This window comes from Clinocottus analis, unplaced genomic scaffold (genome assembly GCF_023055335.1).
Source record: "Clinocottus analis isolate CAN_PGR_092001 unplaced genomic scaffold, fCliAna1.0.p SCAF_4, whole genome shotgun sequence".
In the NCBI taxonomy this organism is placed as follows: Eukaryota; Metazoa; Chordata; class Actinopteri; order Perciformes; family Cottidae; genus Clinocottus; species Clinocottus analis.
The window spans coordinates 13,925,548-14,035,488 of record NW_027176153.1 but is presented as its reverse complement, the minus strand read 5'-3'; the positions used below and the strand labels follow the sequence as shown (position 1 = coordinate 14,035,488).

The following is a 109,941-nucleotide window of genomic DNA, read 5'->3' as shown; positions in this document are numbered from 1 at the left end:
GTAACCAACTGGTAAACATGAAAACCACTTGAGGTCATCATGATAAGCTGTGTGAGAATGAAACAAAAGAAGGTTTTTAAATCAACAGATGGGGAGACAAAGTAGTTTATGTGCAATAACAATGCAACAAGGTTATATATCACATTCTCATGCTGTAGAGTTAGCAATAATATTACTGAACCTTGGTATAGTTGCATGTACCTTAATTCAAATCAATGATTAAACACGGTCAACACACCCACAATGCTGCATCACTAACAGGTTCTGGCCAACATGATGTCCATGGTGGATCTTCAAGCACTAACGTATGTGTACACAGAGGAAATTGCACCATCAGTGAGATGTGTGTGGACTTCTTTTTTGTTTGCCAATAATAACTAATGTGACTACAGAACTTGATTAAGAAAGTGCTGGTTATGCTTTAGACATGAACATTCTGGTTAATTCTCGTGCACCCACAGCGACAAAGGGAGGTGATTGAATGTTGATAATTGATGATCAGTTGTATGCTGAGGCTGCAAAGTACCATCTATAGAAATTGCAGTTATTGTTGGTTTATTTATTGCTATTAATGAAGACATTTTTTCAGTAATGTGTTTTTTGGCCTTACATATTTTGTAGCTGAAAGATTATATTTAATTCAACATTAGTATCATATATGATCATAACCCCCATTTTGCATACAAAATAAAGAAAAATATGTTTTGTTATAAATTAAACCACCCAACAGTATACATAAGAACATTTAAAACAATTAATCGATTGATAAAAAATATTATCAGCAGATAAGTCCATAATAAAAAAAAAAGTTAATTGCAGTCAAAGAAATTGTTTAAAATTATAATTCAACCTCAACCAACTACAACACAAAATATAGACTTTTACATAAATGCATGAGTAATACAATCAAATTATATATTATATAACAATTCAGACACTGAGACATTCTGCATTGAGTACTTTTACGTTTAATACTTTAAGTATATTTTCTTGATTATAACTACATTTTTTAAACACAATCTTTTAGGGTTTGGCACAGCAGAATCAGATATACAACACCTGACTGCACAGGCAATACTTGCTAATACAAACAATTCATCGCTGCTTTTGGTCTTTTCAATGGATATGTTGGCCTATAAGTAAGTTTAGCATATGAGTAACCCACAGCTCCATGCAGCGTCTTTCAAGGATATGATGTATACATGTATTGTCATGAGAACATGGAAGTTGTTGGACTACATTGGACAAGAAACAACAATGGATGGCTCATTATAAAGTTTACTCCAGCTAAAGCTGTGATACAGAGTACCAGTGGTGGTGAGGTAAAAAAAAAAAAAAAAATACAGTATGACTTATAGTTTACTTGTAAAGAGCAGACAGTATATATCATTGCTGAAAGAGTGTTAAGGGAAAATATGCCATCTGTCAGGGTGTGAATGCTTTCCAGACTGTAAGTAGTCTCATGAATCAAAGCTCAATAACATGCCCCACAGCACAAGTAGCCAAAAGCTTTCTCCTGTTCATATGTTCGATATATGGCGAGATATCGCAATATCATTCCTTGCTCCTGCTTTACATGTCTCCTTGTGGCACCTTTCGTTTTCCGACATTGTCATAGAAATGTCTTCGTTGTCCCTTATAGATTGATACAAGCTGACAAGAAGCGTCGTCCTCAACACTACCAGGTGTGAATACACAGGATTTGTCTGATCAAGTTTGTCAGAAGAAAAGTCATTGGCTATTATTTCAGCATGAAAATAATCCTCTTGCTGCTCTGAGGAGAGGAAAAAAAGGGGGGTAGCCTCCAGGGATCTGTATCGCATTTGCTGAGGAGTGCTTGAAACCACACAGCCAGATGAAACTTGCTCCGAGAGTTGTGATGCAGAGGAATGTCTACAGTGTTTAAACTCCAAAGTGTTTTCCATGAATGTATACATGTGGCGGCAAGAGTTGCAATTGGAGAGGGAAGAGGGTGAAGAGGAGGGAAGGGTCCATTTCCAGAGCAGAAGAGATGGAGAGGTATCAAACTGTCATCCAGGACCAGCGACACTGTGCAGACTCCTGATTGGCAGTGTCTGCAGGGGACTTTAGAGAGAATATTTCACATTAAATCTGTACCATCCTAATAAATGGCTTATTCTGTGCAGACTCTTTTTTTTTATCCGGGTTCATTCATTTTATTTTCCAAATAATTAGCGTAGCTAGCTCTGTCGCTGCGAGCTAAACACTCAACAAAGTCACAACAGAATGCTGTCCTGGCAATGGTGGAATGAGCTCCCCCATTAATAATAGTAATGCATTTAATTTATATAGTGCTTTTCTTAGTACTCACAGTCACCATTGACATCAGGACAGCAGAAAGTCTCTACATCTTCGGCCGCAAACTAAAAACACATTTTTCCGACTATAGCTTGAATAAAGTAGCACTTCAATAGCACTTCAATTGGTACTTATAGCACTTTGTAGTCATGCTTACGTGAAGAAAAGGTATTTTCTTGATTTTGTTGTTCTGAGTTTGTACTTGTGGTTAAATGTGCTATGGATAAAAGTGTCAGCTAAATCAAATGCAATGTAATGCATGATGTGATGATCTACTGAAAATATTGAGACTTAGAAGAATCCAATAAATGTGATATTTTCACATATATAATCAGACTGACCTCAGCAGGCAAAAGTTATGGCATTCAGGGTCGGCATCAATCACAGCACAGATGCAGCGCTGAGTCTTTGCCTCTTCACGGTCCGTTGCTTGTGCGCTGACAGCACGTTTGATCCGCTGACTTCCTCTGTAGCTTGACATTCCATAAGGCACCGTGCGTCTGACAAGGGAGAACAGAGAGAAAACGTTTTTTTTAAGTGAAAGTAAAATGTGAGATAAATCACATTCTTGGGGACAAAGAAAAACAACCAATATTAAATACTGTTGGTTTTGGAGAGTACCCAAATGTTAACATATCTTCTAGTTGCCCTCAAGCCAGCAGTCATATTGAGGCCTTCACACTATTGAGAGCGAGATCTGAATAGATTGTTTTATGGCAGTTTTGGTTTCATTAAAAAACATGCACATGATACAACCTTCTCAAGCTCTGTTTTTTATAACATTAGCAGAAGATATGCTTACATGCTTCTCAATCTCTTTTCAAATAACATTAGCAGAAGATATTTCACTGAACATCTTGCACTTTGCATTCATTTATTCTTGAAACTTTTTGCCAGTGAACTTTTTTTTTAGTTCAGTGATAATTTAAGTGAATAGAACTTCTATGTATCAAATAAAAACTACGATGGTAAGTAATTACCATTACTGTGTATGCTGTTAATGCTGTTAAGTGTTTCATTATCTTGATCTATTTCATGCCTACTCAACTGTTTTTTGTAATGGATTTTGTGAACAAACAAATACAAAGGGGCAAAGAGGATGGAGAGTCTGTTACATCTGTGCAGACATGAGAAAGGTCTGTCCCTAATCCATTAAGTATGTTTTCAAGACACATTTGAAATGAACTGCTTTTCCCCATTGATGCCAGATTTTATCAGACTGCCTGCTGCCCGAGCTGGTATCTGCCAAAGTGGCAAATTGAGAGAAAACACTTTTATTTTCGTTGTAGTGTAGAGTTCAGGTCACAAGAGAAGAGAGAGTCAGACAGGATATGTGCACACTGACACTGGGAAGTTAAACCACAGTCTTGTGAGCCAATATTGAGTTGATCCGCTGGAACTTTTGGGATGATTCATTATTAAAGCTGAGTCATTTTTATAAGTGTATCTGCTAAGTAGACATATTGGAAAACACACCTATCGTCAGTTTTTAAACTATGTCAATTTGTCCAAACTTGCATAGCAGTGAAGTGTGCTGGCAGCAGCGGCTGTGGCACAAGAAGAAAGAGGATGCAAGAATGCTTTCTTAGTGCCTTGCCAAGGATTGTAATATGCGGTTAGGAGGTAGCAAAACAAATTCCTTAAAACAAAAATGCGTGGAAAATTACATTTTAAAGTTTTACTAATAATCTGTGTTGTGCTAGGCCACATTTGTGAAACATAATAATATAATATGTTCATGGTTTCTCATTACATCACATGGTGGGGGACAGATTTAGTGGCATCTAGTGGTGAGGTTGCAAATTAAACTAACTACTCCACTCACCAAGATACAGTGGCCTTCAGATTTTGGGATAGTTATTTTCAGGATTTTAATAATAATAGGATCTTCTCTTATTTATACGCAGTCCTTTCTATGACTAAACAGTTGCTTTTTACATCATATAACATATAAAGCATAGCATTATATTATATAATTTCAAACAATTTTCAATGCAAATCATCTTAGAACAGAAGTATATGTTATTAATACTTTAAGCATAACATTATATTGTTTTAAGGGCAGCAACAGTTATGTTCACAATACAGTAATTAATAAGATAAATCATAAATGTCAATAAGAGAAATAACATTCCTGAGTGAAGTTGATAAAGAACGAAAAACATAGGCATCAGTCATTCCTCCTGTCCTCTGTCCTCCTCCCTCTGATGTAAATCACTCACTGTCTGCAGGTCCCGCTCACAGAGAGAGGGGGTGCATTGTCTCAGCCAGCAGAGAAGTGCACGAGAATAAATAAGCTACAAAGTTAGATTACAGACAAAAAGCTTTTGTTTTTAGCTTGTTTGGGAAAATAAGCTATATGTCAATCTAGCATGCTGTGCTTGTGTAAATATAGCAGCGGTGGCGTTTTACTCGCAAATGAATTGCACTTTAAGTCATTAAGGTAGTTGTCGTCAACTCTAGTGAGCTAGACTTCACCTTCACTTTAGTGTTTGCCCGACACCTCCATGCTTGCAGACTTTGTAGTGTGTCTCTCTGTATGTGTGTGTGTGTGTGTGTGTGTGTGTGTGTGTGTGTGTGTGTGTGTGTGTGTGTGTGTGTGTGTGTGTGTGTTGGGAGAAGCTCAGCCCCAACAGAGAGAGAGAGCAGACGAGATGCATGTTACATTGTGAAAGTAAATTACGCAGAAACTGATGAAAAGCACCTGTTTCGTTGAAGCTAATCAATGGTTTGGTCTTTAATAATTTAGCACCAGGGCTCATTAAGTTCTGAGTTTCGGTACCCATCCTTATCCTTACCGGGAGCCGGTCCCTGTAGATATTAATGGCTTTTCCAAAACTAAGGAAAATGCTAGAATTCTTAGTTTTTAAGTCATTTATACACTATTGATAACAAAAAAAAAACAAGAAACAAAATTTCTGCAAATAAATCCCCCTATATGTTACACACTGTTCTATTAAAACGCAAATATTCAAATGCCAATATTACCTAATAAAACAAAGGAATGCATATGAACACAAAAAAAAATAGTGTGACAGTTATCAGCTCATGGTTGACATTTTCAATTGTTGGGTAAATTCTTCACAGAGCTTGCACTTTTTTTATAGCCTTGTGAAGGGAATTCTACAGTTTTGGAACATAATTTAAAACATGCTGAGGTGTCTTTCTTTTTTCATTTATGTTTTTTAAGTTTACTATTCCACCATACAAGGTGAGAGCGATTATGGTTTGGGAGAGATTATCATGTTCAAAAAGCTTGTGACTGTTCGAAAGTAAAGTAAAAGAATTCACAAGGGATCCCTGCTGCTATAATCTTTCCGCCAGATGTGTAGCAAGCGAACACAGCTGAATCACATATATCTAAAACAAGTATGTGATTAAACGCCTTGCTATCTTCACCGAGGCCCACGGTTCAAGCCCCAGGATTTCTACTTTTCACTCAAAGTGGAGCCACTTCTCCTCCTTCCATCCCAGGTCATCCCAATCTGATCACAGCCAACAGGGGTGACACTGTTTCAAGGCTGTTGATATAGGTCTTCAGCTCGGAGTGAGCAGTAACAGCACACGTCGTCCATATCCACCATCAGGCACCATCTAAAGACTCACGGCTGCAGCTACACTGTAATACCAATATTAAAGCAAACTTGTAAAAATGATATTTGAAGTGAAGTCAGAGATATTCAGATGTGCCCTCCTAGAGACTTACTGCCAGACATGGAGGAGGCGAGAGCTGATCAGTGTGCTCCATTTGTTCTGAATGGTACAAAGTTTGGACAGCAGTGTGGTGTCCCCCACGCTTATTGACACGTTTGCTCTGTTCAGGACCGTTTCTCTCAAACAATTGTGTAGACGATAAGCCACACAATAGTGAAAAAATGATTTACAATTAGTAGCAGTGTTCCACATCCAATGAAGCAAAGCACACAGCGGCTAATCAAAACTTTGTCTCACCCAGAGACCTGAGTCCCGAACAGGGACATGTGTGTCTGTCAGGCGGTCTGAATAAGGCAGACTATAGGGCGGCACCTTTTGTTTTGAAATATTGTTACTTCATTCTCATTAAGGAAAGACGCCTAAATGGAACGAATAAATATCACCATGAAACTACCCCAGTTTATTATCACCTATTATTTGTATTACATGGTTTCTGAAATGTTATGTTTCAATATGAAAATGAAGCATTACCATATGTGCTTTTCCAGAACACAAATCTGAACAGTTGATAAATACATTTCCAACACGGAATACAAAAAAGCAAGAAATTGGTAGAGAATGATTCACCAGAATGCAAAAAAAAATTAAACACTGGACCCCAACAGTGTCCAGTGTTCAAACGAAGCCTCCACCCTTATACTTGCATACTAATAGCAAGTCCAGGTGGGATTTCAATATATATATATATATATATACTATAAAGCATGTCTTACTCGGGAGTGTTGATCCAGATGATATCCAAGTGGCAGTAGTAGACGCACTCTTTATCCTTGTAAGAGTAGCAGGTACAGCGCTTTTGTCTGGACTTTGCCTCCGTTGCATCAGACAGCTGTAAACCTGCGGACCTCCCGGAGCCAAACGCCGGGCTGGAGTCTGGGAGACTCGCGGGGTTGACCTCGGATTTCATCGAGGCGTCGGACGTCAAAACACCTTGTTGAAAGAAACACGTTAGAAATGAAGTTAATAAAGTATAAAGTAAATCAAGAAATAGCGTTGGGGAAATAAAGGTTGTTGCACCTTACCAGCATGAAACGAAACCTACCTTGTAAGAGAATTAAAGCAAGCATTTTGAAAAGCATGGTTCTCCTGAGGATGGATAGTGTCCTTGTCATATCAGATATTCCCAAAATGAATCATAGCCCGACGAGCTCTTGTCAAATTAATCTCCCACCAGCACCGAGGAGAAATCCATTTACTTCTGTGGAGATGTCCATGTGCAGCTAATTCCTCACGGTCCAGATGTCAAACAACGGATCAGAGGATGCTGGACGCAGTTCCTGTTACATGCATAGCGACGTGTCCTAATCACACCTGTAGCGCGCACATTAAAGTGTAAGAGGAATAAACGTCACACAGCAAAACAAAATGTTGTTAGGGCGATCTGTGGAGTAAAGAGAGCAACGATGCTCCTCAAAGTCACTTCGCAGTCTAAAGCCCAAATCAAAGGTAAAAGGCTTAGGAGGAGCGTGGGTACACGCCCTCGCCTGCATAATGTTTGAACAGTGGTTCTCAAACTGTGGGGCGAGACCCTGTAGTGGGGCACACTCTCCCCATGAACATGATAACTTTACATTCATTTTAGAGGAAACCAGCTCACTGCAGCCACTGATACAAATACAATGTGATGGCTCACACATCTGCACTTATTTTAGTTTTGCACAGGTTGAACGTAATTATTATTATCTTGAAAATATGTTCAGTGCAAAACCGGCCGTTGTTCTAACACAGTGATTGCACATGTTACTAGTTTCTGTCTGATGGAGCAATCTGGTTTACTTCAATGGGATTTCAATTTTCTTTATTCAATTCTTTGAAAAAGCATGGATGGCGGAGTCACAAAAAGTTGGACCATTTTGTTACAATTTTGTTGGGGCGGTGGAGCCCGAATTGTTTTCTTTCTTCAAAGTGGGGTGTGACAGAAAAGGTTTGAGAACCACTGTGTTAGAACAACTCTGCCAAATGAAGCAACCCTGCAGTGAGTGTGCGTGTGTGTGTGTGTGTGTGTGTGTGTGTGTGTGTGTGTGTGTGTGTGTGTGTGTGTGTGTGTGTGTGTGTGTGTGTGTGCACTGAGATGAACTATTCGCCACTTGAGTTTATGTTGATGCTTAATATGTAAAATGGCCCACTTATTTTTTTGACAGCTAGTGAAGGTGATCATCAACACCTAAAAGTAATCCAACTGTTATCTTTGTGATGATGAATTTCCATTCTTGGTTGTTGTATAGTTCTTTTCTAAAACACAACCACCAAAGTAAAAACAGAGATGCGTCCAGTACACACACAAAATCACTCTCAACACTTTTAATTACAAGCCAATTAAATCATTAATGAAGGTTTTTTTATATATATATTGTCTTAAAAAAGGGGTACACGTACCTCCATTTGAGAACCGCTGCTGTGGAGGGCCGACAAACTGGACGGCAGAACCGGACCACCTGTCCCACAGTAAGAACACTCTCCAAGATGCATGCTGAGGTTTCCTCATGACATCAGCATGAACCCAAAGAAGCATACAAAGTTGCATTGACGGACTTCTGAAACTAAATATTATGGGCTAATAAGACAAATATACGTTTAAGAACTTTCCATTAAATATAAAGTATGGGGTTGGGGTAGAAGCTTATAATCCAAGCATATCATCTATCTGACACGGAGGGGAACCCTCAACATGCAGCCAAACAGCTAAAAATGTTTTATAGGTTCAAACACTGGAATGTTGTTGACCGGGTTAAATCAAACTGGACATGTTTCTTTAACTGAAGACCACAGTGACGGTAAAAAAGCTACTAAAACTAGCAACAATTGATGTACACCGAGAGCATCACAAGACGAGGCGACATAGATGTCAAGCAGCCAGTGACTGACATGGGGCATTTACAGTGTAATAAAAAGCTGAGAGGGCAGTGATGAAATGTTCATAATTTTATTTTTTTTAATGATCAAACCACTGTGGAGCATGGGCTTGTATGTGTAACATACATTAACTGGTTGAAGTGATCATGGAAGCAAACTGGGAACTTTGAGGAATTTGAAGGCGATATTGTGTGCATGAGTAACTGAAAAACGCCAACAGATAGTATGAGGGTGCACCTATAGCGTCTCAGATCGCTGTTATGAAAACAAACTTTCTCTGAATCAGATTTCCTTTCCTTTCACCTGAGGCGATCATTACCGTCAAAAACCAGACTGTCATAAACCACTGGATCAAAGGATAACAGAGAAAACCGGTTTAACTCTCATGGAATTGTACTCCATGACATGTTGAAATAATAATCTAAAGATAAACTAAATATTACTATTTCAAAGATAAAGTCTTTCCTGCTGAGCTTGATATTACATACTCACACATGCACAGACACATAAACATAGAACACTAACGTCGGGTGAAAAATCACCCGACGTTAGTGTTCTACAAATGCACTTACATGAAACAAATATGTCCACCTTTATTGGGGCATCAGATGCTATGACACGATGATCCAAAGCCCCCATACTGTTAACCCGGTCCCCCCCTGGGTATAAATGTCTTGGATTTGTACTTTGCTACTAAGGCTTAAACCTAAATCTGTCTGACTCATGATTGCCCTCTGGTTCTTTCCAAATTCCCTTAGGCTAAGGTTTTGTGCCATACCCCAATTCTCTGGCTCATTCCCCACGCTGGGAATTCCAGATAAATGAAGACCACATTTTGTTTTATTTCCCCTGACCAGAGTTGTGGAAACAGAACTATATTATAAAACATTTGACTGTGTGTGGTTTATCAATCATGCATGCATACTTTCAAGTTATCATTCTGGGGTACTTCTGTGAAGGTTCTGGTTTGATGAATCTGAACTTGCTGTGTGTGTCACTTTATTTATTGCATTATGCAACACTCTCAGCTACTTAAATAGTTTACCTCTTGTTCATCCGCAATGCCATTGCGGAAATCAATTCTGGACCCACCAAGTTTTCCCAACAGGAAACTTATTTAGGTATTTTCAAGATGGCTTTAATAATTCTACTATTTTATGTTTTGTTTTTCCTTCTGTTTTTCTCTCCTTTTAAGACTTTATGTTTTCACATCATATGCCAACATATATATACGTCTACTTTCTGCCTGCCAGCATCTGCTTGTATATTGTTGATTAAAGGGCAGCAGGAAACGTATCACAATGGATTCTTTGCATATTTGGAAGAATGTAATACATCTCAGACAGATCCCAACTGCCACTGTGTCCTGTTTTTCTTGGCTTCCTCATGTTTTAGAAGAAAGCATTACCCCATGGAGTGCTGTGGAGCTTAAAACAATATGCAGGTGGCATTAACGTCTCAGAGGCTGCAGATATATAATACTGTTGAAATGAACACGAGGATCTGGGATGTAAAACGATTCATCTGATGAAGGTATGAAGATCAAACAGAAAATGAAATGGATTCAACTGTGATACAGAGTCACTGATACATGGACACCTTTTTACAGATTTTAAGAGCGAAGGCATGCTGCTCTTTATTTCTGTCTCTCTGTATCAGAGAGATGAATCTCATCGGAGATGGTAATAAATGAGAGGACACCATTACACACAGACTCTTAAATAAGCTCACCATAAGGGCAGTCATTTCATAAAAGTTTGTCAATTGCATTTGCACTCTAGCAGCATTGGTCAGATATTATTTTAGCAATGATACATGCTAGTCAGAGACAATTTTCCATGTCACAACAATAGGTTTGACCTCAAGTATGCTGCTTATTGCCCCTTTTTTCCCTTTCGCATGTTAAAGCTTAACCCTTAGTTGTCTTTGCGTCCTTGACCTGCATCTGTAGCATACCAGATGTGTGTCCTCTGCACATGGAGAAGGGCTGGAACAGGAGAGTCACAGGTAAAAAAAAAAAAAAGGTCAAGCTGAACTTTCCACCAAACAGAACATCTTAGGATTCTAGCACTAAAGTTGGCAAGATGCCTCTCTTTCTTACGAGAAACAGCTGATGTCCCTGGATACCAACTATTTGTTTTGTGGCCACTATTGAGGAGCAAATGGTTTTCAGAACTGATGATTATCACCCACTGGAAATCGAAATGATGATGATAATGATGATGATTATATTATTAATAATAATAATAATAATAATTCTTATTATTATTATTATCATTATCATTATGATAATAATATATATGCAAAAGTCACAAAAGGTCAGCATTTTCAAACTCTGCCCGTCAAAGAGGCCCTAACTCTTTTCAAATAAAGGCACACTTCAACTGATAATATAAATTAGACAATTTAATTTAAATCCATAATGAAACACAAGCTACATGTTTGAAAGAGACACACCTAAGGATTGATCCTGAAAAAAAACAATTTCCATTCCAAGATACTGGAGATGGAATTGTGTTTTTATGTTGCAAAAGGTCAAGAGTACATGTGGTTACCCAAAAATGATAAGCATGTTAGGTTCAGCTATACTGATATAAGTTATCTGAACTGATGACTGCCAAACCAAACCTCCATTGCACAGACATGTAGCAAATCTGCCTCAACATAAATGCTTGTTGAGAGGTTGATCCCTGATCGTCATCTATGGTTTAACTGATTTTTTCTGGACAATTAAAAAAATATCTGAAACTAACTGTGAGCAGCTGAGAAATTCAAACTTTAGGTTCAGATTCTCAGACAGACTTTGAACAGTTGATATTTTTGATTGATTAGAACAATCACATTATTGTTTATTCCAACCAGCCATCAACACATATGACGCATATAACTGATCTGGAGGAGATGGAAATATGTATTGAAACTTTTTCAGAGACTATGGTGCGTTCACACCGAACACGTCAAAAAAATTCTCGACGCGCGTCGAGATTTTTTTCGACGCGCGTCGAGAAATAGTGCGTTCACACCAAAAGCAGCAAGACTAATCGCGGCGCCACAAAGGGGGCGTGGCTTATCTCCGCCGCTTTTCTCTTTGAAAAGAGCGATCGTTTCTGTGATAGACTATAGATTAAATAACCACGAGATCTGCTTTATACTTGTTGTGGAAGTCAAAAAAACATCCATAGCATCCGTAGTCCCACAACAGCGCCTGAATGAAGCCGCTATCAGCGCTCCTTCCGGGTGACCGGCAGCAGTTTGATTCAGCACCGGCAGGACGGCGGTGACGAGCGGACCATCTCAACGCTGATTGGCTGACGCAACTATGACTCACGCGTTTTTGCAGCCAAACTATGGAAATTTCAAACGTACACGGACCCTTCTCCTCGTCTGACGCGCTGCCCGCTGGAAGATACGCGTCTACGCAGCTTCGACGTGGCCCAAGCAGATGATGTTGTTGCAGTTTGAAAGAAACTGGGGTCATCTTAAATACAGCTGTATGCTGGGAATTAATTATATTAGCACTATTAGCACTTATTAGAATTATAGCACTTCACTTTTATTGTGTTTAAAAAAAAAAAATCTTTTCCATCATTCGAAATATTAATATAATTCCTACATATGACAGCACCAGTAAAACAAAATCTGTTCTTCCAGCCATATATTATGCTTACTGGCTTTCATTAGCATTACACAGAGTACAAGCAAACTGAGAAGCTCCAACTAACTTCACAGTAATGTATGTCACTTTCTACGCTCACTCTGTCACAGGTCCAGTAACGTATCTGTCCCTGAAGACGCCCAGGTTCCTGTCTCTCTGCTGCTAGACCTCTAAATATCCATGCTAATGTTCCTAACCGATCCCTTGGTTGCCATACATCTATATCTGTCATGAGTGGACGTTCTACTAATTGTTCTTTGACAGCTCCCTTTCTTTTACCAGCTGGCTGGAATATTCTGTTTCCTACACGCACAATTAAGAGTGAACTTTTCTTTGCCCGGGCTTTAAGGTGAAATGGTTAAGGCTATCAAAAGGGCACATTTTTCATTGGTGATTTGAAAAACAGACAACAACAGTAAACCCCATATAAGATTTTGAGTATAACTATATGTTGATACATTTTAAGACAAACATTTTCCTTCCACAGTCGATCATTTGATTAGCGATGGATGGCTGAGAAAAAAAACAAACGCCACAGCAACAGGATATAAAACAGTAATCTTCTCATTTATTTCGCAGTGCACTGGAATCTCACTTAGGGATAATATTATTTTACAGAATGGACATCAAGGCATCAAAAGCAATAAGTGTAAATGTTTTTATGAATCGGCGATATATTCAGCTGTTATGCTTTATGATCGGAAAAAAAGAAAGAATCCCTTACCCTGTATCCAACCCTCTTTGACTTTATCCCATAAACAATAACAAAAGGATCCATGAGTCATGTTTAAGCCAATTTGTTCGTGTAAAGTATAATGCATGGAGAGAAAAAAACAGGAAACATAAACAAATGAGATGCATCCCATCAACCAATAGATGATAAGCGAGGGTCATTCTTAACCTTTAGAGGTCAAAGGTCAAAGGTCTTCAACTAAAGACTGTTTTCTTTCATAATCCTCCTTATAAATTCCTGCATGCAGTGACAGGCCATTTGCCCTTCAGCCATGTTTTGTTATCTTAAATCATCAATCTTTCAATATTAGCAACATGAATCTATACATGTTGTTGTTCTCTCTTCGTATTCATGTATTTTATCAAATAAAAAATAAAAAATAGTTTAACGGACAAATTCTAAACAATGTTACTATTTGTGTAGATTTGTTGTTGAATAATTTTGGCTGGATGGAGGGAGTTAGTAATTAACTATCTCTGCATTTGCAATTTTAAAACAAGTTTGGCTAATTTTGACCTATACTCTATTTTGTAATCCATTCACATACATAACCAAAACAAATAATATGCAGATGTGTTAGTTGCTTTGCTTAAACACAGATTATCTTTTGAAAGAAAGTAAAGTAAACAAAATTTTAATAGGAAATAATTAAACTCCTATTGTACTGACCGAGGCTCTCAGTAAGATGGGGTTTTGGCGCCGCTAAGTGGTGTTTTTAGAGTGGGGTTAAGATAAGATACAATAGGATATACCTTTATTAGTCCCGCATGGGAAAATTGAATTGCTGGATTACAGCAGCAGACGGGTGAAGTGCACACAAGAGACACATAAATAAACATATAAAAACAGTAAAGAATCCATAGCAATATTATATATACAGAGTTGAGGTGATTAAAGTGACCAACGTGATTAGAGTGTTATTCTTTGGGTTGAGCGATGAAACAATTTGTATTGGTAAACTTGTGCGTAAAATGAAAATATCATTTATAAATCATACTAACAAGAAGCAATTGAGAAATTGACAATAAAATAGGCACCTCACAACAAACATCTGCTCTTGAAATGTGTGTTTTTCTTTCTTTTGTATAACACAGATGAATAATAATACAGTGAATATTACAAATAACCCGACAACGTGTCTCATGTTCAATGGGGTTAAATGGCTGTAAAGTTTCAAGGGACAGAATTGACAAAAAAAATCAACCAATCTACGGAAAGCGCAACAGGACATCCCCGTTGTCGTGTGGTACGACGTGTTTCCATAGTATCAGTTGTCAAACACTACGATGACTCGGTAGCTAGCTAGTTCAGCTAAATTGAATAGCTTAATTAACGCGATTATATCTTATTACTTACGGATATTACTAAGTTAGTTGATTGTAATAGTTTAAAAACATTTCCTAGCGTGCGCTTTCATGTCAAAATACAAGGTAAAGAGAAAGCAGTGTATGTACGGTACGTTTTGTGGTCTTGTTGGCTTGGTCACGTTACCTACCCATAAGTTAACCTAATGAAGAGTAGTAGTTACTTAACACTACATATATATATATATACATATATATATATACATATATACATATACATATATACATATATATAGACATATATACATATACATATATATATATATATACATATACATATATATATATATACATATATATATATATACATATATATATATATATACATACATATATATATATATACATACATATATATATATATACATACATATATATATATATATACATATATATATATATATATATATATATATATATATATATATATATATATATATATATATATATATATATATATATATATATATATATATGTTGTTGGGCTTTGACCCTAAGCCAATTAAATAGACTAAATCTTGTTTTTCTTCCTTCACAACTGCAGACTTCTGGAAACAAAGGTCCCTATGACTGTGGCAAAAGTGAGGAGCGGTGAGTGTTGTTTTTTTAGAAGGTTTCAAATGAGCAGCTAATTGTCTAATACAGGTAACAGTTACTAAATCCCAACGTCTTCTCAGGGAGGAAAGGTGTTGTGTGCGTTACAAATGTGGCCAATTCAACACCATACAGGGCGTCCTACGCCAAAGACCAGGTTGGGTTGAAGTCAAAGAGTGAGTCCTGCTGCCTGTTCATCATCAAATCAGCTTTTTTTCTGTAATATTTGTGGCTTGAATGTGGTATTTACTCTTTTTCTCACAGTGAAGGAGAATGGGACTTCCACTGGTGTGATGTGGGCTGGCTCAGGGACAATTTCGATCATTCATATATGGAGGAACATGTCAGGATAAACCACTTTCGCAACCATTATGAGGTGATGCAGCATTAATTTAGCATGCTTATAACTACACACTGGAGATGGAACAGTTATATGCATCATCAATCATTCATATAATCTAGAGTCATGTCGTCTTATTCTGTGTTTCTGTTTTCATGTTAAAGTTGACTCGCAAAAACCTGTTGGTAAAAAACCTCAAACGATACAGGAAATATCTCGAAAGGGATGTTGGCCGCACGGAGGCCTCCAAATGTGATTTCTTCCCCTGCACCTTTGCACTGCCCAGCGAATATCATCTCTTTGTTGAGGAATTCAAAAGAAGTCCTGGTAGCACCTGGATCATGAAGCCGGTAAGCTAATGTAGACCATGCATGTGATCCAATGCAATAAAAGGATATTTAATGTTGTGTTTGGATAACATTAGAAGTCAAATTTAAGTTACCATTTAAATCATAGACATTTACTGGTCCGGTTATGTTTATTTAGGTTGCAAAATCTCAAGGGAAAGGCATTTTCCTATTCAGGAAACTGAAAGACATCATGGATTGGAAAAAGGTGATACGTATTTATTTCATCCGGAAATTATATGTGAATTAAATGACTCATACAATAATATTATGTTCACACAGGATGGCACCCGTTCGGAGGAACAGAAGGATGCAGCTCAAGTGGAAAGCTATGTGGCTCAACGCTACATCGAGAACCCCTACCTAATTAATGGTTAGAATCGGACATGCTAAATTTACAATGTACACATGTTTGACTTAGTGATACAGCGTTTTGAAACCAAGTTTCACAACCATGTACAAGTTTAAAGGTCTAAATATTAAAGTTAAAGAAAGAAAAATACAATAATTATGTCCAGTTGATCATAAAACACCGCTCCGTTATACACCACACTGGTGTTTTTGTAAAACCAATTTAATTTAAAAACCATCAGATGAGTAACATACATAAAATGGACAAATTGCAACAGGAGGTGGGCAAATAGAATTAGATTTATATCCCTGCATACTGTTTTTTGCTTTTTATCACTACAGGCAAGAAATTTGATCTGAGGGTCTATGTACTGGTCACATCCGTATGTATTGAACCTTGTGTATTACAATGTTTACACAAATTGTAAATATTGCAGCATTTGTGAATAAATGTGTGTGAGTGTGTGTTTTCTTTCAGTATGTTCCCTTGAAGGCCTGGCTGTATCGAGATGGGTTTGGCCGCTTCTCAAGAACCCGCTTTTCCCTGAGCAGTATTCATGACAAGTGTATCCTTTTTCCTCCATTTTTATCCATTCATTTCAATGGTGAGCCTCTGTCTAATAAAATATTCATTCAAAGTTAGTTTTAAATAGCTTGTTTTAAGTTATACTACTTAGTGCCTCTCACCAGATATGCACCTCACCAATGTGGCTGTTCAGAAAACAGCACCGGACTACGACCCTGAAAAGGTGTGTAATTCAACAACCGCGGCATAAGTAAAGATACTTTTTGTCAGTTTTTTTTGCTGAATATTCTCCCCTTTAACCAGTTATTTCTCCACTTTATTCATGTGTCATTGTATACTTCTCTAAATAGGGATGTAAGTGGCAGATGCAACAGCTTCGAAGATACCTGACTGCAAAACATGGCAGAGAGACTGTAGAATCCCTGTTTGAAGAGATGGATAACATCTTTGTGCGCAGTCTACAGAGTGTACAAAAGGTCATCATCAATGACAAGCACTGCTTTGAGCTCTATGGTTATGACATTCTACTGGATCACAACCTCAAACCGTAAGTCCTTATATATCATGGACTGTAAATATGGCAACACAATGCATCATCAGCGCAAAGAGAGAACAGAGGCACAGACAACAACAATGTAACAATTTTGTAACAGTCATTTGCTTGCTTGCTTGGAACCACCTAACTTGTAACCACCTAACTATCTGTCTGTGCTCATGTTTTGAATCGGCCTGACTCAAAAGACTAAGTAGTAGCGAATGTCAACCCCCTTTGTCTTTTTGCAGGTGGTTAATTGAGGTGAACGCGTCCCCGTCACATACACCCAGTAGTCAAGAGGATTACGAGATGAAGTGCCGGCTGCTGGAAGACACTTTGAATGTTGTTGATATGGAGGGAAGGTAAAGATCGCTTTGTCACCGTGTGCTTGCATATTTGTCATCAGGAGACCATATATTTCATTATAGTTATCAGAGTCTTTAATTGACAGTCACCAATCGATAGAAATTTAGAAATATAATCTTAGGTTATGGAGCTGCATTCTAATTAACTCGTGTTTTTTTCTTCTCATTAGGCTGGCTGGCAAGGAGAAAAGAGTGGGTGGCTATGATCTCATGTGGAACGATGGGCCTGTCTATAGAGAGGACGTCAACCTAGAAACATTTGGCAGTTCATGTTTCACTGCCAACACACACTTAGGTAACTTTTTAGGTAACTTTTTAAGGCAACAATAATCAAAGTTTTTGGAGATTATTTAAATAAAATCGGATAAATGTGCATAAGTATATACAATTAAGATCATGGCATTTGGTTGTGTGGAAAAGCTTTTATCATGCTATTATTACATTAAAATAATATAGCTGCAAAAACATATCTGTTCTTTGTTGCAGGGTGCGTGAATGACAGGGAGAAACAGCTTCGCCGGCTTCTAAAACCATTTCCAGGACAGAAGAGGATGTAACACGTATCATTTTTATGTCCCACCAATATAGTTATTTGTATGTTTCTGGGAGAACTGAGGCTCAGGTAAATGCAAATAACTGAAAAGCATGAGTAATATTTCATACAAAATTAGGTTTCTATGATGATTTGATTATATTCCAAGCGCTTGGGTTAATATTTAAACATGCAAATGAATGAAATCTACATTTTCTTAAAACTACGACCTACTACCAAACTTTGTCATTCTTTCAGTCGCAGACTTAGAGTTATTGGTTACATTTTGGGATTTTAGCAAAGAAACAAGGACAGGTCAATTGTTTCTTACTTTTTCATGTGTTCCAAAGAATGGCCAGTGACTCAATATCCCTTGAGTGCAAAACATTTATTTCTATGCCTTACAAATACTTGCATTCAACATTGAGAAAATACATACCACAATCTTTCTGCGTGCATTGTCAACATGATGTACACATTTTCTAATATCGTCCCTCCTGACCCCTTTATGTATGGCTTTATTACTTTACATGAGTTTAAGTAAAGCGGTGCAATCTCAATATATATCACATTTTTACATTGATGTAGTGTTCCCATGAATCCAGTGCACATGGTAAATCACAACAAACAAATAAGACACTCTAATGTAAACACAGTGTTCTACAGACTTCAAGTATGCAGTGTGGTATGGAAGTGATATGTATAACATTAGCATGTTACAGCATAACAGCGATGATGTGTCGAAATTCTATTGAATCACAGGGATGACCAATGCCGTAGACACAAAGTTACATCCAGCTTTTTGACTAAATTTTTTTTTTATGCATGACAATGTAAACAAAATAATAACAATGATGAATACAAGTCAACGACAACACTTTTCATAAATATAACTATGGTATATAAAATTTGGAAAAATATGCATTTACATTCGTAGCAAACATTACACCGTCTTTAATGATAGAAAGAGCTCAGCTCTATGCAAAATACATTATAATATAGACTACAATTCAAGCTGTTCAAACATGAAAAGCCCTTGTAACCAAAAATGTTAAACCATTGCACAAATATGACTGAGACAAATTACGTCACTGCAGTACACGACCACTCATTGTGCCTCCTTTTTAGCCATAGATGCTTAAATTGAACATATACCTTAAAACATGGGGCGCCAAATAAAATATAAAATGCAACATCAAGTAAAGAAAAAGCATTGAAAACAAATACAATCCAACATCACATACTCCACTAGTAACGCTCTGGTCGTAGTTGATGTCTGAAATGTAATGATCCGTGGTAAACTTCACTATGTGCTGAAAGCTGTCCAATGGGAGAGTAGATGCTTATGTATGCCTATTTTCTACATTAGTAGTATATTGAGAGTTGATGGTGTGCAGTGCAGCAGAATAAAATTTACATAAAAGCTGTGTTTTTAATATCCTACTAGTGCTTTGGATCATAATGAGCCGTCTGTCAAAACACAATCTAACATTATGATTGTATACTTACTGTGCATTTTGAATGAAATACAGTTTGTATAATTCTTTTCAATACAAGTGTCATATTTTGCTTTGCAATCATTGCTGTCTTATCTCTATTCTAGCTGCACAACCTCTTGTTAGTTTTGACCGATAGAAGGCTGTACATCACTGACTGATTCAGACTGTTGTACAACAGTTGCAACATGTTATTACTACAGATTACACAGAAAGCAAGCAAAGCTTCAAATTCCTGCTCCAAGTAACCGGTATAGCAGTATATATAGTAAGTATAGCACTGTACTGTATTTTTATAGGCGTTACTTTGCAACAAAGTGCACATTTTTTGTTTTGCCATTCTGCTTACCTACAGGCGGCGCTTTGAAGAGAGACTGTGGCTCTTTAGCAGCTCTTTTCGTGGTCATTTTAGAGGCCTGGCCTACGGTTTCTATCCTCTGCCAGTCCTTCTCTACTCTCTTGGAGGTGACGACCTCTCTCTTACTTGCAGCAAAAACACGTTTCTCAGCGCTGGCTGTTTTACCGCCACAAGGCTCTTTTTTTAAATCGGTCTCAGAATTAGCTCGAACGCGGCTTTTCCTGACCTGACCTCTACCGTTTGGGTTAGTTCCAGATTCCTGGGTTTGTTTACGGGCATTGCCCGAAGCCTGCATGTGTCTGAGATGACTTTTTCCAGCTTGGGGGCTAACTGGGGTCTGGGCTCCTCCTCCACCTTGTCCTCTGTCTTGTCCTCCACTTTGTCCTCCGGTGCTCCTACCTTCTGTTGAGGTTGCTCGGGTCTCGCTGCTGCTCCTCTTTGCTGGTGCTCCAGGCCTGGCTTTGCGCTCAAGCAGTGGGCTGAGCCTTGAATGGCGCTGGTAGGCATTGGCGGAGCAGCTTCCATTGCACAGTGGGTAGCGAATGTGACAGTGAGGGCAAACTGGAAAGCGGGAATGCGGTTGCTGGACTGCGGCGGGTGATGGAGGATTATTGACAGGAGAAAATGGAAAGGCTCGCTGGCTGTGCCGCTGCCCTTTAGGGGAGTTGAGTCGGGATGGCGGAGCTGTGTGAGGCCTCGGTTGGTGAGCAGTGGTGGCAGCGGGGAAGCCCTGAGGCCTTGTTCGGCTCCCGGGTAGACGGCTGCTCTCGGCTTGCACTGTTTGGATCTGGAGCCACTCAAGCTGCAGCAGCCTCTCCAGGTACTTCTCTAAGTTCCCTACAGGCTTGGGCCGGGGGGCCCCACGGCCCTCGGTATGGAGAAACACTGCCAGCTGTCTCAGGCTCCAAGTGTTAAAGGGAGGAGGCAGAAAGTCTGAGTAACTATAGCTGGGCTTTTCACTCTCATCTCCGTCACCCTCAGCCCCACGAGGTCCAGGGAAGTCCGGGGGAAAGTCATTAGAGTTGATGACCTCGGCCCTGAGGTTGAGGTGAGGAGGGGTGCAAGGGGTGCAGGGAGAGGGCAGTACAGGCAGCCTCTCTGAATCTGACAGATCACTGGCACTGTCAGTGTCTTCATCCTTCTGGTTGTAGTGCCGCTGCAGTGCCCCTGGGGTGAGGGTTGGGGAGTGTGTTAGAGGGTGTGCTGGCAAGTGTCGTAGCCCTGATATTGGGGAGAGAGGCAGGGAGAGAGCTCGCCGATTTTTTCCCATCCCCCCAGGTTTCTGGTGTAGCTCGTTGCTGCACTGTGATAGACGTTGATTTTCCAGTTGCTCCTCTTTCCTGTGCACAGATAAATGCTTGCGTACTTGAGGTCTCAAATCTCCTTCTTCAGGGCTGTAAAGAGACATACAAGTTTAAGGAAAATCTATTAGTGATTTGCTGTCCTTGAAGCAAAGCATTCAGTAAGAATACAAACCCCTTCACTCACACATACCTGGAGAGTTTGCTTGTATTGCGTGTCGTGCCCGATTTGATCCTGCCACCTTTTGACTGTGCACCCTGCAAAACAATCATTTTTAGAAATTGTGTGATTTTTTCAGTCTTGAACTGTATGATATGAATAGCCCACTCACTCACTGCACACACTGCAACACTGTCTTATCCTGTGAACGGACTATGACTGTTGACATGATCCATCTATAATTTACCAGGATGCCATTCACTCACCTTCTGCACTGTTGTGACTGTGTCCTTGTCCTGACCTGGTCCTGGGAGGCCATTTTTCATCTGGCCCACTGCTTTCTTCATCTTGTTACTTTTCTTTGAACTGTGAAAACATCATAGTGGATTGTCAGACTCCCCTCTGAGCGATGTCTGAGTCATAACATAACATTCCATACCATAATGTATTGAGTCACATTCGTATTACTGTAAACGTAGGGCCCACCTGGTTACAGGTCCGTTGTTTTCAGTATATTTCACCCGAATCTTCTCTTTGGAGACGACGCGTTTTAGTGTCGTGGATGCTGTGCGCTCCTGCATGATGGGCCCCATGTTGCAGGTCGCCAGCCGGGATGTCGTTCTGTAGTCCAGCACAATAAAATTACACGGCAGCTAAAGGACCCGTCCGACATCTCGGATCATGTGCTCTGTTCTGAGAATGAGGCTAAAAACACCCATTTTCTCAAAAGTGGTGCAATGCATCATGCGCAGATGTTCCGGTAGCGACAGTCGTTGTAGGATAAACTCGTCCCTCCGCTTGCCGTCGACTCGCCTCTCCGTTTAATTACAAGTCAGCAAATATTTTGAATGAATGGCTGACAGCAGACGTGTCTCTTCTTCGTCCTCCTCTCCATTAAAAATGCAAGACGGTAAAACAGCGCATACGCTTTGTTTGGCTCTCCTTCTGAGTGAGATGGGTTTGTTTACCTGCTGCTTACTGGCTCGCCGTTAGTGTCGAAGTCGGCACCACTGGTGCATCATGGGACTTGGAGTGAAGTCATAGAAGTCGCTCTTCCAAACGAAATACGCAGTCATTTTTTTGGTGATACTACTCACTATGAATATTAGCGACGTTACGTGAGTAAACGGCCAACACCGTGTTTGAGGAAATAGTTTAAAACAATGCACACAAACGCAAATCCTAATATCAAATCACTCAATCTCCCACTCGACGTCTGTGATGTTCTGGACTGTTTGAAGCTTCCGGGTAACTGACCGTAGGTTGGCCGATCTCCAGCGAGGGCATGCTACACGCACGTATTTGTGTTTGAGACTTATGAAGATGGTTTAACTTTAGATAGCTAGTGACAGATCAGGTTATGTGGCGGTGGCCAACAGCGAATACTGCATGACGCACGGAAACGCGCCACTCGAAAAAATACTCCTGTAAATGAAGGATTCAGCGTCGGCTACATCTGCTGATCAGATGCAACTAACGCCGTATATCTTTATATGGTGAGGTGAAAATCTAACATCTAATTATATTGAAAGATATTCAACGTAATGCAAAACTGTACGCAGAGATAAAAAGAAAGAGTCGTATGCATGTAGGCACGTACTCCCAGAGTACACGCCTACCCTCTGTCCTGCTGGGACGGTTTCTGTTTTGTCATATTTACAACAACATTGTTCTTGTTAAATGTGCAGCACAGCATCATACATTTTAAATACAATAAGGGTACATTGATGTTACAACTGGGTCATTGTATGCTTTAGATTAAACATTACATTGTGATTTGGGGATGAATGTGACAGAAAGCCTGATAAACACAACTTTCTTTACAGGTAAGCAGGACACCAGATCTCACAGAACATGGACAAAGGGTGGTTTATTGGACATGAGAGGATTCCCCCTCCAGAGGAGGAGCCGTCCAGCTCTTGCAGCAGTGTCTTGAGGTCTTGCATTACTATTAACCTGACTGAAATGCTTCAAGCTGACAAACCTAGTGCAGCAAAGAAACCGATTTTAATCCGGCCCCCAAGTCCCAGAGTCTCTCTGCAGAGGGAACAAGAGCTACATTGCAGTGTCTCCTGTGAACCCAGGCCTAAACCCATCATCCGACAACGATCCCGCTCACTGCCTTCCACTACAGAGAAGAAGAAGCGATGCAGAAGTGTCGGCGTACGCTTTATTGATTCTTTGGGGCTTGACCTGGAAGACGTCAAGCTGTTCAAATCTGGAGACGAACCATTTGTACCACATCACGTCGCCTGCAGATTGTTGATGGGTGCAGAGTTGGCAGATGGAAGGCATCTGGAGATATCCTTGCCGTACTTGAAGCCGGTTTTTGACAAACAACCTGGCGACCAACACGAATTCCTGCATCGCCTTTATGAGCAGAAAGTGTGTCTTGAGAGAGTCTTGTGTTTTGAACTTGGTGTCATCGGAATCACTCAAGTCCTCAATATGGATTTTGAGAAAGAAGTCATAGCCCGCTATTCATTTACAGAGTGGAAGAGCTGCGCAGAAACTAAGGCCTCTTGGGTGTCCACCATCACCAAGACCTGTGAAGGAGGAGAGGGTCAACTCAATTGTGATACATTTCGTTTCCACTTGCCTGTTCCTCCGTTCCTGCAGCCAGGAGCAGTGTTACAGTTCGCCATTCAATACAAAGTTGGTGGGGCTGAATACTGGGACAACAATTATGGAGACAATTATAAGTTAGTTTGCCATAACTACAAGCTGACTGTACCCAAAGAATGTGAGGATAGTATGGTGCACTTTATTTAGGATGCTGACTTAAGGTAGATTAAATATATGTAGAGCACTTAATGAGGACTATCAGCAATACCTAAATATACATAACTGCACTGTGACATGTAATGCTAATTTTATTAGAATAACATTTCTTTGAATCAAGTTAGATTCAAGATAAACTGTCAACTCTGCACAGACTTATGAACAATACTTGACTTTTATTTTACATTTTTTGAAATGCACTTTCTAATTATATTTTCCTGACACTAATGTGGGCACTTTGAATGGATGTGACACCCAGTGAGTGTTATATAAATATTCAGTCCAAGTTAAATGAATACACATCAGGCCACTCTTTTTTCCAGCTGGGTAAAAAGAAAATAGTTTTTATACGATAGAAAAATTTTGTTTGGCTGTTATCAGACAGAATACTTGGTGAAGTGGGCCAATTCAAAGGTCTGAACCCGGGCAAAAAAACTAACCCTGTATTCAGAGTTTATTTTTGAGTCAAATGTTGTCAAACTAATTGCCGTAACCATGCAAGAGATACAATTTTAATGAATCAGAGATGTGTATTTTGTTTAGCAATAAAGCACATTTCCAAATATTTTTCACCTTGTTATTATTTGTTGTAGTAGAGCAATGTATGTTCCTATTGAAAGCTCAAAAAAGATCCTCTGCTGGCTATTTTTTTATGTGCCTTTCTAAAAAACTGCCAAGACACATTATTTATGATATCATCAGTACATTAATCAACTGTTTTTTAACTGTCTGTGTGTGCACACATACCTGGAATTTGACTGCGGTTACACATTGCCCTCATCGTACATTATGTTCATATATTATATGCAAATACATAATTGAAATATAGAAAAGGCATTAAAGACAACAGAGAAGAACACATAAACTAAGCATTGATATGTAAGTACAATATAAATTAATATAGAATAATAGATATGAACATGAGAACAATGACAATGGAAAGTTCATTAGGTTTTAGTCTTTTTTTTTTTTTTTAGCTGAATGAGATTAAACTACTGCAATCAGTTGCTATGGGGACAAGAACTGATCCCAGGTGCTGTCAAAGCTCACGGGAAATGTTGTTATTAAGTGTTCACGAAATAATATTTATATATTTGTTAAAGTGAGGTCTCACTTTAACTATACTATGCAACACGGTAGATGAAGTAGATTTAGTAGCTTTGTCCATTCTGCTGGTCACAGACTACTTGGTTCGGTCTGGGTTCAAATAATGAACTCTTTCTGGCAGAAAGCAGAGAAGGCAAACGATTTTACTTGTCGTGCGCATGCGCAATGAAAGAAAATACTTCGCGCGTTTCGAGCTGAGCCGTATAAAATAGTTATGAAGTCATGTTTCTAGGCGACATTTGACATCGCGGTAAGTTATTTTAAAAGAATAATAAAATCAACGATTGAAGTTATCCAGTGGCTGATAAAGTCAACGTTAGAAGAAGGCCAGTTATCGTTACTTTTCCCGCAGCAAACCGTTAAGTGGTGAACCTGTCAGTTAGCCAGAGCTAACGTTAGCTCAGTTTAACGTTAACCTAGCTAATTTCAAACCTTGTGTCCAGTGACACCGTCGTTAACATATAGCAATGTTAGCCTATGTAGGTTCACGTGACTTAACTAAATTGTTATGACGGATACATGTGATACGGTTGTCAACAGTTAGTTAAACATATAAAGCCATCTGTAACTAATTTATGACTAACTAACTGTCTGTCAGGCTGTCGGTATCTGTCTGTCGTGTGGGTGGTCTGTCGTACATTTCAACCCGCACATGGACTTTGATACACTGCATGAATAACGTTAGGTCAGCAAATAACTTGATCTAACCTTACTGTAGTAATGATTGCATTCACGCGCCAGTAACGTTAGATGGCAAGTTGTTTGACATGTAACGTTACCTTCACAATTTACCTTTTACAGCCTTTTAAAAAACCTTCTGGAGCCAATCGGCAGTAAAGAAGTTTCTCGAAAGGAGAAATGGCTCCGGGGCACGACACTCAGGTGGGAATGCAAACCTGTAAAAAATGAAACAAAGTACAAATTATCATTATTGTCCGTACCGTTACTTACATATTTTATGTCGTAAAAGTGGTGACAAGCTAACTTTGATGAACCCTTTTTATGTGCAGTTGGAGAAAGTCATTGATGAAGTGCTAAAGAGAGGAGATGTCGAAGCACTGCATGTGTTCCTGCAAAGGAACATCTATGATGGGGCCCCCATATTATGTTCTGCACAGTTTCTCCCCAAATTGGATACACTTGTTAGCAGGGTAAGACGTATCCCAGTACACTCAATATGCCACATTTGTCTGTTGTGTGGGTTTAATTAAAGCATGTATTTTTTGTTTAGAGTTTGGATAAAAAAGATTCCAAATCAGCCGGTTTTGGTCTTGCTATCCTTTACAAGTATGGGAAACACCTGAAACTACCTGCTGGTTGTCAAGGGCTGTCAGGATTAATAGCTCAAGGCCTGTTGAAAAAGATAAGTATACATGTAATACACACAGTGTGTGAGTGCTGCGCCACAGCTAAAATTACTTAGTCAGTTGTTTATTAAACCTTGTTTTGTGCACATGATGCAGTGGTTTAGGAAATGCAGGAAACTGTGGACCGAGTGTGGCCCGCAATGGGATGAGACCTTGTTCAATCTGTCTGAGGAATTCTTTGATGCCTTAATGGTGAGCTGATGTCAAACAGTAAAACACACCTTGTATAATACACCATTGGACCACTCACTTTAGTGTCCATAATATAAACATATTTCTTATCTCCTTGTTACAGGTGGTTCATGAAGCATGCAAAGAGGGTATGCTTGTACATTTTCTTTACCTTATTTGTCGTCAGTATATGTGTTTTATCTTCAGTTATCCTTTATTAGGACCCACGTAAAGTATATGGAATTGCTAAATGTTTAAGAACTTCTTTAGTTATCCAACACAGATATTGTGTGTGTGTAAATATATTCTAAAAAGCATTTATCATATTGGATGAGCTGCTTAGGACCACATCAACTTTCATGATGAATCATGTATATAAGAAAATACTTTAATCACAGTATTGCCACAACATATTTTTCTTTCTGTAGGAACGTGCAAAGTCACAGAGACCTTCATGTACCCTGTTGGTCAATTGGCAGTAGACCCCAGGATCTACATCCTGATCCAAAAAGAGGTTTTAAATGGTTTTGATAACTCCTTTTTTGGAGTAGCATTACAAACTGTCAATCATGTCTTTGTTCATAAATTCATTTGAAAACTATGTCCAAACAGGCAATTCGTAAATTTAACTTAATTCTGGACAAAATCCCAATGGAGCTTAAGAAAGAGAGGAAGCTTCTAACATCAAAGGAAGCTTCAGATATCATGTATGTTATGGCAGTTTCCTCAAAGTATGGATCATTATTATTCACTTTTAAACCATATACTCTTGAACTTTTGCTTGTTCATTACATTTCTTCAGGATGAAGTTGGCTGGTCAGATATTGAAGGGTGGTGGTAAGTTTCTCTTTTGAATAGTTCCATCTCACCCACAACCGTACATGGACATAACATGTACAACACACTTTGTTTGCGTCAGATTACGACTTGCAGACAGCCCTGATGGAGGCATTGTGCAGAATGGCCACTCCTGACCAGAGGAGGGAACTTGCAGATCGATGGTTCAGCATGGAGCATGTGGCTAGTGCCCTTGTCAAGATCAAAGATTCTGAGTTTGAGACGGTAAAAACATGTAATTTTATCAAAGTGCATCACCTTTCATTTGCATTTAAATTATTTTGCATGACAATGGTAATGTATTGTAATAACACAACAGAAGGTTTAGCTACATAGAATTTAATATAATATTCCAATATATTTCAGGATTGTCGCAAGTTTCTGAACTTGGTGAATGGGATACAGGGAGACAGGAGAAGGTAAACAATAACCATAACGCAGTGCCACCAGAGACATGGTCTATGGTCGTATAGTCAACAAAAATGATGTCATATGTCTTTTCCTAACCACCTTTCCTTGGCTTTGATGAGACATGCCATAAGGTTAAGAAAAAGATGTGTAAAACAGTTAATAAGGATTTAGGAAAATACAACCACAATGCTAACAGAATCTAACAGCTTTTACACAATAGCCGCGTTTCCCAGATTCGTTAAGACGCTCTTAAGCACTAAGAGCGCGACGTGTTTCCCAGAGTCGTTCTTAGCTTAAGACGCTCTTTCACTAAGAACGAAACGTAAGCTCAGTCTGACCCACTCTTAACAGCCTTCTTAGCGACAAATGTTCACTGCAGCCGCATCAGGGAAAGTTATATCTGACATTCAAAGGAATACTAAAACCATGTGCAATGATGAATGTGCGCCCTCCGCTGCAAAACACTGATGCAAGAAAAATAATAGCATAAAAAGAAAAATAACGATATAAAAATTAAGAATTGCGCATGTGTTCCTGTAGCTACATAAATAAAGTTAATCATCATTACTATCACTCATTGCATTTTCACACACATTCGGCATCTGCATATGAGTTTACATTAGCTATAAAAACATCAACAACCCTGTGTTATTCCATAGATATCAGGGAAAGTGACAATTGTAACTGAACTCGGCTGAACCTCATCAAGAGAGGCTCCACGTCTAAAGGCGTTGCTGAAGTCCACGCATGAGAGACACTGCATTACGGCATAATCTCGCTTCTAACCAACAGCGTCGCCCTGCGCGAAGCCAGATAGCTATAAATGCATATGTGCGTCAGCACTTCTCCCCACTTAATGTGCTGTCGGACCGGGCTGTCCAGTCCAAATACCGGCTTTCCCGTGTGGAGATCCAACGCCTCGTCACGCTAATGTCACCACACATCCAGAGGCCAACAGGCTGCAGTGTTGCCCTCAGCCCTGAAGAACGATCGAATCTGGGAAACGCAGCCAATGTTATTTTCTTTTTAAGCAACTTTATAGCAATTAGAAAATAAGTACAGTGTGACAAGCTCAATGCTGTACCATTCAATTAAGGAGTCCTGTCCAAAAAAAGAATCACACACCCTAAGAAGGATGTTTTCAATTTACAATTTAAAGAGCGACAGCGAATGTTCTTGATAGACAAATTGTGCATTCATTTAAATGTTGGTGCTGAAATTAATTGAGGGACGGCGTTATCTTCCTTTTGTAAAGGATGTTCCCTAGGAGATAAAAAGCATTGAAGAACCTTTTCTTAGCAATATTTGAATATAACTGTTGTTTTACATGTTTACATTTAGCACTGTTTTGGTCATAGTTCTGCCTTTTTACTGGCGATGTATCACGCTTTCTTCTGTGCACTTAATCACTATATCCTTTCTGCACTATAGAGTGTACTCCTATCCTTGTTTGGAGGTTTTTCTGGACAAGCATGAGGTCAGTTCCAACAGGATTGATATGGTTAATTAAAAAAAAAGATAACATAAACGGATGTCTCAGTGTGACAGCACATTCAAGACAATGCTATAGCATTTCTAAATAACCCATTATCTGTTTGGTACAATTCACTCCTTGTTAATAGTTTCTAAGTGTATTATCAGATGTGTTGGAACAATTATGGTTTGTTGTTAGCTGCTGATGCCTTCTGATGAGAAGCTGGAGGAATTTTGGATTGACTTCAACCTTGACAGCCACAGCATCTCCTTTTACTTCTCTTTCTCTGATGGAGAAGCACAGGTACCTCACGATCATTAATGTCAAAGTACAACATTTACATAACAACGGTACACATAACATGTAAATCTGTCATATTTTTAACATGTAGTCGTTTCCTTTTCGCGTAGGAGAGCCAATGGGAAACAATATGTATCAATGAGAATGAAGTCCAAAGCTACACTGTTACAGGTAATCAAAACAGAGACCACTGTATTTGTTTTTCTTCCTCTAGCTGCTAATAATGTTGTAGTAATCTTTTTTTTCCAAAAGGGATATATATATATAGATGTCTGTGTCTGTGTGTATATGTATCAATCATATAGGTGTGTGTATATATGTAGTAAGTAAGCATGCATAACAAATTAACCAAGAGCACTAAACTTCACGAAGATATCATCCTCTTTTTGATTTAAGTCATGTGACTGGCCATGTCTTTTTAATATTTGTGTGTTTTTTTTTTATTTCCAGAGGAGGGCAAGAGGAAAGTATTGCAGTTACTGTTGTCAGAGGTGATAGTTGTGGGTGAGATAGAAGGATCAAGTCTTTCCATCCACTTCAGCTCCTCCCTGGACATCCTGCAGGCTGCTTGTACTGTCTATGGACATTGCAAAAACAAAGTACGTCATGGCTTACTTCCTTCATCCATAATGACTACAAAATGTTCAAAAAAATCTTCATGTAGCACCAAAATACACAACTATTAAATGTGCTAGATACAATAATGATATTGAAAAGAACTTGGAACTTTTATTTTGACAAGCATCTCTTCCTGTCAGGGCTTTGTGGGCAAGATGGGGAAATCGGTAGTAAAGACTACAGTTAGAATTATAATGACAGACAACATTTCCCAGGTAAAGAATTATCTGTTCACACATTTTTCTTAATATGCAGCTATGATGTGATCAATGATTGTCATGACAAATGCTGAAACGTATGAAACAGAGAATGGTTGTGGCGAGTACCTATTTGTGGGTAGGACTGGCTATTTTTTGAGATCAGCTTGAATCACATTGTATGTTCATTAATTGGGATATTGCAGACAAAATCCTTGTTTGGCTGGTGGAAACACATCAGCATGACAGCATTTGTGTGTTCATATTGTATACCGCTTTCCACGCAGGTTGTTCCAGAGAGTCAGATGTCCCTTGGTGAAAGTGAGAAAGATACTGCACCCTACCTGCAACCTGCCCAGTCTGCAAGTGTGCAGGTGAAACAGGACTATATTAAGCAGCCTTTCTGACAAGGCAACGCCTTAAAAACAAACAGTCAAGGCCACTAGGTGGCGCAAAGGGCAAGGGAACCAACTGTATCAGGTTTATGCCTTTTGCTGGCCAATATTTTCCGAAACCAACGAATTGTTGACACTCAAGACATTGAATCCTATTCAATATTTCCATTCTGTCAATTTAAATTGACTATTGACACAGACACATTCTGGTTTTCCATCTAGATGGAGACCCCTTCCAAGAGGAGGTTTTCAGAGTCTACCACCTTCATCAGCAACAGTGCAGGAGGAAGTGTGCATGCTGCCAGTTCCCTCTCTGCTGTTATGTCCTCAGGTGGGTGTCCCAGACATTGTCCAATTGCTGTCACAACAATTGAACTTAGTAAAATAATTAAAAATGTACTGAAAACAATTAGAACAATTAAGCTTGTTTGTGATGGAATCAGTCATCAATCAATTTATCAATCAGTTTGTTGGTGCAACAACAACATTTTATATTGTTTATTTACTTGTTTATAATGTATATTTATAATCTTTGATTACTATAGGGTTTATGGTACATTATGGAAACATTTATTTTAAAATGAATTTGCTTTACTGCAAGTGAACCTTTGCTTATCATTTATATTTACTTATACTTATCATTTAATTTTTTTTAAGATTTCATAATTGTGCCTTTAGCAGTTAGGATACATCCTAATCGGTTTCTTGTGGGAGAAAATAAAATGATTAGTTTAAAATAAATCAAACTAAGATAATGTATTTATTCTCTCTTTCTTTTTTGATCATGAAGATTAATTTAAGAAACGGTTGTCAACTCAGATATTATTATGACTGTTCTTTTCTTCTTTCTCTTTTTGGCACTTCAGCCAAGGGTAAAGGGAAGCCATCTCTAGAGATGGTTCGTTCATGTGATAGGCAAGGGGAAGTTTCCCTGGGAGCGCTAAGGACATCTGCTAAAACCTGCAGTAATAACACACCTAACAGCACAAAATCAGGTGGCGTGACAGAGCAGGTATGAAATATACTGAATACTAAGCTTTAAGCTGAGCAAGTCCTACATTATTCAAAATAGTATTCAAAATGTGATTTTGATTATTTTCATGGTGTCTATTTCAGAGTGCTACATCTCTACAGAGCATGGCTTCCAAACAGCCCAATAGGCATAAAGCTGGCAAGTACAAAAAGGTATAATCACCAAATTGATTATTGTTTATAATTATTAATAGTTTATGAATAAAGTCTTCTGCTTTTTCACAATTGCTTTGAACTGTATTCCGTGTACATGTATCAGGTATGATGGGATTAAACTATAAACACAACAATATTGTTTTTAATATTTGTATGAATTACTATTAGTATTAACTATTACGATTACATCTGATGACTGCAGGCCAAGATAATGTTTGAGGCTGTTGGTCCCAACCTCCCCTCCAAATGTCATTTCTTTTCTATTTTTCTGGTGCAAAATATATTGTTGTAATTGTGTTCTCTGCTTTTTCTACAGAACATACCATTGGCAGAAGCAGTAGATATGGTTATATCTGGACATGGCGAAGAACAGTCTCTCGGTATTGTTATTGCTGTAGTGACTTAAGCTCAGCCAAGAAACATAGCTGCATTGTTATTCTTCAGATAATCTTGAACGCACCCTTGCTCTTTTTACTGACAGAGTCTAGTGCTGTGCCTGACACCCAACCCAGAACTGAGAGGAACATGTAAGCACTGTGAAGAACCTTCATTATGTGTGTTAATCTACAGCGATCTTAGTAATTGCGTTTATACAGTATATGTATGAGTGTATATCTTAACATCTTAAATTGCAGAACTTTAAACTGGAACAAAATGTCAGTTTCTGAAATGATAATGATGCCGACCCAGAAAATCAATTCTCTGCCAAGACCTGGTAGGCAAAGAAGTCATTCAATAATTTAACTGTCTCTAGGATGTCACCAAATGTTTTGGATATTAAAAGCTAGGAACAACAACCAGTGTCATCAAACTTGTACTTGTTTTTTAAACTATTCATTCTCTTTAGAGCCTCGTTCAAGTTTGGCACAACAGCAGGAGTGCCCGTCATCAGCACAGAAATTGTCACTTCCAGGCTCAAGCTCAACCAACCAAAAGCAACTCCATACTGAACTCATCCCGCGCCTGAAGAAGTTCCTCAGTGAGAGGAACCAAGTTCCTACACCAGAGGAGCCATTTGTCCCCCAGAGAAAAGTGGCTGATCTCAGAGAGGACTCTAAAGGCAGAAGCTCTGTGGTTCCGTGTGCTTCAGTGCTGTGTACTTCTAAAGAGCAGCAGACCCAGAGAAAGGCCCTCACTAAAGGAAAGAGCAAACGCCTGATGTCACGAGAGGCAAATGCTGCTGAGATCAAGGACCCAGCCAAGACTCTGCGGAAGAGAGTTCCACCTAATGTTAAGGTTGAAACCAATAATGGCCTATCAATCAAAGAGACGGTATGAATTCTCTAAGCTTTAAGTATCTTCAAACAATATTTTAAATTAAAAAACACTCGTCAGACGCTTTCAGTGCTTTGGATACCTTTGCAGTCGATTGTATGTTGTTTTTTTGTATATTGTGATTCTCATACCTATTGTCTCAATTCAGAGAGATGCAGAAGTTGCAGGCAGCATGGTGAAGCTCATCTCTAGTCATTATGATATTAACACCCAATCTAAGGAAAAAGATACTGCAAAAAGTATACCCAAGAGCTGGATTCCTCCTCTTGTCAACAGGTACACACATTACTGATTGTAGAGCTACATTATGTTGTAGGAAATTAACAAATGTCCTCACTAACATGTGGTTGTCGCTTATTGACTGCTTTTGTAATAGGCCTATCTTCAATATGACCTGGTTATCAACTGCTAAAGTAAGTGATCGTTACTTCCTATATGGATGGGTAACTTTCAGTTACTTTTCTCCTGCTTGATTCACTAAACATGATCTTAATCTGTTATAGAAAGATTCATCAGGCACTGTAAGCCAAATGAAATCATACAGCAAAACCACAACTAACTCTATGAGGCAGAGGTACAACAATTCAGTTAAAACATTGTATATTTTACTGTATTTTCATTTGTCATTAATGCTTTTTTTTGTTTCACAGAAAAGATATTTTTGCATTCAACATTGATGCACCATTGAGTGTTACGGTAAGTACTATTAATGTTATTTATTGGGTATTTTGACAGCTGGTTATGTTATACCTGAGTACTTGATATGTCACTGTAGTGTTTTAAGTCTGTTTTATTGCTCTTTAGGGAAAGAACAAAACATTATCTCACACTTCTGCCATATCAAACGGGTAGGTCTGACAGTTGACAATAGCGTTTGGATTGTCAAGAAATGCAGCCTCTGAAACGGTAACCGTTTGCAAGAATCTTTATTAAAAAGTTTACAGTCTAATTTTATATTCCCGTTATTGTTTGCAGCCATGACTCACCAGCACTCCCTAGCCCCAGCAAGAAAGGACAACCTGCGGCAAAAGTATACATTTATTGCACTGTAGTGTTTTATTCTAGGTATTCAGAGTTAAATCTAGTAAAGACACTGCGTATCTTTCTCTCAATTTCTTTAGACATGCGTGTGCGCATGCTTACTTCATGTGTGCTCGTGTAGTGTAGGAATACCCACTTTCCAAATGGTCTTATAGCTTACGTTCACTTTCGGGGCAATTATTATGCTGCAATCACAAAATTGAAATACATCATCTGCTGGCCATTAAACCATCTTCCTCTATGCATCTTCCACTACCTTGCCTTCTGTGTTACAGGCAAAGCGGTATGTGAAAAAGCATCTGTTCAGTGACACGGACTACAGCACGACAGACGTCAGCTGGCTAAGGGAATCGAGCAGGAAACCCAAACCTAAAGTTGCCAAATACTCCAGACAGGGGCCCGTCGAGCCGAGAGCAATGTCACCTCATACTTCATGTAGGCCAATAAAGCCACACCTTCATACTGCTCACAAACTGGAATTCAACTCATTAAGAATGAATGTGCATACAATTATTTAAAGACATCAATATTTTCATTAAAACAAATGGTCTTTCTTTCAATACAGATGATTTCCCAGATCTTATGCCGGCCTCTGAAAAACCTGCAAAAGGCAATACCAAACTCAACAAGGTATGACCATATTGTTTTTTTTTTCTTTTTTGATTGCTGTTCTTAAATTATGCAATATCCCAGTCAACCACACTGTGTCATGGTTTAATCAGAAAAGGCCTGACATGAAGGGGAGAGTGGAGCAGCCAAACAAGGCATTGAAGCCGGCACCCTACAGACCTTATGCAGCAGGCAGGAGGTCCAAGAGAACTGCAGCCATCTCTACCAAGAGCTACAGGGAGCCAGAAACTGATGAAAGCCTTTCAGAGTCAGAGAAGCCTGCTGTTCCGAAGGCAAAATACTTCACTTTATCTCATGTTACTTTTTGGTTTCTTAAGTATGATAATAGTTAATCCTCCTAAAAGACAAATAACATGACTATTTATCTAATTGTTTAAACACATGCCTAAGAGACTACGTTTGTTTTGATCAGATAGGCATCTTGATCACTTTCTTACACACAACATATATTGATCAGTTAAAAAAAGTCAAGCAAATTGTTTCAATCACTTCAGTAAGGATAATACTTTTGTAATACATTTTTTCCTAAACAAGTGCATGGAAGGTATTCCAGATTAATCCTATATTGTGTCCGTGCCGATGATTGACTTTAGAAAGAAACCTCCCCATCCTCTTTCTGCTGTTAATTTATTTCTAGACTGTTAGTCTTACAAAGTGGGGGCACCCGGGATTCGATTTACCAGGTGCACAAGCAACAACACTACTAGGATTCACTGCATGTCATTGGGAGCACATGACTTACGCACAATTTTTATAGTGCTGTTGCAAATAGACTAAAATCATACTGTCTCTTGTCTGCATAATAATAGTACTCCTCTGCTAATCATTTGGAGAATGCTGAGAGAACGCACAAGGCTGCTGAAGTGACAAAGAAAAAGACTGCCACCAAACGACAACCTAAAAGCGATATGATACCAGAGAGCAACCATCATAGCAACCAGTCAGAGTCTATGTTTGGGCAGCCGCCCACTTCCAAGGTAGAGCTCATGAAGATTATACTGTATCTCATGTTTTTGTGATCAGGTGATTGTATTTTCTGCCACAAAACATCTGTAAGTCCGAATATATCAGGGAACATATCCATATCACTATGTGCTCACAATTTATTTGCTGTGACTTACGTATTGATATTTATCATGTTACATCATTTTAATAAGAAACAAATCTAGTTTGTGGGCAGGTTTAAGGTAGCATCTATCAAAAGATAACGAAAACCACTACATCAGAGCTTACTTTAAACTCCCCAGGTGGATGCAGTTGTTCCCCAAACTTCAGTGTTATTAGAGCTTCTGTTTTTGAAACTAAATCCCACTAGCTGGAAAATAACAAGGGGTGGAAATCAAATTGTCTTTTGAAAGGTTTAGCCACAGGCAACTTTTCTCAGCTGTAAAGCTTGTTGACAGACCACACATCAGTCTACCCTTACTGAGCTCAGTAGAATATGTAACTCATTGTAATGTCATGGCTGAATTGAAAACCGTTCCTCATTGGTTTGTTTGCCAAAAGCCATATTTTGTAAGCTAGCAGGGGAAGAAGGAGAAGTTCTATTTAGAGGTTCCAGAGGTAAGGAGAAAAAAAACACCACGCTCTCTGAGCAATCCACAGATGCATACAGGACATCGGACAACAACAACAACCAGTCTAATCTGAAAAAGCCAATGGGTCTAAGGGTGGGAGCCCCTTTATTGAGGGTTTTGTGTCTTACCTTTTCAAAAGTACTAAGTTGTGTGAATTAAGACATTGGATAATACTTACACATAATAATAATAATAATTTGAGAAGACAAAGAAAGTGTTAATTAAACTCAAAAAGAAATATCAAGAAAACAAAATCCTCATCGTATTGGACAACTGATATACAGTATGTAGTTATAAAATAATGCATAATAAACCTGCTGGTCAATGCAACTGTATTAATAGCTGGTAGAAATATTATAAACATCCTAAAAGCTGTTTCAGTAAAAACGTATACATATCTAGATACAGAATACTGACTATCAACATAAAGAAATGAAACATTTCAAGGAACCGTTAGCAACGTGTTTGCTATAAAGCTGGGAAGGAGTCATGGTCTTGAACGTGAGCTTTTACATTAGGGTCCAAATTTGTGCTGATGCTTGTTGACAACAAAAACACTTTGCTTTTCAGAAGCACAGGCCTGAGAATGTTCTTCCAGAAGCGAGGAAGTTAAACAAGAAAAACACCATTCCTGCCCAAGAAAAAGTGAACAGATTGAAGGATCACCAGGCTGCCCGCCAGACCTTCTTCTCACTGTCCCCTCCTTTGATCGAGAGTTTGAGATGTAAGACTGTGGAAAGTCAATCACCAAATATTACATAACAGTCATTTCTTTTGACATCAGTTAATGTCTATTACATGTTTCATAGTGGTTCAAATTGTTTGAAACAATTGTAGCACGATTATGTTTGGTTTTCACTTCGTGTACTGACACTCCATGTTTCTTTAATTAGCTCAGGAATAATTAAAATTTGTCAGATAGGAACATATACAACATTATTTTTGACACAACACCTAAATTGTTGCACCTATTGTATGTAAAGCATTTACTTGGTCTGTTAACTTTTTGCCTTGATATGTTCACCCAGTAAAAATGGAAAAACATTTTGTATTTATCTACTTTTCTTTTACTACATGCATTTTCACTGACTTTAGTGCAGACAGTTTTGAAACTGTTACATAAATGACCCTATCGCTCTCTAAACTCTTAACTGTGAATTGATATTTAGAAAAGCATGTATATATTGACCTTCTATTCCCTGTCCAACGTCTGAGGGCAGCTGCCTGAACATCTGTGCTTATTTTGGACCCTCACAGCTGCTGAGAGGTCAGCCCCAACCTTGGGTTTGACCTGCTCCCCTCTAATCACCCCGCGGGGATCCCCACTCCCTGCCTCCCCCGACCCACTCTACGAGGACACCCCCTCACCTATCCTGCTGCTACCCAAACCTCGCTCAACAGTCAGCAGTAAAGGACACTTCAGGTCCTCCTCTTTCCACAGTGCAGAAAAAAAGCACAGCTCATCCAAGACTCAATCCAACCAGTCTGTGCCCCCTCTCCCTTCACTGACCCCCATCAGTCAAACCCATGCACCTGCTGCTCCCCCTGGATCTCATGCAGCAGAGGTAAAACAACACTTCTCTGACACCTTATCTAGCTGCCATTGTCATATGTGGATTCTTTTTTAAAGGTTTCAATCACATTTTTAATGTAGCATGCTACCTTTTACCCAAAGAATATATACAGCATCTAGGTAGTGTAGCCGAGAATATGTTGTAGTAATCGGTGGTATTCAATGTAGTAGGCAATCACAGCTGAATGTAATTCAGAGATAATTTAAAGATAGTTTATATCTATATATATATATAGATATATCTATATCTATATATATAGATATATATCTATGTATATAGATATATATCTATATATATATATATAGATATATATAGATATAGATATATCTATATATCTATATATAGATATCTATATATAGATATATATCTATATCTATATATAGATATATATCTATATATCTATATATAGATATAGATAGATATATAGATATACACACACAGAGAGAGAGAAAGAGACTGGTGTGAAGTTCACTAGTATTTTACATCTTTAAGTGATTCACACACCTTTACACTGCATGGCAGTCATCAACGTCACGCAACATCAATGAATCACTAGATTGACATGAATGGAGGTGTGAATTCTTACGTGACTGTAGGCCTTATGAAACGATAACGAAGAATTTAAGGAAGTATGTCCGTAATCAAAGCATTACTGGATGAAATTCCCAGGCCAGCTGACAAAATGTGTGTAGAGAAAGTAAAGGAGTAACACTTTCTTCTGTAAATATTTTGGGAGTTTGAGAGTCTCTCTTTCAGCAGTTTGTTTACATTGAATCTCAAACGGCCAAACCCTTAACTGCAAACATTTGTTCGGGATAACATCAGAGGACTGGGGATATAGTAACCATGAGTTTAAAGTGACCATTTGAGAGATTCAAATTTTCCAAGATAAATTATGCAAAGTAATTAAGTAGCAAACGTTGGAATTGCGCATGATGATCTGAATGATTAAGTGAAATGATTGAAATGACCTATTTAACTCAAAGCAGAGCGGATAATAGCACTGCAACACTTCTTCTGTGCCCCTTAATGCATTGTTGAAAAATGTTCATCTCATTTAACAGTGCTTAATCTAATACATGGTGATTAGTTACCATTAAATGAGTGGCCATATTTATTTTGTCCATCATTTCCTTATCACTTTTTGTCCCTCTATATTCCTTTATTTGTTTCCAGATGAATCCAATCAAGGAGTGTCTCCCCTCGGCACCTCAATCACCTTTTTCTCTGTCCGCTCGGCCCCTGTTGACATCCACACTTCTTGAGCTGGAAAAGGCCTCCAATTCCTCTCCTCCACAGTCTCCGTTCCCTGAAGACAACCATGGGAGCCATTACAGCCTCAGTAAAGTCTCTTCAGTATCTTGGGTTGCATCCACTCAGTCGTCAGTACTCACTAGTAGAGTTAAGGAGAGTCCCGCTGTCGCCCTTGCTGTGTCTCATAAAAAAGAGGTAGGGCTTTAACACACTTTATGTTTTATGATTGATTGATTAATTATAATTGAATGGATAGAGAACGGACGGATGAGAGCACTGAAAGACCACTAATGATGCAGTGAGTTATTGCTGTAGCCAATCAAACTAACGACTAATACATTACTGTCCATCCTGACAGAAAACACCATCTTCAGACCGAGATCGAAAGTCTGACCAGCTTCATTTCTCAGGTAAAAAGCCTTTTGTTGTTTGGTTGTTGACAGCTGTACAATGGATTTCTCAATTGCTATACAGTCTATCCTCAAAGCCATGGTTATTTTACACCAAAACAATGTCGCAATTCAGTAAAAAAAAAAAAAAAAAGGTAATGAATGTAAAGGTGTATCGTTATCTAACAAAAATAGTCATTGTGAGTAGGACTTATCTCAAATGAGACTCCATTGTTAAATCACTGATCAACTTTAAAAGAACTTACTTATGTTAAACGTATCTGGGAGATATATTATAACTGTTGGTTCTTGTTCCAGGACCCTGTCGCAAGCGCAACGTCTCTTTATCCAGTAGTTCTGAGGAAGATGAAAAGGAAAAGAGGAAGAAAAGCAAGTCAAGAAGACAGCGCTCTCCCCGGATGAAACCAAGGAAGTTGTTCAAGTCCTGTAAGACATATTACTTTACTAATTAACTAATAGTTAACTATAAATTTAGTAAATCTGCTGTCAATTCAGAAAGGAATGTTTGGCATCATTTCATTAACCAAGAATACTGTTTTTATTGGCTTAATATATTCTGAGATACTCTGTCATTTTGTTAAGCTTGAGTGTAGAAGGAATCTTAGTGATACATTACTTATTAACTCATTTACATTTTACATGCTACGCAATTAACACAACAGAGAGTGTTGAGTACTGAAATATATTTTTTTCATTATTTATTCGCCACTAATATTGATCATGACTCCTCCGTGAGATAATACACATCTCCTTGTTTCAGCATCTGGAGCTCGTGGTCAAGCCAACAACTGGGAAGAGCAAAGTAGTCTAAATGAAGAGGAAAGACAGCCAAAGGATATGACTTTCAAAGTTACAAAGGAAAGAATAAGAACAGGATATCAGAATATCAAGAAGAAGACCGTCAGAGACACAACTCATGGCACAGGTATCCGTTTCCCCCGACTATACATTCTATTTTGTGTCAGGTGATTTATTGAGGAACAGATCTTGTGATCGGAATCCTTTTTGGGTGCTGTTGCCTGGCAGTCACAATTAGAAACGCTAAAAAAGCACAAAGGATACATTTTCTTAGAATAAATGTTACCTTAATAGTTGCATGTGGGATATAGGTTTTCTGTACAACTGTAAAAGATTTTAGTTAAAATTTTCCAAACAATAAATACATACTTTTAAATTTTTCGAAAAAAAAAATACTATTTACAAACTGTATAACTTGAATGATAATTTTTTGGGAGATCTTTGTCTAACAGATCAGTGGGTCTTTGTGTCATCGTCAGTCGCTGAGGATGAGGTGAGTCGTGTGATGTCTTCATCCCACGCGATGAGCTCCAGTCACTGGGAGGCTGAAGTGGAAGACGAAGACATAGATGTGGATGAGGATTTCGAGTTGCCAAAATTTACTGTAAACCCAAGTAACTTGTGCAAGCAATTCAGCTCTGAGCTGAAGAAAAAGTTCCAGGTTGGACACACATATACATACACATACATTGACACACATTTAAATAGAAGAGAATAGCAGCAGTAATTTCATTACTAGCATTCAGCATTATGTAGTTTCCCTTTTTCTAAAGGAATTTCAAAAGACATATTTTTGTCTTAACATATTCTAACCTTTAAGCACTTAGTAATCCTGAGCCACCTAAATGTTGTTTAAATATTGGCCTAGCTGAAACCTTATCTATTAAATGTGTTTGTATTCAGAGCCGTCATAATATGGTGGAAGTTTACAACAAGCAGTCCTTCAAGACCGTCCAACAACATGTCTCTTGCCTCAACACGCAAGTTGCCAAATACAGGTCAGTTATTTAGTTAGTGTTGTAAAGCTAACATTTCCATCCACTGGTCATTTTGGCTAATACAATAGATTATAAAATGAATATGCACATTTTATGTTTCTTTTAACATCAAGATATAGCCTAAAGGGTAACAATTGTATTATTTACCATGATCCATTTATGTGTCTTTTTCTTAAATTGGTCCAGTGTGGAGCGAATGCACTGTAGATTGCAGCCACTTGCGGACTTGCAAGGGGCCAGCTAACACCGCCATTTACGGACGCGAAAAGTCCTAGTTTATGTCACCAACAGGCTCTGATTGTTATTACATATGCCAGACAACATTAGAGAAAGAGTTTTGCTCAAGGAGAAATCACTTTCTGAAATCTTGCGAGGTGATCGCAAGTGTCGGCCAGGCAGGGTTTGTTGTGTTTAAGTAAAGAAACGTAGCTTGGTGTTATCTAAAACCAATGTAATGGCTGAATATTTTGATTACTTCGACAATGTGGATGAGGTTTTTGATTTTGATGACTGCCCGTATTTATTCAAGCTAGAATAGTAGGTATTTGTTTGTTTTATAGTCTCCAAGTCTACATTACTGTGCCTCACTGCAATCTGAAAATGTATTTTTTTGTTTGCCTTATATTTTAGAATTCCACTTCACTTAATATTCCCTCCTCTGTACAGGACTCAGAGGCTTGAACAGGTTCAGACGGTCCTCATGGAAGAGATCCACAAACTGGAGCATGATGACACTGTTCTCAAACGCATGGAGAAAGACCTGACTGTATGTAACTCAGTCTCACTCTCAAACACACAGTCAGACAGTCATGTCAGCTTTACAGCACCTCTCACCGCTTCCTGGCTCAGTACTCACTGCCTCTTTCCTTTTGCCGGGAGTGATGGAGCCTCCTTTTCCTGGGGTGACTCTTTAACAGGGCAGACTGACCGCAGTGCTGATGTCAGCAATCCAACAGGGCCGCCTTGAATCACAGACCTGTGTCATTCACCATGCCTCGTGATTATATAATGTGTTTGATTAAATTGACTTGTGTGCAATGTGAAAATTCTGTTACAAGTAAAAGTCCTGCGTTCAAAATGTCACGTAAGTAGTGCTACAAAAGTATTTCGATAAAAATATACTAAAATTAGCAAAGGTATAGTCACTATGCAGTACAAGTATACAATATAATTTCAAATAATATATTCTCGGTATGTCTTTATCATTGATTACAATCAAGGATGCATCATTTTGTAATTGTACAAGAACCTCCAAATTGTATTTAAAGTCATTACTTGAGTAGCCTAAATTCAATTTGTGACTGTAAAGAGCTCTGTTACCCCGGTGAGTTCCCCCCTGCACAATGTCACAGCGCTCCAGATATTCAAGGTTGGTAATGGCCTTTATTTGCGCCAGCTCTCACAGGCCGTCTAGCAGAGGTCACCCTGGTCCTCCTCACCGCCTTGCCTACTGCCCTTTGTATTGGAGGAAAACAATCAGTGTCAGCTGAGGCCAATTAGGCCTCATCTCCGGCACCTGTTCCCTGAGCCGCTCATCCACACCCCCTCCGCAGCTTAGCCTAACCACACCTCAGCCACCACTGTGACATTCCACCATTGCTAGAACAAGAGCATAATAACATTGTTTACAAGAGCACATAGCTCTTAATTGATCCAGCCTCCTAATGTTGTTATGCAAGTGACCAAATTGATGCATCCCATGGATAACATACATACACTTTTATTAATCCCCTTGGGTTCACATTTCTGTTTCTGTTAAATGAGGATGCCACTAAATGTGATGCGTTCTTGATGTTTTAACCAGTTATTGATTTGCGTTTGGTCTCGGTTCTCCAACAGATGTACTGGAAAAAGCAGGCTGTGGCTTTCCATTCCTACCAGGAGCAGGGAACCATTAGGTGACATTTCTGTCTGTGTGTGTGTGTGTGTGTGTGTGAGAGAGAGTGAGAGAGCGAGAGAGAGAGAGAGAGAGAGGGCACTGCAAGAGCCATATTATTATTTTGATGCGGGGATTCCTGCCACACTGATTAATGCAGTTACCGCAGGCTTAAAAACAAATACTCTGTAAAAGGTTGAATAACACTTTTTGAATTAAAAAGCTTGGAAAATAAGTTTTTCCCCACAACTTACAACAGAAGATATACTTTTGTTTTAACCATGAATTGTGTACGAGTTGCATTTATATCTGACTATGTATACAACCAACATTTAAATTAGATGCAGGGGATGTGTGACAGTGTCATGCATATGCAAAATGCATATATCTCCAGCATAAGCTACGTTCAATGATATTTAGCTAGCTTTTCCCCACCGTTATCCAGCCAGGCCCTGCTGTCCTGACTGCAAAGGGCCATTGTCTATAGAGCATCCAGATTTATCAACATGCCTCTTTCCTTGCTTTAACTAGAAAGACCTAGAGTGTATATCACTGCTGTATTGTATGATAACAACTTACAACCAGTTTAAGATTAGAGAGATTAGACACAAAGGTGCACAGATACACACACATACACAAATACATCAAAGAAGTGATAGTGTAAAGTAGGTTATCTGCTTTATTTGTGGCCACTCACACACGCATTAATGGCCAAAAATGTAGAATTTTATTTTGTTCAGTCTTGATCAGATCCTTTTCCTAAATTCATCAGAGGCTTTCTCCTTCAACACACTTAGTTAGACATGTGTTTGATTCTAAATCACTGGCATCCAGTGATAGTTTTCAGTAAACCAGAAAACCAATTCCACACCAAGTGCAGTCCTTAGAAATTAGTGTATTTAATGTTTATCAGTATATAGTCCATATTATATTAACCTGTTAACCTTACCGTAAGCTTTTGTGTTTCCTCACCTTTTTTGTGTCTCTCCCTCATTTGTTTGTGTGACGGTCCGTCGCCTTCCTTCCAGAAATGAGGCCTTGAAGAAAGCCCTCCAGACTAACGTGTGCCACAGTGTGGAGTATGAGGAGAGAATATTCACATCCCAGGTGTGACGCTTACACCAAAACTTCACAGCTAACACCGAATATGTGCTTCATTGTGTTGCCCTAGTGTTGGCATATAATTTGCAGGGTAAACCCAAAGCACAGGTGGCTTTGAACTGCAATTTTTTATTCACAGCTCATCAACTTCTATTAATAGAGCACTGTGTATTTCACCTCTGTCTGTCAGCTTGTCTGTCTAAAGATTTTTCGCTGAGTTGCATTAATAACATTTTGCTTATGTCATTGTCTCATGTGTCAACTCATCCCGACTGTGTCATCGTCTATGTCCCCACCCCTAAACCCTGCTGTTCTGCCTGCTGTTTCTCAGATGTGCATGATACGAAATGACATGAAGTCAGTTCAGAATAGACTCCTCAGCGAGATGGTGAGTAGATGCAACACAGGTGACCCTTCAGCATAGATTATACCCGAACAATTAGGCTGGCTTTCATTTTGTGTCCTTCACTCGTTTGAGAGCCTGTAGAACAGGCTTAAGAGAATTGATGACTCAGATCATTTTAACGAGGCGTCTTTTCTGAATGTTTCTTTGTGCTTTTTGTAGCAAGAGGGGGAGATCCAAAGTGTGAAGAGAGGCCTGCATGCTCTGTTTTTCCCCTGATGGTGCCATGTTTTGAGCTGAACAAAGTCTTGCCAAAGATCACTACACTATAAAAACAAGGTTGTGTACTTCACCCCATGATGTACATCGCACTGTGTACTTCAGCTGTGCCGGTTTCATTTCAAAGTGTTTGCCTGAAGTACTGATTGTTCCAGGTTCTGCTTCCATTGTACCTGGATATGTTTGGTTTATTCTGACCTGGATGTGCTGTTGCTCTGTTTGTTTTTACTAGAAATGTCATGTTATTCTGATATCTATTGTTTGACCAAATTTATGAATTACATTTTTTTTTGTGTTCTTCGAAAGTAAGTACAGGTAATAAGCTGTTCGGCTCTGTGACATTTTTAATACAAATTCCTGATTTATTCATGTAGATTAGTAAAGTACTGAACATTGCCAATTAATTAAACAATGAAACTGTTAAATCTATCAATTGTTTTTAAATAGGTATTCAACCTGATTCTTAATTGAAAATAAAACTGTTTACAAAAGAGATAAGCCATTCTTAAAAAAGACCTTGTATTTTGAAGACAAGTAGTGCTTACAAAGGTATTTCTCTTTTCAGTGAAGACATTTTTGTCCCATTCAGATTGACATACTGTATGTACAGTTGATATCAAAAGTCATCCCCAACACCACCTCCCATAGACTGCACAGTCTACACAGTCCAAGTGACACATTATTCATCAGTTAACAAAAGGTGAAGCTGGTCACATGCACAACTTCTTCAAACGACACCGCCTTGCCAAAGGAGTCCATGAAATAGTACAAAAAAACAACACTGACTGAAAGACATAATTGTTTTTCTTTTTCCCGCCGCTCTCCTGCAGAGAGTCAGAGGCGCCACCAAAGTCCTCCTCCACCAGCCAGCTTCCATGTGGCGACATCCAGTAGTCTCCAGGACACACTGCCGCAAACATTTCCATCAGCTTCTCTCTCGCACCCGTGGCCTCATACAGACGATATGATAGTCAAAGGTGCTGGAAGAACGTTCAAGACGCGCTGAAGACGAATACGCCCCAGGCTCTTTGAACTGTCTGCCGCTGTTCAGCTCAAAAAAATGTCGAAGCTCAGCATTTCTTCACAGAAGAAACTCCCTGCTTTCACGGCCGGTGGAACCTGGAGAGACAAATGGGCAGAGAAACCACTTTTAAGGGTAGAATCACAAACATGAGAGCAGAGAGCGCCTTTGTCACCGCACGCGGCAATTACTGCGGCTGTGATCAGTTTTGTGTTGCTATTTTTAGCACAGTGCTGAGGGGCTCTACACATCCTCGCATCCAGTCCTCCCGCTGGGTCACGGTTACAAATCACAACAATGATCCCTGCTTTCCAAATGAGCTAAGCCAAGGACACCGTGGCATTTTATCATTTCTCTCTGCTTGGCAGTCAGTACCAGCTCGCCAGAGGACAACCTCCCCGTCTACAAGCAGCCCCATCCATCTTTAGCTCCTTTGTGCTCTCTGGATGAGCAAGGAGGGCTATTTTTAGACCACTGCAGCCCAGAATAGAGCACACATGCATTACCAAATGTGTACTACGAGCCGCGACACGCACGTACTGACCTCGTAAGGTGTTTGCTTGAGGCGTGCACTTCCATCTCAGTGCTTTTGAACTCGTTGAGCTCTTTTCGGATCGCAGCCTGTGGGAAAGAGAAAACAAAAAATAAACATTAGTGCGTTCCTGAGTACATCCTGAGCCATTGGGGTTCTGTAACCTCTGGATGACAAAGTGACAGCAGGAAGAGGAAACACAATTGGCGTAAAAAAAATCTAAAGAGAACAGGTTTTTTGTGTGAGATAAGCTGATAACAGCTACAAGCCACACACACACAGTCCTGATGAGCTTAAAAGTTGAAGAGTTTTTTAAATTTTTCTAATTTGTTTGTCCTGAATGGTGAACTTGCTTTGGTGGTAAGTCCAAGTGATCAGTGTCGGGGTCTTACGGGTTGACACAAATGGCTGTTATGTCTTTACTGTCCAACATGTCTTGTCTCTCTGTTCCCCCTAAATACACACCTTGTCTGCTGCCGAGAGGCGAGTCCAGGGCTTGTCTGCTCTCCTGTCGTAGTCCTGAGCTTTGGCCACCTCCACATAATCACTGAAGCGGATCAGAATCTTTCGGTCTCGTAGCTCGTCGACCGTGGGCCGCTGGTTGAGCTGGAACACAAGAGATTGAACCAACACTGATTTCTGCTTGACTGCAATGAATGTCTCATGTGCTTCATGCTAAAAAAAAAAAAAATGGTTGATATTGTTTTGGTGTTACCCAAACAAATGTCTTTAAATGGATGCACAATCAGAATGTTTTACCTTTCTGTTTAGCCGCTGTTTGATCTCTCTCCTCTCCTCTTGCTCTGTCTGGTCGTTCCTCTCTGGAAAAAGGAGGGGGAAAAAATACATCAAATATATATATATATATATATATATATATATATATATATATATATATATATATATATATATATATATATATATAGACACACACACAAACAAGGTTCACTCACGCGTTATTTTGCTCCCTGAATAATATACTACATGTGCAATCTGACTTATCAATAATGCATCATGTTGCCCTGGTGTGTCTATTTTCCCCATCAGGGTTTTTTATCTAAAATAGTATTCGTGTGGAAGTGTCTGAACTTACGTTTCAGTATGTTCCGACTCTCCAACTCCTCCACATTCGGTCTCTGGCTCAGTCTCCTGCGGAGAAACACCAAAACCACGTTTTGAACCATTTCGCCTGGAGCCGCCCGGTCCCCGTCCTCCCTAAACCGGCTGTAGTTTCTTCACGGTGCGCGTCCTCGAGAGGAATCCCCTATGTCTCCATCTCGCATCCAAACCGCGGCTGTGGTGCTTCGGCAGAGGCGCGCCCCACATCTGGAATAGTCGGAGAAGCGCAATCCTCTCGTTTGGGATTCTCCCGACCCGAAACTATTTTTCCGATGTCGAGACGCTGGATCTGCAGGGGCAGCGGCTGAGTTACGAGTCCTGAACCCCGCCGCAGCGCTGCTCTGCTCTCTCTCTCTCAGCCGACCAGCGCTTTTGAGCCGAGTCGTGATGGGCTGCCGGGGCGCGACTACTCTAGTTTCCCCGGTTACTGCATGCATAATTTTGAGGGGGCGGAGCCTAAGAGGCTCCCACTCACGGCATCCCCAACCTCGTTCTGGTGCACGCTGGGCTACTGACACACTCCTTTTACTCTTTTTGCACGTAATGGCATTTTTAGTCACGTAAAACGCTGCTTTTTTTTTTTCAAATGAAGTAAAATGCGGAAAAAAATAAGAGACAGATTAGAATAACTGTCGCCTATTCAAATATCTCCTTTGCACATCAACAGGATATAGTACATGCATTTCAAGCTGTCACGTTCCCTCACCATCAAAGCCCCCGAAAGGTCTCTAAAACCCAATGTGTCCCCAAAGTCTCCTGTGTGTGTGTGTGTGTGTGTGTGTGTGTGTGTGTGTGTGTGTGTGTGTGTGTGTGTGTGTGAACTACCATACTTTGCATAAATAATAAATGTGAGCTGCTCAACAGGGCTCAGCCCCAGACAGCATGCTGCTCACCCCACAGCACACCTCCAGGGGTAGAAAGGCCAGAGAGGGGAGAATGCCGCCACGCAGCAGGGACTCTCTTTATGCCCTCACCCGAGATAACACGGGGCACTTTATAGTTCTGTCCTGGAAAAGATCAAAGTTAGGTCACACCGACTGTGACCCGGACACCCACCGAGCAAACGTTTGTGCAACCATGTGAACCTGTCTACACGGGCACAGGCTAGCCGTGGAAATAATTGTAGTCCTCCAAAACATGTTAAGACTATTGAAGTATAGGACTCAAGCAGATGCTAGCATCAAAACAGAATCATCAGAACTAAATCGCATTATGCCATTCGGTTTGTTTTCCACATCACAGCATTGGCAGAGGCTGCACAGACACAAGCTCCCACTTGTAGATCTCTTTAGACTGAGTGCAAGCGAGCAATCAGGTTGGTGTTAATTAACACGCGTGACTAGACATCCTGTAGTAGTAACAGGAATAATGCAATAGTTTCCCCTCTGTTCTTCTGAGAAATAAGATGAAATATGGAACACAAACACGAAGAAGAGTCAAGAACAATTTCAGTGTTTTGCACACAATCGGTACGTGGGAGCTTGATTCATTTCTTCCACTTTGCCTTTGATCCTACTTCTCTGTGAGGTTCCCTTTCTTATCAAAGTACCTTTTGATCAAATCAGTTCTACAATACAATCCTGAAATCTCATCAGGGGGGGAGCAGTCCAACTCCATGACTCTTCTGTGGCTCTTTGATAAACAAACCGAGAGACAAAGTCTTCCCAGAGCACTTAGCGGTATTACATTTCAAGCAGATGAAACAGAAAATCACTCCCAAAGCCCCAGTGACCACGAGCGTCCACTGTATTATTGACCTAGCCGCTGAGTTGCTTAGCAACAACACTTGGTATCTTTGAGACAATAGCATCTTCCTGCAGAAATTCTCACTTCTCCCTAGCAACACACTGATGGGGATCTCACTTCTGCACACGGAGATGTGTGTGCTTGGTAGAGAGTCTGTGGCTATTTTTAGCAACGGACCATTTTCCTTGAGCTGAATATATATCAGAGATCGCTGTCAATAGACGCTGATTTGGTCACAAATTATGATTTTGTGAGCCAAATAAATCACACAAGCGTATTACTCTGCTGCTCCCAGGTGACAGAAGATGTGTGTCACTCGCATAATATTGAAAGGTATCCCCAAAATACCTTGATGACGCACAGACGCCTGTTGGCACGAGGGTTTCCATTTCCCACTGGGGATGTTCACCAACGAAACGAGTTGGAATAGAAAGTCTAACCATGTCAGCCAAGAGAGGAATGAGAAATCTAAACAAAGGCATAAAAAAGCAAGGAGTGGGTGGCAGAGGCTTTCAGTCTGTTCTTTTATTTCAGCCGCCAACTGTGCGAGGAGATCAAATTGTCTGTTCCCAGCTTTCCTCCTTTTAGTACAGTAGCCCCACCTGCCCCCCACCTCCGCCCCCTTATTATTGCTGTCGATATAACCCCTCCAACAACACATTTGTGCGGGGAAGGGAGGGCATGGGGAGATGCATTATTGAACAGGAGCTAAGATTAGGAACAGCGGAGTGCGGCTACAGCACAAGAGCCAGGCGGGGGAGTCTCTAAAGATAGAAAGGTCACTGACACAATGGACAGACAAGGTGTCATTATCCACAACACGTCCTGACGGCCTTTTCTGCTTCATCGGCAGCAAATGTAACAGTGGGTTTGCTTTGTGAGAAGCCGATCGGAAAGGAAGAAGAGCAGATTGAATCTGGGTGGGAGTCATCCAGAGAAATTCACAGTAGTGTGTGATGGATTGTTTTGTCATTTCGTAAGAATGCCCAGGGGAAATTATAGCTTTTCCTCCTCTTTAGCTTTTGAGCTATATTTAGCCAGGATTTCCCTCTAAAATGGTGCATTATGCTCTCAACGCATGCATATACTGTCCTGCAGGGTGAAAAGGAATCGTATTGCTTGGCACCGGACGGGAAGTCTTCACTTCTGTTATTTCGAGCCTCTGGATTAACAGATACGATCTCCAGACAAAGAAGCAAACTTGCAGCCAGAATATACTTTTTTTTCTTCTAGCAATGTCAGCATGAAGCAATCAAATCTGCTTTGAGAATCCACGTTGATCCTCCTTGGATCATTACATTAACTTAATCTGTATCATTTCTATTCAAACAGCTATAAATTAAAACTCAATTGAATCTGACGCTTTATGTAACAAGCAGCTTCTCTCGCTGCTGTGCGACAAGTGGAACCTCCCCGTCTTCAAACACAGACTCGATTGGCTCTTATGCAAGCTTCAATCTTGCCTCATCCTCACCTTTTATATCAGCGGGTTGCTTATTAAACACCTATACAAATCACACATGACAACACAATATGTATTTTCTCTGAATCTAAGAATAGATCGGGGAGGCAGTATTATTACTTGTCACACAGACATCTTGGATCTCTACAAAGTGTGGGTGGCACTCCGTACTTGGCTGCGAGCTCTATTGCACAGCAGGTTATGTAACGGAGTGGCGTGCCTCTGTTTGATAAGCTGCTGGTAAAGAAGTTGGGCTTTGTGACACGTTCACACACAAGAACGCTGCTGTTGGCTTTTGCACATTAGGTTGTATTATGAAAAACAGTTGTTCTAAAAATGTCCTGGCAGGTACGTCTTGCACGGAGGGGATTTCCTGGAAGCATCTGTCTGTTCTCGTTGCACCGCAGCATCACCTGTTGTTTCTTTCGAAAGCACCCAGAAGTTGACTTGACACGGGTACATTTGTTTCACCAAAGGAGTTCTGGGACTTCTGTCCATTTGAACGCCTCACTGGTTTAAATAGACGTACCACTTCCCCACATTGGGAATCTTGTCGGTTTAGTTTAGTGCTATTCTGGAATACAATACAAGGACTGAGTAAAGAGTCTCCTCTAAGCGGGAACAGATTACTCAGCATCAATCAAAACAATCGGATAATCTGTTCAGATCACATTTTCTAGCTCACCTCATCCTCCTATTGTCGGGTATTATGAAACTGAAGCAATTAAGCGCACAGGTTTACAATGCAAAAAGCCTCGGCTCGATCTGTCATGGGTTTGCGTTGCTAAAATATGAATTCATTAACTAACTCCACAGTAGTATTCAACGTGATTTAAGCAAGGTGAAAGTGAAATTCATGAAAACATTTTATAATTACTGTAGCAATGGAGGGACGATTTCATTTCTTACTTGGCCAGTTTCATCTCAATCTGCTGGCGGATTTCCTGGCGTTCCTGGTCACTCCTGACTGGGAAGATATTCCTGTCTTCTAACTCCTGCTTGCTGGGCCGGTTTCGTAGTTTGACAGACAACAACTCCTTCCTTAGCCTGCGAGGAAGTGTACCTGCAACCATGCATACAAGCATTAACACACAGGACACTCGCTGAGTATCTCTATGTAAGAATCTCAGTGTTTATTTACAATTATGTATCTTAACAATTTGGAAAACAATTCTGTAAATTTATTTTCAGGGTCCCTCACCCCGAAAATGACCATGACGACGTAATCTCAGCAAATATCCACACAGAGAGATTGTTATTCATGTGTTTTCTGTTGTCATTGATCTGTACTGCAGCACATTGAAGGTAAAGTGAAGCAATGAATAACTTGTGGGTACTTTAAATGGCCATGGCTAGATTACCAACTTCCCTGGCCAGGTTACTGTCCCAAAAACGTTACAAGTACACATTTGTTTGGGGATATTTAAACACAATATCCGCTGAAATAGTTAGGACATTGGGTCCTCTTTTATAGAGATACAAAAATAAAGTAAAAAATGTTCACTTTAACCCTTTGTTACTCAATTTAATTTTTATTAAAGCGTCAAACATCTGCATAAAAATCAGTCTGCCTCTTTATAAAGTTGTTAGCGTGAACTTGTAAGCATCAGTTGCTTATTCACACCCCCAACCGGCACAGAGCAACATTAGCATTCAGTTGGAGTCGTTATGACCACATGTGGTAACGTAGCCGATCTATCAGCTTTTTGTGGTGAAATCTGTGGTTGGAAACGACACAGACGGTAGCGATGAGAAATGAACCAAAACAATGAGCTGAAAGACGCTAAACTGTTCTGGACAGATGAGGGAAACTACTGAGTCAGGTGATAATTGTGCTTCACAATAACCGACCCCTTCTATTCTACACATAGTCTAGTGATGCACCGATTGTTGATGGAGAAACCTTGATTACTGCCGTCTTAAATTGTGCAACATTTTTACTCTCCCACAAAATGATTGATGCGACAGCAAGCCCGGGGCCAGGCAGAATCCAGATGTGAGTACTGGTTGGTCTCAAGACAGTCAGATAAGGGTGGGGCTATGTTTTCATCACTTCTCTCCCAGAGCGGTGATCACATTACATTTTGAGTGAGTGTCAACAGTTTAAGCACAGTCATTGTTTGAATTTAAAATCGGTACGGTACTGAGACAAAACAACCAAAAAAAGTGTGAATATGCAAACACTTAAAAGCTGCATTGTAAATCCTACTTTTAAGCTCTTCAACCCACCAGAGATGACAGAATCGTTCCATTCTTCTAAGTCGGTGGGGAGGCCTGAGGTGTTGGAGAAGCACTGGTCCAGCCGCATGTTCTCCTTATTCTCCTCCGCCTCCTTCTTGGGCCAGTTGGACCCTCCGCCTCCCACACAGCCGCCGCCCCCAAACGACGGTGTGTGTTGGTTCTCAGAGCTGCAGGAGCGAGAGAGACGTCCGTCTGAAAACCACAGCCTTGGAGGTGAGGCCTGCTCACACCCTTCATGGACACTGAGGGACAAGGGAGGAGGGAAAATGTGGGCTTAATGCGGAAGGCAGTGGAAGAGTAACATCTGATAACATCGATTTAAATGTAGACTACGTTAAAGGTGTCATTCAACAGGTGAATCTTAACCAATGGTTGTATTGTCCAAAATGTAAGATTTGAGAAAACTTCATTATAACACCAGCAGCATTGGAACATGTTGCAGAATGATTTAAAATTCAAAGAACTGATACCTCTTACTGCTTTTGAATCTAAAATAAAAGAAATAGAGGCAGGTTCCCAAAAGTAAATCAACTTGGTTACATCACTGTCTCTTAGCTTTTAGCTTCTTTTAACTTGTCTTGTTCTGTGTTTTTTGTCTGTGATTGTGTTTCTTATGTTGCTGCCTGTCTTGGCCAGGTATCCTCTAAAAAAAGAGATTTTTAATCTCCATAGGACTCTTCTGGTTGAATAAAGCTTGAAATAAAATAAGACTGAACAAAGCAACATCGTACCTCTCTTGTCTGTTCTTGGAAGCGAAAGCTCTCTGCAGTTCCTCCATAATGCAGCTAGGGGGCATTGGAGGATGCATCATATTGCCTATATGTGGGGACCCTGAGGTGTTGGCGAGGAGCCCTCGTAGCGGCAGGGTCATTGAAGCCATGCTTTCTGTGGCCCTGGGTGGAGGCTCCTTGGGGAGGTAGGAGTTGGGCAGGTGAGTAGGGAGCGACACAGGGCCTGAATCTGAAAGGGAGCAGATGAACGGTAGAGGTAACAGAATCTCTCTTCTTTTTTTTCCACATGATCTTATCCTTATATTTGTCTGCAGGCTCATGGGGGCTACAGTTTATCTTATTGATACTTAGCTGAAGTTTATGAAACACATTTACATCTCTATTCATTTAGAATTTAGACTCTCAAATACAGTCGACTTGCACATCTGTTTCATATGAGAAGGGGTTTGAACACCTGGAGGAAAATGATGAACAGGACAAGGAAACAACATTTTCTTGCAAAGAGAATTAAAAAGCAAATGACTTCGCCAACCTGCCATATGCAGTACATCTACAGTGTGTTCTCTAAATGGCTCGTCGGTATGGACACCGAAGTCTCCATGAACCTTAGTCACTTCAACTTTGGCTTTCAAACGAGGTATCGCTGTAAAATTTAGGACTACCCAAACTACCCAATTGGAAATGTGTTGAGCCACCCTGACCCGGCAGAGCAGCTCCCATGTCTTATAAACTGTCAATGTTTCCGAGGGAACGTTTGTCTTGCAGCCGGGTATGACAGAGAGCGCACACACAGGCTCAGGGACAACAAACGTAATAAAATATGTGAAGGCATTAAGTGGCAACAAGAAAGCTTGAGTATGCTTTACATCTTAGTTTCAACACGCCTCTGGAACTTGACCTGGAGGGATAATCTCTTCTGAAAGATATTCCCTCATTTAGATTTTTAATAGTGGGGAAAATAAGCAAAGAACATTTATTTCAATACTTCAGTTGTCAATGGCATTTAGACCTGCATAATATTAGTACTTTTATAGTTCTGTTTATATGTCCTGAACCATTTCAACTTTTGTAAATTGTTACGAGATGCTTTGGGTTAGTTGGTTCTAGTGCCGTCGAGCAAACAGAACATTATGGGTTCAAATCACAGCCAGTCATTCGCTGTTATCTCCCCAAGTATTTCCATGTAATGCCACTACAAACCTTTAAGAACATATTGTACTTTTTAACAGCTTTAATTAAGTAAACTAGTTATTTTTCGGATTAAGATTATGCATTAACCTTATAAAACACACCATATTATTTAAGATTAACTGTTAGTTCTGAACCTTTTTGACTCTCTTATAATGATACAGTGTCTAGCTAAGTCTCCTTGTCACAGTTCAGTTGTTAGCAGTGAATCCTCCTCCAAACTAGTCAGAGGGTTTCATGTTACCGACCGTTTGAGGCCCAAGGATTATCGGATATTTCACACACAAAAAATTTATACAGATTTGAGCAAAGTCCAAAGAATTAACACAGATTTGAGAAGCAGAATTACATGTTATCCTTGTTCCTCATCCATTGATAATCTCACAACCTCCCAGATTCATCTTATAAGCAAATGAGATATTCTTAACCCCGCAGCACTCACCATCTCCAGTACTCAGCTGGGGCAAAAGTTTGGGAGGTACTTGTGGTGGGGATGTTTTAGGAGGAATCTCTTCCTCTGGTCTTTCTTCCGTCTGCTCGCCAACATCCTGCAGCCCTTCAGGTAAATCCCCGGCAGGGTGGACCTCCTCTCTTCCCTCCTCCTCCGGTATTAGTACATTCTCCTCCACCCGTTCACAGTCTTGAAGAGGGGCAGCTACTGGAGTGTGATAATGAAGGCAATTATAATTAAGCTGAAATGGATATTGAGTTCATATTTTTGCCAAGCTGCATGGGCTTTATTGATATATGACATATCGTAGAACTCCTATGGCACATGCGATTGAAGGAAAAGAACGTCACGGCGTTGTCTTTGCTGCTCTCTAAAGGTACACACACAAATGTCTCAGTTTCAAGCAATAGCTCTGTGGATTACATCAAAATGAAAAAGCGAACTTTAGTAAAACGTCAGTAATTCTGGTTCCATAGCGATCTCACACTCTCATCTTGATCTACTGTAAAGTGGAGCAAAATACACACAGCCAGTGTTTTGTTTTTGCAGCTTTATAATGTAGATTTGAGTTGAGTCTGAGTATAGTGAGGGGTTGTACTACCTGGAGGGGGAAGCTCTTCCTCAGGACCGAGGTATTCCACACTGCTGAGGTTTGAGCTCAAGGATCCCCCAAATCCTCCAAGCAGGACTGCACCCTCTGAGCAGCAGCCCTGGGTGGGGGAGCTTGGGCTGTGGCATAGAAGATTGCTGGATAATGCTACATCTGTGAGCACAAGAGGGGAGTTGTATGGCATGACTTCTTTGTTGACGATAAACAAAACTAGATGACATGCATATGAATTATTTCCAGTAAAACTAATCATTGCTGGTATTGAAGATGTGATGATGTACTTCATGTTGCTTAATCTTCTCTACTTCTGTCTTTTCAGACAGCTATATTGATGTGTACATGTACATTTATATATAATTTAATAATAATATGAAAAGGCAGATCCAGCTCCTTGACTTGACCACTGTTACTGTTTCCCAAAATGAGGTTCACCTTCTTTATGTCACCTTGATTCTACAGCACTCTCCATTACAGCAAGAGCATCACATTTAACCATGTGTTCAGCAAATGCTAGAATGTGTGTGTGTGTGTGTGTGTGTGTGTGTGTGTGTGTGTGTGTGTGTGTGTGTGTGTGTGTGTGTGTGTGTGTGAACCTGAACTCCTCCAGCCACCCTATGCCATCGCTTCACCCTTAAGCCACCCAGCACTGTACCTGTGGAACTCTGCTTGAGCTTCTCATTTTTCTTTTTCCTCCACTTCCAGGGCTTGAAGATGCGCCCGAGGGTGGCCAGCTTGCTATTTCGTCGGATGGGTGGAGTGTGGACCCCTGTCACAAGGCAACCGGGCCTCAGCACCCTCTGCTGGTCCATCAGCTCTACTGCAGTGACAGAGGAGTTGGAAAAGAAGAGATGGGTGAGATGAAAGAGGGGTAAAGAAAAGTGGGCGTGGGTTTGTGGAGGAGGGGGATCAAAACCAGGGGAAGAAAGCAAAGAGCGGACCAAGGGGGAAGGGAGGTTGGGAGGAAAAAATCCCCACAGTGCAAAAGTAGGTAAGAGAAGAGAGAGACAGGGAGAGGGAGGAGGGGGAGAAGAAACCAGAGCACAATTAGTTTGCTCACCTTACTGAATAAACCATGATGGACTCCAAGTGCTGTGAACAGATTGAATTAGAAAGACTAATTTGATCAAGGCACACTCCCTAACAGTTGCTACTTCCCTTGCGAATCCCCTCCCTCCGAGCCATACGTCACATATCAAAATAAATATCTCTCACATTCCAAATTTGGAGGGAACATGCAGACAGCCTCATTACACCACAAAAGAAGCATTTCCCTTGAGACCAACAGGTTTGCCAGCCTCTCTGCTTTCCCAGATACTGCACAAGACTCAGCTGCCTGGTAAAACTGGGCTGGTTGTGTTATTGTGTCAACTTCCTTTTTCCCAATTGTATACTTCTCTGCTCCGTGTACATTTTCTCTCTGTCCTCTCACAGGACACCAGTTCTCAGGAGGAGCACATGTCTCTATACTATGTTGTATAGTGACACAAAACAAAGCATAAGTTGCATGCAGCGGAATCTTTATAATTTCATCCCTCAAAGCCATCATGTCTGAGGATGACTGAACCACATTTTCGTGGTATGTGTTGCATGCATATGATACGTTATAGACAACCGAGCACCCACAACGTGACACCAGGGGTCCACATAAAATGATACAGAGTAAATGAAAAGCATACAGGAGGCACTAACATAACATACTTCAAACATCCTCAATAAGTGAGCTGATTTTGCATGTGAAAGGGTGAACGAATGAAATGAAAATTATGGAAGAAAAACAAAACAAAAAAATCTAACTAAAACAAAACTACATCTATGCACGACACAACAGTTTTTGTTTTAGATATAAGGAACACAAACTAAATTAAAGTATCAGATCAGTGACATTGATGTATCTATAATATAGATGAGCTGTCCCCATCAGCGCAGATCAACCCTCTCCTTATAGAGGAGCATTTTTCAATGAATGGTGGCTGTGACTCATATCTTAAAGTGTGGGTCTATATATCCATGTGAGAACATTGCTGCTGGGCCAGACTCACAAAGAGTGCCAAAAAGGGAAAAAGAACAATACATTCCATGTATTTAAGAGCGACATGCGTCAGTGTGACACACATTCTGCCATATCTGCCTTCAGGAGGTTGATATCTTTGTTCAAATATTCAGCTGAGGAGGAGGCAGGGATTTGTGATGGGGGAAGTTGGGGGAGAAAAGGATTGGGGAGGGGGTGCCGACTGGCTCAGGGTGTGATGTGGAGTACAGTGATGAAGGAACGAGGATGCAGTTGACTTTTTTTCATGTTTTTTTGTACAGCCCCTTGCTTCTGCCCTGAAGCACATGGGGAGGGAAGAGAAAGAGGGTGGTGGTGAGATGCTTGGGGGAGGAGAGCAGAGGAGAGAAGAAACAGACAAGACAAGAGGAGAAGCAATAATAAAAAGGAAAGGAGAGAAGAAACAGGAGATGAAAGAAAAAGAAAGCTGGTGGCTTACGGGAAAGGAAGTGAGGTATGAGATCTAAGAAAGAAGAGAAGAGGAACGAAAGGACAGTGAAAAGGGGAAAAAGGGAGGGATAAACAAGCAGATGGGAGGAAAGGAGAAAGTATTGGCAGTAAACAGAAGAAGTAAAGGAGGGTAGATGAGATGAAAATAGGTAATTTCCAGTTTAACATTTGACCCTTAAAGTTCCTTGAAACCGGTCTGTTGACCATGCCCACCCCTCTCGCCATGTCATCATCACCGCTGTCACACATGCAGCGCGGCAGACGTGGCGCCGCACGCTGAATCCAGGTCAAGCTTGAAGGAAGCGCACCCAGTCGGGCGGAGGAAAAAAAAAAAAGAAGCTTAAGAGAAGGAGAGGGGGAGCAGGAGGGGTAGAGGCGTTGTGTCTGTGAGGGAGGGAGAGTGTGTGTGTGAGTGTGTGTGTGTGTGTGTGTGTGTGTGTGGAGAGAGAGAGAGAAGAGAAGGGGAGAGGAGGTGGGGTCAGGCCCGCTGCTGTTGCCATGGCGACCACATCCAGATGCTGCCGCAGCAGTGGGAGCCAGCGGGAGGAGCGAGTCAGCCTGTAGCTGAGAGGAGAGGAGGAGCGCAGAGGAGCCCCTTTACGCAAACACTGCCTGCCACATCTAAAGCCAGTGGCAGCACCCGGTGCATTGTGGGTTTTAGGGTGAAGCCACATGGAGGACGAGATCTGTCTGCGTTTTTCAATAAGGGAAGAAGGTGGGAGGGGAGGGGGGAGGAGGAAACGGAGAGAAAGGGGATTCCATGGAGAAGCGGTGATAAGGAGGGATGGGAGGGGGCTGTTGCTATACGGAAGAGCTTGCAGGAGAGTCTGAGCTCGTCCAATCAGAGAGCAGCTATTTATAATGCATATCAAGTAACTCTTCATTTTCATAGAAGGGCTGGTTCCTCAAAGAAAATGACAGGGGTGCAGGAATTAGCTGAAAACACATACATCTACATGGAGATTTCTTTTTTTTTATCCGCTGGATGAGGAAAATGTGTGTCAGATCAGCATAAATGAACTACATGTACCATGTGGCAATTATATGCTTTTCTGATTAATATGCTAATGCTACTAGGATTTAATAAATCCAAGTGTCACGCTGACGTAGGAGACCAACAGCCGTTTGCTGTATGCCCATAGTCTGAACACACTGGAGCTGCAATCAGGCGGTGGCCTCATGCCTTTACACAAGTTACTAGAATTAAATTCCTGATTATTAACCTAAATTCACATAAGAGCACATGATTGCAGAGAAATACTGTACAAACTCTTGCATGCTGCTCCCCATACTCCCTTAGTGCAGTGTGAGCTCCGAAATGATTTAAGAGTGGAATGAAGAAGGCAATATGATAATGTGACTTGGCAAGAAAACTACATCAGAGTGTGTTAGTGTGCCACCAGGGACCACACCCTACTTAACCAGCTTGTCAGCACATTCAGTCGCATAAGATCTCTCCCATCATCCCTCTCCCAATGCCAACGGTTAGAAGACCAAGGTGAATCTGTTCTATTAAAAAAATGAAAGCCAAACACCCAATTCTCTTGCTCTTTTGCGACCATAAGAGTCAACAAGTTAAAGAATGAGTGAGGACTGAATACAACAGATAGTGAAAGTAATTCACTCTGAGGGATAGGGCATAGCCTTGCTCTGTGAAATACCAGAAACACCAATCTAATGAGTGGGTTTGTGTTTCTACAGCTCCTTCTGTAGTATTAAAAGACACGTCAGAATAAAACAGCATTCCGGTATTAATCTCGTAGTTTACTCCTGGGACACAAACTGTGTTAATAATGTTTTCACCATTCGATGCATTGCAAGTACATTAAACATTCACGTGTGATCACATTTTTTGAAAGCAGGTCTTTAAAACCCTCAAACACAATCAGGACTCTGATCTCTGGGATAGCAATGCTGAGAAGGCCTTGGAGGGTTGTCAAGTGAGTCATAAATACTATCTTACTACTATTACTATTACATAATCTACTATAATATATTACAGCTTTAGACAAGTAAAGTCTGGTGCACTGTCTTGCACACAGTTCAACTTTGGTGATTTGTTCAGTTTATTCTTGTTTCATTTTGTTTAAGTGGCCTGGCTCCAAGGATGGCAATGTCAGCCCGTCTGTCAGCCCGTCTGTCTGTCGGCAGTCCTTCATGGTCACCTCAGAATGAACTGTAATAACATTGGTGATTCCTTTACTTTTACTTCTCCATCAGTGCGATACTTTGTTTTTTGAACAACTACCTGTAAAGGTCCTGACATTCCCATCAGCCTGAGCTGCACTTTGAATTTAGTGCTGATTAGCAAATGTTAGCATGCTAATATGCCACAAATGTTCCTCGTAAACATTATTCTCGTTAAACATCCCCATGTTAGGATTGCCATTGTGAGCATGTTGCCAGGCTGGCGTCAGTATTTTGGCCAAAGCACAGCCTCACACCGCTGCTGGCATGGCTGAAGACTCTTGTTACTATGCTGTTCCTGCTGCAGGTGAACCCAACCTGTGGCTAATAACAAATAACGAATCCCACCGTGCAGCCTTTCCTGCTGAACACTGTGTGTGTGGTCTTGTCGTAGCTGTAAATAACGGGCCGACCCTTCAACCCACCGGTTCTGCATAGCCCAAAGAGCACCGGTTCCTCACTGAAGCCACCCTGCTCCCTCCACAGTGTGCCCTTGAACAGGCCAAGTCCTTACCCGCTGCCACGCCAGCTAACCTCCTCACTTTACCCCCTGGCTTTACAACTGTGCTGCCATCTGTCTTTAGCCACGCTGCCGCGGGGGCCCAGGCTCAGTTAGGGCACGGCGAACAACTTTCAGGGAGAGAGTGAAGAATAGAAGAGCTGAAGCAACGTAGAGGGAAACAAGTATGAATGAGAGACAAAAGCTGAGATCAAGAATGGTCGTGCTCAAGTATAGAGTTGTTCATTAATAGAGAAGCCGGGAGAATAATGAACACCTTCGCAAAAAGACTATCTTCCACTCAACATGGATGTTAATACCATCTGAAAGCTTTGTCTCATAAAGCTTTCTGCATTTCCAATCATCACTATTCATCCCGAATCAACAATACATAAATATTACATTACTAATGAGTGTTGTTTTCAGTACAGTTTTATTATATAATGGACCATAACCACCACTGATGATGATTGATGAATATCATGTTCTGACTTATGTGCACATAATAATGTGCTTCATTAGAAGGGGAAATAATAAAGACAATCTGTGTACTGTTTTAACCCTCATAAATACATTCTGGTATAAACACACCAAGCTGTGCTCCTCAGGTAAATGTGTTGAAATAACTCATTCATGTCTTTTGCGTACTCTCACTTGTTTAGGAATAAAACCCAGTTCTGGGAAAACAGGGTGTCACAGTGTTAGGCTACATGAGTCTGCAAATGTCAAGCCTCCAAGTGATTACAGCCCGAAACTCCAGCATGAGGGCTACTGGCATCAAGAGAGTAAAATGATGTCAGTTAAGCCAGCAACCAATAGGAAATGCTCGAGGCCTTGTTTTTTTTTTTTTTACCATATGTTGGTGTTAAGAATGAGGACTCGTGGGTGGCTTTGTGTGTAAGCCTTTGCTGCAGCATCAACAAGGAGAACTAAGAATTTAGTTCATTCTCAGTTTCCGATAAAAGGCGTTTTTTCTGGTTTCACTCAGTTTTCATTAAATATGGTGGACGGATGGATGTTGGGACGTTTACAAACTTGTGAGATAATAGTGGGGATCACCAGAAGGCTGTTATAAATGTTTTGTCCAATCTGAATTAGCCTCATCAGTAATAGGAGAGTGCATATTATTCATGTATTTGGAATGTTATTCAAAGCTAGACTAGTCTAATTATTTTATGTTATATTTTTTGTTATATTTGATTAAATTATATGTACATCACGACAGCAATCAACTTCTTAAATCATTTTTAAAAAACTTTAAAAACGACTCAATAAAAGCCAGTAATGCTTATACAGAACTACTCAAAATGTGGATGAATAACACACATGACATATTTACACGCAGACACGCCTCTGCTTTTCAACCAAAAAAAGACAAGCTATCTTTGACCAACTGTGAAAGCCTCGCTGCAGCCATCACCACCCAGTGGGCCGAAAATGTTCCTGCCGAAAGTGTTTTTCCTGTCACCCGCTAGGATGAAGCTCGGAAAATGTCATTCCAACCTGCTCACCCAACAACTAAACCCAGAAGAAGAAAGAAGCCCTAAATGAGTACATTAAGACTTCCGGATCAAAGCTAAGTTTTGGCCTTTTTCCCGTTATAAGAAACCTCATCTTGTTCCATCAAAAAGCTCCAATCAGATAATGGAAGTCTTGGTTCACCCTTCATACCTTGGGCTGTTCCTGTCTATCAGATTAATCTAAAGAACTGCAGATTGCCATTGACTCATTCAGCTCATTTTATTTATTCAAGTCCTGCTTGCAAAAGATTAGCCTTGTCACAGAGATGTTGTAATTATAAAGTTTCACTTTTACACCTTGACGACAAAACAGTGGGAGGCGGTCTTGTGTTTTTAAGGGCTTTTCCAACAACAAAAAATACTACGCTTTAATCCTGCAACAGGATATGTAAGCTCAGATGAGTTAGCCGTGGGTCTTCAATGGGGTGTGGGCGATATGTGTGACTATGAGTGTGTATAAATGTCTTTGTGTGTGCTCTTGATATCTCAGTTCCACTGGGCTCCCACTGCTCTACAGGGAAGTGTGAGCACATCACGGTCTCCAGGCAGGAAACACAATGAGCGATGAGCAGAGGGAACAGTATAAATCTCTACTGTTTGCACTGTACTCCCCAACCAAGTTCCCACAACAAGGACACCACTCACATTTGGATTCTCTCAAGTGTACGACTACCAGATAGCGGTGTGGGACTACTAAAAAAAACTTGATGTATCAGCCCAAGCAGTGGCTGGAGCTAGAAACAGTGAACCACAATGTACAGTGGTGTGTGCAAAACTGCTATCCTCACGGGAACACAAAAGTGAGTAAAAAATAACATTATTCATCGTGTTTTTTGTCTAAAAAGCTGTCTTTCAGCCATATGTTGGACCTCAAATAAAACATGAACAGAGGCCAACAGATAATTTTGTGATGCCAGACAGCTAACTGCCCACTTACCTCATTTGTCACAGACAGATATACTTAAACGGGCCAGGCATTACATGCATGATCCTATTTGTCATAATACCATGTAATTACCATGTATATAGTCATCTCATGCATAACATGGAAGACATGGGGTCAAACAAACACGCTGCATGCTAGTTCTAATGAGAGATCAGAGATAGGAAATGTGATGTGTGTAATACACAGTATATTACAACAGTCATGACTGCCGTTACAAGTATTATCTTTCTAATTAAAGACATATTTTTGCTCCCACGCTGATTTTAGGCTTAATTTCTTAAAGTAGAGTATTGCTTTTATGCATCACACCTGCAAGTAGTCCCACTCCAGAATCTGTGTCTCTTGCCTGAAATGACATCAACAGATTTCAATTTTTGCTGTTTTGACAATTTGTTTTGGTTCGAAGCACACATGAGTCAATCCCACAGTAGAACCTGTTGTGAGAGATGTCTGGTACTGATGGCAGACAGGAAACTGCCCACAAAATATTTTGCCCAGATACACAAAGACATTCACTTGTGTGACCACACAAGCTTCCCTGCAGTCGACTCATGCAAGACAGAGAGAGGCTGCTGTGGTGAAAGAAACACACACTATGTAGTAGTGAAACAGGTTTTGGGCCACATGATGAATCCGTGTTGACGTGCGAGAAGCCACTCACTCATCAATAACGACCCAAAGCTCAGTACTACAGACTTGGCCACAGTTCTAATAGTCGTTTTAATGGGATTGGATTTGAGCTTTTGGCTTACATGAATGTATGGGATGAGATTGAATTAAATGGAATGTGTGCCTGGATCTGCACAATGTGCTTTCCTCATTAATGTGTCATCGGCGGAAAAAAAAAAAATGCCAGGTCTCATTCCCAGCAGATCAAGAGTCGGGTGACTTATCAGCGCACAGAACACGGCTCTGCTCGGATCAGCAGCCTGATGCGATGCAAAGGTGCTGTCCATGGTGCTGAAGCTCACTCTGCTGGAATACCAGAACAACTCAAGTCCAACATCACTCCCTATTAGCAACCTAGACCAGTATATTTCCTTTTTTATCCTATTTCTGGTCTTTGAATGTTATTGCCCTCAAAAATGTCATACTTAATACATAATGTCATATTGTCGGGGAAAAAGAAGGCTTTATCTGAAATTGTCACCTCTCATCCACTATAGTGGAGCTGGAGCTTGTAGCTGACATTAATAGTGAACAAAATATTATTTTGTGACTTTGCCTTTATACATATTCTTCTGACAATTCAGTGCTTCACCTTTTTAGAAATGTAAATAATTACAGTTACCTGGCAAAACAACAATCAGTGAATGCACAAAATCATGATTAACAGTTGTGCAAAACCTCAAACTTTTGAAACTCAAAATGGCTGTAAATGTTGTGAAATTGTGGTCGATGCTATATACTTTAAAAATACATTTAAAAATATAGAGTAAACTGCTGAGTGTTATTATTATGTAGGGATATTGAATAAGTGAACAGCGGAGTGATTTTGAACACAGCCAAAGACTCTCTAACCCTCCATTCACTTTCCACCCAGCTAATCTCTTTACCTCACACACAGTCCATCCAACGACACAATGAAAAGCTTTGATTCATTTCCTTTTTATGACTGTATAACTTCTAGTACAGCTATCTGATCTGGCTAAGTATTTAATTTACCATCTCCTGAGAGCCCCTGGAGGAGATGTTCAATAACACTGGAGTGTAAGTGCCTATCAAACAGTTACTCTATAGAAGGCCTCACACCATTTTCTCTCATCTAAAGTCTTTCAGCCTTTCAGTCTGCTTCATCATACCTCCCCTACTCCCCTTCATTTATCCCTCCTGCCTGTCCCCTATGCTTCTCCATCCCAGACAGGAGCGTTTATCAGTGATGCGGCCCAGGACTCTCCTCTGCCCTCTTCATCTATCTCTGACTGAATCTGGCAGGTTTGTCAGGAGAGAGGGACACAGTGGCTATAAGCAGGTGTGAGAATAGTACAATACATTGATGGTTGTGTGTGTCTGAGAGAGAGAGAGAGAGAGAGAGAGAGAGAGAGAGAGAGAGAGAGAGAGAGAGAGAGAGAGAGAGAGATAGTGGATGTTAAAAACGTAGGAAACGACTAGGAGCAAGAAGATTAAATATTTTTCTTTATTGCTATACAGCCTTGAAGCGGCTATAATCATATTTTTTATGTAGATGATAATTCAATACTTGACAGAAGAGTTGTATCAAATGATAAACTCACAGAAAAAGTACCATCTGATTCTGCCGTCCCCCTCAGCTGGAGCTCTATAGCATCTTTCAGTTCATCGTTTCTGTTTTATGGCTTGCAATTTCTACTATTTTGGTTCTTTCTTACCACTAGAATTGTTTTTGGCAGTCTCTTTCAGCAAAAAACTGTTAAAAGCCTGTATGCTGTCCAGCACTAAACAGCCAACAGACAAAGTTGGCAACGAGCCAGTGAACATAGTGGAGCATTTGGATATTTTCTCAGGAGTTAATGGAGACCAAAACTACTGTATTTGTCCACAAGCAGCTTTTGCAAGGTTTACGTTTACAAGAGGTACAAAATAAACATACTGTAAGGGCCTGAGGGGAAGTGTAGTGTCCGGCATCTACATTCCAGCCAGAAGGCTCCACCCACTCGTCAGGAGAGCATAGAGATCAGGTGTGGGACGAGACACACCTGATCCTGATCTCCTCATCAGGGAGGTGGACAAAAGGCACGGAGGGAAACGGAGCAGGGAAGATGTGCAACAAGAGGAGAGAGGCGGCCCCTTTTTTACGACAGAGATTAAGCCGCTAAGTCGGCTAGTGGCTCGGTTGATATGGTTAGTTAGTTTAGTAAATTGATAGAGCTCTGGACAGAGCCACGTTTTCAGTTCTTTTGTGTTTGTTTAATTAAAAACCCTTTAAAACCTACAGAACTGACTCTGCCTGTGATTGCTGCATTAGGTTTTGGGTCCTCTATACCGTCCTGTTACACATGCATATACGTATGAGTAAATTTATAATCTTTGGGTTTCAAACTATTAAGCAAAAACAAACACATTTGAATTTATTTATTAGAAATATTCATTTGAAATTTAAAGAGCGTTTTTTTGCTTTACATTTCATATAAAAAATGATGGACTGATCTAAACATTATTAATCAATGATGAGGATATTAGTTGCATCCGCAAGAAAAATACCAAATTCAAATGATGCTTGTCCATGCGTGTATATTGTCTTTCAACAGGTGTAATTTTCTGACAACAATTTTGGATGTCAGAGCTTTACTGAATGCATCAACAACTGATCTTAATACATTCAACCAAATGTTCCCCATAATGACTCATTTATCTGAAGCAAGCATCTTAAAGTCTCTGTAAATTAAAATTCATATGTTTACTGCTATTAACGGCTGCCCTCAAAAACATGTAAATAGTATGGTAGTGTAGAAATGCAAAACAAAAAGGTAAGTCAATGGGAAGAAATCTCTGAGGAAAAAATCATGCAGATTTAGGTAAACAGGATTTAGTGTTCTTGGTATAATTATATGAAATAGGATCCATGGGAAACTGTCTAGTACTAGAAGCTCATGCAGAGGCTTTCCAAATGAGACCTACACAGCTACTGCCTCTTGGTTAATAGTCTCCTGTAGACTATCCATCATCCCACCCTGACCAGTTAGCAAATAGGGACCATTTTTTGGCTTTTTTTTCAACGAAGGCCTCTCATTTCCTGCTCCTCCACCTCACTAATTTAGTCCCCTGTCCTTTTATTCTCCTTAAGAAAAATGTCTCCACTTTTCTACAGACTCGATACCCAGAGGAGCTTCCTCTCTTTGCTCTTTACCCTTCTCAGCGTAGTGCATACAACTTCCTGAACTCCATTTAGCCTCAGCATTTAAAGGCTAAATAGCTCCATTTCATACTGCCTATACGTTGGTTTCTCTGACAGGTGTTGAGGGCTGCATGGGTCTTCATCCTCTGTTCTCCAAGGGCTGTCTGTTCAACTGCCTGACTGTCTCATTCTAGCATATTCCGGCTGTGATTTTGCAATTGTTTTCATTGCACGACTCTGCACAGACCTGCCAGTTCTCCTGCAGATCAATGCACGCTTGAATGCACACGCCCCAAAAAAACAGGCGGACGTGCAGGTGTTGTGCACGCAAACAACAGGAGCAGCCACACATGGCTCTGACACTGTCAAATGCCTAATCTGCTCCCACATCCACAGGGAGCAGGCATGATGTAGAGCTTTTGTTGTTGTCGTCATTTTTGCGCTCCATTTTCATGGGCAGCTGAAAGACAGTGAAGGCGTCCACAGAGAGCAGAGCTCAACAAAATGTCCAGATGCGGCTTGTTACCATTCACTACTCAGTGGTTGTGGATCCACAATGTGACAGTATGGTTGGCACAACGTGTAAAGACATGTTACAGATGGAGAGGAGAAAGGAAGACAAACACAAAAGCAAATGTCCGGAATGATTGTTGCTTTTCTATTATATATCCTTGTAAAAGAAATAGCCTTTTGGTTTTTGACAGTTGATTAGACAGGACAGTTGAAAAGTATATAAGATGAAATTATGATGGTTATTGTGATGATTTTCCCACAATTCTCCGACATTTTACAGAGATTTTGCGATGAATTTTGTGTTCTGTTAATATCTCTAATAATTAGGCCATTGTGAGTAGTGTTGCAAAGCAGTCTGCTTTATAGTCATCAAAGTCATGAAGTGCCCAGATTGTAAAGTTCCTATGCATGATAAGCCAAAACAAAAGACTTGTTGTTATTTTGACAGTTTAAATTGTCAAACTTCAATTGCCAGAAAAGTAACATAGACTCAATAATAATCAAACAGCTTTAACTCATCTTGGCATTACTGATTATCCAAGAATTGAAGTAGAGGGATGAGCACCATTCCTCCAACAGATACTTGTTAACGCATTGCTTTAAAAGATCTGATGACAATGAAGGACACAGCAGATAATTCAATCAAACCATTAAGCCCTGTGTGGAAGTATGATTATCGTATCATTTAGTCAGATTAGTTTATATCGTAAATAGTTAACTATTGCGGTATAAAATATTATACAATGTTCTGGAATATTTCATTCATATTGCCCAACAGTAAACAGTAAACTATAAAATGACTGAATGAGTCAGTGATTGTGTTTGTGGACTGGCGGATATGTATCACTATCCTAAAGTGCCAGCTCTAAAACATACAGTTCTTTAATCCCACACTCTCAGCTCCATTAATAAATAATAGTCAACATTTCATGTGGGTGAAAGCCTATATTTTGTACCAAGAAGCTCTCAGGCTCGAGATGGCCTGAGAGTGTTTGTCTTGTTGGCCTCTGTAAAGACTTCTATAGCATCATGGAGGAGAGAAATGAATCGCTCTCCAGTGGCTACTCCTAACAGGTGGCCTTGACTAACTCGCAGTACCTTTAGGCTGACCATGACCAATGAGCCGTGACGCTGGCGTCAATTGCAGCCCTGCTACTGAAAATAGGAAGTGAGAACTTAATGCAGCTGGGCTTCATGTGGGTGCAGGTGGTTCTTCAGAAGACCAAATCTTACTACAAAGCATCCTGAAGCTGTAAGCTTGCGTCTGCATTCTTGCGTCTTGCGTGGGCATTGTTTTGATGCTTTTCCTTGATGGCAGCTAAAGAACAATTACAGCTAAAGAACAATTATAATTGAATTATTTTAACAATTTTTTTTTTTTTACTTTTGTAAAATGTCATGATATAATAATGTACGCCCATATACACTTTCCAGAGTCCAAGTTCATGTTTTCATGTGTCTTGTTTTGTCCATTTAACAGTCCAGAAGCAATTTCTGGTGTCTGATTCTCAGTTCTTCCAACTTTTCTTATACTGAAAAATATCTCACCTCTTAGTCACTGTTGCTCTCACTGTAGTTTTATCACCTTAACACATGTGATATACAGCTATATGCAACACGTTCCCACACTGCTTCTAGACTCTAAGGTTGAAAATCATTCAGAAAAAAAGATAGAAGAGGAGGATTTTTTGAAAGACATTATTTTTTTCGTTGATGAAAGTTATAGCAAAGAAGATTGGTATCACTCTTTTTCTGTGTCTTTGAGCCAGACAGTGAGACATTACCAGATCCACAGGTTGATCAGATAGATAGATAGATAGATAGATAGATAGATAGATAGATAGATAGATAGATAGATAGATAGATAGATAGATAGATAGATAGATAGATAGATAGATAGATAGATAGATAAAACATTAAAGCATATAAGCACGCTCTGAGAGAAACACCAAATACGTAAGTAAGAACTTTAAAATGTGCATAATACATCCCCTTTTTTTTTTTTTACACATTCCTAATCCCATTTTGCACCATTATTACTTCTTCATTTTAGCCTTACATTATATAAGACCTGCTGACTCAAAATGTTTCATCAAGGCCTAAGCATAGGGGAGGTTTTATGTGCAAGGCAATGCTCTGGTTTGGGGTGAGTCATCGTCACAGCTCAATATCAGCTTTCACAGGGTTTGCTGCATCTCCGTGTTCATTAGGGGGACTCCACTTATACCTGCAATCCTCAGAGATCCTTCCGATGTCAGATCTGAGAGGATTATCCAGGTATCAGTCAGACCTGTGAAAGTGGATGAGACCTCAAAGATCTCTGCTCAGTGGACACTTTAGTAAGAGACACTGTCCTATCCGACCAAAGTGGGTCCAACTGTTCATGGGTTTAAGCCGCCATGTGACCTGAGATCCACTCTGTTGAAGTTGCCTTGAGCAAGATGACAACTTTGTCAGTTTCAACTATAGACTAGTACTTGTGATGATTAAATTAATCAGTCGTATCTGTATCTGCACAATATTTGTGATTTTCTCCTTCTCTTCTCTCCTGATCTGTCTTATGTAACTCTTTCCAAATGTCCTACCTAAATCTTCCTCACCAGTGCTTCTTATGTGCAGAGAATCCCATATTTCTACATGACAGAGGATACTTAGAGGAATGAAGCCACAGCGACAGCCCTGCGTTGACACGCTTCCTGTCCACAAAGCTTCAAGGTGTCCTCTCCACACCATTAACTTGGTCGACACTGCAATGAGTAAGTAGAAGTTTGAGTGAAAGTGACATTTTATTAGCAGTAGAATGTAAAAAGGTCCTTATCTGAACAAACAGACTAAACAAGCCTTATACTGCTTCTCCTGTTACCGGACCTAAATAACTGTGAAATATTAATCAAATGCTTTAAAGAGGAGGACTCAGTTACCACAAGACAAACCCCCTGAATAAAAGATTATTGGAACATTGAGAGAACACATTGTCAAGCCTGAACACTTTGAAGTGTAATTGCACGCACGTATGATATGAAACAAGACCAGATCGTTGGACAGTTTGGAAACTTGTCTTGCTGTATCATTACTGAACTTTCATTCAAGAGAAAGCATAGGACTCTCAGTGACTGGCAACTGTGCCTGCTGTCTCTATTGACTCATCTCCCTAGTGTTGAGTAAGTGGATGAATACAGTGTCAGCCTCTGCAGCTGCAAGGGCCACTGTGTTGGGGGAAAAAGTGCAGTCTTTGCCAAAGTAATCCTTTGGCAAAGACTGGTGTCCCAGCCGCTTGCGCAGTAATGATCCACATAGAGATGGGGTGGGAAATGTTGTGTACTTTGGGTCACCAGACACTAACATTGTTCTTGCAGTGTATTGACAACTGTACTCATCTTTGACAGTAATGCAGTTGTGCATTTTCCAGTGCAAGAGGCTGATATTCAGTGTTCCCTATTCACTCTCATCACTAGCAATGGCTGATCTGCCAGGCTGCTATGTTGTTTATTCAGGTGTCTCAAAGACCCAGTGTGACATTATCACATCCACCTATGTGTGAATTAAATCGTCCATAGGGGGGTTGAATTCAGCAAGGGTCCATTAATATGTGTTATGGGCAGTTGATGATAGCAGACAGGTGTGATTTGAGGGCTGTGTAAAAACATGGGCCTCATTAGTGAACAGTTGAAAGGTTTATGACGTTGTTTTTTTCTGAATCATTCTGTCAAGCATTCTTCATGTGCGTAAAACTCACCATGCGTGGGAGTAAAGGCGATGACTCTTTCTAAGCCCACACAATACGACCATAAATAGCCTCACTTATGTAAAAAAAAAAAAAAAATTGAAAACATGTACTTAGGTACTGTACATGGGTATAAGGTCCTGTATATCTAAGAAGAGTGAGAAGAATTAACAGCAAACACAAGAGCCACATGAAGTCTATTGGCAGGAGTTCATCACAGAGACATGACTGCTCCCTGGTGTTCTCCTCTTATTAATGAAAGATCAATTAATTATTCCTCATGCAGAGGGATGACTAACAGACCACGGAGAGATAAGCATAGGCTCCATGTTGAAAATTCCTGCAGGATGCATGAATTGGTAAATTGGTAATGTGTGCGTGCATGGCTGTGCAGAATTGGACATATTTTCAACCGGTGCCTTCATCACGTGGACGGCGGACCATTGATCACAACAGTGATCATTTCAGTGTGGGTACAAGGGAAGGGGTGGGGGTGACAGAGCTGTCAATACGCAGGATGAGAGCTATGGGCTTGTGATATACATTTTAACAAAATAGATGTTCATGTGCCTTTGGAAAATGCAACGCACCAAAACCCAACGCCAAAAAAAACCCCATGTGTCTCCGGAATAACGAGGCTATGATGGTGGCTTGGAGAAGATAACAAATACGTTCAGCCTATAGCATCATGGAAAACACATGCATGCGGATTTTGAGATGAATGAGAACGTTACATAGGGAGGTCGACATCGCGCATAAGGCAATACTATCCTGTAATGTTGCACGCGTTAATAACCTATTAAACGGCCGACATGCTGATTCCTAAATAGTACTTGCAGCCATGACAGCCCAACGGGCTACAGGCGTCTTTGTAACGCGCAAATCTGAAGGGGCATGCAGCCATTCATAGACGCTGATATGGCACATTAATTTTCGATTTGCAGCTCCACGATTCGGTGTTACAGACCGTATTTTACGTCCAAGGTTGGAAGCATATGCGCTAATTATCCCTCGCGATGTCCCACTGGGCAAGCAATGGTGTCTTTTGGAAACCGCTGCATCGCCAAAGAAGCGGAAACATGAAGAAGGACAAAACACTTGCATATAAAGCTAATAAATATCCAGACAATGACACGTCTATCTTACCTGTGCCATGAGCCAAATCGATGCCCGGTTCGGTGAGTATGTTCGGGTCACTTTGAGATCTGCCTCGATGCAGACAGCCGTCTAGTCCATCCGATGTAGCCATAGGGAGACAGCGCAGGAATCCTGAATAAAATATTGAAAACCCAACCAGAGGCAGGCAAGGTCAGGAGGAAAGCAGCGAGCGAGTGTAGATTTAATTCGCTCTGACAACAGCCGCTTTGAGCATCTACCAGGGAGCCATGGCTGAGCAGAAATTTAGTGTGTGTGTGTGTGTGTGTGTGTGTGTGTGTGTGTGTGTGTGTGTGTGTGTGTGTGCGTGTGTGCGTGTGTGTGTGTGTGCGTGCGTGTGTGTGTGTGTGTGTGTGTGCGCGCGCGCGCGTGTGTGCGTGTTTGTGTGTGTCTGGGCTGTGCGCGCGATGATGTGTATGGATGTGGGAGGGGTGATATGCCCCCGATGATGCCCGTCCCCGTCCAGCAACACGATAAAATATCCAAAACATCTAGGAGCATGCTGCACACGTTGATTCATTTTTGGAGCTTGTAATTGAAATGTATATGCATTTTATGATGACAATCTATGAGCGACAGATCATCCTTTTTTACCCCACCGCCCAACACAACCAACCCGCGTCGTTCATTTAGGGGTTTCGGGTATTTAAGCAGCCGAGTGATCAGTGTGAAATTCAAAATCATTTAAAGGCCATACTCGAGAATATGTCATTGTCTGTTAGTTAGTTAGAATGCACAAATATACATATAATACTGGTCTACTGGTGATGTGCATTTTCTATTCTGGGCACAATTATTTGTTGTAATTTTCGTATCGGTTTAAAATGTTCCTGTATGTCTTTATAAAGCATATATGAATTATATGATTATATACATTCATACATACATACATACATACATACATACATACATACATACATACATACACAGACACACGCACACACACACACACACACACACACACACACACACACACACACACACACACACACACACACACACACACACACACACACACACACAATAAAAACACAAGTAATTATTTTATCTTCCACCTAAAAAAATACTAAAATGTATTACTCTATTAAGAATAAGAGGCGTAAACATGAAACAGATAAAGCTTATATATCAGTATTTACTGCGATATTTCTGCATAAAACAAAGAGGGTTCGCATCAGTAGCCACACGAGCACATATGGAAGCATCCCATTGGCTGGTTCCACTGATGACGCGTCAATACGGAAGTGAATCCCCACTGTAGGAGAAAGATGGCAGCCCACAGGTACAGCCGCTCGGCTCTTGTGCTCATTCTTTGCAGTTTGTGGGTGTTTACTGTCGCAGACAGTGAAGGAACGACACTAAATGGTGACCACCATGCCACGACGGTCGATAACCCACAAACCGGCAGAGAAACAGCGGAAATAGTGGCCGAGCAGCCCGCGGTGGAGGAGGAGATGCGGTGGGAAGCAACCAAGGTTGAAGAGGCGACTCCGGATGAGGCGGTGGCCGACAAACGAGACACCTCTGCAACTGAAACCGTGGTCCCCTCCTCGGCACCGCAGCCCAAAGACGACTTCCAGGAGGAACTGGTCATCAGGCCTCTTCACTCCGGAGACATTTATGCCAGCTTCCAGTTCCGCACCCTGTGGGAGACTGACTTCATGAGAGGAAACAAAGGTGAGCCCACGTCGTCTGTTGACGGTTAATGAGCACATTACTCATTTGTGGTCTGAAATGGACGTGTTTTATGGTGATATGTTACATCTGGAAATAGTTATACCCTCAATTTAAAGGATGATGATTAATTCCGTGTGAATATGTAGGTCGTAACAATATCCGGGGTTTAAAGTGGTTCTTGAACGCACCTGATGAGGACAGTGAAGAGATTAGCTGAAACAGCGTGTTTTCCCGCTTCTTATTGACATTAACATATGTAGTCCCCCCGTTGTTGATGGTTCATTGATGAGAAAGAAGTACTATTCACCCTGCTCACCCAATACATACACTCCATAATGTTATCTTGTGTTTCTCAGTGTCCCACTATAGGCTCTTTCCCAAGTCTCTGGGTCAAGTCATCTCCAAGTTCTCAGTGCGAGAGCTGCACATCTCCTTCACGCAGGGCTACTGGAGGACCATGCAGTGGGGGCAGCCCTTTCTCCCGTCCCCTCCTGGGGCTGAACTGTGGGTCTGGTTCCAAGACTCTGTGACAGAGTAAGTGTGACCCACTTGGTGGCTGTCGAGCTCACAGACGTGATATGCATATCCTGTATATGCAGATTTATAAAATCCTAGTGTAGCCGAGGGTGTATCTTGCAGCAATAATTCACTTTATTAATTTAACAACAACACAATGCTCCATTAGTTTCCTCTCACTATTCACTTGAACCATTCCTCCTCTCCTCTTTCCATTTTTCCCTTCACAATAAAAGCCCCAGAAATGTACACCAGAAAATTGCTTCCTAAAGAGTTGTTTGCATACACAATATAATAGCTTACACTACAATGTGCTTTGTCAGTCATTTCAACCTTTTTGTGACATTTTTCTCCCCTTTTTTAGTGTTGATGGCACGTGGAAGGAGCTGACGAATGTTTTGTCTGGAATCTTCTGCGCTTCACTTAACTTCATTGACTCCACCAACACTGTTCAGCCCAGTGCGTCTTTCAAACCGCTGGGAATAGGCAACGGTACAGAGCGCCTTCTTTATCTCCCATTTGCTTTCTGTCAAGCTTTATAGCGATGAGCCTGAATTTAACCTAATGCTGTGATTGAACACCTTACACCAGTGGTTGTTTTATTTGAACTATTATGAAGGTTAACGTTAATTATGACACCACATCAACATTTAAATATTCAACAGATCTCATTCCATCCACAGAAAATACAAATATTTCTCTCATAATCTGGATTTTGTAGTTGCATATAGGAGGACTGCTTAAGAACACCGTCGTTGTTGTGAAAGCATCCACATCTAAGTTAAAAACATCAACCTTACCACCTTCCAGCATGTTAATATAAATTATTATATAACTTCTGTCCAAGATGCATTACTTATAGACTTATTTTTTTGTGTTTTATCTTGAAGCGACGGACCACCGCTTCCTTCGCTATGCCACCCTCCCACGAGAGATTGTTTGCACTGAGAATTTGACACCCTGGAAGAAACTCTTGCCATGTGGGTCCAAGGTGAGTGTGTTTGTCTCTTTTATTTCTGTCTTTCTGAAGTAAACACCAATGCCATGCGTGCTGCCTTGTATGATGCACATATGGACATCCAGGATGTTATGTCTGGAACATCTCATACGAGGCAGAAATTCAAACTCACATGCACTTCCTTCTTCTGTTCCTTTACGTTGATGTGTTGTAGGCGGGTCTTGCTGTCCTGTTGAAGTCAGAGAAACTCTTCCACAGCAGTTTCCATTCCCAGGCAGTGCACATCAGACCCGTGTGTCAGGACTGGCAGTGCAAAACTACCTCCTGGGAGCTGAGACAGACGCTAAATGTGGTTTTTGACCTGCACACCCCTGGACAGGGCAAACGAGGTAAGCAAAAACACATTCTTTCTGCACTATACCACATTTAAGTGTAGCGTTCCTGAGGTATGTTGTGTTTGGTATTAGAACAAATAAAACAATGACACCCTGCCCCTGGTCTTAGTTGACTTCAGCTGTTTGTTTCCTCAGAGTGGTCTCTTTTTAAGATGTTCTCTCGGACCCTGACGGAAGCTTGTCCGCTGGCCTCCTCCAGTAAAATCTACATCGACATCACCGACGACCCGCAGGTTTGACTCCCACATAATAGGCTATGATCCACTTAATATCTCCATCAATGCAAACGTCACAGAAAAAAATAAATAGGATTAGTTTTACTGATCTGTCAAAGCATTACAAAAGAGATTTAAAGGGTCCCTTTGGAGTATTGCTATGGAGCTGTTTCTTTATAAGCTGGCAAATATATGCTGCAATGCGCTAACAAAGATCTCAAGTAAACATGGAAACATGATTTAAATTACTTTAAAATCGGCTTTGCAAATGTTTAATGACGAAGGAAATGTGTTCAAACTATTTGCTAGAGCTCAACAATATGTATGAGAAGTGCAACGCAGGAGACATTCTGTGTGATTTTGCAGGGTGAGCAGTTTGAGGTGAGCCCAGCCACTCACTTGCTGAGCCAGGCTATGGTGCTGGGGGACAGACGAACCTTCTCCGTCTACGATCTGACCCAACAAATCACCTTTGGCACTGTGCGCTCCCTTAACCTGCTGATCCGCTGGAAATCCAGTGAGGGTGAGTGACAGAGCATGACACACAGCTTTGTGTAAGAGGCTGGATGGACATACAGCAGCATAATTATTCACTGCATCACAAAGTACTATAAAGGAGTTAATACAATATTTTATCTGCATCTGTTTGTCATTTCTCTCTTAGTTACGTCTTGTAAGCACTATTCTCAGTGTTCATTTTGTTTGCATTGCAATTACCATTTTATCGGCAACATGATTTTGGATAAAGTCCCAACAAGCAGCAGCTGACGTGACTAGATTTCAACTTGTGATTGTTTTCAAAAACATTTTAAAAGCAAAAATGAAACAATGCTTGTCTCTGAGATTGTGGCGTTTGGTTTTAAAGCAACTCCTCCTTGTTCCTCTGTGAGTTTGTCAAACATGAGGAGAACTTGTTAAATAACATGTTTTTTACAAAGTCAGATAAACATTAAATCTTGATTTTAAAATGATTTGAAGTCATAAATCATATGCTCTAACTCTGCTCATTTTCAAATTTAAACATCTGTATATTGCTTTCATTCTAATATTTCTTGTCTCTGTTGTTTCCCGCACGGTCGACCATTACATCTCCTTGTCTCATAATTCCCGCCTGCAGGAGACATGCTGCGTCCCCTGCTCCACGCTGAGCGCTATGTGGCGGGTTATGGGCTGCAGACGGGAGAGATTCACACGCTGATGTACAACAACCACCCCTACAGGTCTTTCCCTGTGCTGCTGCTGGACTCTGTGCCTTGGTACCTCCGTCTCTACATCCACACTCTCACTGTCACCAGCAAGGGAAAGGACAACAAGCCCAGTGAGTCACTTTAGAAAGCTGAGAGGGATCTATGTAAACACACAATTGCAATTGGGTTCTGATTGTAATTAACATTTTCAAATGCTGGAACAGTTTGTTTTTAATAGATAAATGAATGCAAGCCACTCACAACTTGTTGCATTTTGAGATTAAAAAGAATTGAGGAATCAGATGAATAAGTCAGTAAATGTACTTTAGTTAACCACTAAAGTTAGTTTTAGATACTACCTTTGCTGTACCTGCATAGAATAATGTAAACAAAAACTTTCAATTCATCCAACATTTATTCACACCAAATGTCTTTTCAAATATCTTGCATGTAAACAAGATATATCTATCTATCTATCTATAGATATACATATATCTATAGATCCATTGATCTTCTTTTTCTTCTTCTTGTCTATATATAGATATATATATACATACATACATATACTTTAACATTAATGTTTCTCCTGGTAAAAAGACGCATCTGCATGAAACAATTTTTCCTCAAATATTAGTTTCAATAATATTCATGGAGTATGCTACAAAGGGCTATGGATAAACATTAGAATAGTGTATCAATGGTCACTTTTTCTTTCTCCGTCAGGCTACATCCACTACCAGCCATCTAAGGACCGCGTGAGGCCCCACCTGCTGGAGATGCTGGTGCAGCTTCCTCCCAACTCGGTCACTGAGGTCACAGTGCAGTTTGAGAGGGCTCTGCTCAAGTGGACTGAATACACGCCCGATCCCAACCACGGCTTCTATGTCGGGTACGCAGCATGTAGAGCTGTTCTCAAAACCGATTTACAGAGGTCGCTGAAAGAAGAAGCAGCAGCAGCAGCAGCAGCAGCAGCAGCAGCAGCAGCAGAAGATGTTGCTTCTTCCGTCACCTTACAAATTGTAGATGTCTGATTTTTGAACGGTGTCCCCGGGGATGGTTTATATTTATTGTTCTGTTTCTGCAACATTCAGGTCTTCAGTAATCAGCTCTCTGGTACCAAGCATTGTCGCCATGGATACAAACAACACTCGGGAACAGCCTCTTTTCAGCAGCTTGTAAGTATACAGTTGTTTGCTTTTCGAGGAAAACGCCTGTTGTTGCTCGTCATTCATGTGTTTGAGTTCCTCTAGAGAAAAGCATTAAAATGGAATGATCAGACGTTTCATCTCCTTCCAGTTTTCCCTGTAAAGAAGAGTCCAGCTACTTTATGCGCGTCTACACGGAGCCGCTGCTGGTCAACCTGCCAACCCCAGACTTCAGCATGCCTTACAATGTCATCTGCCTGACCTGCACTGTGGTGGCTGTGGGCTACGGCTCCCTCTACAACCTACTGACCCGCAGCTTCCAGATAGAAGAGCCCAGCCCCGGATTGGCCAAGCGGATAGCCAACATCATCCGCAGGATGAGGGGCGTGCCGGCGCTCTGAAGCATAGATGCCAACTGGCTCTACTTTTAAAGAGAAACTTTTCCTTCTGGTGAAACCACTGGCCAACATGTGATATTCAGGGAAGAACTGAGTCAAGCACTGGTTTGAATGTTTTTTTAACGGTCAACTCAAAGGTTTTCTTGTCAAATTGGAGAAGAAAAATCATTATTTGGAACATAAATGTATTCAAGGGAATTTCCTGTTAAGGACAAAAAGAAAACAGACATTTCTCTACTTGAAGGGGAAGCAAGAGCTTTGTTATTGTTTTACAAGCAACCAAAGCTGTGCAGTTTGCTGCTATAGCTGAATGGTGTTTTTTTTTTTTTTTGGGGGGGGGGGGGGGGGGGGGTGCGAAGCCATAACTCCATTACGTCATAATGTAGCCACGGTGTCTATGAGACATTTTGTTCCTGTGTGTGTTGTGTGCTAATATGTTTCTACAAATATGAGACTAATGGCCTTACACAACATTACAAAGCCTCGGGGCTCAGATAGAAAAAGCCTTTTGTTCCTTACTGCGTTCCTGACCTGTTGACTGCTATCTCCCTTCTGGGAAGAGATCAAATAAAATAACTATTTAAGTCAGAGTCACTCAGTCCGAATGTTATATTTCCTTGAACTATGACAGTTTTGACCGGGCACCAAAAAAACCTTCTTTTGTCAAACTGGAATTTAACACCGCATCAAAGTCCACTATATGTCCTCTATATTTGATAGTTATCAATCATTGTTTTTATCTGCCATGGTTTATAGTAATATGAGAAAAGAAGAAATGGCCATAAAAATACTAAAGGTACCAACACCATATTCTTTTTAATTTGTTTTGAGAAGTAGCATTGTTCATCCTTTAGGAAATGCACGGCCCTCTTACCAAACGTTTATTTTGCACTTGCTGGTTGTTGGATGCATGCTTGAATGTTATACGATTGTCTGCAGGTCTCTTCATAACGAGTTTGTTGGGTTTTATAACTAATTCAGTCATCCGTTCAATGCAGGTTCAGAGTGTCTTATAGCGAATAGAAGTCTGTCATTGTTGACATTATTTTACTCAACCATTAAATACTAGCCTGCATTTTGTATGTTTACTTTTAAACTTCTTGTGTTTTTCTGCCTAGAAGTTCATTGCGTGTCACTTGCTGGGTAAAGCCTGCAGAATGTGAATATTTGAAAGGTTTGTGTGTGTGTGTGCGCGCGTCTGTGGCATAACTTGTGTTCTTCAAATAAACCCCAACATCTTTCTGTCATTTTTATAAATATCTCTTGCTGTGTAGAAGGTACATCGCTTTTAAACTGCACCAGAGTGGTATTACTTCCCACCGAGTGCCCACATTTTTGTGGAAACAAACTTGGCCCCATTTCTGGCAGACTCGGAGAAAACAAACACAGACGTCTCTGTGTTTGGCCGGTCAGCAAATCTCACCCCTGCATGTCTGGCAACAGCAGGGAACAAAAGAAAAAGCAGCTTTCCACATATTTGTTCATACCGTGTCAGCTGCGAACTGTGTTAACTCATTGTGCAAGAGGCTGTGTATGTGTATAACCAGAGATAATAGGATGCACATCTTCAACGATAAGTGGCCCATCACAGCTCTGTGACACAGCCTTCACTTTATTTAGCTGATATGTTTGGGATTGGCTAGATGAGTACATAAATAATAAAAAAATCAATTTGAGCTGCACTTGAAGTTGTGGTCTAACATTGTTGAAATCTTCGAGCAACAGACGTTCTTGGACACCTCTTAAAATAGTCTTGTTTTCTGCCAGTAAGCATTTTCCATTCTTGGCACATTTCATCACTTGTTTTCTTAGCCAAGCTTTTAGCTAAAAAGCCCATAAAGCGACCTTTTAAATTCAAGTTTTATAAACAGCAAGGTGATAAGACATTTCTAGCCTCTGGAAACTTGTTTATTGGTTGAAATGCAAATTGATCCATACAACCAAATGATATATAAGTAAAGTACATTTTATCTATTTAGAATATAGAAGATACAATATCGATACTCCTACAAGAGCAAGCTTTTCAAAGAGAACTACCAATTATTTCCCTCCTGCAGGTTATTCTATCTGTGTTATTGTTATAGTCGAACACTATTTGTACATACTTTAAGTACACATAAAATGGCAACAATTTAATTTATCCCTCAAAGAGTCCAACTTTGTGCACACTAATGTTCAAATATTCTACCGAAGTGTGCTACCATGGAGTTGTAAAAAAAAAAAAAAGTCAAAATGATACGTTTCTGTTGCAGCCAAGTCACTGTGTGCTCCAATCAGCAGGGCTCACTGCAGGCATGGCCACAGGATGTCTTGCAGCACTTCTGCTCATCTGGACACTGCCCGTCATGATAGCAGAACTCGGCACACATGTGGGTTCCCTGGGGAAAGGCGCAGCGGCCTGGCTTCACTGACAAGATAAAGACAAATGATTGGATCAAACAGACATCACACTTGACAAGTGTTTTGCCACTGTTCATCTTATCTAACCTGTGTAGGGGGCTATGCACTCATGCCCACAGCCATTGTGGCAGCACTTCTCGTCTTTGGGGCAGTCACTGTCCTTGGTGCAAAATTCAGCACACATTCCCAAGCCCCAGAGCCTGCGAGGACACACTCCTGGCTTGGCTGAAGGGAAAAGAGAAGTGAATGCATGCAAAGAGAGCTTTAACAGAAATGTTTAACGCCAGTTCAGTCACTGAGAAGATTCAAAACAATGATTTAACTGCCGTCTGCACGCAACTTTGTGGCTTGTTCAGAAAGCATGAGGGACACATTCAGCTCCACAGTCAAACACAGCATTTGTGGTCAGCAGGACAGTCTGTATCTCATACAGATCCATCTACCATGCCAAAGGAGTCTGCGTAAACACACACACACACGCACTTTCTTTTTCATAAGTATACAATGAACTTGCAGATTATCCATTAAACAAAATAAACGTACCTGTTAAATCACCACCCTTTCCTGTAGCAAAAGCCATGTCAGAGTGCAAACATGCACAGAGTGCTAGAATCAGTGCACAGACTGTCGACCACTGTTGCTCCATGTTAACTTCCTCTTCACAATGTTCTCCTGTTGGGGCATATGTGCCCGTGCACAACCTGCAGGCTGAGGGATCCAGCCACGGTACGCGGGGTCCTAGTGCCTGTAGTGTTTTACATTCCTATCTCTGCCCTTTAGTGGTCCAGTTTTTTGATGAGATTTGACAGCAGACACCCTTCCCGCCCAGTCAGCGACTTCTACTCGAAATAGTTTGGAATTATTGATACATTGTTTTTTACATGTTCTTTCTAGAACTGATGTGTATGTCATAGTTTGTATTTTGTATTTTGGAAAGTTGTCTCTTTTTTTTCGAATTTTCAAATAGCAATCTGTTGTAAAATGGGAAAGAAATGTTATTAAGAATAATTGTGTCATAGAATAGTCTCTGTATGAATTAAATGCTGCTCACACACACACACACACACACACACACACACACACACACACACACACACACACACACATATATATATATATATATATATATATATATATATATATATATATATATATATATATATATATATATATATATATATATATAAACGTTTGACGAAATAATATTTATCTTTAATAAAACAGGATTACAACACTCATATTCTTGAGCATAATGGTAGATTATGTTGAAAATGTAATGAATATTTATTGTGCTTATTTGTTACACGATATCGCAATCAAATATAGGATCCAAATGCCGTCATGAACCTGATGAAGCATCGAGCGCTCCCAGTCTTACCCTGTGTCGCCATCTATTGGCATAATCAAGAGTTACATGAAAGCTGTTAACTTCAAATTTACTAACATCGTTTACCCTTGCGGTCAATTTGACCCCAGCCATTTAAACCTCAAGAAAAGTATTATAATTAATATTGTTTCTCAAGTTTAAGTGTCAGGTACTTTGTGTTTGTTTTTTGACTACCTAAATAGCCCTTAAAAAAAAAAAAAAAAACATTCACCTCCCCTGATACATCCAGAATACCTGTTCGCCATCACCATAAAATCTCACTGATTGACCCAAAATTGGAAAGAGTTATATTTTTCACACACACGCACATACAGACACACACAGCTGTGTAAGCTTGGCCATAGGAAGACCCAAACACCTAGGGTGTACAGTGATTTATGTTCTTCACATAAAATGAGCTAAGGCTAATGAGTCTACAAAAATAATGAATGGTATCATTTTTCTTTTGATAAAATATTAAACGGATCCAACAGACCCGAACACCACACACAGGTTAGGTAAGGTTAGGGCCCCTAAAACAATATCATCCAAAACAACCAAAACCAATGTGTGTAAAAAGTTGATATTTTGTACATGGTTTACACAGTAAAAAAAAAAAGTCTGGGGTCAAATTGACCCCGAAGGCAGCAGAAGTTTGTTTAATTATGTTCTCGCTAACACTTACAAAAACACACTGTTAGTGGCTTAATTATGTTCTTTTTACGAACCACCATAAATAGCAAAGACAATCAACTCACATTGTATCTGCATCCCACTGTGAACTACTCATGCTGAAGGTGAATGTGCAATTAAGCTCTTTCCACATGTATTAAAAATATGTTGGTCATTTTAAAGAGAGGGAGATGATTACATAATCATAAAATGAGTTATTTGGGCTGAAATACAAATTAAAGGGAACAGACCGTTTCATTCTAAAACTTATTGTCTTTCTTTCTTTCTTGGAAGTGAAGTTGTGGACCAACATTGTTGAAATCTTCGAGCAACAGACATTCCTGGACACCTTGTGAAATAGTCTTGTTTTCTGCCAGTAAGCATTTTCCATTCTTGGCACATTTCATCTCTTGTTTTCTTAGCCAAGTTCTCACCTAAAAAGCCCATAAAAGCGATGTGTAAAATTCAAGTTATATAAACAGCACGGTGATAAGACATTTATAGCTTATGTTTACATGTTCATTAGTTGAAATGCAAATTGATCCATACAACCAAATGATACATAAGTAAAGTACATTTTCATCCATTTAGATTAGAATATACTAGAAGGTACAATATCAGTACTCCTCCAGAACCAAATGTTATTGGCATCAAAGTAAGATCAATCGAGTTGTTAACTAATCAAGAAAAACATGAAACACTGCAGATTATTCTATAGGTGTTTCTATAGTCTTTTTTAAAAAAAAATAGATTTTTGTACATACTTTAGGTCTAGGCACATAAAATGGTATCTTAATAACACTAAAATTTCTCCCACAAAGAATCCAACATTGTGCAAACCAGTTCTCAAATATTGTACCAAAGTGTGCTACCATGGAGTTGAAAATTGTAAAAAGTGAACATGATACATTTATGTTGTAGCTAAGTCTCTATGACGTCCATTCATTGGGGATACATGCAGGAACTGCCGCATGCCCTGCAGCACTTTTTGCCTTCTAAACAGTCCTCATACAACATACATGGGCCATGATAGTGATAATAAGATACAGTTACTTTAAGTTCCTTCCTGCAACAATCTGCACCTTTGCATGTTTTAATTTCAAAATATCTGGCTATATATGTACATGAACCAATCTTCTGATTCAGACTCAATTTACAGTGCCATGTCATGGTGTACCAGCAATATGTCATCACAACTTTTGTGGGTCAAGCCCACAGGGTAAATCTGGGAAACAGATTCAGTATTAGTGAGAGTAAGCCTACTTGAATTGTATGCAGCCAAAAGGCTTTGTGCATTTTTTTTAAAGTAGTTTTTGAAACTGTTTAGTTGATGTTGGCCGTGTGGAGCATTATTTTAATTTTTTAGAGACAAAGTTGCTGGTGTGCTTATGTCAACAGGAGAGCAGGCTAACGCAGCCGTTCTGAAACATGGTTCATATACTTCCTGTAGTGCAGCCGTTGTGATATGTATGACACTCTGAATGCTACTGAATGATGATATGTATTTTAATATTCTGACTCTATTCATTGTTTTTGCATGCATTGTAAATCAACAATATTGTATAACATTGTATACTATACTATACTATCTTATTTCTGCTTTTAGGTTTGTTTTGTAACATCTGCCTCTCGGGACTATACAGATGTAAAATAGCATATTGGATAACTATACACTTTCAAAACCTTAAAGAGATGTTTTTATTAATGTGGACTGTCCCCTTATACAATAAACAATTAAGAAACTTCACTGGCCGAATGTCGAGTATTGGTAACTTACAACTCGGGCTGATAGTGATTGGCACATGAATTTCACATTGAAGCGTTGAAATTAAGGATGGTGTCATTTTGGTTTGTGATTATTGTGAGCATTATTGAACATTGTCATTACCAAAAAGGTTATACCTTAATTAATCATTGATATGATGTTCCACCCCAGCCAGCAGACAAGGTGACCCAAATCAAACACACCCAAAACATTTCACCTTATGTTTCACCTCCCAAAAAGGCTGTGGTTAAGGCGTAGTATACTTTCTTAGAGTACACCTGTACTTTAGGGGTGTGGCTTGCAGCATTCTGCATTTTCTGATATTGGGTAATCGCAATAAACAGGGTGTTTCTCTGTGTTGTTATTTCGATGGTTTAATTTTGCTGTTGATTCTTAATTGTCATGGTATTTAATGATTGTGGCTTGTTAATACTTGTTGCACCTGCCGTGATGTCCAATGCTCTTTGTTGTTGGTCAATAATCAACAACTCAATTGTTGAGTTATGTCCTATTTGCTGGTCAAGTAATTGATAATCAGTTGTGTTCACATGCTACAAGCTGTGAATAGTAATATATAATTGGTATAACATGGGCACAACGGGCTGTGTGGTGTGATGTGTTCATGTTGTATTGTACTTTTTTTTGACTGAAGATGTTATTCATATTGCATCATATCATGTATTTTTTCTTTATCCATATTGTCTATTATAACAAGTGGTCAACAAAGTGCAGTGTCATTTATAACCTCTAGGTGGCTGTCTCCACTTTAAGATCTCATCAGCCTTTGCCTGTTTTTTAATCTTCCACCAATCTCTCGGCGACATTATCACTGAAGTCAAATATGTTATATAATGAAACCTGATTGCAGTCATTTAACAATATAAACGGTTCATTATAATTTGGATTAGATATATGTTTAGGTTGAAATGATAACATTAAATCAGATATTTTGTCACAGTCTCTCAGATGTTGCAATATAGTGTAACTATGAAAATGAATGCTGTCTAGTTTTGATTTGATTGACAGGTATCCGCTAAACCCTGAAACAGGGAGAATCCAGAGGCTTATTATGGTGCAGTGAGCAGTAGCTTTACTCCCAGGAGTGGAGAGGCCAATACGATTTACATGTTCAACCGCAATACTTGAAGCAAGTCCAGTAGCCAATGGGATCTTAGCTGCTAGCTTTTCAAGATTAAATAGTGGTTGTTATTCTCATTTACTTTCACAAGTCAGATTAATATATACTTTCCCCCCTCTTGTCCTTGGCAATTCAATCATGGAATAATGCGGCTGGAAACCTTTCCTCTATGTATTCATGTAACAAGGCTTGGCTAGTTGTTGTTATTACATGTCCTTGAAATGATGTAGATGCTATCAGTTTCACTGCCGGCTGTGATGCTGAACATGTGAATGAGGAGGAGAAAAAAAGTGGTTGTTTGACTGTAGGTGAAAGTTGGAGCAGGTATGGTGATGACTGGACTTGTGGGAAATCTGCCCTTTTTATGGCCTCCTGGTGCCTTTTTCTACTGTCACCAAAGATGGAAGATGGCGATGAACAGTGGCAAATGGATATGCTTGCATAATGGAAACAAGGAAAGGGAAATATGGCTGACAAGAGGTAAAATGAAGATGTGTCAGCAAGTATAATAGTTCTCTGCTTTTTTTTCCCTAGCATACCTCTTGTGTGACATATTAAAGATCGAACAGCAAATATTAAAACAAATTATTCGTTTGAGTTTATGGTAAAATGGCTGCACATATTTTAGATATGTTAAATGTATGCAAAACATCCATTGGATATAGTGTTTTGAAAACACAGTTTGTGTATGTTTCTTGTGCAGTTAGAGCAGAAATCTTTTGTGCCAAAGTCATGTGACAAACATGATAAATGGGCATAATTCCCCACCTCGTGCTCATATTGTTTCCAGACTGACCCAAAACAAGTCTGAACGACACCTCTTGACCCCTAAGGCACCTTCCTCTGAGCACCCAGTCAATCATGTATTACATTGTGCATTAACCTGCCATTGACCTCTGTATGCTAAACCCAATTGCCATATTATCTCCATCGTAATGTTCTACTCTTAGTTATCTTCCCAGGACTGAATCAGATTTTGTGTTCCAGTTTACCCTCAGGCTTTAAAAATGTCTCAAATGATTGCTTTAGGTATGGAGAAGTGTGAGGGTGTCAATCTAAATCGCCAACACTTTGAAGGTAGAAGCTGCATTAGTAACGAAGGGGAGACCTATATTTTATATTATATTTTTTTATAATTATATTTTATTCTGCTGAGAGGAGAGTTTCAGATTGGGGTGTAAAACAGAGTCCTTTCTTTTTCTCCAAAAGAAATAACTAATATTTGAAAAAAAAAGTAGCCTGAAAAGCCCCATCTGACACCTGACACTTGTAATGTCTCTAATTATAACTAACTGGCTTGAGCAATTATTGCTTTTGTTATTACAACAAATACGCTTGACTCATGCTGCCACAAATGTGTCTACTTATCCTCCTAATACCCAGAATAATGATAATCCCATGAAAATGTTTTGAAGTCAAAATAATGCTAATGACTCTAATGATGAAGCATGCTCAGAAATCCCTCCCCGTCATCCCATTGTCTCCCGTGGTGGAGGAGCTGGCCCCCACGGCCCCATGGGAAATCTGTAATGTATTCAGCCAGGCCTTGGGAGTAAAATGAAAACAAATGTGGTGTAATAAAGGAGAGAAGATGAAGCGATTCTGTGATGATGCTCTCCACCAGCCTTATAAATCAAAATAAAAGTGGAGCAGGTCATGTGTGCCTCCGCCCTCACTGGAAATACATGCACAGACACAAACACACAGAATATATGTGTGTGTGTGTGTCTGTATATATGTAAGTGTATAGTGTGTCTAAATAAATACAATGTGTATAATGAATGATTGTTTCATCTCGGCCAGCCATTCCTTTTTGTAGATTTGTCATTTCTTTACTTTAGGCAGAATGCAACACAAGTGTGTGTGTTTTTTTTTTGTCTCTATCCAGGAGTAGTTATGATAACATGTGTAATTGATACCTTGGACTTTATACATGCTAGTATCCTGACTTACACATACTAGCATCCTGTTTGTCTGTTTTTGCAGCTCAGGGAAAAACATTTTGACTTGTCTTTTTCCTTCCACATCCTATAAAAATAAGTTATGTCGTCCTGTGATCCATAATCACGGTTGTATGTCTATGGCTTACAACAAGGTAAATCAAGAGCTTTTTGTGTGTGCCTTTAGATGTGTGAAGAGGTAAAGTCATGTATCCATTCACAAGAAAATGCAAAGAAGAAAACAAGAAATTGCATGTGACTTTGTGGACGTTAAAGTATTTTTCTCTCCTGCCCTTTAAATCGTCTCATGATTTATCTGGCGAGTCTCCGACCCGTTTGGAAACCACCGTTACTGTAATTAAACGCGGCTGAAGCTGATGCCAGGTGCAGTACTGTCGTCCACCTGTAGGGGCTGCTGTGGTGTCAGTATACTTGCTGTATGAAGCCAATGGTCCCAAACCGAGAGACTGCAGGCTTGCTGATGATGCAGGCAGTGGCAGCGCTCATTATACAAAAAAATCCCCCCAAAATTAAAATGGGCAAAAAAAATCTCACAAACAGCTGGTTATCTTGGCCCAGTTTTGAAGCAAGCAACTGAAGACTCAGAAATTTATTGACGGGGTAATGGGGTTGATTTGAAAATTGTCGCACTCAGACCCGTGGTGTGTTCGTTTTAAGGTCAATAACAAGAGGTGAGTTGTTCCCCCTCTCTTGCATACTTATGCATTGTGAAGAACACTAGAATCTTTTTCGGTCCCAGCGAAACTTTGAAGATGGATTTGAGACTTTCTCTGACAAGGTGGCTGCTTATTACACCGATAAAGAATAGTAAACAGAGAGTACAATAAATAATTGATGCCTAATAAGTTGAGGGAGAGCGCGCCAGGGCTCCTTTTTTTCATTTTCGGGCCAAGAATAGAGAAAGCCTCCTGAGTTGTTTATTTCCTCCTTTCGTTCTTTCTTTTCATGTCCTTCTCATTTTACGAGCCATGAGTCAACACAGCACACGTAAATGATATTTTGACACAGAGAGCTATGAATAATGCATTTGAATTTACTTTTATGCTGGAGTTAGACCCCTCTCAGCACCCTTTCGCACCCCCCCCCCCCCATCTCTCCTTATTCTCCTCTTGGTTCCCCTCTTTTTCCCCACCTCTCAGTCCCTACCCCCTTTTCCTCTTCACCCCACTACCTTTACCCCACCCTCCTCCTTTCCTTCCTCTTCCTTATTTCACTATTCATCCTCATCAGAGCTCAACTTCATTTCTCCTTCCGTGCCCCCTCCCTCCTTTTCTCCTCTTCCTCCTGCCCTCTCCTCCTTCTACACCTCCTTCAGACTGCAGAGAGGAAGCGGTACACAAGACTCCAGCTTTCAGAACTGAAGATCTACTGTACTAGTGTTTATTATCCGTGTCTTGCTCAGGTGGCAGCTCACCGGCAGATTTTTTATAATCATATAAGATATAATGGGACTGACACAGACAAGACATTTTTGCAAAAAAAGGGAAAAATAGGTGACAAAAAGGAATGTAAATGAGTACAAGAAGTTGAGAGTGACATTTTTTATTTTTAAAATGAATGAACCATTTAAAAAGAAGGGAAGCCTTTTGCATATACCACCACGTAATAAAGGCCTCTTGGGTCAGTGAGGCCCTGATGAAGCTAACGGCGCGTATTGATTCACTGTCTAAATTAATCATTAATAACGTGATCTGTTCCGATAAAGTCATCAGCAGCCGGCACACTGCATGATCAGCAGCAATTATTCTTCCCTGCCATGTTGCTGATGTTTGGCCCAGGGCCCACAAACCACAAGCCAGACACAGCTGTGTTTCTAAAGTAAATTAAAAACATTTATTCTGCTGCTTAATAGCTTGCTTAAAGTCATGTGACAAACGGAGGAAGTAAAGACGGAAAACAAAGTTCAGGGTTCTCTGACCATCTGGACGTCATCATGTCTTTACTGTTTGTGCTCCTCCACGTCATCATGTTCATCATCTTCAGGCCAGTGTTTTTGGCATTGTTTGTGTAGAAGGTCCTTGGAAAAATTTTGAATACCTTTTTTTGTGTTCTTTTTTTTCACTCTCTGGAGGTTTTCTACAGCCAAACATTTAGTTATCATTCCACTGACGGTATTAACCAGCCACCAGCCGCCGTTTTGCTTTGTTTCTTTTTCTCTGTTAACCTACGAGACGAGATTGTATCTTTGTACTTTTATTTCCCTCCCCACTCCTCCAAGTACCTGCAGTACCGTTTTTTTCTTTCCTTTCTTTCTGTTTTGGCAGGATGTTCACCAGGTCCCGGGACACTTGCTCTAATGTCATTGATGGATAGTTTATTTTCGCACCGTAAAAATGAAAATCATCAAAGCAATCCATCACCACTATGCATAGCCATACTGTACATGGCTGGAAAAAATACTTTCAACAGCGATAATTTTTGTAGGCTACGGACATAACACCAAAATAATGTTTCACAGCAATCAGCATATCATGTTATATTAGGCTAATTACTCAAAACTCCGGTTTCGTCCAATTTTCAGGACAAACGAGACGGGAATTTGGGACAACTGCTTGTAATTCCTGTCCCTCATGAACAATAGCTTAATTTAATATAAATAATGCTGTCATTGCACCCTATTCACTTCTCATCATCTGTCACTGCATTTTGTACTTTCGTCATTTTCTTGTTTAACAATATTGCATCTTTGCTGTTTCCTGTTTGCTTTTAACTTTAAACTGAACTATCTTTTTAGCCAGGATTCAGATGTCTGACAACATCAACACTGCAAACTCCCCGAAGCAAATATAACCTTATCATACAAGGGGCCTGTGGCTGCATGTACATCAATGTGGAAGTCATACATTAAAAAGTTTGGGAACCCCTGATCCAGACCGTAATCCAGATTGTGATAGCTGTTGCTGGTTGTGGCCTGTAATCTATTTACTTTATTCTTGTGAGAAATACAGTCCTCATCACTCTGGTGTGAAATCCCTCTGCTGAGAAGTGGCTTCTAGGGAAGCAGGGGTGAATAATCTGCATCATCCTCATCGTCCACAGAGTGGTTCTTCATTCATAATTTACAACCACCCCATTACATCTGATGAAAGCCACTGACCTGAAAATACGGAGGGAATGAGCTCCCTCAAGTATGGCGTTAACTTTGTCTCTGTCCAACCCGTTCATGTTGCCAGCAAACATCAATATGAGGCCAATGTCAGCACTGGGATCTGATGTCGTTTCTGTTCGTCCACATGGGAATATGACACCCACCGTTTCTACATGGATATCTTATGTTCAAAAGTAGCACTGCAACATCACCTTAAATACAATATATAACATTTAAAGTGAGGGATCTGTGGAGTGTAATTGGATGTTTTACAGCAAAATGAACAATATTTTCCTCTGAGATGTGATCAAATGTTTTAATAATCCAACAAATGTAGACTAAGGACCACATGCCGGGCTGTTTTATTGGTGAGAGAACATCAAAGACTGCTTTCCATTCAAATAGTGCTTTTTTAATGTCAGCATGCATCATATACAGTACAGTATGCATGTGTCCATGCAGTATTGGAGAGTCAAATGTATTAAATGCATTTCTCTGAGGCATTGACCACGCTGTGACCCAGAAACTTGCATTTTCCCAGTGGTATATGAAAAGTGCACTATGCAGTTATACTTATTTAAATTGGTGTGTGTGTGTGTGTGTGTGTGTGTGTGTGTGTGTGTGTGTGTGTGTGTGTGTGTGTGTGTGTGTGTGTGTGTGTGTGTGTGTGTGTGTAAGACTAAGCACACATTAATGGTATTTCTTGTGGCCATATATTGTCCTGAGTTTACACCTCTTTTACTAGACATCCTTTTGTTCTCCTGATTTGATTGTTATGAACAATGGAAAAAGCTTAGCCCACAATAGCAAGTAAACACTTAATTAGTGCATCATTGTCTTCCGAAAATACACTCTCTTCTATTGAAAACACAAGAAAAAGCTTTATTTAAATGAGTAATTTAAAACTTTAAGGGATTTCTTTTTAGCTGGGATCTGCTAAAATAATGTTATATAAGCAGGTTTTCAACCAACACAACTTTGGTGCGCTCCCTTTTCTTTCTTGTAAAACATGACCAGTTTTCACATAAAATATATAGGCTGTTTAATCGCAGCTCAATGCATTAGTCACCGTGTTGCCCTGAGGCAAGGACTGTTTTCACAGCACATCATTTGCTGTGATATCTAAAGCTACCATATCCCTTTAAGCTAGTTGCACCAAGTGTAGTTATTTTTCTTCTTCTTGTCAGACTTTCTAGTTTCTCCTACAAAGTTATTCATATCAAGCTTTTTAGAGATAAGCCAGTGTCTGAGAACAGTTTAAGAATTTACATCCCCGGAAAGATAGAGTTAAAAAGTTAACAAAAAAGAAATGCAGGCTCCAACCTTGTCAACACCGTACCCATCCTGCATCAGAATGGAAATCAGTTTCTATTGAGAACCTCAGTTTGACTTCAACATGAGTCATCGAGGATTATGAGTCATATTCTACCTCAATACAACAAGAGCCCCGGCTTTACCACATACCTATAGACAGCCACCCTTTTCACAGACTGAAGATACCACCTCAGCATGCTCGCATCTGTCGAATGCTCTAAAAGTGGGACGATGGCTTTTTCTGTAATGCAGCCCAAATGTTAAACAGATGTGACGAGATCAAGTTTAAACTGACTTTAGAGGGTAAATAATTTCCACTGCGGTGTGGAAATGGTGACTGATCGAAAAAACATTTGACCTTTCAAACTTTGCATTGCCGTAAGAAAAATCATTTTGTATTCTATGTACTGCATTTAAAGCAACAACCGTTGGTCTGGCTTCAAGATAGATTGAGCTACAAAACCTTATTGTGGAAACCGGATTCAGATCAGATAGATGGATGGATAGCACAAATACATTTCCTTCAGATAAAAAGCGCTGCAGCTTCAGTGACGACGCCAATTAAAAAAGTGGAGCGGAAATCCAAAACAAATGCAACGGAAATGTTCAAGTGTTTATTTATTTTTAATATTATAAAAGACTGAGGGGGAATCGAAGAGTGGGTGCTGTGCTTCTGCGACGATGCTGTTGTTTGGGGTGGTGTTATCAGCTTTAACCGCCGTATGAAAGCAGTGCAGAGCCAACCAGTGAGGCTCGCTGATGTGCACTAACATGCACTAAAAGCAAGCCCAGCTATGTCAACAAATCAAGGAGAAGTTCAGATAACAACATACACACACACAGGGAGGTGACTTCTTTCTCTGCTCAGGTAGAAACTAGTCCACTATATTCTTATAATGATTATACATACTATATTGTTAATTGTAGTTAGTTATACCTGTTCCTTTCTTTCACTTTTCTTAATGCTTAAAAACCAAACAAGCTCTTTCATCTGGTCTCTCTCTCTCTCTCTCTCTCTCTCTCTCTCTCTCTCTCTCTCTCTCTCTCTCTCTCTCTCTCTCTCTCTCTCTCTCTCTCTCTCTGGTCAAAAATCAAGCCGTTCCTCTCCTCACTCCCCCTAGAGCCCTGGATAACTTCTGCTGTGTTAACTGGATGTGCAGCATTATTCTGTCACATTTGTATTTCAGGGTTTGTGTATTTTATGCATTCTGTAGCTGCATCATATTTTTCTTACTGGAGAACGCGTGGTCTAGTGTAGCGCGTTTGCCCTTGTTGGCCCCCTTAGCATATAACTTAATGAAATCTAAACTGTTGCATGCAGAATCACAAATGCACAAATGCTCAAACGTAAATATGCACGAACAAAGAACTTTGACTCATGCATAATTAAGCGAACTTCAACTGAAGTTGCAAATTCTCTTTGAAATGGAGGCATCTACCCCATTATAGGGAAATAATTGTGGACACTTTTCATACTCTGCGCAATTAGTCTCTCTTCTGTGAAGTCGTCAGTTGGATAAAGGACAAGAGCAGACCAACCTTTGTCACTTGAATCGTTCCTATGTTTTTCACAGCACTGGATTAGAATGAGTTCCCAACAGCTGAATGTCAACAACTCATGTGTCCTTAAGGTCTATTTCACATCATTAGTGCACGTCTTTGATTCTGTGACACTACCAACCTGTACCGAATGAGCTCTACCATTTGCATGGAACCAGGATTAGTTATCATCGTGACATATATGATTAATCACAAGACTGTTGCCTAAAAGATAGATTAATCAACATATTAATCATTGTGTTGATACAACTATGTATATACAGTATTACCTGCATTTTACTTGAGTATTACCACTTTAAACTTCTTCATACAGTTCCTCCATGACATGTATTTGATTAGTTGATGATTTTCTTGTAATAAATTTATGGATCATCAAAATATGACATGTTATTATATTTTAAATTCCACTATTTGTATGTAGGGTTTTATTTTTACGAGTGTTTTTTTCAAATTAGGCAAGGCAAGTTTATCCGTATCAAGGCGGTTCAAAGTGCTTCACATAAAACCATTAAAAGCAGATTTAAAAACAGTAAAACAGTCAAGAAAAAAATGTTAAAAATGATTAAAAGTTGCAGTGCAGTTTAAGAAATAAAATGCAGTAGTGAGATGCAGCAGTTGAGTCTGGTTCAATTAAAGGCAAAAGAAAAGTCTTCGACCTGGATTTGAAGGAGCTGAGGGTCTCAGCAGACCTGCAGCTTTCAGAGACCTTGTTCCAGATATGTGGAGCAAAAAAGCTGAATGAAACTGATGAATAAATTAGCTCCACCTTCACCAACAATAATAATAACACATGTCAATACAAACCTCTGCTTTTACTAATACTTAAAAAAAATATTGTACTGAATAATATCGTATACATTTTTTGATTGCAGTATTTTTACTTGCCATGCCATTTACAGACTGTAAGTACAATGTGTAAATACTTCCCTGATCACTTCTTGACTTTTTGCTTGTCACCAATCATCTTAAAGTGACGTCTTGTGTTTGATGCACAGTCAGTCTCTGCAGCTCTGTAGCTCTGCAGCTCTATAGCTCTGCAGCTCTGTAGCTCTGCAGCTCTGTAGCTCTGCAGCTCTGTAGCTCTGCAGCTCTGTAGCTCTGCAGCTCTGTAGCTCTGCAGCTCTGTAGCTCTGCAGCTCTGTAGCTCTGCAGCTCTGTAGCTCTGCAGCTCTGTAGCTCTGCAGCTCTGTAGCTCTGCAGCTCTGCAGCTCTGCAGCTCTGTAGCTCTGCGGCGATGCCCAGTGAACCAAAGCTGCAGTTCGAAGCCCCCACCCTCTACCCCTCCTAATAAAACTGATTTGCTCTGGCATGTATTGTTTTGGAAAATAAATCAGTCGACTCTTTCCACTTCATGCACTCATGACATCATTTGTTTCCCCTCTTAACTCAATTATTGTCACTTAGTTCATCTATACGGCAACAATGACCTGTAGCTACAGTATACAAGGCCCTTCCCACTCTATGAAGCATGACGGAAAGAACTAGGAAACGGTTACGCCTTGAGCCTGTAAGTTTGTCAAAGTTAAATACAAGAGAGCATATTATCCGCCTTATTTTTCTGTCACCCAATCCTCTTTTTTCCCGCCTCAAAAATAAGCTTTAAGGTAATTGTGTCATTGTGTCATAAAGCACAGGGAAAAAATGGTAATCCATTAAATTGTACTCAGTGTTCTCGGTTGCTTTTGTAGTGCAGAGCGACACCACGGGATTTTTGGAAGGTGAATTATGAATAATTGCCTTTGATCCAGAGAGCCTGACGAGTAATAACATTTAATGCTATAGCTGATCAATGAAACTGAGACTTTTTATGTCCAGTTTAACAGAAAGTGCCAGTTTATTATCATATTCACAAAGAGACGAGCATTGTCATACACAAAGGTTCTGTTGCTGCAAAGTTCTTACATTCACTTTGGCTTACTTTATTTTAACTCTTCACCTTTGCATTCATCCTGCGGTGAAACATGACATTGCTGTTTAGAAGCAAAAAGTCGTCATGGTGAATAATTTAGCGTTAAACATGAGAGGGCCAGATGTTATTGAACACACATTAGAAAAGGTCTTTGTTGTGTCAATTAGTTGATTAAGTATCATCCTCTCCCCTGTTGCTGCCGGAAACCTGATCTGTTTTTAAATGGATTCATGTTACAGGGACAGTGAAAAGCAAGAGAAAGGGGACTTTTTCAATTACATGTCAGCATATTTGACTGACTGTCAGCCATCATTTGATCAGGCTTTTACTTTAATTGCATGCATTTAATTAAGTATAATCATTTATGGTGGAATTTAATCAGTGTTGATTCAGCAGCACACTGTGTGGAAGACAAACAGACAGCCGAATACATTCAATTAAAGTGTGAGAGGTTTTATCATGAACAATATGTCGGGGTTTAATTAGATTCATACCACTTGATTCAACATTTTTATATTGTTTACATGCAGGTCAAAGACATCAGCTCAGTAAGAAGGCAAACAGCCGTGTAATAAAAATGGAATTACTGAGGGAAAAATATTTAGTTATTAACGCTGAAAAATGAAACACTGGAAGTGATAAACATGTCTCTCTAATGTTTTACGAGGTTTAGTTGAAATCCATTCAGGGAACTAAAGCCCTTTTGTTTTTTAAAAACTATTTCTTCTAACATGAAAAACCTTCCTGCTTCATACAATCTCTAGGAGGCCGACTGTGCCGCAGATAAGATCATTTGCAGAAAAGAGGACAACGACAGCAAAATACAAGACAGCCAGCATGAGAGGGTAGTGAGCTACATCCCCACGTATCCATTTTAGTTATGAAACAGTGTGTTAAGACTGATGAGAAGGCTCATGTGAGAGGGGCGTGGCAAATCAGGGAGGAACACGTCATGACTGATAAGATCCGATTAAGAGGCGAACGTGGGTTTATATTGTTTCAAAGGTTTCTGTTTCTGCCCAGATTAAAATGCAATTAAAACTAAAACAGCATCAGCAGCATTAATTAGATGTTTCTGTTTCAGGAGTTACATTTTTTATTTTGTATTTATATATAACATTCTGTCAAGAGGAGGCTAATTTTAACAACTTGATAGTAATATATTGTTTGGTATTCAAATCTATTTCATTTATTCATTTATTGCATTAATATATTGATGATATTGGTTAACTAAAGCTTCTAAATATTTGTTAGAGACTAAACAGTACATTTATCCTTGTGAATGTAGTGTCATAGAAGTATAAAGTAGCAAAAAATCAAAAAACTGCAAAAGTACATCAGCATTGTACAACAGTACATTTATTGACTGTAACACACAGAAAAGAAGCTCTGAGCTGAGCCTTAGTACTTTTGCCCAGCAGGAAGTCTTCATCCTCCTAAATATTTAGCAAGCACCTGATTCTCAGCTGATGGTCCAGACCGTCCAGACATGACCATATAAGGTCAGGAACATCACAAGACCTGATCTGCGCCACCTGCCAGAAGGCCGCACATCAACAGTGTGTCTCTTTCTCCGTCAGACTCTCGGGTTCACCTGCAAGGAGGAAATGATTTTTCAGTGAGCCAGATTATCCCTGAAACTGATAGAAGATATGTCACCTGTGGATTTGTACAAATCTTTGCTTTGCTGATCAAACACATTTGTAATCCAAAACATGAGTACAGATTATAACTGTTCTCTCCATCACCAAAGCAGGAAGAAGCATGCAGACTTAATTGTTTGCCCACAACAAATAATAACGCTAGTGTTGTTTTGAAAACAATAGGATGCAAGGAAAAGGCAGTTATGTAGCAAATGATTATTAGATTTTACAGGGTTGGGTCAACCAAATATGGCTAGTGGGCAGTGGGCTACTTGAGAAGTGGAATCAACCCTAACATCAATGGGCTAATGCCCAACAGCTGTATTGTAGCTGCGCTGGAGGCGTGGTTCAAGAGATGGCAACGTTGTTCTGTTGGTTAGTGCACTTTGGTCCGGACTGAAATATTCTCTGAAACACAACTATTAGTTGAATTACCATGAAATGTTGTGCAGACATTTGTCTTCGAAGGATGAAGCCCATTGATTTCTGTGATTCTCTCACTTTTCTTCGTGGGTTCCCACAGACTTTGAATCAGGAATCATTGTAATAATTTAGCTGTTTTTTCATTTGGCGCCATCATCATGTAACATGTTTAAATTGCTCATGATTGCAAACCTGAAAAATGTATTCTTATAGCGTGAACTGCACATTGTGCCTATGTTCGCATCCTAAAATGCTAAACAAAGTTGTTGAAAATGAGAAACATTGTTAATACATGAATACATTGTTGTGATCATAATCTTTGTCTCGGTGTTGTTGAGATCATTTTAATTAAAGGGACTTTAATTTTCAGTTAAATACTCTGTGCTCATCTTCACAAAACCCACAACCAGATGTTGGTTTCACGATCAGAACCACGTGGGATTTTGCTTGTTATGGTTTGCTTGACAGTACCATGCCGGCCTGTGCTACTCTCACCTCGTGTCATCTCAGTGTTAATCCATTCAGTTTGGGCTGAAACGCCACAAATAAACAGAAATAGAAGGCGACACTGCAGGGGACCGGCATAAACAAAACCTTCTCTTATTTTCTTTGCTGACACTGTTTCTCGGTGAGAAACGGGGAAAACCATGAGGTGGTTTCTTTTATCCTGTGTGCGCGACAAGGCGCGTGGGTGTTCACCTAACAGATGGACGCCCTGATCTAAATTATAATCAGGTTATCCAGTGAGAAGAGGGACAGCTCATCATAGATGGGCATGTCATTTGCATAAAAGTACACACTGCTGTGAAAACCCCCATTGCCTGTGACATATGCCTTCAGTTTATTTTATCTAGGAATGCACAGCGCCAAGACACCCAACGTGAAAATAAAATAAAAAAAGATTTACAAGCATTGTCGAGAAGCGGTTGACTCCTCCTTGCTATATTTGTTTTTTCATAAATACCGCAACTCTGAGTGTTGTTAATACTTTGTGTATCAGTTTGTTCTTGTTTGCCAGACAGTGTTCAGCAGTTGCCTCTGGGGCTTGTCTGCAGTCAAACAGGCATCCTCCTCTCTTTCTCTGTTTTCTGTCAGTTTTAAGTGATAGAAGACAAGGGTGAGGGATGTCAGCAACAAGCAGCTGTACTCCTGTACGCATGTTGGTGCTGGTCTCTCATGCCACATGTGAGAACTGTCACTTTCCTTCAAAAATCACACAATCTCTTTTGTCAGAACACAAAGGCAGGCCATGATACATTTTTGACCACATCTATTTCAACTTGTGAATTCTGTTGAGTGTGGAAGAAAGAACACAATTGATTTCAAATTAGTAACATGTATGTCATTAAATTTGTCTGTCAGGGTAAAACTGTTGAATTAGAGAAAAGAAGAACAAAAAAAATCTTACTGCGTTTATTTCCTCAGTTTCCTGTGCTTTACTTTTGTATCGTAATGGCAATAATTTCACAATGTTCCCCACCATCTGTGGGAATGTGATACCTTTCTATAGCTGAGTGAAAGAGGGGTGGGGGGAGGAAGTGGTGTTCTCTAATCCCAGAATCCCTCACATCGAATCATGCAAATTTGGTGCACTTTGAAGCGAATCCAGCTCCTACCATATGCAGAGTGAAAACAACAATCTATTATGCATGCATTGCACCAAGCTTATGGTAATGTTATTTCACTGCTATTCCTATAAAGTCAAATTTGCAGATGGGCAACATATCTAAAGTTTCTTTTAAAATAATATTTGTCTCATTGCGGTGTGTGGTTGTGAATAACAACGTGTGTGGAGGTGTCTGCCGCGCTGAGATCTGTTTGTGTGGCACAATAGAAGTGATGTTTGAAAATTGGATTGGTGATATTTTCTTCAATCAATCTGTGTTTAAGAGGTTGTTTTTTTTCCCATATTCACTCTAAGTATGTTCTCATGATTCAAGTTCTGCTCTTCCAAGAGAAGGACACAATTGAAAACTTCCTGCAATACAATGCTGTTTGTTTTTCAAGGGGTTTGTCACTCCCCCGGCACCAAGCAGCTTAGTGTTCATGATGTCTTTGTCGTGTTATTCATCAGTAACAGACCGTGTTATCCTGTCAGAGCAACATGGTGAAGTTAGAGAGCTGCATCAGCCACAAATAAACTTTAATGACCAGGTATATGTTTAAGCTCCCAGGCTGCTCATCACAACAAACTGTTGGACGCTCTTGCCTTATATCTCCTCAGCCAAAAAGCTGTCAGCGCGCTTTGTTGCTCTCTGTCTACGGGTGGATTAAGAACACAACATCAATGATATTTCCATTTGTTCAATGGATAATTAGGGCCCACGACATGCCAAGAATAATTTTCCATCTTGGCTCAACCTAATTTGGGGGAGGAATCATGCAAAGTGTAATTGGCAAGACGAGATGTGACTGGTGTCTCCCAAGCGGATCCCTGCTTTGTTACAACATGGAGATCTTAATGAAGAGCAGCTCACTTGATTATGTTGTGTAAAAATCATATGCATGAGCTTTCCGAGACTATAAGTAAACTAAATTAAAACTCAAGACGTAACTTCTATCTGTGTCTCATCTAATTATTTGTCTTACTTTGCAAAAAACAAACAGGTTTGAAGTTGTTTCATCTCTTTCTCTGACTCTGAGCAGATCCGAAAGTAGAGACCTTACTGAAAGTAACATCAGCAGGTTTGAGACTGTCCGGGTCAGTGTGGGTGGTGTTGAAGAAGGGATGGCATACCGTTGAAAGGAAACAAACACACACACGCACACACACACAGGCACACTTTGTGGTGTACCTGTGACAGTACCGTTATGAAAGATGACAGTGTGTCAAGCAGTTTCTTGTCGATTATAAAACATATTTCACACACTGAAGCACTGTTTTACTGCCGTGTTGCATCCAAACCTTGTACACAAACACGCTTACTTGCTCGCTGGATAAAGTAACAGTTTCGAGGTGTCACTCAACACACTTAATGCCGGATTCTGAGATGTTTAGATATGTATTTCTTCCAATTGAATTGGAAATGCTTTAAAACTGATTTCTCCCCTTTAAAAATATTGTCTTGCTACTGGCTTGTTCCATCTCTTTTAAGGGATGCGATGTTATTTCAAACCTCAAACTAAATTGCAATTGCACCATACTACCAAATATTCAAAATATGTTGTGCACCATTTCATACACATTTCCTCAAAATTAAGCCTGACTTTTTTTTTATAATCATTTGAAACTTTGGGATATACACCATGAAATAGAGCTTGCACATTTGTAATAACTGGAGTGGAGAGTGCTTTACATATTAGAGGTTTCTGGGTGTAAACATATATGATACATATACAACAGACATATACACAAACATGTATGCGGTAGACACAGTCACACAGCCATTATGCATACAGAGCTTCACAGCCCAACCACATAAATCCGCAGGATTTGGGGAATAAAACTGTTAACCTACTGTTGAGAGTAAGTGCAGCTCGGCAGGGGCGGCTGCATATCATGCAGGATGAGAGATGGGACGTGGGGTGGCTTTATCATTCAAACTGGCCTCATGGAGCCCAGTGCTCTCTGCCAGCCAGACTCCAAGTTATTCTATGCCAGTGGAGCATTGATTTTCCACACTGTTAGCTCACATGATTCCCCCTTTCCTCAGAGGAAAATTGCTGGGATGAAGAAAAAAAAAGACTCCCTGTGATCGATTGGTCCACTGCGCTACTGAATTCAGGTTACAAGCTGAGGGAGATGAGCAGAGAGGGAGAGCAGGTAGGGAGAGAGAGGACGGAGTCGGTGCACAGCAGGGGGGTTTGCATGTTAGTCTCACTGAGGTAAATGAGGACTTGTAAAACTAGGCCTGAGGAGGAATAGCCCAGCAACAGCAATAACAGTGGACAGGTACTTGTTTTACACCCTTATAATTACAGAGAATAATCACAATTTTTCACATTTATACATAATAATAACTAGTTGCTGAGTGTATTTAATATATCCTTGCAGACGCCTTCCACAAGAGGAATTATGAACCGCTTAAAAACTGTCAACTTGTAATTGCTCTCTATTAAATCTTTCCAAAAATACATTACACTTGAGTTTGGCTTATACGTTCATGTCGGCTGGGTATTTGCATCAAGATCTTAAAATATCAGTGCAATCGAAGCTGCTCATTGTTTTTGGCCATGCTCTTTTCTTCATGTAACACCATTCTATAGTCAATTTTTCACACATCAAACCATTTTCGGAAAAAGCCAGTAATTATCCCAAAGTCCTGGATACAGAGCCAACAATACCGATAAGCAACAGAACACAACAATGCCGTTTTCTTCCTTGACAAAAAACTTGGCAACAAAGAAGGAACATCAAGTGTAAGGAGACGGCATGGAAATAGCACATGCCATCAACAACCAGTCACTTAGTCATTTACTATGAATAAATAATGCTCTGTCTTCCTCTTAGCCATTACTTCTACTCGTTTTAAATGGTATACATTTTCATTAATGTCAATGGGTTCTTCTTTATTGTACCATCCTGCATGCTAGGTGAGCCTCTCGCTCAGCCTCTTAAGACCATTATGTTGGCAGCGATGCATATGAACTCATCTTCACATGATGGATGTTAAGGATGGAGAGAGGCACAATGGCCCATACAGAAGCTCATCTTTGAGTGTGAAAAGAGTTGTGTTTTACCGTGAAACATCACGTCATGCACATATACACTGTACAATGTTGGATAGATTATTTTTGGCTTTGCTAGTGGCCAGAGTTTGACTGATAGCGGATTTTAACGGCCAATGTAATAACAATAGTTTGGCGAAGAAAAAAAGCAAATGAATTGGCCGATACCTATAAAGAGCTGATGGTGTTGCATTATATATTCAAGAACTTTGATGGGGAGAAATACACTGAAAACAGGTCAGAAATGAGTTGTCAACTTGCTGCAGTATCTGCTCTCCATGGTAAAGCAAAGTTTCAGCCTCTCACACTATCGACATAATAATGCAATGAAGGTTTTTTCATGGAGTGGAGAATATCTAATATTTATCGAGAACATAATTTTAAGTCTATTAAGCTTATATGGCTGGAGCGCACTGAGCGCCAGCACTCCCTCCTCCGTGTCTCAAAGTGCGATTGTGAATGCGGTCAGCAGAAGTGACATCATTGTGTGTATGATGCCTCCATGCAAAACAGCGGTGTACAACCTCAAGTGACCGGTGGCGGCTGTGCAGCCATCGGCCACCATCGGAGCCCACTTCTGCTGACAGCGATAGTTTGTAATACAATGTTTCGGTGAGGATAATCAGACAAAATGATGAATAGGTCGACCTTAACTTGCAGCGATTGCATTCACCAACATTGTACTGGGTTAGTGGCAGAAGTCAAACAAATATCTCAAAACAAATACAATTAATGGCTATATCACACAATACGAAAAAAACTTTTTTTTTCTTTGTACTTTGGATGAAACAACCTGAATTTGGCTCTGCAGGATTTATTAGAAACAATATGTATGAATAGGTGCCCTGGAGGACTATTTCCATACACTAGAGTCTTGAATAGCCAAGAGCATGGTACATATTAGCCTTGCTGCCACCAGTGAAACACAGATCTAAAGATTTCTTCCGACAAAAGATGACTTTAAATTCAAATGTGTCCACCACATTAATTGTGTTACAATACAACCAAGCCATCTGCAAGCAGCTCTAGTCCGCTTTGTGTCTTGTGAAGTTGTTGTTGTTAAGACTTCCATAAACATTTGATGTTGTTGATTGAGTTTCCCTGTTGCCATGCATAAATCAAATCCATAAGGGCGGGATGATATAAATTAAATACTGCTTTTATTTATTTCATGTCAGAAAATAAATACATATGTGAAAGTGATAAGTTAACTCAGGGAGTCTGAGGCAAAACAATTTAAACCTAAATCAAAGTTACATTTACATATAATACTTAAGTATTTGATTGCTGTTTATTATTATTATTATTATTATTATTATTATTATTATTATTATTATTATTATTATTAACTGGAGGGGGATAGCAGTGATTTTTAGTCCTTTATTTTTTTTCGGGGGCTCCACTTTTTTAAATTTGTTTTACAAATTGAACCTTTTTGTAAAGGAGAAGAATGTGTAGGTCCCACACAAAACCTTTAACCCTGCTTCTTCATCACATTTTTTTTGTAATGAGAGGATGATCTCACTGGGATAAAAAGTATCAAGTAATTGATTAATCAAATCAAGTTATGTAGCTTTGAAACTTTGCTGCTTCACCTGCTGTAAGTAACCATGTCACATGCTCGGTGTATGCTGCTAATATTCATAAAAGTTTAGAGTCAGCACGTATCACAACACTTTTCCAATTACCCACAGACATATCTTGATCTAAAAAGCCAACAATCATTGTTTTCATATTTACCTAAACTTGGCAATTCCTTCTTTTTGGGGGCCAAAGTGTGCGAGAAGCATTGTCACTTTAATTACATCAATGTAAATATTTCATATTGGCTAAATCAGATCTTGTGGCTGCAACATTCTTGTAAATGGAATTTTATCTGTAGCTCGGGACCATTAGTGGCACTGAGTTCTGAGGCAGCCTAGAGGACGGTAATTAAGTCCACTCAGCCGTGACTAAACATTTTTGACATTTTTCCTAGTCCGGAATGAACTGTCAGTGTGCAGAGAGAGTAACCATCTTGTCACTTTGTGTTTGTATAAAAATAGCAGAAAGCTGGGTGCTGCTCTGCGAGTCCAGAGTTTCATTTAAGACAGTTTTCATTATCCGGGGGAAAAAAAAGGAATGAAATACAGAAAAAGAGAAAATGCTGCTGGCTTAAACATGGGTTTGTCTGTCCGTCTGAGTGACTGAGATAGATTGAGAGGAAAAAAGACACAGACTGTAACCCATTTCTAAGTTATTTAATTTCACAACAGTTCTGACGAGAGAGCAGCCTAAAATACAGTATGTGTAAAAAAAAATGTTTTAATGTTTCAGCTCAGAAAAGAAAAGTAGGGCACATTTGACTTTGCTTTGCATCATGGTTTCCTGATGGATCAAAGCTGTCAGAGCAGCCGAGTTTCTCATGGGTGCTTTTGTTAGATCTTCTCTATATTTGTTTGGACCTTCAACCAAGGTATGTGCGTCTGTGTGTACATATGTATGTGTGTGTGTGTATGTGTGTGTGTGTGTAACAGCACGTTCATTAGCAGAAACTGAGGTCGATTTCAACAAAGTTACTGCATATTGTGAAACATTTTGCATCTCATATTAGTAAGATACCAGGGTACTAATACGTCTCTCCTCTTGTGCGTGCAGATATAATGAGTTACGGTGGTATCGAAGACAAAATCCAGAGATAACAAGGTGACTTTGAACTTGCCTCTGAAGATATTCCACTGGCATTCTTAAGAAGAAGAAAACAACCAATGCCTTAATAGCCAATACAAGCATTCCATCAACTTTGGTATGCTTGAGTAAATTGAATACCCCTGCTTTGCCTTTTGTTCTAGAAAATGCATCAAATTGATTGAAAGAAGCAATTACGGTACCAGGGAGTGGTATTGATTTTATGAAAGTGTGCAATTACTTTAATTGGAATAACCGTGTCTCGATTAGATGTTTGTAGAAGGCTATGTTAAAAAAAAGTCTGTATTTTACATCGTTGTTTTTGATTTTGAGCAAATTCCATTTCCCCTGCAGCCCGAACGTTGTACCTGATGAGCCTGCTCATTTTCTTCTGTAACAATTTTCTCTGGGGATTCAAAATACTTTCAATCAACATTGATTCTATGGTAATGAAAAAGGTGAATGGGGATATTAGTGAAATGTATTTTTCCAATGTCACGTGTGTTCTACACAATGCTGGATTTGATTCGTGCATTGAGCACCCATGAACGCCCTTTTATTAGCAAATAGGACCGTTGTTGTTGTTTTTTAATGTGTTGTTTTCCAGGTAGCATTCAAATGTATCTTTGGTTTCCTTAATACTGAGTCAGACAGAAGAGAGAGAGAGAGAGAGAGAGAGAGAGAGAGAAGAGAGAGAGAGAGAGAGAGAGAGAGAGAGAGAGAGAGAGAGCGAGAGAGAGAGAGAGAGAGAGAGAGAGAGAGAGAGAGAGAGAGAAACAAGAGAGACAGAGAGAAAGAGAGGGAGAGAGATAGATAGATAGAAAGATAGAGATAGATAGATAGAAAGATGGATAGATAGATAGATAGATAGATAGATAGATAGATAGATAGATAGATAGATAGATAGATAGATAGATAGATAGAAAGATAGATAGATAGATAGATAGATAGATAGATAGAGCTAGAGACAGTCAGAGAGAGAGAGAGAGAGATACAGAAAGAGGGAGGGAGACAAAGAGAGGGAGAGTGATAGATACATAAAGAGACAGAGATAGAGAAAGAGAGAGAGAGCGAGAGAGAGAGAGAGAGAGAGAGAGAGAGAGAGAGAGAGAGAAAGAGAGATACAGAGATAGAGACAGCCAGAGAGAGAGAGAGAGAGGGAGAGAGAGAGAGAGATACAGAGAGGGAGAGAGAGCAATACCCCCATAAAACCATCTCTGCTTTCAGTTCAAATAGGTCCTATCATCTCCATGACAACAGTCGTAATGGTAACATGGAAATATATTAATGTAAAACCATGGCAACGTTCTCCAATTGAATTAAGCAGCACCTGTGCACATTACAGAAGAAGATAAAAGACAAAAGGAGCCAGCTTCTGCTTGCCAAGCAGCTGTGGCTTTCAGACCTTAAAAACCCATCTACATTTCCTGAACGCATTTGTTTTCCAATGTTTCTGTGCGGCAAATTACCGTAGAGTTGAGCGTTTTTTGAGGGTTTCTCTTTCGCATTTGTGCAAACAGATGAGAAACTGGATAATTATGTTCTTTTTTTTCCTCCCCCCGTCGACTCTAAGCCCGGCTCTTCTGCTAGCTGGATTAAGAGTATGTGTGTTTTACCATTAAATCACATAATGGCGGGCCAATCATTCTGATAGGTAAAAGGGCACAGTGTTTGTGCACAAAGAGACGTGTTAGACGCACAAACCCCGGTACATTGTGCTCCCTTTCATTCAAAACAGAGGTTGTGAGAGACTGAAAGTGGTTGTGTTCTGCGTTCTTTTCTCTGAGCTGAGCTGAAAAGAGAAAACATTATCTACATCACCATGCCATCAAATCTGATGGATTTTCATCCCCCTCCCCTCCTTCTCCCTCCTCTCTCCCCTCTTGCCTCTGTGTTCACTGGTAATGGCAATGTAGCATTCTCTCACCCCGGAAAATGTGAGTCTGTGTGGGTTTGTTTGTGTCCGTGAAAGAAGAAAAAAGAGGGGGGGTGAGGCTGGAGAGGACACACAGCCTAAGTGAAATTACTCTTAAAAGAATATTGTTGTGTTGAACAACATGTTCAATGGCCATATTTTATTCATGCTGGCAGTCAGGACAAACACAAAGCTCCATGCAGTACTTTGACTTTGGCTCAACTCGATCTGCCTCTCACAGAAAATGTTCATCCTGTTGTAAGGTAGTGTAGATAAAACTCTAATCTCCAATCTCTCAAGGGATCTGATGAGAAACTATTTTCTGCATCTTGCTTTCCATCGTGCAACAGTGCCTCTCCCGCCAGGCTGACAGAGGTCTAAACCATCAGTACTAAGTGTGCTTACACATTATAAGGCACTCAGGCCTCCCTACAGGCATCTTTCTCTGCAATAGGTCAAAATTGCAAAACCATCTCTTTCAAATTGTCCAGCTGTTTAATGCCAGGAAAGAGGGAAAGTGCAGATTAATAAGTTCACAAACACTGAGGGGAAACATATTGTTTAGCCTGGCTCTCCATCAGACATGGAGTACATCAGTGTGAACTGTTCAGGGCACCAAAAACCTGTTTGATTTCAGTCATTGTACAATGACATTGATGCTCACTTTGTGGAAGATTGCAATAATTTGTCAGATATATTGCAGGCATGAAATTTTTATTGGAATTTGACCGTGAAACACATCTCTCAGCGTACAGTATATTGTAATCACCGACGTTTCTCACCAAATGAATCTCCATGTTGAGTGAGATTAGAATGTGAGTTATTCCTTAATAAAGACAAGGTGAGGAGGTATTAGGAGTATAACCTTGAATTATTAGTTAAATGCTTAATTCATGTTGTACTCTACTGCCTGTTGGAAAAGTGTAAAAGTATTTTATTCAAATTCCAGTATAAAGACATATTTATGATCAATACTTTTGCTTGCACAGAGAAAATACTTTGTTCCCAGAATGAGACCTTTCTCAGATCAGAATAATACAATACAGTTAGGGAATCTCTGTTAATTATACATTGCTTTGTGGCGATTTCAACATTTGTGGTTACTTCAATTAAGTCAATAAAGAAAAGCAAAATACCCCCAGCAATACCTCCAAAACATTAATTCTTACTAATAATATAGCTCATTTACTTTATTTTCCAGCAAATTATATATTTTTGGATAAAATATGCCATGAAAAGCCATTACTTTGGATGATTCTTTGTTGTTGTTTTTTATCAAACCAAGAGTCAGATCTTACTGTCTTGCATATTTTAGCGCAAAAATAACAGTTTAGATGTTAGGCATGAAAACACAGGTGTACTATTACCAGTATCAGTAATTACACACACACACACACACACACACACACACACACACACACACACACACACACACACACACACACACACACACACACACA

General features: G+C 40.0%; 8 protein-coding genes across 14 annotated transcripts; 4 read left to right on the top strand and 4 right to left on the bottom strand.

The window, feature by feature from the left end:
* Nucleotides 1-2,030: 2,030 nt before the first annotated feature.
* On the bottom strand, nucleotides 2,031-7,145 carry edn3b (endothelin 3b). The gene is made up of 4 exons (XM_068598468.1): nucleotides 7,076-7,145; nucleotides 6,747-6,963; nucleotides 2,661-2,819; nucleotides 2,031-2,085 (listed from the first exon to the last, which is right to left on the bottom strand). The coding sequence occupies exons 1-4, from the start codon at nucleotides 7,143-7,145 to the stop codon at nucleotides 2,031-2,033; spliced, it is 501 nt and encodes a 166-aa protein (XP_068454569.1).
* Nucleotides 7,146-14,564: 7,419 nt separating this feature from the next.
* ttll9 (tubulin tyrosine ligase-like family, member 9) lies at nucleotides 14,565-19,825 on the top strand. 2 transcript variants are annotated; one of them, XM_068597997.1, is made up of 14 exons: nucleotides 14,565-14,729; nucleotides 15,183-15,229; nucleotides 15,316-15,408; nucleotides 15,497-15,608; nucleotides 15,737-15,922; nucleotides 16,059-16,127; nucleotides 16,202-16,292; nucleotides 16,613-16,653; nucleotides 16,749-16,836; nucleotides 16,961-17,019; nucleotides 17,147-17,343; nucleotides 17,580-17,693; nucleotides 17,867-17,991; nucleotides 18,183-19,825. In XM_068597997.1, the coding sequence occupies exons 4-14, from the start codon at nucleotides 15,564-15,566 to the stop codon at nucleotides 18,251-18,253; spliced, it is 1,086 nt and encodes a 361-aa protein (XP_068454098.1). In that variant the 5' UTR covers nucleotides 14,565-14,729; nucleotides 15,183-15,229; nucleotides 15,316-15,408; nucleotides 15,497-15,563; the 3' UTR covers nucleotides 18,254-19,825. The 2 variants fall into 2 exon arrangements, with proteins under 2 accessions (XP_068454098.1, XP_068454097.1); XM_068597996.1 differs by having other exon boundaries at nucleotides 14,565-14,704; nucleotides 18,183-19,824.
* On the top strand, nucleotides 18,206-24,844 carry ppp1r3da (protein phosphatase 1, regulatory subunit 3Da). 3 transcript variants are annotated; one of them, XM_068597999.1, is made up of 2 exons: nucleotides 18,206-18,318; nucleotides 23,370-24,844. In XM_068597999.1, the coding sequence occupies exon 2, from the start codon at nucleotides 23,398-23,400 to the stop codon at nucleotides 24,313-24,315; it is 918 nt and encodes a 305-aa protein (XP_068454100.1). In that variant the 5' UTR covers nucleotides 18,206-18,318; nucleotides 23,370-23,397; the 3' UTR covers nucleotides 24,316-24,844. The 3 variants fall into 3 exon arrangements, with proteins under 3 accessions (XP_068454100.1, XP_068454101.1, XP_068454099.1); XM_068598000.1 differs by lacking the exon at nucleotides 18,206-18,318 and adding an exon at nucleotides 22,538-22,801; XM_068597998.1 differs by lacking the exon at nucleotides 18,206-18,318 and adding an exon at nucleotides 22,815-23,039.
* fam217ba (family with sequence similarity 217 member Ba) lies at nucleotides 19,159-22,557 on the bottom strand. The gene is made up of 4 exons (XM_068597992.1): nucleotides 22,030-22,557; nucleotides 21,810-21,909; nucleotides 21,577-21,641; nucleotides 19,159-21,476 (listed from the first exon to the last, which is right to left on the bottom strand). The coding sequence occupies exons 1-4, from the start codon at nucleotides 22,134-22,136 to the stop codon at nucleotides 20,027-20,029; spliced, it is 1,722 nt and encodes a 573-aa protein (XP_068454093.1). The 5' UTR covers nucleotides 22,137-22,557; the 3' UTR covers nucleotides 19,159-20,026.
* A 565-nt stretch (nucleotides 24,845-25,409) lies between the features above and the next one.
* sycp2 (synaptonemal complex protein 2) lies at nucleotides 25,410-46,043 on the top strand. 2 transcript variants are annotated; one of them, XM_068597990.1, is made up of 47 exons: nucleotides 25,411-25,681; nucleotides 26,233-26,313; nucleotides 26,442-26,582; nucleotides 26,663-26,796; nucleotides 26,888-26,990; nucleotides 27,094-27,118; nucleotides 27,398-27,483; nucleotides 27,582-27,676; nucleotides 27,772-27,806; nucleotides 27,889-28,031; nucleotides 28,173-28,225; nucleotides 29,649-29,694; nucleotides 29,890-29,994; nucleotides 30,102-30,162; nucleotides 30,442-30,590; nucleotides 30,750-30,824; nucleotides 31,094-31,180; nucleotides 31,424-31,532; nucleotides 32,068-32,213; nucleotides 32,318-32,386; nucleotides 32,706-32,769; nucleotides 32,871-32,916; nucleotides 33,025-33,104; nucleotides 33,237-33,661; nucleotides 33,813-33,940; nucleotides 34,041-34,077; nucleotides 34,168-34,238; nucleotides 34,315-34,360; nucleotides 34,469-34,512; nucleotides 34,640-34,694; nucleotides 34,981-35,140; nucleotides 35,271-35,335; nucleotides 35,428-35,607; nucleotides 36,145-36,312; nucleotides 37,483-37,636; nucleotides 38,170-38,477; nucleotides 39,663-39,935; nucleotides 40,099-40,150; nucleotides 40,448-40,576; nucleotides 40,911-41,075; nucleotides 41,428-41,609; nucleotides 41,852-41,946; nucleotides 42,613-42,712; nucleotides 43,786-43,844; nucleotides 44,851-44,929; nucleotides 45,255-45,311; nucleotides 45,489-46,043. In XM_068597990.1, exons 2-47 carry the CDS (start codon nucleotides 26,290-26,292, stop codon nucleotides 45,543-45,545), a joined length of 4,965 nt encoding a protein of 1,654 aa, XP_068454091.1. In that variant the 5' UTR covers nucleotides 25,411-25,681; nucleotides 26,233-26,289; the 3' UTR covers nucleotides 45,546-46,043. The 2 variants fall into 2 exon arrangements, with proteins under 2 accessions (XP_068454092.1, XP_068454091.1); XM_068597991.1 differs by lacking the exons at nucleotides 34,469-34,512; nucleotides 34,640-34,694 and having other exon boundaries at nucleotides 25,410-25,681.
* Nucleotides 46,044-46,331: 288 nt separating this feature from the next.
* Nucleotides 46,332-73,811, bottom strand: phactr3a (phosphatase and actin regulator 3a). Of its 3 annotated transcripts, none has more exons than XM_068597995.1 (12): nucleotides 73,493-73,811; nucleotides 57,299-57,463; nucleotides 56,638-56,799; nucleotides 56,028-56,240; nucleotides 54,398-54,626; nucleotides 53,655-53,908; nucleotides 52,335-52,488; nucleotides 48,192-48,247; nucleotides 47,858-47,919; nucleotides 47,564-47,704; nucleotides 47,111-47,187; nucleotides 46,332-46,664 (listed from the first exon to the last, which is right to left on the bottom strand). In XM_068597995.1, exons 1-12 carry the CDS (start codon nucleotides 73,593-73,595, stop codon nucleotides 46,649-46,651), a joined length of 1,632 nt encoding a protein of 543 aa, XP_068454096.1. In that variant the 5' UTR covers nucleotides 73,596-73,811; the 3' UTR covers nucleotides 46,332-46,648. The 3 variants fall into 3 exon arrangements, with proteins under 3 accessions (XP_068454096.1, XP_068454094.1, XP_068454095.1); XM_068597993.1 differs by having other exon boundaries at nucleotides 56,028-56,243; nucleotides 73,493-73,810; XM_068597994.1 differs by having other exon boundaries at nucleotides 56,028-56,243; nucleotides 57,299-57,460; nucleotides 73,493-73,810.
* A 958-nt stretch (nucleotides 73,812-74,769) lies between these two features.
* Nucleotides 74,770-80,316, top strand: pigt (phosphatidylinositol glycan anchor biosynthesis, class T). Its single transcript, XM_068598187.1, has 11 exons — nucleotides 74,770-75,178; nucleotides 75,535-75,712; nucleotides 76,059-76,186; nucleotides 76,585-76,685; nucleotides 76,867-77,041; nucleotides 77,183-77,280; nucleotides 77,629-77,785; nucleotides 78,380-78,580; nucleotides 79,173-79,338; nucleotides 79,541-79,624; nucleotides 79,746-80,316. Exons 1-11 carry the CDS (start codon nucleotides 74,770-74,772, stop codon nucleotides 79,993-79,995), a joined length of 1,947 nt encoding a protein of 648 aa, XP_068454288.1. The 3' UTR covers nucleotides 79,996-80,316.
* Nucleotides 80,317-81,625: 1,309 nt separating this feature from the next.
* On the bottom strand, nucleotides 81,626-83,067 carry wfdc2 (WAP four-disulfide core domain 2). Its single transcript, XM_068598186.1, has 3 exons — nucleotides 82,936-83,067; nucleotides 82,480-82,617; nucleotides 81,626-82,399 (listed from the first exon to the last, which is right to left on the bottom strand). The coding sequence occupies exons 1-3, from the start codon at nucleotides 83,036-83,038 to the stop codon at nucleotides 82,266-82,268; spliced, it is 375 nt and encodes a 124-aa protein (XP_068454287.1). The 5' UTR covers nucleotides 83,039-83,067; the 3' UTR covers nucleotides 81,626-82,265.
* Nucleotides 83,068-109,941: the final 26,874 nt, after the last annotated feature.

What these genes read in the sequence shown, in the direction of transcription:
- edn3b (XM_068598468.1), bottom strand. Translation starts at nt 7,145, where the DNA reads ATGACAAGGACACTATCCATCCTCAGGAGAACCATGCTTTTCAAAATG. An exon ending in TGCTTTAATTCTCTTACAAG is followed by an intron (nt 6,964 to 7,075) that starts GTAGGTTTCGTT and finishes TCTTTCAACAAG; the next exon opens with GTGTTTTGACGTCCGACGCC. An exon ending in ATCTGGATCAACACTCCCGA is followed by an intron (nt 2,820 to 6,746) that starts GTAAGACATGCT and finishes CTCCCTTGTCAG; the next exon opens with ACGCACGGTGCCTTATGGAA.
- ttll9 (XM_068597996.1), top strand. An exon ending in ACTTTCGCAACCATTATGAG is followed by an intron (nt 15,609 to 15,736) that starts GTGATGCAGCAT and finishes TTCATGTTAAAG; the next exon opens with TTGACTCGCAAAAACCTGTT. An exon ending in GAGCAGTATTCATGACAAGT is followed by an intron (nt 16,837 to 16,960) that starts GTATCCTTTTTC and finishes GCCTCTCACCAG; the next exon opens with ATATGCACCTCACCAATGTG.
- fam217ba (XM_068597992.1), bottom strand. Translation starts at nt 22,136, where the DNA reads ATGGGGCCCATCATGCAGGAGCGCACAGCATCCACGACACTAAAACGC. An exon ending in CAGTCACAACAGTGCAGAAG is followed by an intron (nt 21,642 to 21,809) that starts GTGAGTGAATGG and finishes ATTGTTTTGCAG; the next exon opens with GGTGCACAGTCAAAAGGTGG. An exon ending in AATACAAGCAAACTCTCCAG is followed by an intron (nt 21,477 to 21,576) that starts GTATGTGTGAGT and finishes GTCTCTTTACAG; the next exon opens with CCCTGAAGAAGGAGATTTGA.
- ppp1r3da (XM_068597999.1), top strand. Translation starts at nt 23,398, where the DNA reads ATGGACAAAGGGTGGTTTATTGGACATGAGAGGATTCCCCCTCCAGAG.
- sycp2 (XM_068597990.1), top strand. Translation starts at nt 26,290, where the DNA reads ATGGCTCCGGGGCACGACACTCAG. An exon ending in AGCTGAAGAAAAAGTTCCAG is followed by an intron (nt 41,610 to 41,851) that starts GTTGGACACACA and finishes GTTTGTATTCAG; the next exon opens with AGCCGTCATAATATGGTGGA. An exon ending in CAGGAGCAGGGAACCATTAG is followed by an intron (nt 43,845 to 44,850) that starts GTGACATTTCTG and finishes CCTTCCTTCCAG; the next exon opens with AAATGAGGCCTTGAAGAAAG.
- phactr3a (XM_068597993.1), bottom strand. Translation starts at nt 73,595, where the DNA reads ATGGCTACATCGGATGGACTAGACGGCTGTCTGCATCGAGGCAGATCT. An exon ending in GCTCAAGCAGAGTTCCACAG is followed by an intron (nt 56,800 to 57,298) that starts GTACAGTGCTGG and finishes TTGTGCTCACAG; the next exon opens with ATGTAGCATTATCCAGCAAT. An exon ending in TCCAAGAACAGACAAGAGAG is followed by an intron (nt 53,909 to 54,397) that starts GTACGATGTTGC and finishes CTTGTCCCTCAG; the next exon opens with TGTCCATGAAGGGTGTGAGC.
- pigt (XM_068598187.1), top strand. Translation starts at nt 74,770, where the DNA reads ATGGCAGCCCACAGGTACAGCCGCTCGGCTCTTGTGCTCATTCTTTGC. An exon ending in CCGCTGGAAATCCAGTGAGG is followed by an intron (nt 77,786 to 78,379) that starts GTGAGTGACAGA and finishes TCCCGCCTGCAG; the next exon opens with GAGACATGCTGCGTCCCCTG. An exon ending in AACCACGGCTTCTATGTCGG is followed by an intron (nt 79,339 to 79,540) that starts GTACGCAGCATG and finishes TGCAACATTCAG; the next exon opens with GTCTTCAGTAATCAGCTCTC.
- wfdc2 (XM_068598186.1), bottom strand. Translation starts at nt 83,038, where the DNA reads ATGGAGCAACAGTGGTCGACAGTCTGTGCACTGATTCTAGCACTCTGT. An exon ending in AAAGGGTGGTGATTTAACAG is followed by an intron (nt 82,618 to 82,935) that starts GTACGTTTATTT and finishes TTTTCCCTTCAG; the next exon opens with CCAAGCCAGGAGTGTGTCCT. An exon ending in GTGCATAGCCCCCTACACAG is followed by an intron (nt 82,400 to 82,479) that starts GTTAGATAAGAT and finishes TTATCTTGTCAG; the next exon opens with TGAAGCCAGGCCGCTGCGCC.